At 44.7% G+C, this 141,251-nt stretch overlaps 6 protein-coding genes across 13 annotated transcripts; 2 read left to right on the forward strand and 4 right to left on the reverse strand.

Annotated features, from left to right (window-relative positions):
- The first annotated feature begins 28,054 nt into the window (after positions 1–28,054).
- Positions 28,055–30,448, forward strand: KLF2 (KLF transcription factor 2). The gene is made up of 3 exons (XM_086477519.1): positions 28,055–28,138; positions 28,328–29,219; positions 29,630–30,448. Exons 1-3 carry the CDS (start codon positions 28,064–28,066, stop codon positions 29,803–29,805), a joined length of 1,143 nt encoding a protein of 380 aa, XP_086333645.1. The 5' UTR covers positions 28,055–28,063; the 3' UTR covers positions 29,806–30,448.
- Positions 30,449–41,424: 10,976 nt separating this feature from the next.
- EPS15L1 (epidermal growth factor receptor pathway substrate 15 like 1) lies at positions 41,425–83,287 on the reverse strand. Of its 4 annotated transcripts, none has more exons than XM_086477716.1 (25): positions 83,258–83,287; positions 78,100–78,141; positions 77,788–77,877; positions 77,416–77,463; positions 76,626–76,721; positions 75,941–76,003; positions 74,898–75,023; positions 73,289–73,348; positions 72,715–72,951; positions 71,959–72,116; positions 71,261–71,417; positions 70,469–70,531; positions 68,796–68,881; positions 68,225–68,297; positions 67,549–67,710; positions 66,492–66,689; positions 66,057–66,221; positions 63,958–64,084; positions 63,785–63,835; positions 63,244–63,380; positions 62,110–62,170; positions 61,624–61,706; positions 60,054–60,186; positions 46,971–47,176; positions 41,425–42,331 (listed from the first exon to the last, which is right to left on the reverse strand). In XM_086477716.1, exons 1-25 carry the CDS (start codon positions 83,285–83,287, stop codon positions 42,185–42,187), a joined length of 2,799 nt encoding a protein of 932 aa, XP_086333842.1. In that variant the 3' UTR covers positions 41,425–42,184. The 4 variants fall into 4 exon arrangements, with proteins under 4 accessions (XP_086333842.1, XP_086333843.1, XP_086333846.1 ...); XM_086477717.1 differs by having other exon boundaries at positions 67,543–67,710; XM_086477720.1 differs by lacking the exon at positions 70,469–70,531 and having other exon boundaries at positions 63,961–64,084.
- A 3,830-nt stretch (positions 83,288–87,117) lies between these two features.
- C24H19orf44 (chromosome 24 C19orf44 homolog) lies at positions 87,118–92,055 on the forward strand. The gene is made up of 8 exons (XM_086477756.1): positions 87,118–87,184; positions 87,414–88,042; positions 88,303–88,660; positions 89,228–89,304; positions 89,681–90,152; positions 90,980–91,075; positions 91,191–91,357; positions 91,795–92,055. Exons 1-8 carry the CDS (start codon positions 87,118–87,120, stop codon positions 91,879–91,881), a joined length of 1,953 nt encoding a protein of 650 aa, XP_086333882.1. The 3' UTR covers positions 91,882–92,055.
- Positions 92,056–92,360: 305 nt separating this feature from the next.
- On the reverse strand, positions 92,361–105,266 carry CHERP (calcium homeostasis endoplasmic reticulum protein). Its single transcript, XM_086477387.1, has 18 exons — positions 105,231–105,266; positions 104,944–105,117; positions 104,189–104,370; positions 103,284–103,421; positions 102,904–103,055; positions 102,425–102,536; positions 101,992–102,081; positions 101,106–101,343; positions 100,589–100,767; positions 99,791–100,187; positions 97,610–97,848; positions 96,642–96,775; positions 96,262–96,348; positions 95,823–95,972; positions 95,583–95,699; positions 95,011–95,105; positions 94,282–94,467; positions 92,361–93,518 (listed from the first exon to the last, which is right to left on the reverse strand). The coding sequence occupies exons 1-18, from the start codon at positions 105,253–105,255 to the stop codon at positions 93,481–93,483; spliced, it is 2,733 nt and encodes a 910-aa protein (XP_086333513.1). The 5' UTR covers positions 105,256–105,266; the 3' UTR covers positions 92,361–93,480.
- A 5,093-nt stretch (positions 105,267–110,359) lies between these two features.
- SLC35E1 (solute carrier family 35 member E1) lies at positions 110,360–115,210 on the reverse strand. Its single transcript, XM_009952067.2, has 6 exons — positions 114,802–115,210; positions 113,954–114,024; positions 113,420–113,557; positions 112,601–112,726; positions 111,837–112,082; positions 110,360–111,390 (listed from the first exon to the last, which is right to left on the reverse strand). The coding sequence occupies exons 1-6, from the start codon at positions 115,208–115,210 to the stop codon at positions 111,157–111,159; spliced, it is 1,224 nt and encodes a 407-aa protein (XP_009950369.2). The 3' UTR covers positions 110,360–111,156.
- Positions 115,211–117,704: 2,494 nt separating this feature from the next.
- Positions 117,705–139,093, reverse strand: MED26 (mediator complex subunit 26). Of its 5 annotated transcripts, none has more exons than XM_086477365.1 (3): positions 139,005–139,093; positions 121,813–121,887; positions 117,705–120,462 (listed from the first exon to the last, which is right to left on the reverse strand). In XM_086477365.1, exons 1-3 carry the CDS (start codon positions 139,077–139,079, stop codon positions 118,768–118,770), a joined length of 1,845 nt encoding a protein of 614 aa, XP_086333491.1. In that variant the 5' UTR covers positions 139,080–139,093; the 3' UTR covers positions 117,705–118,767. The 5 variants fall into 5 exon arrangements, 4 of the variants coding, with proteins under 4 accessions (XP_086333491.1, XP_086333494.1, XP_086333493.1 ...); XM_086477368.1 differs by lacking the exon at positions 139,005–139,093 and adding an exon at positions 131,995–132,025; XM_086477367.1 differs by lacking the exon at positions 139,005–139,093 and adding an exon at positions 131,784–131,873.
- Positions 139,094–141,251: the final 2,158 nt, after the last annotated feature.

A 141,251-nucleotide genomic window follows, 5' to 3' on the forward strand; every position in this document is an offset into this window, starting at 1 on the left:
ACCATTATTGTAGCTTCCTGGCAGAATGGATAACAGTTTGGAATGTTATACTTAAAGGTATTATTTTTTTTACGTGCCGTTTCATTTTTTTTCTGATAAGCTAAGATTGGCATGGGTGTACATAGTTCTTTTGATTTGTCAGAAAAATGTTGACGGTTATCAGTATTTTCTTTAAACAATTTTTAGAAGATTTTGATTTGAATTTAGTACTCCTGACAGATGCTAAACTTAAACCATTAAGATCTAAATAGGTGTCTGCCAACGTGATGTAATACACTGTGCGCAAGGTTCTCGCACCGCTCCTGACAGTCCTTGACTCTCCCCTGAGACTGAGAAGACGTTTCAGTCGTTGTCCCCACTAAATCCTCGTAGACTGTATAGGGATATGTCTGTGTGTGCTGTTAGCAAAAACTCAGACTCCCCAGAGATGTGGCCGCTGTAACGTTACGCGAGGATCTGCCTCAGAAAGGACGGACACCTGAAGGTGTCCAGGCAAGAACCAGGCGGCTGGTGAGGCAACGATAGGTGTGGACATGTATGTTCTGGAGTAAGGTTACTGTACTTGTCACCCAACAAGCTCGCTGTTGAAACAAATTGCATCATCTTGTTCAAGATTTTGGTTCCACTACTCATTTTCATTTGAACAATTAAGCTTAGGATGGGACTAAACATTTTTATATTAAACCTGTAACTGGTTGACAAATCACTTTCTGACGACTCTGTTCTTAAAAGTGTTTGCTTTAATGATTTGCCTCTAAAATGTGACTCTTCATCCGCTTTCCTGTTGAAGGAGGTGTCTTATGGACCTGTATGGACCAGGACAGTGTTTTGTCATGTTTTGTTGCAATTTGAGTCTGTTTTGCTTGGGGCATCAGCTTGCCAGGGAGTAATAAAGGGCAAAAAGTCCTCTTTGAATCACTTACCCTTCACTTGCTCTTTTCTCAGTTTGGTCTGCAGCGAGTTGGACCCTCTGATTGTAGAGTACCCTCAGTTGGTCGGAGACCTGGATAAGTGGAACTTCATAAAAGCTGAAAGTGTTCATATTCCTGGTTTGTTTACCAAATGCTGACAAAATCTTTGCTTTTCTGTTGTTCTCTGAAAAATGCGCCATAAAGTCGGTGCTCCTGAGCACCCTCTATTTCAGATGGCAGAAGAAAGCACCCCACCTCTTCATTCCTTGCTGAAGTGTGGGGTCCTGGTGTGCTTACATGGGCGTAGAGGCAGAAACGGAGGTGATGTTATTCTAGCGGTTGTTCAAGGAGTCACTTCTGTAAGTTTTGTTTTTAGAGCAACTGCTTAAATCTTCCTTATCTTGGTAGCTTCTGTTCTCTGCCTAATGTGGATAAATGTGAATTTGATGGTCTGCCACTGTGTTACAGGTAAATACCTAGTACAAAATACTTTTAAAAGACCATTTGCATGGTTCAGATGGGCAGTAGAGTGCCTCATCTGTGATTTCTCAGCTGTTACCTGGAATTTGGAACATTAAAAGACAAAACTTAAGCGGCTCTGGAAACTCACCTCTCTTCCTGAGCCAGCAACGTTTAAATGTTCTCCGCAGCCCCGGCTTTGTAATAAGCTGGTTCTTTCTCCGCTGCTGAAGTGCATTTCCCCTGCTCTGTCCTTAACAGGGGCTGCTGGCTCAGAGTATTTCGGCAGCAGGAAGCATCCCCCCCTCTCCCTCCCCAGGCATGCAGAGCTGTAACCTCATCTACGCAATATTTAATTGCTGGCTGATTAGATAGCTGTTCCTCAAGGTGCGTCAGCGGCACTCCCCCGCTGCGGTAAGTCCTGTAGTGGTGTGTACGTGTATCTCCTATCTTGGCTTTCTTAGAAGGAAAGGTTGCAACAAACGACTAGGTTGGGGATTTTTTTTCCTCCCCCATGGCCAGTGCCGCCGGTAGATGGCATCCTGAGCACGCTGCACGCTTCCCCTGAAGTGTCAGGATGTTGCACGCTCGACCAGCGTGTACAAACGTGTCTTTTGATTCGGAAGGTATTACTTTTAGTTCCTCTGAGTTCATTAAAAAACCCTAAAAACTATTTTTTTTTGGCGGGGGGGGGGCTTATGCAGTATGATTTTTGTGGAATTTGGTAACTTCTCATTTGGCAGTTCCCAACCGTATTTCTGTTGCTGTCCCGTGGCTGATAATGGCAATGCTGCGACCCAGGGTAGGGGCATCAGGCAAAGGGAAGGGATGAGCTGCTCTGCGGTGCCACAGAAGCTGCTGCTTGGAGTTGTACGTTGGTGGTGTTGGGCGATGCTGGGTCACAAATTAAGACTCTGCTGGTGGTCTGGGAGCTCCTGTTTGATAGAACATGTGAGAGACAGTATCTTTCCCCACACTCATGCTTGATAACCCCTACAGCCAACTGGTTTTGTCTCGACAGAAGAAGCCAGAACCCACCTCCCAATCAAGTAAAGCAGGTGCCTTAGAAAAGCTTCATTCCACCTCCGTCTGGCAGCTGCACTGGGCCTTTCATTGGTTTTCTGTTACGTATTTCTGCTCTTCCTTCCTTATTGGCATCCTTTTATGCCTGTGTATTGTTTGGACGGCTTATATTTGCTTCTCGACTCTAATCTGAGCTGGTTCTGTCTATAAAGCGTTCTTACCCGGAGAGAGAGAGACAATAAGCCTTTACCGATAGTGGGTTTGTCTCCAGTTAAGAGATTGCACCTGTTTATTTCTGAATTTATATTCTGTGACAAGAAATGGGCTAAACCTTGGCGCCTCTATCTTTCCCCTGTGCCAAATGCAGTATGTTGCAATTTGTTCAGCACTTTTCCCCCCCCCCCCCCCCCCTCTGTGGTTGACACCCACTGCTGTTTGTAATTTCAGCAGCCCTGGCACTGCGAGGTTGATGGCCTTGCAGAAAATAGCGTGAGAGAGCAAAGTTAAGGGACAGCCTGAATAATCTTAATTGCTATGGTAATTAATTATACAACAGTATCATTTATGCTACAGGAGAAGTTGTACTGAAATCACGAACGATCGTAAACTTTTTTTCCTGCTGAATTTTGTGCAATCTGGAGTGTTCTACAAGTCATGGCCTCCCTACGCGCAGATAAAACTCGTTTCTCTTGTAGTCACGGCACGTCTTGACTCAGCGTTTACGGGAGCGCAGTTAGTCACGGCGCTCGCCGCGGTCAGAGGCAGGAGGTTCCCTTCTGTAGTTATTTCACTTTGTCATTAGCGCGTTAGTTAAAGACTTTGGGTCCTTCTGTATTTCCTCCCTTCCCGGGGCTGGTGAACTGGGCTGAAACTTTGATCTCGTTGGCTTTGGCAGCGCGGGGTCGGCGTGCGGATCGTGGCCAGCTCTGGGTGTGGGCCCTTCACGACGTGACCATCGCGCTGGGCAGCAGCGCCTCCGGCTCTGTTCCTTGCGCACAAGTTCCTAAACAGAAAAACGGAATGTTTTTAAGGATAGGAGTCGTAGCTAAAGCTGGTTCTGTGTTTGTTCTCCTGAAAATGAAGGATTCTTGTTTTATTAGGATGCGTTCTGGGCTAAGTTCCCGGGAACACGGGGCAAACAGGCATCTGAAATTGAGGTTGTCAGTAGCCCTGCAAAATCAGCGGCGTCGCAGGGGAAGATTAAAGCTGCTTTTCCCACTTCAGCTGTTCTGCCCCTCTGTGGTCGTTGGCAGACTGGTTGAACCAGAGGATTCGGATGGTTTTGGGTTCAATATTAGAAATTATGCCCAGCTTAACCTTATGGCCTTTCTCTCTTCTTCCTCTTCTCCTTCCCCCTCCCCACTGCCGCCATCTCGTTATGCTCATTCTGGTCTTGTTGACTTGCACTGATGCAGCTTTGTTGTGCTGTAGGTGGAATCACTCTGGGTTATTCTCAGAATTGAACCTGGAGCCCCCAAGTTAATTTGCACGCTGATGGTCAAACAAATAAGCAGAAATCAGGCCTGAATCAAATGATCAGCAACGTGAGGAACAAGACGCTCCCAAAGTCAGCGTGCTGGGCTACAGCCCGTTCTGGAGAGAGTTTTGTAGGCTTAGTTCAAATCTTGGCTGTGGATTTGTACCTTGGATCAAAGTTTTGTTGCAGGCCCTTCTCCAATATAAAGCAAAGAAACGTAAAACAACAAATAGCTAGTGAAATCCAAACACAATCTGCTCTATGTTATGCTACAAAAATGAATGAACTCTGCCTCCCACCCTCTCCCACTGTGACTTGCTGTGAATAAGCACTGCTCAAAGGAAACTATCGCAAGGAGTTCTGCCTTTTTTCCAGCAGGAATAACAATTGAGCAAGGGAAAACACTTGACTAGTTTTATCTCTGCTCTTCCAGTTGGGCAGGTATAGGTGAAGAGCAGATGGGGTGTTCTAAGCAACACTGAAAGGACTCGCCCTTAGCACAGAAGTAAAGCCCAATATTCAATTATAAGGCTTTAAAAACGTCCTTCATAAGGAGCATCCTGTATCTGATTAGAGCCTTTCTTAGACCCCCTCATGCAGCATGGTTGTTGCACCATGGATTTTGAAGGACAGAAGAACATCTGGTGAAATCGGGCAGACTGGGCTAAATCCGTAGATCTGTTATTTATGAATCTTCAAGCCACTGGGTTACGAGTCGTTGATGTACCTGTTGGATCGCAGGGAAGGCTCCGGATTGCACTGGTGGGAAACCAGGTGCCGAGCCTACAGTCCACATCGGAGAGCGGACAGATTTCATTCTGGGTTTTTCCACTTTAAGCCTTAATTAAAGAGCGTGTAGAAGCTGCTGGTTCCCACCTCTGTTCTGGTGAGTGCACGTGTGCTCCTCCACCAGCAGAGAATGAGGGGCTTGAGAATCCCCCAAAGTCCAGGAGCAAGCAGAGCTGCTGGGTTTCTTGGTGTATCAAGGTTTAGGAGGTTTTATGATAAGGGCTTTGGGAGGGGGCTGGCAAATACCTGTTGGGTGCCAGGTAGGAGTTCTCAGTTGTGTTTTAGAAATAGACAGTTAAGAGGTAATATAATACCCAAATCCAGCTGTGGTTTTATATTTTCAAGAAGTTCTTCCTTAAATCTTCTGGAGTGCTGCCTTCCAGGCTGCGTACCAGTGACTGCTGCGGTCTAGCCAAGGAGATGGGAGAAAGCTACAAAGACAGGAAGAGTTTGAAGAGACTTCAGTGTAAAAGTTGGAGAGAAGGCTTGGGAGATATAAATGAGGTCTGTTTAGAAATGCCAACCTTACAAACAAATGGAATCTGCTTTTTAGTGTTCAAAGATAAAACCCCCAGTCTATAAAGCTGAAAAGGAATATGTTTAAAATCGACAAACGAAAATACGACGGTGTAAAATTCCACCTTTTCGCTGGATTTGTTTGGAAAAGGACTTATCAGTGAAGCGCTGCCCGTGCCAGCGGTAGGAACCCTTTGCTAATGGAGCTGAGCTCTCATCTACGTTCCAGCCACCTCTAATTACTCCCTGACCAATAGCGAGCACATGGCTGCAGAACGAGTGTTTATTTTCTTTCTTGCTTATTTATTAAAACAAAAGCACAAGACAGAGCTCTTCTACGTGTTGTGAACTCTACAATTGTTAAAGTTTCCGAGAGGTCACAAGGGTCCCAGATAACATTAGCAGCTAAGTGCTATGTTGTCCTTTTGTGTTATCAACAGGAAACATCTTTACCAGCACAGGAACTACAGCTTTGTAATTGGCCTGGTGCAAGAACATGACAGTATTTTCTCATCCTATCAGGACTCGGATATTTTGGGAGCTGGTATATAAAGCTCGCAGCACACAGTGTCTTTTGGACATTAGGAACAGGTTCATGTCAGAAATCAGTGTGCTTTGCTATTTTAGTAGTTGCTATAGTTGCAGCATGAATGATTTTTCTTGCCCTGCACAGTTCGGGGTGGTATTTCATTACAGTTCACATGTATATTTTCATTATTTGAGTGCAGATGGACGTATTTAAAGTAATTAACATGGTGATACAAGTCTTGTAAAGAAGCCTTCAGCAAATAAACAACGAAGCCATAAATCATATCAATGCAGGCCTTGTTTAGCTTTCATTAAATACTCGCAGGCTTCTACGGTACAGGATTGAGCTCTATCCAAGCAAATTTCAGATTGACTAGATGATAAAATGTTATATTTGGGCTCTGAAATAAGAAGCGTTCCGTGCGCTGAGTGATCTATGTGTTGAGAGGAACAGCCCTTCTGCCTCATGCAGCTGAGGGCAGAGAAGTCCAGTAACGTCTATAACTAGTATTAGATCAGAGCAAATAGCATTTAAATGGAGCTGTAAAGAGCTGAGCTGGAAGGGGGCCAATATTGCAATTAATATTCTGTACAGAATTACACCACTCGCTGATTATAGCAAACCTCATTCGGACCATTTGATAAAGCTGCAGTGGTTTTTTCCATCGCTGCTGTCACTGTTTTGATCCAAAGTAACTGTAACCACTGCGAAGGGAAAACTACAACAACAAAACCCCAGCGTGATGATTGCCCAAAATTTGTCCTAAAAAGTGCATAATGGGAAATTCTAATAACTGACGGCTCATTTTAATCCTTCAGAATAAACAACGCTACACAACCTCCACTGCAGTAATCATGGCTGCTTTTACAGAGTTCCCGAAGTCAGGGTTTCTAACTTCCACTCTTCTTTCAATTTTTCTTAAACATCCCTCGACTTCAGAAGTCAGCGTTATTTCTATAGAGCAAATTCTTTGGTAGAGATGGGCGAGGGGGTCATTTCGCTATCAATACGACTTGACTTCTACCATGATGAAAGTCAGGATTTTGTTTTCTGTTTTGTTCTATAACACACACACACACACACACACACAAAACCCTCAGCAATTTGCAGGCTCGTTTCAGCACTTGGTTGGTCACTCACGCTCCGTTTGGCACAGAGCAGCACCCCTCACCGACACCGGCCCGCGCTGCGCCTGCCCAAACTGTCCCAAAACATCCTGACATCTCTGGGCAAAGCCAGAGCCGTGCTGCCAGAGCCCCAGTGGCTCTGGATCACTCGTGCAAAATTACGTCCCCAAACTGATCCGCGTGTGTTATGTCAAACACCAAAAATATCAGGGGCTGATGACAACAGGAGTTATTTCGGAGGGGCTGACACAGTGCATAGATGGGCCATTGTAAGAGCTTTTTTTCTCCCTCTTGCTCATTCTTGCAACATGCTGGTGGAGGTGGCGGGAAAGGAAGGAACATTTTTGTCTTCCTGACTTAGGCGTGTGAGTAACCGAGCTCTCCGAGGCAGCAGGGTTGAAGCAGCTTTGTTTTTTCCAAGCAGTATTTTGTGACAGTGCAGCCAGAGGGGTTTAGATTAATGAAGTGAAATTTTTTTGTAGCAAACACGAGGGTTTTTTTTTTTTTTTATTGGGGTAGGAACGTGAATTCAGCAGAGAAAAGAAACAGCAGCTGGAATGGCTGGAAGTTAAAGCTAAGCAAAGTCAAGTTAGAAAAGAAGTGTTTGCTTCCAGCAGAGCACGTGTGTGTGTGTGTGTGTGTGCATGTATTTGCTGCTGGAAGAATTGATGCAGGGGAGAGCTCAGAGGTCCTTGCGTGAAGACGGGCTGTCTCCTCCAAAAGCTGCCCCTTCTCCAAAAGCTGCAGTCCCAGAGCTCATGTCCACGGGCACAGAGCAGACTCTGCGCCGTGCGTCATGTTAAAGGTGATGCTATAAAGGACCATCGTGGTCCCTCACCTCCAAAACTTCAGAGTAAGCCTTCCTAGAGGGTTTTTCCCCCCTGCTGAGCTCATCAAAGCTCCTGCCCTCGCAACAAGCCACACACCTCCACGCTCAGTTTAAATTTCCTGCAGGTGCCATGGGACGTCCCCGGCTGAGAGCGGGGCACCACGCGCTGAGTCAACGTGCCGCGCCGAGGGAGGCTGGTGCCCGTGGGTAGCCCGCGGCAGGATTATGTCTGCTCTCGGGGAACTTCTCACCCACGTTTCCTGCACGAATCCCGGCTGAGAGTGGTGGTTGTGGGAGGGCACGGGGGAAGCCAGTGGCGTGGGAAGGCGTGACGGTGCGTGGTATGTCCCATCTTGCCTTGTTGGGCAGCTGGTACCGAAAATGTTCTGTTCCCTGCCCTCCCTCCACATACACAGCCCCTTGCTGGAAACGCTGCCTCTTTTTTTGGCCTGAGTACCAGGTATTTTCCCCTTTCCCCCCCTTCAGGACACTGGTTACCCTATCCTGTGCCATATGGGTTAGAAGCTGTTGGCTTTGTGCTTGCGTGGGGGATGCTGGCCGCCTATCTCCTGGCTTCTGACCATCTCTTCTCCCCATACCCGCAGAGAGAGAATATAAATGTTACAGCTGCTTTTCCCTGCGTCCACAGTGCATTTCTGAAGGGAGGCTCTCAGGGTGCTTTTTTTATGGTCCAGCATTTAATCGTGCCCCATGCTGGAGACCATCAGCCACAGAACTTCAGTTCAGAGCCATTAAAAAGCTCCATAAGCAGAGGAAAGGTTTCAAGACCATATCGTGGATACGGGGCCGTCTCACAGCACAGGAGGAATTAGCAGGTGTCGGCCACAACAAATTTCCTCCAAGATCTTATTCCTGGTGGTGCGAGCGCTGCTCGCCAGGGGTGCCCGGGTGCTGCAGAAGAGGTTATTTGCAGGCCAGGGCACTGCACAGAGCCCGTGTCCTATAAAGCAGAGCTTGAAGGACTTGGGATAAACCTGCTGGATCTTGGGGAACGGGGCACGACCGAGCTGTGCCAAGGGAAGGTTCATGTTTCGGTGGAGCCTGGCGAAAGCGGTTGCTGTTAGCTGGAGCTGCCAGCGCAGTGTCAGTGCTTTCTACGAAGGAAGCGCGGGTACAGCTGCACTTTGCTCGCATGAAGGGTGAGGCACCCTACGCAGGGTTAGCAAACCAAACCTTCTGCAGGGCTTTGAGAGGCTGCAAAGCACCAAGTTTGTAGCACCCTCAGGGTGAGGAGGTGCCTGGGGCTGAGCTTCTTCACCTTTTTTTTTTTTTTTTTTTCTTTTGGGGTGGCTCCGTCACTGTGTTTATCTTGGTCTACAACAGGGGAAGGACAGTTGTAGCTAATTCCCACGGGCCTGCAGAGCATCAATAAAAGAAACTGGAAAAGCTCCTTGGAGAAAGAGGCAGCGGATCATTGCTATCGGTGTGGCTGAAAGTGAAAAGGCTGAAGAAGCCTTTGGCCCACACGGGGAGGAGACCATCTTCTTGTTTTTCTGATACTCTTGAAAAGAAACAAACAGCTGCTTTTCATTTTCTGCACTAACCAGCACCGTGGCTTCAGCGGGGGTCAGCGATGGGGTTGCTGTCGCAGCCTCCCGTTGCTGCACGAGGCTGAGCTGAGCGTGTGTCTGGGGCTATTGGTGGCACCGCTCAGCAAGAGCAGCGAGCCGAAAGCACCCAGGAGCAGGGAGAGGGGCTGGGGCCTGGTGGTGGGAAAATATCCTGCGTGTTATTTTTTTATTTTAAAAAAACCAAGCAGCAAAACCCGCACAAATCAGCTTGTTTAAAAGCTGGATCGCCCTTTCAGCCATTGTTAGAACGAAAGCAATTGGATGCCTATTAATTTCCCCTTCCATACCGGGGTGTTGAACCTCTATCTGCACTAACAAAGAGCCAACACTGAGCACGGTGCAAAGGATAAACGAACCTTTTCTATTATTCTGTAGAAAAATACACTCTTAAGGCTTCTGTAAAAATACCTTTGGGCAAAACACATTATTTTTACTTTGGACAACATCATTCACGAAACACTACGCCACAAGTTTGGTCTGAAGGAAACCACACACGATTTGACTCTTTTTATCTCGTATCAGCGGCGGAGAGCTCAGTGCGGTTACAGTTCTCCTCATTTCTGAGAAGAGAGGATCATATTTAATCATTGTGTCAGTTGGCACAAACACCGTGTTTGTAGTGAAATGCTAAAAAACAGCACATTTATCTTTCCCTTGATCAAGATTCTTACGATAGAAGCTCTTAACGTTAAAACTCATCAGTAATGAAACATTTGAAGGGCTCAGCTACCCAGCTTGTTTACTGTAACTTATTTTAAAGAATGGTCTGACCTCTCCTGCCTAATATAACAAATACAATATCAGTAATCTCCACCCAAGGGCATTCGTTCCTTGGCAGACTTCGCTTTGGCTCTAAGATATTATTCCTGGACTTTTTTGGAGGGGGGGGGGGGGGGGGGGGGATTACAATGACTAACTTGCTTCACTGAGCAGCACATTTCAAAATCCAACGTGCCTATAGGGGTTGCCTCATAGCACGTCCTTACCAGCTGCACGAGCGGAGAAGCCAAGAGTAATTTGGAGGGAGAAAGAGGTTTTGAAGCCCAGGGAGCGCACTGTGATTCCCCATCTGACCCACACCAGAAGGGCCAGAGAATTTCACCCACTGCTTCCCCCGGTGAGCCCGTCACGTCTGCTCGGAGCCTGGCACAAGTCAGAGATATGCTATTGCGTACGGCAATATTACATCACCCGCTACTTAAACAACCCTAATATTGACCTGCCCTGATTCATACTAGTTTATTGGCACTGACTTGTGCGGGGGGTATCGAGAAGCCCCAAGCACAGCAAAGCCTCCCCTGCACCAAAGAGAAAAGTCGGTCCTTGCCCTGAAGAGCTCACTTGTCACTCACTCTAAAATCGAGCTGGGTTTTTATCTCTTTTGCAGGGCCAGCGTCTGTACAACGCCCGTCTTGCACAGAAGCGTCAGTGAGAGCAAAGGCCGAGAGCTCAGGGAGACAGGCAATGGTGAGATGCAGCGAGTTTTGTGCTCAGGCTGCAGTTTCAAAGGCAACAGTAAGTTTGAAGAATTGCTTTTCTGCAGAAAAGGCTATTTGACCTCTCAGAAAACCGACAGGAGGAGACAACGACGACAGGGTCTCACTGCCTGGCACCCAGGCACTGCGGGGACAGGGGCTCTCGTGTCCTTTTTCAGGAGCATCTCCCCCAGCCACAGCAGCACCTTCCAAATCAGCTCCAAAGGAAAAAAGGAGCGTTGCTAATAGTCACTCTGATTTGCGCTGTGTCAGCTCAGCCCCTGCCTCAGGTGCCGTACAGCAGCTCACGGTTCGTGGGACTATTGCTTTCGTAGAGGTTTGAGTTTCGGTGGTTTCTAACGACTTGTTCAGTTGATATGAAATCGTGGAGGAGTTGAAAACTCAGCTCCTGCGCTCTTGGCAAAACCCAAGCCAAACAGCCAAATGAAAAGCCAACACACAAGGCAGCGCTCAGCCCGCACCCTGTCCCTGAAACGGCGCGTTACGCTCCCCCCCAAAGCGGTTTTCCTCCTGCCACCGATATCCCGTTGCCACCCAGGCGCCAGAGACTCCTTGGAGGCGTCCGGCCATGTCCTGCAGGATCCTCCCCTTGCAGAAGCATCTGGGATGAAACGCCGGGCTGCTCCTCCGCTGCCGCATGGCCAAAGGCACAGGCAGCGGCAAGGTGGAAAAGGCCCAGCGTCGGCATCGCAGCTGCCCTCCCCGCGCCACAGCCGATCTAACAGCATCATAGGAGGGATGGGGCTGGTTTACAAGCAAAAAAAAACCCAGTCAGACAAGAACACCCAGGTGAACTCACGCTGGGTCAGCCTGTGAGATTGAGAGCGGTGGGGTAACCCTGCCAGCAGTCGCCTTGCACTTTGTTCTCTCACCTTTTTTAAGGCTGGAGCCTCGGACGGGCTTTCTTGGGACGTTTAATTGGGGCATGCTTGTTTTGCGCCACTTGTGCTGAGCTAGTGACGGGTTCTGTTGCCTTTACACATACATGTTGTATGTTTCTATATACAACAAGGGTCTCAGCAGGGACGAGGGGTCCTAAAAACATATAGTTAAACATTTAATTAAAAAAAAAACCCTGCGCTATGGCTGGAGAACTTCTTTTTGCACAGACATCTCTGTCTACAGAGTCAAGGGCCCTTCTCCTATTGTAGCCTTCCTCCAGTGCACCTCTCAGCTAAAATCCTTAGGTTTAGAGAGATATATGTGTGCGTGCGTGAGCATGCATGCATGTACATACAGGTTATATAGAGATGTTTTATATACGTTATATATATATATATATATAACCTAATCAGAACACAATGCCTTAACTATGCTTGCTCTAAAAAATGAAGTACCAATAAAAGATGAGTTATGATGTTATAAATCTCTATCAGTCAGGAAACTGGACCTTTGCTAATATTAACAATTGCAGCAGCTCATACTTACTGTCCATGACAGTATTTTACAGAAAAGCAGAAAGCACTGCGTGAAAAACCAAAATCCCAACCTGAGGCCAGCACAAGCAGCTTTTTCACTCGCCCCTCGCAAGGGGGGAAACAACTTTCATTTACTTGGCGGCTGCGAGGGAGCAGGTGTGCAGCGAGCGGCTGACCGAGCTGGAGCTGAGTTTCATGGCTTGGCTTTCAGGGAAATGGGACCAGAGATGTGCACGTATCTCAGTTTCACTGGCTGGTGGCATTTTGTTGTAACCTGGAAGCTTTTCTCTCTGGAGGCTTTCCCCTCTCCTGTCTCGGTGTGTCTCAGAAGGGAATTGAATGTCCCGTTAGAGTAAATGGAGAGTTAATGCTCATATGGTTGATTTAATACTTTGATACGATGTTGATTGAACCCAGATACAAATCCTAAAGACAAAGCCATACATCCTGAAGCATTAAAAATGCTTTATTTCATCTGTCATCCTGTATTGAAGTATTCTGAGCATCTCAGGAAGGCTTAAGCTTCTCTGGACATGGCCATTTGGGCTGGATTGCCAAAGGAGAGTTTACAAAGAGCCAGGATAAATCTACCTCACAAACAAATCACTGCTGTGCTATAGCACCCAGGCTGGGAACCCAGGAAAAGGGGCAGCTCGAGAAAATGTTGGTCAAAAGAAAAAAAGTAAAGAAAAACACAACCTGGGGGGAGGGAAGGGGTTGGCCAAACACATCTCTTGAAGTTTTTCTGCAGGTGGCTTCAGTTTCGGAGCCACTTGTGTCCTTTACTACAGAGTACAAGCTGTCCACAGCCCCTTGAGGTTTACTGAGCTACTGTTAAACTGCTGGAGCTAATAGCAGGGCTTTATATAGACGAGCCGGGGAGAGAACCGACAGTTCAGAGGCCTGCAGAACAGCCTGGGTGGATTCAATTACAGCTTCAAGATGAGCAAGTAAAGCAACAACAAAGGACAGTAGCTTCAGCCTTTGAAATGCCAGCTTACAGCACGAAGGCAGTGAAAAATAATACTTTGTTAACTTCTTGTTTAGGAAAAAAAAGCAGAACACTTCCTTTAATGACACATTAGCTGACAGTGGTGCTTTTATGACTCTCTCGTAGTCACCGATGAATCACTGGATGGAAGCGCAGGGACAGACTGTTCCTATCTAAAGGTTGCCGGCCCAGTGGCTCACCGTCACCCAAAACAAGGCGCTTCTCTTGCTGCTGCTCTCTCTCATGTCATCAACACTAGCAATTCAGCTGGTCCAAGCTCTTGCAGGGCTGATGAGCCCAAGATCACCTCTGATAACCCTGGAGGTTCGTGTGTCACCAGCAGAGCCATGGGTGAAGGCAGCTCCAGTCCCAGACTGGGCTCTGGGCTCTCGACACCCTCACCGCCAGCGTCACGGCCATGTCACCACCACCACAGCTTGTGCTTCCCGCCACCACAAGCCAAAGGTGTCTCTGGAGCTTATCAGGCTTTTCTTCCATTGTGTTCCCTCCTAATGAAGTTCATATGTTTAGACATTTCCCTTCGCAGGCATCCGTTCTTTCCAAATTCCTTACATTTTAGATTATATATCCTTGGGTTTGATCTTTTGCATTAAAAAAATGCTTTCATTTTAAGCTTAATAGTGAGGGCTCAGTGCATCTGCCAGAGTTCCTGGCACAGCTAGTCTCCTGCAGGAGCAATTACTTTCCAGTGAGTCTCTAAAATTGCTTATTTACTTTCACTTGTATGCCAAAAATACTCTAAAATCAGGACAGTTTTTTCCAGTTACACAATCACCAGAAATATCTTGAATCCATACACTTCCACTGTGGTTCAATAGTCAATCTGAAAATAGTCAAAACAGTTTATAAAGTATGTAAAAAGTGTTCTCTCCCAGAGTTAAGGCACCAGAAGCACAGCTCCACATGTCCAAGTCAACGAACACTACAAGCAAAATCAATTCCCCCTTTTTTATAACAACGCAGGGAAAAGACGGCAACCGTGAGGGCAGCCAGTCTCTGCTGCTCTTCAGCAGCTTCCTGAGTGGAATTATCGCAGCCAACCACTTCTAGAAAGTCCTTTCATGTCTGTTCCTGTAGGGTTTATTTACTGCTCTTGGCAAAAACAAAATGACAGTTGATTTCTGACAAGCCGTGAGATTTGGGATATTTTTCCATTAGAGCTTTTTAATTAATTATAGTGAATTTAGAACCTTAGTGTGGGACAGGAGCCGCTCCTACTCTTTTTGATTTATCAAAAGCGCTGATAAAACCTAGTTTTCAACAATCCTCACTGAAGTATCGGATCCTCTCCCCTCCCTGTCTTGAGGGCACAGGTAGCAAAATGTACAACCATCTCCTAAAGATCTCAAAGCGCTCGGCAAATTGAGGGCTCCATTTGTTTTCCTTACTCATGCATATTTTAAATTCCCTTTTAAGTTTCAACGGTTTGCAGGGGTGTAATTCAGAGCAGACTGGGGCCTTACATATTTTGCATACCAACGAGTTATGTGAGTCCAATTTCTGGGAAAAAAAAAAAAAAAAGAAAAAAAAGAAAAAAAAGAAAAAAAAGACTGTATGAGCATTATGATGCATTTGAGGAGTAACTGGCTGGAAAAAAAATTTACAACAAAACCAGAAGGATTTACTTTGTAATTTTAAGTGCGTGTTCAATGAAAGCAAGCATTGTGTCCACCAACAATGACCAGAGCGGAATCAGCCTTTCTCCAAACCTACTGAAGAGCCATGGTCTTAATTTGTAGGTTTAAATTACTGGCACTCTTTTTATATATATATATGTATAAGGCATCTAGATTTTAAATGATATTGCAAAAGTAGAAATAGCATGATAAACCTTCAAAGCTGAAATAAAAAAGAACCTGTGTTTTAACTTAGTGTTGAGTATTTATACAGCCGGCACCATTTAGTCCGGCATGTTTGAATGAGTGCAAGTCTGTGGTTGCAGTTGTGTATAAAAATATTGTAGCCTGCTCCTGCTTTAGGAACTAAACTTCAGTTCCCAATAGCTCCCTCTGTAATTCTCTTTCCAAATAAAAGGAAGAACTATTCCTGGCTCGTAACGGTGTATTTCTGTGGCTTCTTGAACTATAATGAAGGCAGTCTGGAATGTTAAAAATTACATACTCAGTGCCAGTGCTGAACCCACAGTAATTTAGGCTTTAAATGTTTTGAAGTTTACATTTTGAGTCTGTTATTGTACAACTTTTTAATTAAAATGTTGCTGTAGTCCAGATCACTAATGCTTCTTGCTCAAAGATCCATTAACATCTATCTTAAAACCACTACTTAGGGAGTTTGATAATTTTGGTATTGAGGGCTAAGGCCATCTGCTTGGAAAATTATTTGGTTTTTATTTGGCTCCTTCTAATTGTAGAAATTCAAAGACATCTTTGATATCCACTGGATTCCAACAACGGAAACATCAGTTCTCTTTCTGTAAATGCTTCAGTGCTTGTCTCTACTGTAGACTAAATCTTGAAGCAGTTCAAGAAATAAACTGCCAGGCTTGTCACTGATGAATCAGGTTTGGATTTTCCCTGTGCGCTGTAGAGACAATACGTGCCATTGATGCCCATTATCATCTCTATGTTTTCCCATCAAAATGCTACTAAATAAACTGGGAAAATATGACAAGCTCACTTGGGGCTTCTGGATGTCGTCATAACCCAATAATAGCTATTCTTAGGATTAATAGCACCGTGGACTCGTCTTGTTATGATCTGTAGCAGGGAGGCTGTAGACATTTATGCCCTGAAATACGCCTTCACATCTACATCCTATGTACAAAGAAGTGAGACTTGAACCTGACTTTTGCTCTCAGCTTAAGTTAAAAGTCCTCTAGTACCATGTGTAAACAGTGGGAATTTAGTTCAGTATCAGTGAGAGATACAAAACCTGAAAGTTAATGTCTCAAGGCTGGGGGTTTGGGGGGTTGGGTTTGGGATTTTTTTTGTGGAGGAGGGCGGAGGTTGGTCCCTCCTAAAGCCAATGTCCGAGCTGGCCCAGACTTTGAAGGAGAATCCCTCACAGATTTCTCAGCAAGGCCCCCGGAAACATAACTGACTATAGGAATAACTCAGCAGGACAGTAACGGCTTCATGGGGCTCTGAGCAACCTGATCCAGCTAAAGATGTTCGGGCTCACTGCAGGGGGATGGACAAGATGACCTTTAAAGGTCCCTTCCAATCCAAACTATTCTATGATTCTGTGATAATTCTGCATATGGAGGGGGAAGTCAGAGCTTTACAGCTGAAAATACCCGTGTGCCTCCCTGTGCCAAGTAACTCAGTGACCAAATTACATTTAGCCCAGGTTTAGATTCCTCTTTGGCTTGAGGCACCTGAATATGTATCACGTGCACGTGTGTGTGCACATAAACACACACCCCCCCCTCTCTGCAGGACACTACTTTAGTCCTGAGACTGTGGGCCAGCCCACAGCGACAGTCTCCACCTGAAGCAGGTCTGCTTTGTCTGACAACTCATTAAAACCTACAGGATCCCATAGCAGAAGGACCTCCAAATGTGAAGACAAGGCACAGACACTGCAGTCCAGGACAGCAGTTTTTGGACAGCAGGAAGCACCTTGCCCACCCTGAGTCTGTATAATGTACAACTATACAGCTATTATTCTATGTACATTCACTAATTATTATACAATAATAATTTCCAGCATAGCATCCATGGGATTTTTATGCAACTCCCTCCACGCACTGCAAATAGTCCTGAAGAGCTCAGAAAAAACCTCTGGGTGGCTCTGAGCAAGCAAGGAAACAAAGCCCTTTCCTATCTCAAACCCCGAGCCCACAGTCAGTCAGCCAAAAGGTACATTGAAAAATACAGCGGACCTCTTTAGCCTCTGACTGTGTTGCCTGTGAGAGGCTTCAGACCTTGACTTTTATCACCCTAAACCTCGATATTGTGTACCAAGAGAAGCAAACCCCTCTGACAGGTCAAGTCGAATGAGCTCTCCTTATACAAGCCGCGTGCTTTTACCCACAGTGCATCTCCTGATGTGCCGTGGTACTCTGCACCGTACCTTACTTTTAGCTATGAATTTTGATTTTCAGGTGTAAGTAAAACGAGGTGTTATTATTTCCACATAATCAGGGCAAAAACAGTTTCACTTTCTTTGAAGCTTTTTATCTCCCTACAACTGGATTTGAATCTCTGACTTCATCACCACAACCCCAGAGCCATAACCACAAGGCCACATGGTCCCAGAGCTGTTTTTGGAGGTGGTAGTGATGTGAGTTATTTTAGAAGCTGCTAGCTATAAATTTCAGTTATATTTGAAGGAGGGTGAGTTAGCTTTGAAAGTCCTTGGTGAGTCTGTCCTTCAGTGACTAGTGGGCAATTACTGAGGCCGCTGGCAAGAGCTCGAATGGAAGGCTGTCCTGCAGTTTCTACCATAAACCACCGAGTACAAACAAACAGCAATTGTGAACGACAGTTAAACTAATTGTCCTTGTTGGTATTACTATCCCAAGACGGGTTGTGACGCAGAAAGTCAATCTGCACAAAGTCAGTTTTTCATTACAGCGAGCTCCAAATAGCATCAAAACAAGACAATTTTAGACCGCTTGCCTGCGCATGATAAACGCAACCCAGCCACCTTGATGCTTTTTTAAAAAGGCTTCACCCTGACCCTTCAGTTCATGATGCATTTTTGCAGTCTTGGTTTCCTGCCTGAAAATAAACGTGAATCTGCTATTGCATACTGCTTGTTCCATAAACAACGCAGGCAAATGCTGAGAGTTGTGAGTGTAACTACAAAACTGACATTTGCAAGATAAGGATCACTTGCCAAAATAATACGCTGAATTTAACAGACTTGCTTGCCAAAATTCATTCAAAGGAGGGTGCTCCTGGCACCCCCGATTGATGGGTATGATATGAGATAAAAGCCCCAAACAAGAAACGAATGAACAGCAGAATGAGTTGCTAAAAGCTACAAAACGTGGGATTCAGCTCTGTCACATCTAGAAACTGTTTACATTTTTCTTTTCTCATAAGAGTGATTTTCAACTGCAAAGTTAACCACATCTGTGTGAAATGCAGATAACTTTGGGAGTAAAATGATTTCAATCAGAATAAGGGTCATCTGAGAGATGGTGGTAGTTACTCATTCAAGATCATACTTGATACCGCCAGCTCCCAGTTCACGATTGTCACTGGTGTGGCAAAGCGCAGCTGCCTGAGCAGCGTTACTGAGACCAGTAAAACAGACATCGATTTTACTCTCTTCCTCTTGATATAAATGACCTTTCCCATTGGAGATGCTCTCACACAAAAGCCAGACTCCAAGGGAAAGGCGGAGGGCAAAATGCTGCTGTCGCACAAACCCAACAGAGATAGTCAACCTTAAAACCAGAATAATTAATTTTTTCTTTCTATAAGGCATAACCTAGCGGTTCAGGACACGACTGAAGAGAATCCTTCAAGAAGGAAAAAAGAAAACAGGAGGGAATTCCGTGAATCTGTAGAGCTGGAATAGTATTAACTGCAATTGCCTTTAGCTAAGAACTGGCCGTATCATCCCAGGGTGGGATGAATTCTCCATCGCTCTCTCCTTTAAGTACAGACGGAGCCTTACAATTCCTTAGCCTATGTGCTCAGGCTGGGGATGATTAAAATTGTGGGGGGAGAATAAATAGACCTTACTGCCCAGCTAGCAAGAAGAAGGGCAGGGCAGGGAAATCTTCCTGCTCCAGTGAACCTGCTCCTGGCAATGACCGTGCTCATCCCTCCAGTGTCTGAGACAAACGCTGGGACTAAAGAGGGCAGGTGGATCTTACAGATGGCTCTTGTTCATGCCCAGGGCAGCAAATAACCCTTAAGGCAACACTGACCCAGACAAAGACGAGGCTACTGGAAATACTCCCAGAAAATCAGAAAATCACATCAGTCTGATATTGTGGAGTTTACATCTGTGATTCCAGGTCATTGTTACCGACAGACATGCAAAGCCGCTTCGTGGTAAGATTGCTTGGAATATTGTAAAATTTCAACTCGGGAGAAAATAGCATCCTCAGCATCGAAGGTCACATCTATTCTGATACCTGAAAGCATTTTTGGAAGCAGGAGTCCCTTTGGAATTGTAGTGAAAAGAGTGGAAGAAAAAAAAAAATACGAAGGGCTAACGTTACGTGTAAAACGCGTGGGTAAAGGCACCGATAAAGTGCAACCGACCTCTTCTGTTGTCTCTCAGGAAATCAGAAGTCAGTTGTGCCTGTTATAACTATTATTTAATAGTTGAGGAATGGCAGCGTTTAGAGACTTGTGCTCAGCGCTGGACACAGGCCTTTTGCTGAAGAACTCACAACAGCCATTTTGTCCTGGTTTCCAGGAAGGAAAGGTTGCTCCTGGAGCCTAAGAAAACTGTCACAAAAATCTCGAAGGAAGAAGAAAAAAAAACAAACAAACCAAACAAACAAGGAAAACATTTCACTAGAAGCCATCTTTGGAAAAATATAAAAATATTTTTCCATCCAGAGAAATAACTATAAATAATGTTTGAACTATTAAAAGGGTGAACACGCAGAAAAAGGCTATTTACATAGGAGCATTTTGTGCTGTTTCAGTCTAATTTGTCACCGATGTAGGAGCCTCATACGTTAGCTGGAGGAAATCCAGAGCTTTCAAAGGTTTTCTGTCAGGGCTTGAAAAGTTGCCAGTTTTTTTAATGGAGCCGAGCAGTCTCAGGCCTGTTGTTCTCAGAGATTTTGTGAGCCAGGGCCGCATGTTAGCAGGAAACAGAGCCAAGTGGGCTTCCTGAGCGTCTGAGAGAGGAAACACTGTAATAAGCATGGAGGCTGTGGTTAAAAATAACTCTGGTATATAAAGGCTGCAAAGGATCCCCTCTCGCTCATACACGCCGCTGCCTCTTGGCTGGCTGCTTCGCGCTGATTTCATGTGAATGAGACGCTCTGCCATCTCGTCGGAGCAGGTGGTTTTTTAAGCAGAAGAAGACAGAAAACAGTCCGCGAAGAAGTCGAGCACGAGAGAGCTCTTCTTCTGCGCGTTTTCAGCAAGGAGGATCCTAGGCTTTGCTTCAAGAGCATCGTCAGGCTGAGCGAGGCTGTAGCTATGGACAGAGCGTTTCGGTATCTAACTTTAGGCTGAAGTAAAAGTTATGTTGAAAATAACCCAGTTTTCTGTGATATGAAACTAAGAAAAAGGGAACAGGGTGAATCATGCAAGTTCTTAAGCAAGAGGCGAAAGGGCCCCCTAAATGGTTACCACTGGGCCTAATGTGGCTTGTACCACTTCTGCTACAGAAACTTTAATCCCACCCTGCGCCCCCCCCCCTCTCCCGGTGTTGGCCAACTGAAGGAGCTAAATGTGGCAACCACCAGCTGAAAGGATTGGCCGCCATCAATCAGTGTTTTGCAGTCGCCAGGCACTGGTTTCTCACCAAGCAGAAGCCTGCCTGCTCCTCCTCGCTGAATTCATTTTGCACAGAACGAGACCCATCTCTTTTCTTTCAAAGGCAGAGATTTTCCTTGCAAATGTGGGATAAAGCCTACCCTGGTTATTTGGCAGATTAAGGCACCCTTTTCCCTGCTGTAACCTGACACTAACATCCATACTGAACGCCATTCTGAACACTTCTTTGTAGCCCACATTATGCTGTAATTGGCAAAACACATTCTTCCCAGGCTTGTATTTTTATTGCAAACATTTATTTGGCACTTTATGTGGCGAATGAAAAGAAAATTTCACAACTCATTCTACAAAGTTGCATTGTATTAGGCTGTCCCTTGAAAAGCATTTTATTGCTCAAGAATAGCTGTAACCGTTCAAGGGATTTCAACAGCATTATTCTCTTAAACTGTAATTGCTGTATATACCATAGCACCAAATATTAATAATTTTGATCAGTATCAGCCCTGACGACTGGCTTTTAGTGCCATCCTAGAGCTTATCATCAGCAGTAGGTGTGACATTCCTTGAAGGCCTATCAGCTGAACAATTTGGAGTAAATTTTCAGGTGCACGAAAATATAGGCTGAAGTTTTGTTTCTGAATAGAAAGCATGTTCTACACGACACAAAGCACTGTTCCTAAGCTCAGATGTAGCCAGGAATTTAAATATATAAATATCCTCAACGGCAGGCATTAATAGCCCAAGAAAAAAATGGTCACAACAATGGACATAAAGCGTCTGGAAAAAAGTCAGTCCCAAAATATCCCACTGAAGTTTCAAAGCTTAATCATAATGATATAACTAACTGTGATCATGGAAAAAAATATATACCATTCTGAATACTTAAGTGATCTAAGTCTGAAAAGGACTTCACAGTCCAGGAAGACAAATGAGATCAGCTGCTCTATACATACAGCCTATCATGCAAGGATGCCTGTCTTCCTCTCACTGGCTAATTCACTAAGTTCTGATTCATACTTCCATGTATTCAAACAGGGAAAGTAATTCCAGGCAGCGAGCAATACCAATTAACAGTGTCACAGTTAATTAAATGCTTGCTCCAGTATTTCCCATTACTCAACTGCAGGACATATGACTAATAAATAATACAGGTGCAGTACAAAGAAGGTATTTTATAAATGAGAGCTAAACCCCACATGTTCATCACGTTAAACAAGGCTTTCCACCCTACACGCTCTATGAACTCCTACTTTGTGTACTTGGTGAATAAACCTCCACCGATCAGGTAAAACCATAACCTATAAAGATGTTCTGCATGTCAATGAGGGAAAAAATACCCAAAGCCTTTCTCACCTCTAAGTAATTCTCTTCTTGTGGCTGGTTTTAAGCTCAGTCCAGTCTTCTTTCCCCCTCCCCCAATTAAAACCTGTGAACTTCAAAGTGACAAAAAACTCTGCTGAGGCGGCCATCTGCATCTGCGTGCTGACTCAGACTGCAACAGATCTCACAAATTAAAAAGAGAGAAAAAGTGCATCTGATTAGTTCTTTGAAGTTCCCTCAAACAGAATTTTTTCCTGCATTAATTAAACCCCAAACACAGGTCTCACTTCTAAAACCAGTTAACTGAGCACGTCTTACAACATTGCTAATTGTCCTGAGTGGACATAAGAGGTAAGACGTCATTCTCCTGTCATCCCCAACCAATTATGGAAGTTCGCTCCTAAAACGCAGGGCAGGAAAGACATGGCTAGTACGAAATCTCACAGTGTAACAACAGCCACTGTATTCCAGAACTAAATGAGCTTCATCTTATTGGGCTTCCGGCTTCACGGAGGCTATTAAATGTTTGTTCATAATAACAGTAATTTTTCTGAATGAAACCACATAGGTACTTTCCGACCTCTGCCCCTATTGTTCCACACCCTCGTTGCCCATTTCTTCACTAGATACTTGGGTCTGTAATAAAAAGTATCTGGCAACAACTGAAATGTGCTAGTCATAATCAGTGACTGGTATTTTAAGCAGTTTCACTGATGCAATTAAACACGCTTGCAGGGATTTTGAAACTGTGGTATCATTTCACAGTTCTGTAAAAAAAAATTTTAAAATCTGTCAAATGTGTTTTTAATTGACAGCTGAAAGGGACATCTGCAATACAGCACATGTGCATTCAGCACACACACCACTAAAAGCTGGCAGAAACACAACGACATACCTAATCAAAGCCGATAATTAAACAATTGGCATAAATTGTTTAGGTTTGAAGAGTCCCCAAATAAAAAGTGACAAAAAATCGTCCACGGCTGAACGCTATCGTTCTTCACAGAGCAAATTCAAGCAACAATACACAATTACCTCGATAAAATGCATTAAACAGCTGATTTTTTGCATGATTTACTAAACCCTGAACGTACTTTAACGACAGGAACAGTATTTTCTCGCATATTTCTGAGAAAAGTTTTCTTTATAACATTTATTTATTGAAATGGAATTTAAGCTCATTCTTCCCTCGCATCGATGGAGGTCTGCCCAGCTAAAGCGCGCAGCGATTGCAAAAGTCAGCGCTTGACTTTTGCTAAGCTCTGTGAGCTGAGTTAATAAGGCTTTCACTAAAACGAATTAAGATTGCCATCACGATGAATGGCAATGATAGACCTGTCAATAATCGTGCTGAAAAAGCGGAACCACTAACAAATATTTCTGTTCTCTCTTTGGGAAAAAGCCAGATGCTGTATTGAGATCAGACAATAATGATGTTGAAATACTTTCCATTCCAGTAACTAAGGAGGATGTTAAAACAACTGCTGCTCATCTCAAACAACATTAAGTTGCCAGGTCTGGGTAACTTACAAGTGAGTGTTTCGAAAGAACCAACTAAGGCCATATCCAGACGGCTAATGTTTGTGAGCAATCGATTTCAGAACACGGGGGAAGCCCCAGGTGACTTGAGGAACGTTAATATTGTGTCAACATTTTAACAGGGTAAACAGAATGACCCAGACAGGCCTGTCAGCCTTGTATAAACCTGCGCGAAAGACTGGAAGGACTTGATGCATAAAAAAGAATTATAAATAAAGGTGGTTTAGTTAATGGCAGCGGTGTTTTAAACAAGGCAGCGGTGCTGATGTGACAAGCAAATCTCTGTGACGATTTTCACAGTAAGAAACAAGAACATGACAAATCAACATGGTGTGCACACGCGAATTGGTCCAAACGCAAGCTGGTACATCTTGAAATCTAATTTAAATTTCAATCAAGCAGGTTTATTAGTTCTTGATCTCTTTTTTATCATCACTTACCATTCAATGTTGTTAACAATGACCTGGAAGAAAACAGAAACTGTTCCCGATAAAGTCCTAGATGACAAAGATCAAGGAAGTGCAACATAATTCGAAGAACATGCCATTGTTAAAGAATTATTATAACTGCACCATCAAGGCAGAAACAAACACCACACCTGGCCATACAGACAAGCCCAAGGCCATCATTCTAGGAACACAAATATGCAAGCAGCTCTGCTTTTTGGCGCAGGCAAAAATCAGCTCCTACCTAGGCCAACTGGAAAAAAAACTGGGGCAGCGAAATTGCTCTGCTGGAGAAGGCAATTGTCAGATGCCTCTTTTCGTGCTACCTTTCCGCAGTCTCTACCTTCCATCTGTGCAGCCCAGAATAAGCTGGATTCCTCCCAGTTGTGGCAAACATCTCATGATGCTGCACCGTGGCCCACCAGCACTCCCCCGGCTCTGTTCCACCTTCCAGTCTCCCCGCCACACCCCACGTGTTCTGCTTTCACCGTTGCCAGAAATCAAAGCTAGTCGAAAAAGCCTCGAGCCAGCACTGAGTGCAGACCACACGTACATGGTGGTGGTGGTGCCCTTGACTGGGAAGCTGGGATGCGATGGAAGCGCTGGGGGAGAGGAGGCCTTTGCGACACGGTCAACTCGCGGGCGAGCTCCGGTGCAACACCACGGCTGAGAGTGCACAAGTGCGGCCCTTGGCTAGCAGGCTGACTCCTATTTGGCTGCTGCCCCACGTTTCCAGTGCTCAAACGTCACGAAAGATTTTGAAAATAAGCACGTAGTTCGGAGGAGAATCACAAAAAACATGAAAGGAAAATAGGTCATACTGAAAACTTAACGAGCCCCTTCAGCTTATCAAAGAGATGAAGGTTCACCTTTGTCTTTAAGTGCCTGAATGGGAACAAGCTCCAGTCATGGAAGGTGTGGTCAAAAAGGCTCCTTTATTGAGTTAATTCGTGATGTTACTTCAATCAAATAAAAGGCCGACAGGATTAAATCACTCTCCCCAAATTAAGAAATGCCTCTCAAAAAAAAAAAAAAAAAATCATTTTATGTGGTTGTTTACATCATTTTATCAACTTCCTGGAGAGCACGCTCTACAAAGTACTAACTCAGAATCGGCAGTTGTTTAAATTAGCAAATAAAAGTTGTATCGTCAACAGAACTACAACGATTTGAGATGCAGGCAGGGAAATCCTGTGATAAGGCTTGTCCCGTTTCAGCACGGAGTGGCTGGTCACAGTGCTGCAAGTCCTGGGATTTGGAACAGTGGTGCTCAGAGGTCTCATTCTCAGCTCATTTGTTTACCCTGCTGTTACTGCGTTTGCTCTAGGTGCAGTCAGGACGTTCTGAGAACAATCCCATGAGAAAGGAGCTTTTTGTTTGTTTGTTTGCGTTCTGGAATGACTCAGAGTGCTCCAGCAGCCAGGTGACACGGGCATTCTCAGCGACCCCGCCAGCTGCAGCCTCTCACCAGGGGTGCAGTTCATCCCACAGCCCCAGCTTTGGTTCTTCTATTAACATGTGGAATCTTGCTGGCAGTCCCTTAAAAAGTTTTTCTTGATGTAAAAGCCACAACAGAGATCAGCAGCAACACCTAGAAAAATCAACTTTGCCGCACAAAAATGGCTGAGCCTGTGTTTACTTTGGCTGCAGGACAAATCACACATCATTTAGCTCTCCTCTACCCACAGCAGATTAACAAATACTTTCTAATCTCACATTCTTCACATTTATACACCAGTGGCATCACTCCTGTTCAGTGCTGCCATAAATGAGATCAGTGCCAGGGTCTTGGGTTTAGATATTTAAAATAAGCGTTGCGTACAGCAAAAAGCCAGAAAATGTCAGCACAACGATCACGGACCAAGTGGAAGGTCACGGCAAAGTTGTACTCAATTTGTGCAGAACTAGTGACTCACAACATAAATAAATTCTCAAATTTGTCTCACCAGGTTTAGCATAGCTGTAGTTTTTTAGCTTCGCTGCTTTACTTGAAAACAAAAAGAAACTAAAGGCACTGAATTTATTATTTTGTGCACTTGGCTGTTGTTCTCATTACCCACTAAACGCTTCCTTTGTGCAAAGAAAAAACGCAGTTAGGTGACAGAGTCAGGGCAGCGCTACAAACAAACGTCCTTCCAGTGCCTACTGGAAGACAGCATCCGACTGGAGCTTCTCAGTGAAACGTACACTCACAGTTATATATCCTAGAAACAAAATATTTTGTTATAGCTGTTGCTGAAATCACAAGCACATGAACTGACACAGACATTCGGGGTGTGTTATCAAGGGAACATTCACATTCATTCTGAATTCATCAGAGTATATTTTCTTGGCTGACTCACAGCACCATATATACGTATTGTACACTTACTAACATTTTATTAGAGGAAAAGAGTTTACATTGAAAGATTACACAAGTGTGACATTACATAGCTATGAGTCATACATCTTTGTGTACTTTGTTACCATGCATTCAGTGTATTGATTCTGCTCCAGTCACAGAAGTTTGGCTGCTCCTCCTGGCCATCCTGCGAACTTTTAGAATGAAAAGTATAGAAGTTAAACAACAGATATTCCTTCTTTTAAAACATGTGTAGCTATTGAAAAGATCATTTACTCGCCCTAGCAACCGTGCTTTCCTGAGGTGGCTGTGTACAGCCACAAGCCTGGGATGGGCTCTGGCGAACATGCTCAAAATGCTTCTGAGACCCAGAGCCCACCGAGGGCCATCACTCTTCCCCCTCACGGGGCACACGGCGCATGAAAGTGAGAGTTGTTCCCCTGCACTCTTCTGATCTCCAGCTCACTTAGAAACCCTTTCAGAAGTGATGGCAAAGGAAATACGGAGGAGGTAAGGGGAAAGCATAGCTCTTTCTCTGAACAGGCTCTCAAAGAATCAGTCTCTCCTGTGATAGATCATCATTTTTCCTCCTTTAAGAATTGCCACTTTTGCTCTTTCGCTCTTGGATGGCTGCCAAGCAGCCGTGATCCTCAAAAACAGGAGTCTGGGGCACCTTATCAAAAATTACTGGAGAATAGCTCCTTCAGACGGGGCATCTGAGCTAGAGGCCAAGGTAAAGGAGGAGAACAGTCTTCCCTTCTGAAAAATCCAGCCCAGGACCATAAATTGGCTACGACCAGAGGAGATCGCAGAAGCGACTTGCATTATTTCTCTCCCAATGTCACAGGGAAACGTTGATTTTGGCAACCGTTGTGCAGCAAATGGAAACTTTGCTAGAGACCTGGACTTCCATTAAACACAAGTCTCCAGTGGAGACCGTACAACAGGGGCATTAAACACCTTTCTGTCAGTACCAAGACGGTCTGAGACCTTTAGGGTGACCAGAGCTGGCGGCCTCCATCACCAGTGCATTATACGCACGCGGAGCAGGGCATCTGCCTCCCTTGCTGTGCTCGTTACACCTCCCGCTCCCACCCTCGTTTTCTGGGTCCCGTCCCACCACTTGTCCCGGGGACGAGGCCAGGTCGTGGGGCAGCCGCTATGAGGGGTGGGGGCATCGTTCACGGTGTCTTCCTCAGCATCCCCAGGGCAGGGACCCCTCTGCATCCCCCACCCCACAGCAGCTCCCTCACGGTCTCTGCTGGAACTCAGACCCATCAGTGTCCCCTCACGGCACAGACTGGTCCCTCGGTGTTTCCAGGACCCCTCAGTCTCCTCCACTCCCCCACCAACGTCTCTCAGCACATGATCCCACCTCACGGAAGGTCCCTCAGTTCTCCCGGGGCTGGGACGACCCCCGCGGCCCCTCACCCCCCCGTGTCCCCTCAGCCCACGAGGGTCCCTTAGCGTCCCCTGAGCGGGGACCCTTCAGCTTCCCCTCAGAGGGGGCGGGGGGGGGGGGGGTCGCCGCTCCACGGCCGCCCCCCGGCCTAGCGGCGCGCCCCGCGCTGAGGGGAAGGTGGCGGGGGGGGGGGGGGGGGGCCGCCAAGCCGCGCCGGGCCCGGCCCCGCTCCGCTCCGCTCCGCCCCGCTCGGGCTGGGACCGCCGCCGCCGCGTCCTTTTATACCGGGGCTAAATTTAGGCTGCGCCCGAGCCGCTGCCTCCCGCCCGCCCCGTCCGGGACGCGTTTCCTCCGCTCCCTGCAATTGGCTTGAGGGCGCCCCGCGCCCGCGTTATAAGGTGGGGAGGGCGGCTCGCCGCGCCGCGCCGTCCGCCGTCCCGCCCGGACGCACCATGGCGCTGAGCGACACCATCCTGCCCTCCTTCGCCACCTTCGCCAGCCCCTGCCGCGAGAAAACCCTCCACGAAGTGAGTCTCGCCCCCCCCCCCCCCCCCGCCCGTGCCCCGCCGCCGCGCTGAGGCCGGCGCCGCTCATCGCACGGGTGGGGCGGCCGTGCCGCGGCCCCGCTGCTCCCTAAATCCAACACCCCCGCCCCCGCCGCCACCACCACCCCTCAAACGCCACCTCTAACCTTCTCCCTTTTCTCTCTCCCCCAGAGGTGGAAGTGCGACCAGGAGGCCAAGCCCCCCGCCGGCACCTGGGGCGGCCTCTCCCCGCGCAAAGAGGACGAAGATCTCAACAACGTGCTGGATTTTATCCTTTCCATGGGCAGCGATGGCTACGGCCAGGGCGCGGCCGGTGGGGACTATCCCCCTGCCCAAGGGGAGAGTGGTGGCTTTTACCAGACAAACCCGTCCCCGGGATGCTACAGTGCCCTGGAACAGGGCAGCCCCCCGCCTTACAACGCCGGCATCGTGCCGGAGATGCTCCGCTCCGAGATGGACTCCAACTACTGCCCTCCTGGCAACGTCCACGGGCGGTTCTTCGTGACGCCCAGCTTCGGGGGCCCGCAGTTCGTTGAGAACATTAAGCCCGAACCCGACATGGACAATTATGGACCGGTCCTGGGTCTGGTGCCCCAGGCTTGCCCAAAGATCAAGCAAGAGGGCAATGCAACCTGCATGATGGCTTACGAGCAGCCCCGGGTGGCCAGCTCCCCCCAAATCCCCGGGGCAGAGACGCCCCCGCTGAGCCCCGATGATCTCATGGTGAATGACTGCCACACGCAGATGATGTGCCCCTCGTCCGTGTCCTTCCAGCAAAGCTACCACCCAGCCTCCGGCTTCCACCACCCACAGACCCATCTCCAGTACCAGAACACCTCCCAGTTTGGCCTTTTCGAGGACAGCCTGCCCTTACAACCCTCTGCTCCCAGAGGCATGCTCACCCCTCCTTCCTCCCCTCTGGAGCTGCTGGACTCCAAACCAAAAAGAGGACGTCGGTCCTGGCCGCGGAAGAGGACGGCCACTCACACGTGCACCTACGCAGGTTGTGGGAAGACCTACACCAAGAGCTCGCACCTGAAGGCCCACCTCAGGACGCACACAGGTAAATACGGCTGGTTGCCTTCACCCAGAGAGACGCTGCGAGAGCTGAACAGCTGCAGCCTGAGCTTTAACCCTGTAGTCTCTTTAAACTCCGGGAGTATTTGTGGTTGAGCTGTGGCAGGTGGTGGGATGTGTAATGTCTTGAGTGTTTTCCTCTGCCCATGTAGGTCAAACCTTTTCTAAGGGCTTCTGGTGCCCTTTTGCAAAAGATTTTCACTGCAGGTAGAGGTTAGCGAAGGAATTGCTAAAGCGCTCTTGTTTGGCCTAAAAGCGTTTGGATCTCGTTGTAGAAGGGCTTGGTAGCAACTGAAAGGGTAGACCGAGATAAACGCGGAAGGTTGCCTGGCATGGGATGCTGCCCGTACGTGGGAGTGCCGCGCTGAGTCACGCTCTCTGTGATTTCTCCAACAGGTGAGAAGCCCTACCACTGCAACTGGGAAGGCTGCGGCTGGAAGTTCGCTCGCTCCGACGAACTCACCCGTCACTATCGCAAGCACACCGGCCACCGGCCCTTCCAGTGCCACCTCTGCGACAGGGCCTTCTCCAGGTCAGACCACCTGGCTTTGCACATGAAGCGGCACATGTAGCCCTGGAGACTCTGACCTGCCAACAGTGGACGTTGTGTAACTGCTCAGGTGCAGAAGCGTTAAAAACTAGTAGCTGGTACTACGTAGGGAGGCACCGACGCTCTAGCGGTGAAAGCTGAGGAGGATTCGACACAAGGAGACTTAGCCGGTCATCTCCTGCAGAGAATTTGACGTGACTGTGTCAGTGAACCTGCCCATCCGGGTCAGGAGAACAGGGGTTATTTATGCAGCTTCTGTGAAGGGTGAACTCCGTAAGACCCCGTACAGGTTGTATAGAAGAAGCTGTAAATATGTTTTTTCTTTCTGATTCTAACTGCCCGGTCCTAAGCTTTACCAGACAATGTTTGTATGGAAACTGCCTGAAGTTGACCCTAGAAGAGATTAAATGAATGTTACCGTAGCTAACGATGTTAGTTTAGATCTCAGTTGAAGGCATGGCTAAGAGAACACTCCTATTGTTAGACTGTTTGTTTCACAGGTGCAATAATATTCTTGTCTGCCATGATCTACACTAGAAGTACAGGGCTTGATGTCTTGTAAGAAAATAACCTATTTTACTGTAATTTTTTTATATATTGTAAATAATTTTATACAATGAGGAATATTGTATATGTAAATAGAAGACAAATGGGTATTTTGCCTATTTCTGTTTTTATAAAAACGTAATTTTTCAATGTTTGAAAACATTTCATCTTTTTAATAAAATAAGTTTTTAATTGCTGTGATTTTTATTCTCCTTTGAGATCTCCCTGTTACTTTTTCCCTGATGGCTGCACCAACAACCACCTGGTTATGTTTTAAATGATCAACGACTGTAAAAAGACGCTTAAAAAAAATCTGAGCTATGGGTTTTTCTAAAACAGGCTACAGAGTACGTGATTCATTCTCAGCAGTAAACAAGATACAATACGGTGTTTTATCAAAAAATCAAATAGGAAAGCAGACCACATTCAGAATATACTTCCTAAAAATGGTTAAATAAGCAACACTGTAATTTCAGTCTCATTTCTAGTTTATGCTAGACTATTTTAATAGCATCCTTAATGTTTTCCAGATGCAGTTATAGTTTTGCCAGCAGTGTGTGGGTTTTTACTATAAATTTAAACACTGCATTTTTGTAATTACGGAGGCTTATTTTAAGGCATTCTTGTACATAAATTCTCCTCGCTCTCTAGAGCTCAGTGCAGAATTCCACTAGAACAGTAGTGGAATTTAAACATAAATTCACAACACAGGTTAAAACACCTTCGTAACTCGTTCCGCAACACTTACATTCACTTAATAATTTGTAATCCCACCTCGATTTCAGGAGTTAAGAAAGATAGTAACCATTTTGGAAGAAAACAAGATCAAAACCCAGGTTTTGAAAACCGATTTCAAATAACCTGGATGCTGCCCTAGCTGCAGCAGTGAATGGCTGCAGTGAGTCAAATGGAGCCCCCCCCCCCCGCCCCGAGCTCTTCCCCAGCTGTAAATGAGATCACAAGCCCAAGCAGTGTGTCTGTGCAATTACGCTGAAACTCTGATGAGGATCCTCTGTTTTTACAGCTACGGTTTGGTGGTGAGCCTTGATACTTGTAGAACAAAATCACTGTTAATTAAGTATGCAGATTCAGCTTCATATTGAAGCATTTTCCCCTAACATCTGGATACTTGGCACTTGATTTTAATCAAGGTTGTGACATTTTTTCTGCCTTTACAAGTTAGAACACACAAGAATGGAATCAGGAGGAACACATTTAGAGTAACTACAAATATAGCTATTCTTCTGTGAAAGCAAAGTCTGCAGTTGGTCATGTGGAACAGATGTATTTTGGGCTTCTAATCATTGACATGGAAGAATGAGTTCCACATTTCACTTTTATAGCTCTTTCAAAGTGAAATATAAGGGAGATTTAACGTTTCTTCATTAGAAACAAAACTCATATATTTGCTAGAAAAAAAATTGCACAATCTAATTCCAGAAAGTGAGGATGACTTAAAGATGTTCTTAAATTAGCACATTCATTGTTGCAACAGTTCTAGGTATTTCCTTCTCTTTCCCCATAGCCGAAGATTTTCATATTTCAGCACGTCCTTTGGTGTTTATAACTTCAAGAACACAGTTTTTGAAGTGAAGTCTTACCCCTCACCTTTCCATAGTCACCTGGCTTTCCCTGGCTCTTTCTGACGAACTGACAGTGTTTTCAGGCATTCCCGGGTTTCCGTGACACAGTGCAATCTTAAACTATCCCCTTTTCTGTAACGTCATTAAAAGACGCAGAGGTTTGACACCTCGCTGCGGTGGGTTCGGCCACCCCTCAGTGCACAGCCCGGGGAGGTCCCCAGCCAGAGCTCTCCAGCAGCGGGGAGAGCCTGGAAGCACCACGACATGTTTCTCTGGCTCTGCTCGTCCCCAGCCACCTCTCCCGACCTCCGTTAGAGGCTGCACGCCGGCCCGGGTGGCCCTTTGGTCTGGCCACTTTTGCAGCCTCCCAAATTACACGGGTGGAAGGCAGCTGTAGCCAGAGCACTGGCACAGAGCACACGAACTCTGCACAGTGCCTGCAAGCAGAGAGTTTCTCTCTTAGTGCATTCACCAACCCTTAGAAAAACCCTTGTGTGGCTCCTCGGTAGCACCCACCGCAAGGGGTGCTCCCCTCCCTCCTCCGGTACCTCTGCATGGGAGCATCCAAGCTTCCCTTTGCTCCGGAGAATCGTCTAGCTGCGAGGGTCACAACCTCTGCCACTTCTGCTCCTGTTCGCTAGAAGGGCTTCAGATAAGACACTTGTTATCTGCACGATACCGTGTTACCAAACGACGCTCAGATCAGGCTGAACGGTGGAGCCATGCTCTGCTCTGTGGTGTTCACTGTGTAAAGACGAGCAGGTTGTGTCCTCTGAGCTTTTAGATTTGTTGCGTCTCAACTGAAAATAGGGCAAAGCCATCCTCCTATATAAATGTAAAACATCCATGTAAAAAATATAAATACAGGCCTCTGAAAGTGAGGAGGGATGGGGGGGGCAAAACCCGAATAAAAGCTCATGACCAACTTTATTTTAGTTGTTTAAGGGAAGGCATAGATGATAATTTCTGTGTGGTCTTTACAGGAAACTGCAGGTTCTTGAATCTTGAGATAATTTTGTAGCAGAAAGAAAGAGATGCTGATCTCATTCTTCTCACATTCTATTATGAGTAATTGTCAACTCTCTTTTTCCTTTTTTTTTTTTTAATTGCCTTAAATTAGTACATCCAAAGATGTGTCAATGTGATTCCACTAATCTACGTAGCCTCCCCTGGCCAGCAGGAAATCACTAATGCTCTGCAACATCTTCTAATAACAGACCATCAGTCCTCACCTTATAAGTAATTTTGTTCTAATTGACACAAAAGACCCAGAATCCCAGGTGCCTCCCGGGGAGCACAGAGCGAAGACCTGCCCTTCCCAGCTGCAGCTCTCCTGGATTTGCTTTTGGCACACTGGGGAAAGGAAAAAAAAAAAAAAAAAAAGTTGTAGTTAAACCTGTTGGGAGGAAATGTAGAGCCCGTTGTAAACAAGATTTTCACACATATTCTTATAAGGTACCACAGTTATGGGCTCACTCTACTTGCAAGATCGATTGCCAGATTAGATAGAGCACGTTAAGTACAGAAACTACCAAATCCTGCACAACATTCCTAGTGAAAGTTTTAGCAAATATTTCTGAACCCGAGTCACCATCCAGAGGAGTTACTGTTTAAAGTCAGTTAATTCCACTCGGGGTTTCAGAGCGTTGCGTTTCGCTGCGTTGAAAACGGTTTTTCTCTCACTCGCTGACTTCAGAGGAGTCGGTTAAATCTGTACTAGATGGGAACTCCTCTTCAGAGAACACCGTCACACAGAGTCTGTTGCTGCTGAAACAGCACCCAGAACAGAACCCCGTCCTGCGCCCCAAGGGGCTGTTGCAGTCGCTCGGCCCTGCAAAGCAGCCCAGCACCGCCCCAGCACCCTGCGAGCAAGCGGGCAGGGTGCTTTCAAATCCATTTTTTTCTACCCTAAAGTGGAAGGCTGGACTAGAAACCCTCCAGCTTTTCTGGAAGTCCATTTTAGATTTGCAGTTTTGCAGATGATGACGGCTGGGGGAGTTTAAGCTTTAATTTTGGCCATAGCCCTCCTCGTGCAGGGACGGGGGATTTCAGCCTCTGCGAGTCCTCGGTTACTCACAGCCATTTACAAACTGCCTGAAAACATTGACTCGTTCTAAACTTTGGTCCTGCATCCACAAGAAGTGCCAAAAAAAGTTTGTCCATTCTTCAAATTATAGGATTGTGTGGTTCTGTGGTTTTCTGTGGTAGAAGCTCTGTGGTTTCTAAAGCTATTTTGTGCACCTATAACACAGAGTAGCTGTTAGGTTTTTCTTAAATTGAATTTTCGAAGCCAGAATCCCAAGCTCTAGCAATTTCTTTCGCTATATTTAAATAAAACAACTACAACAAAGTCATGTAGCCATCGCTATGGTAACTAGCAGTGTTGGGGGGAAACATAAAGAGGAAAATCCAATCCAAACCCCATGTAATTTAATCGGGAGAAAGCCATCCCCGTTGCTAACCTCCGAAACGTACTTAGCGGCATCTACAAACCTTAAAATTCCTGCGTGTCCTTGAAGGAGCCGCTCTCAGCTGGGTCTGTAGCAGGTCCCACCTGCCAAGAGCGGTGGTTAGAGCCCCTGAAACTCGCTGGCACTACAGCAACCCCCCTGTGCCATCACTGTAGCCCTGGCTCAGGCACAGCTCCGCTCAGAAACGTGCTTCCCATAGATTTGGAGGAGAAGGAAAAGGTTTACAAGCGAAGCAGCAGTAGCCTAAAGCACGTAGCCATACACAATTCACAGTTCCTGGAGGGAACTTATTGATTCCCAGAGACTCCTTAAAGCTCCGAACTATTTGATCCCAAACAACCAATTCCCCATCACTTTGGCTGAGATTGGGAACAGCCTCTGACATGAAACAGCACTCTAAACTTGAAGCAGGCAGAGGAGGCAGGGGTTTATCCTAAACTTGTTAGGCAGAAAATATGTTTGATTTAATCTTTTGAGGTCTGACTTTTCAGCCACAATTATTTGATCTTACAATATTTTATGTAGACGCAAGAAATGAGTCACATGCACTGCTTCATATAATGAAGATGTACTGACTTTACCAAAACCACCTTTCCAAGCACAAGGAGAGCAGGAGCATCAAAGTTTTCATTTGCTCTGTAACCATAGTTAGCACTACTTACCTGCTTATTTACCTGCTTCAATTATAATTCCTTTCAGCAAATCAAAAGTATTCCGCTCTTTGTACTAAGCACAAATTCAGCAACACAGAAATTGCCAATGAACTTACCTATTACAGGTTTATAATTAGATACACTACCCCTTTAAACCACTTTTACTTTGGTTTCCTGCACTTCTAACAGCTCAGAGCATTCCTGGAGTTCTGACCTATCATTATGTCATCAGAAATATCTGGAATATCACGTTGGATATCCCCTGTGATATTTAATATATTAGGCGAGAAGCTGCTGAATCTGAGGCTTAAACACAAAACGAAACACACACCAAAAAAATCCTCAAATCCCAACAACCACTTTTTTTTTACAGCCCGTGCATGACGACAGCGTAAGTGGGTTTTGATATATTCATGATTTTGTATCACAAGCACTTGCACAACAGGAGATGTAGGATGCCTGGGCGCCCTTCCTGCGGATGCAAGGGATGGGCAGAGAGAGCAGAGAGCTTTGTTCTTCTGTGCAGTTTCCCCCTGAAAAGCTGTGATTGAGGACAACGTTTATGGGAAGTTCAACAGCAGAAACGTATTATGTTTGCAGCTGGCAAAGAGTGTTATGAGAATCCATCAATAGGGAAGGCCGTAGCATTTGGAAGAAACGCTGTATCAGCACCAATAAAAAGTTTTAATTGCAGTCATTATATTTAAAAAATGCTAACCAGACAGGAGGTAAAAGATAGTCAGAGTGACTAAATTGATAGTCATGTACAGCAGACAGGAGATTCAGCAATTTTCTCTGGGTAGCGCCTCCCTAAGAAAACTATGACTGCAATTTCAGTGGTAGGGATGGCAGCAAGGGCCCCGAGAGCTCAGGCTTTCGCAACACAAGCTGGGCTTGGGTCGCATTTAGGCACAGCCAACAAATGCTACATTTGCTTTTGAGGTTTAACAGCTGGGCTCGTAGCTTAAGAGTGCCTTTGTGTCCGAGTTTCCACTTGTAAATGCTTCTTCTCGAACAGGATGCCCTCGCTTTTCTTCCCTTCCCAGCAAAGAGCCTCGTGGCCCCTACACGATGCCTCGTACAGCGTGGATTAGGGATGAGAACGTTGTACGTGTCAGCCTCCAAAAACGCGAGTGGGAGCAAAACACGGAGCTGCGGCCCGTGTCTGTGTCAGCGACGAGGAGCATTACACGACGAGAGACGCTGGGTAGGAAGTTGTGCCCGTCTGTGACACGCTACAGCCAAATCCTGGCTTCAAAATGTCAACGTACTAAAAATATTGCTGGAAAGCAATTTCAGGAGAGACCTGCCTTGGCAATCTGCTGTTAACCATGCCAATGTGTGCAGAAGCAGAGTAAATAAAACAAACAGATGGGAGAATAATGAGTCAAAGTGAATAATGTTGAATAGCACGATAGTGAGGTGTGTTTTTCCAGCAAGCAGAAAGGGTTTGTCTCTGGTGATCTCTCTAACCCCTCCCAGTATAAATTGCCTGGATGTTTAGCATTGCGGCACACAAATTGTTTTGGAAAGGGTGCGGCGTTGGATTTTCTGACTGGTCTGTACAGAGCAAACGTGGCCGGGACAAGGAAGAAGGGGAAGGACAGAAGGGAAAACAGTGCGCAGAGGGCACCGGCTGAAAGAAAAAGGGTCTCAACGCAGAGAATCAAGCAGTTGTCCTAAGCAAGGTTCACAGATTTGACACAAAAGCTTGTGAAATCATGGACCAAAAAAAGTAAAGAAAGATTGCCAAAGTCTCAGAGCTCCAAAAAGTAACTTTTCATTTATTATATTAAACAATAACATTTCTCTTATTATATTAAACAATAAACACACGAGATGGGTTAAAATTAAAATACCTTTCAATTTGTTACGATATTTGAAAGATAAATATAACTACAATAATGTACATATTTGGAGATATTAGTCAAATTTAGGTCAACATTGCAGTTTCCACTTTGTGTTTCCACCTTTTTTAGGTCAGACTAGAGAACGTCATTTTCAAAGGGACACCAGAAGAGCACTCTATAATTGTACCAGCAGAAGGAACATAGTCACTAGGAGTTCTCCTTTTAAAGTTAAACTTAAAGGGGAAGGCAGAAGTTGGAAAAATGAAAATTCCATTTTATAACAAATTAGCCTTTATTTATAAAACTTTCAAGTAAAAAGAGCAGTATATCAACTGATAAAACAGGTGTGTCAATGAATAATAGTTAACATATTTATTCTAAAAATAAATCTTCTATGATTCCACCACACTCCAAGCAAAATTCCTTTCTACGCAAAGACGTTTGTTGTGAAGTCTACAGAGATGCAATGGGTGACACACCACAAAACCTTGGCTGTTCCACCGGTGGAGGAAGATACTCGAACTAGACCATTATTAGCACAGATCAATTCACTTTAACAGAGTTCCAACTCTAAATAAGGATTAAACAGAAATGAAATTCCTGAGAGGGAGGAAAAAACCGCAGAAGGAGGGAGAAATCAAACTCTTACACGAGGGAAAGCAACAATTCTACTTGGACCAAAATTCCTTGGGCCTCGGTTCTACAGAATAAATACTCTTCTCAATGGAGAAACACTAAAGAAGAAATAGTAACCCCAAAAGGATTATAAGAAGAATCCAAGAAAAGTGCATTATCTTTGAGCAAAAGATGACAAAAAAAATAATTTCTACAAATTTTCTGACAACAGATTCCACAGACAGGAATTAACAACAACAACAACAAAAAAGGTTACACAGTCAGACACAGCTTGGAATTCCCTACGCTGTGAAAGCACATTACATGAAACAAAATACAGTAAGGACTGATGATCCTCGTAGGGCAGAGATTTCATAAGGAAAAATGTGCCAATATAAAAATATTTCATACAGCACTGTTGTCGAAGTACTACTTTTATGAGCATCTGTTTTTATTGCAGAACGACTGGTATGTTTTACAACAAGACTATTCAAATGTAACTTAGGGAAACCACTCGAGGCAAATGTGAACATACTGGTCTATAAAGGACCACGTGGGTAATTCAATACCTGTGTCCTACATGCAAAGCTTGCATGCGTAGGTTCAACGTGAGTAATTGTCCGTCTTTCCTGTTTGAACTGTTGTGCCTCGGTGCTGTGTGCAATTCACGGTTTTCCATGAGTCATTCCAGCAGTGACGATACTCTGTATAAAACACACGTGTGCCACTATAAAAGCCTACTAAACTCTTGGTGATTGCTCAATGTACCACAGAGCCTAATAATTTATCCGGGTAGAAAGTAGAATCACCTCTATTCTTTCCTCAAAGCCAAGAATGCAGTGGATAGTCATTCCTCCTGAAGTAAAAGCTTAGGTGGAAATGGAGGAAAAACAGAGCTGAAATCCAGATGACAATTATGTGCAACCTATATAACTGGAACGAAGCAAGAAAAACGTGTTTTCCACCTTCGCGTGCGACTGTTTGGGGTGAAGTGTGTATGGGAACAGCTCCTTAAAAAGAATTTTTAAGAAAAGGAGGGGGAAAAAAAGAAGTGAAACTACAAGGAAATGTAGGAGAAAAATCATTGCCTCAGCCTAGGGAAAAAAGAAAAGATGACACCACATGACCATCACACGCAAGAAGATGAGAAATTGAGCCTGTATTTCAAAAAGACACTTTAAAAACTCAAAAGAATGGGAAATCACACCCAGTGCAGATGATACCTGCTTTCTGCCAGGTTTCTCTCTCGCACTTGGCACAGCTAGTGAACACAGTTTTTCATGCCAATGAAAGTAATCTTGAAAGAAATTTCTTAGAAGTTGTCATTTCTCCCTTTTTTTTTTTTCTTTCACCAGAACTTTGAAATTCTAAGAGCCATGATCTAATCTGCATTTCTGTAAAAATTCCATTGCCGTATCCATCTCTGTTTAGAGAACATACATACACACAAGCTTTAATATATAGAATATATGTGCATATTCTACATACTCATTGTATATACACATTTTATGTACAGCACAAGTAACTATATACTAGACATAGCATGTGGACATATATAGTATATACACACACTATTATTACATTATACAATACACTATATATATATATACACACAGACACAAATAATATGGGTTCAATGTACACTGTATATGCACTGTGTATACTCACATTTTCTATATCTTGCATTGTACATATTTTCTCTGCCCAAATAGCGACAGGCCTATTTGTGCTTTAAATTTCACTGTTCTGGAGGAAGAAGAAGATCAGTGGCTTGTGACAGAAGTTTTGTCTCAGAAGAACAAGTGCAGGTATTGTACAAAACGCTGAGTTACAGGTGTTAAGGGAAGAACGTGGGTAATCTTCCTTTTTTATATGGAAAACTGTATTAAATACCACGGGGAGAAATCCCAGCTAAGTCTTCTTCTACTGCAGTGTCTAACATTTTGACTCAAGAGTGTTTCAGTAAAGCTACGGTTACTAAATCTAACACACTGTGCATAGAGAACGTGTTCTGTCCTTGTTCATTTGCTTGATCTTCTGTTACTGCCCAAGCAAATATGAAGAATGAGTCAATAAGGAAATAGGAAAATGAGCAATTAGTTCTAACACTGTGCGGAATGCTGGATTAATTCACATCTCTGGCTTCCTGCTGAACATCTTGAAAACACCGACTCATTGCCTTAGAAGCATAATAAATTACAGTCTTTCCGAGCACTGACAAAGTAGCAGAAAGTCTTGTTATGGTACATAACTCAGAAAATTACTCAAGCTATTTAGCTCATCCACCCCGTCCCACTGGAGTGACATCATCTGAGCAGTAGTCCAAAAGTGGTTTTGCTTTCTGAAATGGCACTATGTATGAATGGGCTTTTATTGTCGCAGGAGAGACACCGCAAAGACTCAGGCCCAAATGAAAACGGAAAGGAGAATCTCACGGGTGGATACAGTTTGTTTGACTTCACTGACAATCCTGCAGCCACTTGATTCTGAAAACTGCTCTTTCACAGCAAAAGTTTTATCTCACGTTAGCTGTCGACAGACCCAAGTTTGCTCTCAGTCCTGCACGCCAACAGCAAAGAGAACCTGTTGACATTGTAGTAGGTTTGATCCTTTAACATATTTTAGAGAAAGACTACCACGATGGGAAGGGATTTCAAATCAGGTTCTGTAAAATCAGAAATATCTTCTACTGCATTCCAAAGGGTCGTCGAAAGACAGTACTAAAGATCATGACATGGCTGGTTTGGGTACTAGAATGCATCTTCTCCCCTTCGGAGGGGAATTAAAGATTCACATTATTGAGAGCACCGTCAGCACAGGCGCCACACAGCAAATGGGGACTGGGACTCCTCAAACGGCACTTTGAGAGACGGGGCTTCACTTTTGCCGTACGCACACGTGAACGGACGGGTGTGCGTGTGCATGCACAGACACACACTCGCCCGTTCACCTGCTCACAAAAGCCTGAGACAACAACTGCCACATCTTAGCAGCATTTCAGAGCTGGAAACTATTGAGAAGATTAAAATGACCCAATCTGATTCTTATCTCTGTGTAAGGAAAGCATCCAGAATAAGGCAATTGCAACAGAACGGGGGAAGATTGTTTTCTTTCAGTGAACAGGCACTATCGTTGTACTGTGAAAAATAAAAGTAAGGAAGCAAGGACGTAAGAACCAGAAATGCATTAAAGATGATGAAGGGATACCGCACTTTCAAAAAAAATAGAGAGAACGGTAGATAAGAGCTGCACCAGTAAAACCACAGAATGTTAAGCTTTGTATTCCTGCAGAACCAAGGACAGGAAAGCAGATGCAGGCTGAGGACGTTTGAAAAATTTTGTGCTAGATGCCTACTCTATTTAGACGTAAAAGTCCAAGGCAAAGACAACTGAAGGTTGAGAATTCCTGTAATCAGAAAAGGCATTTTTAGTGAGTAATTCACGAACTCCTCATAAGGACTTACTTTATGCATGACGTGTAAAACACATTCAGCATTATCCTTACCAGGTGGAAGCACCGAGTTCTACAGGTGTACGTAAAATCTGTTCCTACTTGGACTGCAAGCCGTACGGTAAAGCCGATCCAGTCTCCCAGTACTTCTGTAACTCACGCAGGAACGTGGATTTGGCAAAAAAAAAAAATCTGTTTCAACTTGGCCTTATTTCCACTCAATTATGTTTGATCTGTAACCCCGTAAGATAAGGTCGGTGGAATGAGAGAAACAGAGGTAGGGACTGTCTCACACAGCCAACTGGGTAACACAAACACTCCGGTCTACGCGCTGGCGGCTGGAGCAAAAGAGGGTCAAGTGAATTGCGAACACGGCTCAAGCTTCCTAAGTTTTCCATCGCTTGATTTTACAGGAAAGCAGCACCCAAACTCGTATCACAGTCCTGCAATTGTATTTGCTTATGAGATAAAGCAAGGTTTTTGCCTAATGATTTAATTGCCAAATTATTTGTCCAATTTATTACAACCGAATTAACTCCCTCTTTTACAACATCACATACAATTATCAAAACTCAATGCAAACAATTGTTTACATTAGAAGAGCTACTCATTCGTAGAGGCTTCAAATTCGTAGTATTTTATACAGTTCACGACGTTTGCATTCCTCATACATCAAGTGCCGGATTCTTTTCCAAAAGCCACGTCTCCTGGATAAAAGGGACCGTCTAATAATGAATTTATGCTGAGGACTTTGGACACAGATGACGCAGATGACATCCTGGTTAGCCTACCATGAATTATTAAATAAAAGTAACAAGTGAAAGCTAATTCTATAAATATTATCTTTTCGTGACTTTTTTTGGAAATTCATACTGCAGCTTCAAAAACCCAACGCAATTCAGGTAATAAAAAGCCAGATTCACAAGTTGCAGTTTACTGCGCAACGTTATCTTCCAGATGAAGAATCTTTGCTTTCAGTATCATAGGATCATACGTTAAATTTCTTACAAGCAGTAAATTTTATCTAGAACATATAATAGAGCTTATACAGTGTTTCCTGCATATTATGCACTTGAAAAGCCACAGAGCCCAGTTTGACGTAACCAGCCAGTCTTGTTTAGGGTTGAAGGTGACTAAAATTATTTTCACAACATAAACCAAGAATTTAGTATTTTTATAAAAGCCATGTTTGAAGGTTTCACTTGGACAGGGTGGAGCCAAAGAACCTCCACTTAAGAGCTCGGCATATCGGCCTTACTGAGTGCAATAGCCAACTCAAGGTCTTCTTGTTCTTGCCTCCGCAATCGAGCTAGCCTTTCTTGCTCTGCTTTCTCACTCTCGCGCTTTGCCCATGCCAGCTGCTGTTCTTCATTTCCAAACTAAAAAATGAAAATGGAAAATAAATTAATAAATTTACCAAAAAGCTAGAAGAAATTATGTGAAAAATACAGTGAAGCAGACTTATTAAACACATGAATCACGTATACCAGGCTGTCTTAGGGTAGCTCTTCTGGACTAAGACAAAAATTCCCTCACTGATTTCCTCACTGTATCCTTTAATTTCTTTCCTTAACTTCTTCTTCCTCCCACCAGGAAACTAACCCTTCTGGGCTGCACGTCCCTGCATCCAGCTCTCAGTTTTGTACGAAAACGGCCAGGGGCGCAGAGCCAAACAAAAACTCCACAAACACAAAAAAAGCAAGTTAGTGGTTTGGGAGCATAGCAACCTACATCCATTTTTAAGAATAGTAAATAGCTGGTAAAAAACAAGAGTTATTTACTCTTGTGCAACTCCATTGCAGAGAGTTTTATCGTAGGATTTCCTGCTAAGAGTGAGGGGGTTTAATAATGACTCTGGAGACTGCTGCTTTGTGGGAAGTTTCATCATCAAATCAAGTTACAAAAAGTGTTTCTGTTACTGTCCATAAAAATAGGTGCAGAGTTTTTCCAGTAAGAAATAATGTAATTTACTTCAGCAGAAAACACTAAGGAAATGTAACACATTATAACATTCAGCTTCTACGCCTGTTTGAGCTTCCCAAAACACATTCAAGTACACTGCAGCAGACCTATTCCAAAATTATAAACCAGTATTTACCATTGAAGTATGCAAAAGTTCACTTGTTTCAACTTTTTGCAAAATTATTCAAATATTTTATTGAAATAATAACCATTTAAAACTGAAATACAACCCGTTACTGTTTATTTAATTTTAGCTTTTGCTGAAAAGGATGATGTTAACAGCAGCGTCCGCACAGCTGCACGCAAATGTTTGCATTATATCCCACTTCTAAAGTTTGCTTTGTACTATCTTTTTTTTGAATGTTCAGGAAAACATATTATTTGGGTTTTTTTTGGAAGAGAAAACTACATGGAATTTATAGTTTCAATTTCAGCTGAATGTATACTGCAAAACTTGCCCTGTGGGCCACAACACAGTAACTCTGAACACAGCAGAAGATGCCGTTGCAGTAGCTGATATGGCAACTCCTTCCCAGCGAAGCCTGAAACATTGATCTGAACATTAAGCCCAACTTTCAAGCGCTAGACCTACACCTGGCTGCTACACACCGCGTGACAGCCCCCACCCCGCCTCTGCCACTCCGCCTCGTGTCTGTAATTCACAGCTTTAAATAAATGCGCCTATTTGAATTTCTCTCAACCCAGCTCCAATGCTCATTTACCCATAATTTAGTTAAATTATGCTTTATCTGTGTGCTTCTGGATGCTCTCAATTCCTCCTTTTATTTCTCTCAATATGATCTTGCAGATGATGTGATGAAAAAAAAAATAAAAGGAGTATTTTAAAGTTACTTTTCTTCAAACAACACCTCTGCTTTCATTGCTATCAAAATTTAGACGAGGACCTTTGCATTCAATGTTATTGAAATACAAGAAAAGTGCCACACATTTTATGATATTTTGCTTTTAAAATGAAGAAAACCTACTGTCATTACTCGTTTAAATAACGTCAGCTGACAGGTAAGATTTAAAAACTCACTAAGATTTTTAAATAGGTCATTTTTTTCCAAGATACAGTAAAGATGGACCGAATGGAAGTAGGACTTCTCCACTTATTCCAAGAATTCAGAAAGATCATATAGCTGGGATGCAGAATAACAGTTACTATTTTCAGAAGTACAATACACTTTGGTCAAACCCTCTGGGGTATCTTTTTTTTTTTTTTAAACATTGAGAAAACAGTTTTACTTATATAGCTCACATCTTGGGATAAGTCTTCCAAAGCTTATGAGAGTCCCAATTATGACTTGTTTATGGTACACAAGTTATATTTTCGTGGTTAAAAGTGCTGAGTTTAAAAAAAAAAAGGAAAAATAGGCAAGTGATTCACTGGAACCAAACGTGGATGTGCCTCATTACAAATGGTTAGCATATAAAGTACAATTTTCAGGAGCGTAACTCCGACCATCAGGCAGTGAAGTACACAACAGCTCATTAATGCCACTGACTCCTGCACCAAGTGCCTAGGAAAAGGTATCGTAACTGAATTACGAGTCATTTAATACAATACCAATTTGTTTGCATCTGTCCAGGTTTCAAGAAGTCTATAAATATGGATCACGTATCTGTCGTTTCATTAAAAACCTCTCTTTGCTTTGCTTTTCCAGAAGTACAGTTAGACCCAAGGCATAAATGAGGAAAAAAGCAGACTGCAGCAAAACTAATCAAAGACACAAAAAGCTACACTGACTTGTGTTTACTAAATTACCAGCTCATACTAAGAGAAAAATTTTAGTTTAGTTTTAAGGGCTCTGTTTCTTGGAAATTTAAATGCTTTCTGTTGGCAGAAAGATTGCTCGTCGTCTTGTTCTGTAAACTGAAGCTGGAACCTAGAAATACCTGAAATATGAGCTACCAAAAGACTTTGTTTTGTTCCAAAGAGTTGTAATTAATTCCAGCGGAGGAGTTAAGAATGCAATGAGAATACACTTAAACTCTGGGTGCATGAATTTGCCGGTATCTCAAAGAAAAGACAAATTTTCTAGAGTGCTACTAAAATCTAGTGAAGGTCCTCACGCTGTTCATTTAGTAAAGCATTCCAATTAAAAAATGGGGTTATTTTCAATTACTTGAACCTACATGATTCTATGATTCCCTTGGAACTGGAATTCCATGGACTCAAAAAACCTTCCGTAAGTAAAATTGCTTTTAATTTCCATTATGAACAAAGTTTCCCAAACATCAAGCAAAGAGAAGCACAGTATTCCTGCTGATGAGAAGGTAACTAGTATGCTCCAGACTTCATACAGAAGGATTAGGAACTATCAAGTGTAGCAACATAACTGTGTTATAGGCAAGCTGGAATAAAAACCCCAACAAACTGAAAAGGACAGGGATCAAGTCTCTTTTCAGTCAAATTCAGTTAAAGCTTCTTTTTTTTTTTTTTTTTTTTCCTTACAGCAGCAGAAAGCAATTCACAAAACCAATTAAAAAATTACTTTCATTTGATAAAGCGCCACTTAACCGTAAGTGGCTACTGCTCAAGGTCTCATTTTTCCTACTTTTTCCTTATCTTCTAAAGTGAATCTCATCTCTGAAAACCTGATGGCACAGCAAATTTAACTAGAGCACCCAGCGGGATGGCGATCGAGATTTTGGTTAATCGTTCGATACAATCACTCAGTGTGAGCCACGCTTTTAACTTAACAAACGCAGTCTGTAAAGGAAGATGACAATAGTTGGGTAACAGTCATTCCAGTCCATTGCCTTTCACTGAAGGAAGAAATTAGATGTTGTTCAAGAAATTTCAGATAAAGCAAGTTTTGCGTCTTATTTTTATTAAGAATGTCACCATTTTGTATACAATCACAGAATTGAACTGTGCAAATTCAACAGGCTCGTACTAACTGTGGTAAAGCATACATAGTAACTTGAACTTCAGTATCATCGATAAATTAAAGCACTGAGGCCAGCTAAAAGTATGCACAGACGACCTCAACTAACAATACCAAATAGGAAAGTGATACACATTTACTATTAACTAAGAACTGGGGGAAAAAAAAAGAACATTAAAAATAAGCAACCTGAAAGATTCAGCTTAAAGATCTCCAGTTGTTGAACACTGAACTGTGTCCATCAGAGTTAAGTAGCAGATTAAGTTGGCAATTTCACTGCATGGCAATGTGACAGAACAAAAACACATGAAAGGAGGAAGAAGCCTGAGGCTGTGGATGGAACAGATTTCTATCTACTCATGGAAGCAGCAAGAACCACACTACTACTACATTTACAATGATTTCCAATTCAGTAACACACCTGCCAGCACTAAAAACAAAGCCAGGCTTTTAGAAACCCTGATATTTTTTAATGAACGGGTACTTGGCTTTGCTTTCAAACCTTCTGATACTGTCTTTTGGAGGGCAGTACGGATGTTTCATACTGTTTCTAAAAAACAATTTTGTTTTCTTTGTCTTACAAGGGCTTTTCTACCGTATCAGTAATTGGAACAAAATTCAACAACTAAATTTTCAATCTCTGTCTCATATATGTATCTTTATGACCACATTCCATCATATACAGCAAACATTGTGACAGGATTGTCAGAACTTTTTTCACAAACAATTACAAATACTTTATGGAATCTTTCCCTTTAAGGATTTGTGTCTCAGGATATTGTGAAATTGCTATATAAATGTTTTCAACATTTGTTTTTGAATTTTTACATCATTGGCTTCCAAAAATCAGTTTACAAAATAGCCTCCATGCAACAAAAACAATACACAGATTCTGCTACAAAGAATTTGTGAGTAAAGGCACACTGTACTAAAATAATTTAAATGCAAGTAAACCCTTTAAAATTTAGTATGAAACTTCTGGTTTTATTGAAATAACGCCTTTTTATTACAGAAATATTAATACAAAAACAATGAGGACAGCATGAAGGTACTAAGAGACAGAAGCCAGTGAACAGTAGGTTTGCAGTTAAAACAAAACCCCAATAGATTGCTGCAAGCAGAGCAGAAAGTGGTTTGCTCAGAGACAATGAACTTAACTTACAGAGCTGAAGTCTGCAAACCCCAAGGAAGAGTCTTTAGAAGTTTTACTTGAAGAGGAGGGAGCAAATGGATCTTTTCCACTAAATGGGTCCCCAAACCCCTTTTTACTTTGAAACGGGTCACTGCTGTCAGCCCCAAATGGCTGGAATGGATCATGGGGCTTGGGAAAATCTGCAGACCCAAGGTGGCTTACAGGAGTACTTTTACCTGGAAAGTTTAGGAAAAAAAAAAAAAAAAACAAACAAAAACAAAAGGAGAAAAAGAGAAGTTACTTACCATGGACAATGCAAACCCCTTAAACAGGAAACTGTGCTGATACACCTTAGCATCATCCATTCCTCCCGGGGTGGTTTAAAACTTTAACCAATATAATGGTACTCATTTCTCAATGCAAATCATCTCAAACAGTTGTTTTACTTAAATGGATTTATTCTCTCTCTCACACACACTGCAGTATTAACACCATCACGATTTTAAATGATAAAACCCAATACAAAGACACTTGGTTGGAAGAATTTGACAAACATGACTTTGGTTCATTTTCCAGGATTAGAGACACTTCAAGATTAAGTTTGGGATTATATCAAAGACAAAAAACTTAGAATTATACGTCACAAGGTAAATAATTAATCATAGTTAATAGTTAAATAGACTTAAATAGCAACTTATCTGTGACTTCACAGAATGCATGCATTCTGTTTTTTTCCTGGAACTTTTATCCTTCTACCACCACACATACAAGGGAAAAGAGACGGATTAAGAAGTCACCCTGTTCTGGGGTGCTTGCCTGCAACCCACCTTTTGTAGGTGACTGCTTGTTCTTACATTCCACCCCAATAACAAATGAAATCACAGGAACTATCGTGTATGCTCATTAATAACGGCTGTATATTTTATTTGTTGCTGTTAGAACCTCAGTGGTTAATTTATAATTCCCCTTGCAAAAAGCACTATTTGTTAGGTCAAATAACTAAACACATAGATGTGATTTTTCTTTTTTCCTCTTAAAAAAAAAGAATAAAGATCGCTCCTGACAGGTACACAATCAAGCCTCCAGGGAAAATGCTCCTTGGATGAACAATCCCAATTATAATGCATACTCGACAAATAATAGTGGAAAAAAAAAAAACAACCAAAAAAACCCCAAGAAATATTTTTTAAAGAAACAAAGATTTACAACTGTCTGCATAATAACCTGAATTACATACACTATTTGCCTTAACGAAGCTACCTTTTTTGAAACATCTGATCCTTTGAGCTACAATTTAACAGGAATCTTATAATTTATTCACATCAGGATACTGATATAGCAAAGCACAGGGAAATGCAGCTGAACCCCTAAATTTCAGAGTATGTGCTTGGCACGTCTAAGACACAGCCTGATAGCTTTGAAGAAGGTACTTTGGTAGTTGCTCACGAACTTTATAATATTAGCTCAGATCTGTGGAAACCCTCATCTGTCAAAGAGAAATAAAGACCAGCACACTCGCGCTAAATAAATGACCTACGCAGCAGCCTGCCTTCACCTGCCGTTAAATCATGGCTCAGCCTCTCCCATCCCAGGGGCCAGCCAAAAGTCCCCCTTCCCTTGTGCCCGGCTTGCCAGACGTACAGCCCTCTGCCACCAGCAGGCTCCGCACCTCCTCAATGATCGCACTGACAGGGAGCTGCAGGGATCACGCAGACTCTCACCTCACTCCTGCACTGCTAATGTCAAACTCGGGCCTCAGATGCAATACAGTGACCACTTGCAGGCACTGCGCTTTCGGGAAAATGCGAAGCAAGAAAGTCCACAGCTGACCAAGCAGACAGAAGAGGTGTAGAAAACAAGACACATGCAGTAGGAGAAATAACTGGATTTGTTTAGTCTTAAAGAGTATTCAAAGGGAACTTCATCAAGAAAGAGGTGAATGGATTTAGACTTTTCCAAAAGAGATTTACATTAGGCAATCTGTAACACCTTTAAATCTTAAGAAGACTCAAGACTGCCTGTCTTGTGGGAACTTGTGGCATGCCATCATCATGTCCATGAGGTTTGAGAAATGGCTTCTCGAAATCACACTGGTTTAGCTGCCTTGAAGCTGGAGGATGAATGAGGTATCTTAAAGTTCACTCCAGTACTATTTTTCATGGTTCAGAACGTGCTCCATCCCGGCTAACAGCTGTGGCGAGGATATACGGACCCCCATATGAGCAACCAGATGTGGGACTTCTAAAGAGAGGCAGATCAGACCAGTGATTTGTCCTTCATGGAAGGAAGTGACAAAATATACAGGAAATACCAGCAGCAGTTGCTCTCCCCACAAGCATGGACGGACCCTCCTTCACCACAGTTTCAAACTGCCTCTCCTATCACCAGAGGCCACCTTTCGTTCTCTGAAATGGAGGGCTGCATTTACATCCCGCCCGTCACCATGGCCTTCAGGAGATCCCACCTTCAGTCACAGCTGCGCAGTGTGAGGGAACTAAGCAAACCTGGGCAGAGATGAGCAACTCAGCATTTTGTACGTAACTCTCCAGATAAAAGAGCAACTTATCTGAAATCACAAAGAGAATTACACCATCTCCATGTCTAATTTAAGGTCAAGGCAAAACAAGAGCCATCTCCATTTTGTTCTCCTTCCTCTACTGCCAGCTACTAGCAAGCTAGTTCCCCCTAGTATCCTCCACCCTATGTTGCTCCAAACCAATTTTGATTGATAGAGGTAAAAAATGACCCATTTTAAGCTGCCCTTTTTCTTAGGTTAAATTTGCTGCCACCGAAACCACTTTGTGGAATTGGTGACTGTTAATACAAACACAGGGTTTGCAACGTATTTGCTCAGCAAACCTGTTTTTTTCTAGGTGGCCTGTTTAACGTTTTTGCACGAAGTCCCTAGTGGTTTTGGAACATACACAACGAGCATCGGGGCTTCTCGTGCTTCGTCTTCACAACTGATCACAAAGAATAACTTTGCTGTAGAGGAAATGTCACCATGTATATACTACAGTTACTGCTAATAATATTGAAAACTTCCATTTCACATCCTGAGTGCCATTTTCTTCAGGTTTTTTATATGCTAAAGAAGAGGGCTATAATTTTGTTATTTTGAAGAAAAGGTGAAAGAGGGAAACCCTTATAAAAACAGGTTTGGTTTTTTTTGCAGAGCAATTTTAGGGCAGTGCCCATGCTGAATACACCAAGCCTGGCACTCAGGACAGAGTCCTCAACGAGCCCTCTTTCACTACACTTTGTACGTTGCTTATAGTTTGCTTTAACCTGCCACACTCAGCAAATATGGTTTTGAGGCCTGGCAGAAGTTTGTTTGGTTCAGTTAGATGTTCGAATTTACTCATTTATTAACCACAAATTAGTAATAATGACACCAGAATTATCTTTGACATCCTTGCTGGCTTACACAAAGTGCGAGGCTCCCAGTGCAGTAAATGTACACTCAAGTACACAAAGATTTTTGTACTCCCATGTTTAGCATGTCAAGAATGTGGGTACAGTATTTCTGTAACGTAAAGCAAAAATACCCAAACCACATTAAAAAGTCACCAACTGAACCGAAGGACATTGGTAAAATCATAATATTGCAAAATGTGCTCTCAGTAGTATCTGAGATTGCATTAATCTTACATTCGCTGAAAAACGTTACATTTTTCCACGATACTGCTCATCGTTTTTGAGGTATGGCAGTCTGAAAGTGCAGGCAAACAGTTGTAACCCTTACTTATTTGATTTTTCTGCTAATAGTTTCAGGGGAAAAAAGTTCAGAAAAAAGCAAAACAGGTCCTATTCTGAAACCACAGCAGTTTCAGCAGTTACCCAAGTGGTGCACCCAAACCACACTGAGGACTCACTTCAGCAAAAAGAGATGATGAACAAAATGGTTTACCACAGCAAATGCTGTTAACTTATAGTGAACTCCACCCATACGAAGGCTTTATCTAATTTCATACTCCGCAGCAAACTTTAAGGTTGAGATCTGTAGCTCAAGGCAAATATAATCTCGCTGGTAGGATGCAATTACAGAATTCATCTTGCTGAATTACAAGATACTGACAATGAAACAATGAAGTGAAACATTTACAGTTTTCTCTACATTCCACGTTTCAACAGTGGCCCTAACTTTCTGCTTGGAAGAGTATCTTACTGAATTATGAGAAGCAGCAGGTTTTCATGTGTTTGAAGCCTGGATTATGCATGCTCACAGGCAAACAGGGCAGAGCCGAGATGACACGACTTTAAACTTTCACTAAACAAGTACTCCTTTCCAGGAAACTTTCTAAAGTAAAAAAATATGCTGTAAAAAAGAAGTCAGTCGTGCTACATCAGATAAGTAGTGATAGTGTGAATTAGGTCCATACCTGCAATTATACTCAAACATACAACACCAGGGCTCCTACCTCTCACATCTTTTCTATGGCAGAGAAGCATTACTCTAGAAAACTTTGGAGACTGTGCAGTATGTAAGGTGCCTCCCAGCACATCCTTCTCTTGGCACTTTACCAAATGGATGTAATCATTCCTACCTTACTCACCGTGTTTTTTTCACCATCCTGTTAAATTATCCAGCTCTTCCACTGATGCAGAATAAAACTTTCATAAACTGTGAATTTTAGGAACTTGCAGAAAAATTATTACTGGTTTTCAAAATGTGCTTGAAGGTTGGTTACATTAAAACCAATTTTCTACAGAATACTCAGAGGTATTGGTCTTCAACCGGGGCTATTTCTGCACAGTATTTCACACACGACTGTTTGGTGATAATGTTCTTCGCATAAAATCACAATACATATTTTTAGCAACAGAAGGAAGAATTTTTCCCTATGCAAAAAACCCTCAAGACTGTTTTTGCTGCATATTTGCAAAATTTGCACCTTGAGCTAGCCCAAAACTCTGAAAATCTTAGCTTAAGAGAAATATTCTGAAAGCTACAATCTTCTTGAAAGGTGAGAAATCGTTACACATTCAGCCTAACAATCTGTTCTGAAACAGATTCTGAACAACCCCTTTCAACAATCGGTACTGAAATATCTTTGCTGTGAGAGATCAGCATAAACAACAGAATCAAAGCGTGAATGGAATTTTTAGTTTGTGGCTGGGCAGGTGCTCCACCCATGAGTCATTTATCCTACACAACAAGGGATGCCTGCGTTCTAATGCAACTGTCAGGTCTTCTAGAAGGCACGAAAATAAAAAAAAAAGCTTTCCTGTCAGTCACAAACTTTGAGGCTGAATTTTTCACTCTCGGCTGCAGATGAGGAAAAAAAATAAAGGTAAACAGGCACTTGTGAATAACCCTGGGTACTCAAGAAGCTCGAAGGAAACAGGTGTGTGGTACCACTCAAATAAACATAACGCTCCTGTACTCCTGTGAGCATGGCAAATAAAGAACAGAACTCTATACTCTCCCCTAGACAAATGATTGATGCTCACAACTTCAATATGCCCATGCAAACAAATGGAAGGGAGTTATTTTACTTTTTTTTCTGATTAATACAATTCTTTCTTTTGTTCATAACTCCTGATTATATCTATTATACCTAACATAGCTTCTTTCTTCTTAAAATTATCTCACTAAAGACCTAGAGCAACTTTCTATACAAATTTATCTCCTGGGGACATTGTACATGGTGCAGGTCAAAAAGAATGGCCACAAAAATGTGATGTGTTTAAACACTCAGTATTCATAAGACATTTTCTTTCAAGAAATGAAATCAGTAAATGCACACAACAAAGCATTCAGGCTCTGGTTTGTGTGGTTTTTTAAGCAAGATACTGAACAAACTGTGGAGCCTTAATTTTCACCTGAGACACTGAAGACACAGCATAGGCAAACAAACACTACTAAAAAGCAGCAGAGATCTACACTCTTTTTTCCTCACTGAACACTGTCAATGTGAGGTCAGTGTGAACTGACAGTGCTCTTGTACCGCTTTATAGATGAAAAATAAGGCCAAAATGGTAAATTACATTTAGAGAAGTGACACAGATGAAAAAGAACTGCATTTATCTTTGACATAAAGAAGGAGGAAGCATCAAATACAAAGGAAGACAGCAGCAGAACGGGGCTGTACAAACATCGCCTTTCTGTGAGCTGCTTGCACTGCCCTTCCGATTCGTGCAAGCAGAGTGGTGCCTGACAGCATTAAGCATCTGATCATGCACAGCAGTACTAAGAGGCAGCTAAATCGGTTCAAGGGATGCAAAAACATCCCAGAGAGGGAATCTAGCTCAAAAGCTTCTAGTCAGACAATCCAGGTCCAGGTAAGCCTGGAACACGTGTGCATACCCCTCCTGGGTATCCACTCACTAAAGCTCTGAAGTCAAATTGCCTTCAGGGTATTTTCTATCAGGAGGCATTCTTAGTCATGAGCACTTAAGTGGGCAAATCTAGCTCAAATTTGCCTTCCAAGATCTATGCACCCTACGAACAGAACAGAAACTGCTCTGTGAGTTGGCTGTTGATTTTTCTGGCACTTCTAGCTTCTTTGGGTCTGACAACAATCTTCTGCTGCAACCGCACTTGTCAAGAAAGGGCAAAGGATCCTCACACAAAAGTAGAGAATTATTTTTTCTGCAGATGATGGGTTACAACAGGCATCACAGCTAAAAGAGTTTTCAGATTAGGTCAATAAAATACTAAGATCCTGAAGATCTCAACAGATCTTTAGCAGAACTTAAAGCCTTGATGCCTTTTCATTTTTTTTTAAGCCATCAACAGGTTCAGGTATCGTTTCTCTTTATCTGCCAACTGACAAGATGAAAAAAATAGGGCTTGATCAGTCAGATTTTGCTTAAGTCAGCAGGGGCCTTTTCTGACTGCACCAGTGGGACAGCAGAACACATCTAGCAGTTTTGCAATTTGTGATTTCGTAAACATACTGAACCTTAACACCTTGGCTGGTTAAACTTATTACTAATTGACACCATTACTACCATTTTGTAATAATTTCTAGTCACTCATACTAAACACTGTGCAAACCACTTGCACAGAGGTCTTCTGGGGCTCCACACGAGCCAGGCATCTCTGAGGGACTAGAATCATACTTCCCAACTTAAGGCAGGCTGGTTAGTCCCCTACTCTTGACTTCTCAAGATTATTTCCAATATTCTGACATTTCAAAACCACTACCAGTCACAAAAACAATATGAGAACAGAATTGAAGTCCTTAACTCAAACACAGAGGTGTTAACCACTAACCTCTGAAATGCCAATTTATAAACTCAGTTGCCATCATAGACCAGAGCTACAAAGAACAAACAGATCAAAAAACAAAGCCAAAGTTCTTTGACAAACTCACTGCGTGCAGTCTGGAATAAGAATTTCCCAATATAATATATTTTAATACCTGTATTTCAAACAGCAGCTAAATAAATCCGCTAACTTCTTTCTTACATGGGATGAATTCAATATGTGGTCCTTTGAATTCCAAGCTACATGATATTTTTCTTCTATTTATGTATTGGCATCCCAAAGAAAAACCAAATTTTTAAAAGTACTTTAGCACTGAAGAAGTTCATTATTAGTACAATACCCACCACCTCTATTAGTCACTAATATGCAATATATTTAATATAAATTATAACATTTACAGAGGCTAAAAAAAGCTAGAGTGATAAAAAATAATTCGTTTTATTAAATAATCATTGCAAGAAGAAAGCACACTGAAATTGGAAAGATGTTTTCTTCCTGTGTTTTTTCGGACTTTTCTATTCTTTCAAGGTTAAAAAGGTCAAAACCACTATAAGCAAGCAATAAAAATTTAGAAGAGGTTGAAGGTTACACACTGGTTAGTGGTGAAGGTTCTTCCACTAATATCACTGGTTAACAGTACTGTTATAACCGCAATGTGGAATGCATGGTGCTGCATTTAAAGGAAGTGGTAAGGGTGGGGCAAAAGCAGTAGGTCCCACGATCAAAGCACTAGAGCATTGAATTTTACTTATAACCCAATCACTGACACCCACACAGCAACTTCCTGTACTTTAAAAAAAAAAAAAAAGTAAAGAAAAAAGAGGAAAAAAAAAAATCTGTTTCTCTCTTTTTGTAATCAACAACTTTTACCTAGAAACTAGTTAGCGGTGAGCTCTGACTGATTTCAATCTGCAGTTCACTGCAGAAAACATAATTGTTAATCTGTGAGAACCTATAAAACCCATTTTAACTGACAGGTTTCAGTGTATCAGCTCTTTCAGGCTTTTTTATTCTTAATTACACAAAAGTCCCACAAAACCCAAGAACTAGTTTAAGAAATATAAAGTGACCAGAAGCTCAGTAGTGCTAAGCACAACAGGTAATCCTCCATGACAGAAAATAAAATGTACTTCTAAATCTACAAAACTTAGCTATGTTTTAGGACAGCTTGAGAAAACAATTTGCACTGGAATTTGTCACAGGGCAGCTTTGCTGAAGTACGTCACTACTATTATTTTTGTTACTGTAAGTAATTAATACTGTCTTTTTTTTCCATTTATCATCGCCCATTTTGCAAAGCACAGTCCTATCCACACCTGGATAATTTTTGGTGCTTTTTGAGCATTATTCAAGATGAAGCATCAGTAAGTACAGAAAACCTTCCACTTCTCTCTGAAGAAACCTTCATGTTCTCCAGTACCACCTGGTGAACATCAAATTACTTCAGCCAAGTCCCAGCGGAGCTGTACGAAACCTAACATCAGTTGGGAACTTCATGGACTATGAACACATTCCTGAAGAGAAAGAACAGGCACATACTCCCTTAGGGATTTTCATTAGAACAGTCTAGTCATAAGAGCTAAAGAGCTTTTTCTTAGCTGATCTTCCTTGGCCTAAAAAGAGAATCTTAAAGGGTAAGGGACAGAGATACTGATTTTTCAAATCTTTGCACGTAACTGATATGCAGGAGCTCTGATGTACACGGGTGTCCAGGCTTGCTGCTTCCGAAACACCTTCTCCTTGTCATTCTCTGTTATTATTCACTGATTTATGAGCCTTCCTCCAATTCTCTTTAAAAATTTGGCACTTTACCTTTAAATAGTTATATTGAAAAAAAACCACAACAGAGCATTTAATCAGAAAAACAAAGATACGAAGTTTCTCTTGGACCAAGCACGGATCAGAGCCTAAGACTCTGTAACACCTAAAAGATCTTGAAAGACTTCCGTTCAAAAAGGAGTGAGAAAGGAAAATGATTTATGAAGAACAGAACAAGCGTTTAAGCCTGAGATTCTGCCTAAGATACAACTTTAAGGAAATAATCTCATGATTGTCATCTCCTCTCTTAACCTTAGTTTTTGAGAAGGGAAAGATATGGATCTCAAGGGTGTCTAATCCACGCCACACAGCAAGCGTTTGCCTATCCTGGCCAGATACGAACAACCACAGATAGCTGTGAACTGAGGTATCTAATACAGTCAGCAGATCATAGCTGCTTCTCAATGTCCAAGCTTTGAAAAAAATCAACCACCAACTACAAACAAACAAACAAACTGAAATGACCAACTAATCGTCACTTTACAAGCAGCCAGCAAACAGGTCAGGATTTACAAGGCCAGACAACGATTATCCAACTGCAACCCTGCTCCTGACAAACCTGGCAGAAGAGTTCCCTTAAGCATGGTATGAAGGCTGTCTCACAGCCTGGATATGAGAGCAGCTAATCTGAACCACATATTCCTTTTGCAGGTTTTTCCGAGTACATCTGAAGGCCTTTTGACCCGACCTTCACCAAGGGGTAAACAGAGGCTCTGTCTGAAGGGTTTCCCTGGACTCGTGTTCAGTGCCAAAGCTTTGCTCAGCCTTTGCCTTCTTGAAGAAACAAGACCTGACACCCAACTCCTCATTCATTCACCTGGACAAAACAGACACGCAGGCAAGACAGGAACTGTGTGGCACACTTGGGTCACACCCTGATCATCCAGGACACCCTGCAGTGCCTCAACGGATTGAGCAGACAATGCTTGCATGTCCTGTAACTCCTACAAAACTCTGCATCTAGAAAAGCACTGAATCGAGAACAATCCCTGGAGAATTTCGCTAGTTTCTCCTAACCACAACTACTTGGGAAATCAAACAGTTTTCAATGCTCTGCAAAAGTACTGATTAGTATTTTCTGCTTGACTGTATAGTGTTGAGGACGAGTAAAGCTTTATAAGAGATCTTCATTGCACCTGCCTAACAAAATGCAAGCAAACCATACAAGTGCTTTTCAATATTAAAAATCCCTCCAACAGAAAGAACAGTTTCACTAAAAAAGAGTACGAACTGGCAAACTACAAATTTGTCTGGTAATAACTAGCATTTATTCATCCTTCAGCAAGATCTTTATCATCTACTTGTTTTTTAATTAAACAGACCAATGAGAAAGGTAAGAAACAACGGAAGTTTCTTGTCTGTTTGTTTTCTGAGCAGCGTTCCCATTTCTAACAGACACTTGTATCTGTATCTCTTGCTAGAATCACAGTATATTACTATATAATTTCTCATGCTTTAAGTAACCACTGAAGATTGCCTTAGTTGTGGAAGGAAGGGAGGAGTATAACTGCATAAGCACGAGGCTCACTTGCTTTAAAAAAAAAACCTGCTTTGTTTCCTCCTTAGTCTATTTTATCATAACAACATTTGCTTTTGGCAGAACAGCGGAACCTTACAAATACTGTGTCTCCCAAGAAGAGGGGAAGGCACACACTGAAACAATTTTTTTTAAAGGCTGATTAAAGGCTGAGTGTACACGTTTAAATTCAAAACAAATTATTAAAGCTAAATGTTCTCCGAAATTCCTTAATATGTACAAAAGAGGGAATGAAGAGCCATAAATCCAAAAAAAACAAACCCCATGTAGATGAGTCAATCTTAGTGTAGGTATTTCTCATCTTTGCTGCTACCATTACACTGTATTTGCTAGGAATAATCATGTTTCGAACAAGAAATAGAAAGAAACCACATGAAAGAGCTAATACAGGTAAATTGAGTATTTGTTTGACTCATTCAACTTTATATAGGCCCTTTAAATACTAAATTATTTTATGTAGACATTTCTTAAAAAGAAAAGATGGCCACTTAAATACTTTCCTCGAAAACCAAAGGAAGAAAAATAACATCATTCACAATGGCAAGTAAGATGACCTTCAGCTTTTGTATTTCTGCTTTGATTCATTTGTGTCCTATTAGTTGCTATTTGTCAACATTAGGTATTATGGGGCTTTTTAATTACTAATGGCTCTCTAGTACCTCAATAGTAGAAAATATTTACACAAAGCAAGCATGGAACAGAATGCTTCAAGAACTTTTCCACAACCCTAGAGCATTTCCCAACATATTTTCATCAACAGTCACTACACAGAATCTCATCAATTGATTTCAGGGTTTTAGCATGCATCACCACATCTTAAGCAATAAAATCATGGAATAAGAACAAAATAATGCTGCTGCAGTGGCCTGCTTATAAGTCTATTGTATTAAATAATGTTTTCCAAACCTTGGCTCAATCTATGGGATAGTTAATGACATCTTCAGGACACCCTGCTAACAGAAAGCACTTTTCACGTTATCCAAGGAGCTACCTCTAGCATAACTGGTTTGCAAAACCAGCCAGATCAACAATACCCATTACAAACAGCACAGCTGCAGGGTGCATGCTTTGCTCCAAAATGCAACAGCAGAAAGGCAGCTAATCCACATACCTAGACAGGGAGACCTTACAGCAGTCTTCCAGTACCTAACGGGGGCCTACAGGAAAGCTGGAGAGGGACTTTTCTCAAGGGCATGTAGTGACAGGACAAGGGGTAACAGCTTTAAACAGAATGAGGGTGGATTTGGATTAGATGTAAGGAAGAAGTTCTTCACTGGGAGGGTGGTGAGGCACTGGAACAGGTTGCCCAGAGAAGCTGTGGATGCCTCATCCCTGGCTGTGTTCAAGGCCGGGATGGATGGGGCTTTGAGCAACCTGGTCTGGTGGGAGGTGTCCCTGCCCATGGCAGGAGGTTGGAACTGGATGATCTGTAAGGTCCCTTCCAGCCCAAACCACTCTGAGTCTATGATGTGTTTTCTTTGTATTAGGCTTCCTAACACTGTCAGTGGATATATGAGAATACTAGATATTGACCCACGTTTGGTGCAAAATTATGTGCCTATTCATAAGTAGAATCCAGCTTGATTTTTTTTTTTTGAGCCAACTAAATGTTCACTGCTAGTATTAACTGAACTACACCACTGCTGTTAAAAGGAGATTTGAAACTAACAGCTCTAAGTGGCTTCAGTTCTTAAAACAGTTTTACTGGTACCTGAATATTTTGAAAATCAACTCCAGGGAAGGCAAACAAGTTGAATCTCCATTAAGAGAGATCTTATTTTCAATTCAGAAGATTCCTACACCTCTAAGAATTTCCATACATAATGGACTTGAAGCAGAAACAAGCTATATATTCAGAAAGTGTTTTATATTTAAATTCACACAGCAATGTGTGAACGCAAGAATAATCATACCTGGACATATCAGGACAGGTCTGGCTAGCCCTGTACTCGTGTTCTTCTCAGTATCTAGTGGCAGATGCCTCAGGAAGAACATCAAAACAAGGTAAAGATACAGCCATACTTCAGACTACCTTGGAGACACTGAACAACACAGGAGCCAGAGAGAGTACTTTTGCTTTTGGTAGACCATTTTATCCCTGTGGGATTTTCTTCTAAGAATTACCTAGTTCTTTTTTAAGCCCGTTTAAACGTTTGTACATTCACCATATTCTCTGGCAAAAAAAAAAAAAATATCCTAAATCTAGAGTATAGTATAAAACCAAACCTCCTTGTTTATTTTGAAGGTGCCATTACTAATCTCGCTTGTTGCTGACTTGGAAAAGACAGAAATTTTTATCCCCGTTTTCCCTGCCATAAGTGACTTTACAGATCTGTCAAACCACTCCTAATTACCTGTTTTCCAGTCTGAAGAGTTCCAGTCTGGTTTACTGACAATTTCTGCCAATTTACTGATAATCTCATACCTTCCTCCACGGTTGAAATACAAGATAACAAGATAGAAAACTATCAATGCGTCATTAAGTCCAATAATATATAGAAAATGGGTGGAACTGGCTATTAAAAAAAGAAAACCTCCTTACCACTGGGTGGCTTGGGTCGTGGAGGGACATTTTTCTTCGGTGGTAAGGCTGGCGTGTCTGATTTGCTTTTGAAAGGGTCATCTGAGAATCCTACCCCTCCAAAAGAGGAGGCGAAGGGGTCTGAAGCTACTGACTATGTGAGGAAAAAAAAAAAGAAAAAGAAGATAAGCACATTGTAGAATATCTGTCGTCTCGTGAAAGCTACAAGTTAACTCAAGTAAAAGCATTAACTTCAAAAAATGAGGACAGATTTACAGAATTGTCAGTGGTGTAAGAGGCTAGGTGCTAGGATTCCATTAACATTCAAAAGTACTTCTGCTCTTATTCACTTCAGTGCTTCTTGAACTTTTAGTCCGAGCAAAAAGCTGATGAGAAAAATAAGAGGAAGTAAAACTCGACTTTTTACTATTTGGCAGTGAACAGCCATACTCCAGTCTGGACTTCACTCTGATAAACAGAACCGCGACAGAAACTGGAAAAACACGGTAGACTGCAGAACGGATAGCTTTTTCCCAAGCCTTTCTTTAGTTGCACACAGCTATTCATCTTTTTTGTAAAAGCTCAGGGAAAATTCCAAAACCATATGTTAAGCATTTTCTATATTCAGCTGGCTCTCGTGAAGGACTCTCCTATTGATTAAAAAATGCACAAAAACTTATGTCGTGCAGGGAAATTTATCACGCTGAAATGAAGAAAGAGGAATTTTGTGGGCAAAGCTAAAGCTCGCAGTCCGACCTTCACCAAAACTTCTAATTCAAGCCACACACATCAATATTTGTAAAGACTGTTGCCACCTAGCGGAGAACTAAAACCCCCACAAAAAATAGCAAGAAAAGTCAGGAAAAAACCACAAGTTTAATTAGTCAAAGTGATATGATAATCTCTTTTCTAGTTAGTTAACAATTACTCTACAATGGTCAAGCGTTATTGTGGAATTAAGTGCTGCAAAAATTTGGGCAACTGACGTCAACCGTGAATTCCAAACTTCACCTCAGAAAGCTAAGAGCAGACTGACTGATCCAGACCAGGAGGGAAGGACCTTGTTGTATTTGAAACAGCCTATATACTCAGTTTATACCAGGAAACCAAGGGAACAGCAATTCTGTTAAAAGCTATGAAATGTCAGTGCACCATGTTTTCCACCTTTCTCTGGCTCCCTGTACTCATGGAGAAGGTTAGGAACAAGCCAGGATACTACGAGAGATGAAGTATCCAAGAAGCAGACTTTGGGACTTAGGGGAAGGTCGGACACTGAAATATATTCGTATCTGGAATAACAACCTTTTCTTACAAGTAAATACTAAAAGTTATTGCTTTTGCTCCCCTGGCATTTGAAAACATTTGTGAAAAGCTGATTTATCCCTGCTGAATCTACCAGTCCTGGTAAGACTTTGCCATATCTGAGTCGGATAGAAAATGCTTTGCTAAGTAACTACTGAGGTTGATCAGAAAAAAAATTAACAAAAGTGGGTTGTCAGCTAAAGAGTTACAACCATAACACTCCCTTAAAAAAGAGAACTATCTGTACATACATTTTTAAAAGGACAGTTGCTTTCCTTGTAACCTTTACCTTTGACATCTGACTGAAGTCTGCAAATCCCTCACCACTACTGAAAGCACCACTTCCAAATGGATCCAGTGTTCCAAACGGATCTGAAAGATACACGAAGAAAAGAAAGTTATTTAAAAGTAATACTTAAGAATTATGAAGTATGTTTGGTGTCAATGAAGTACAAAACTAGGCAGGTGATCGAAAACCATCTTCATTTTGACCTGGCATGAGACATTAAAAAGGAACTCCCTAAAGCAATAGGTTTTCTACCAGTTGTTTGGAGGAAAAAAACCCACAAAAACCAAAAACAAAACAAAAGACAAGAAAAAGGTTAAGTATATAGCGTACGCGAAGACTTAATCTTGATAATCCATAACAGGACCACAATGATATTTGCCAACAGTTCACAAGATACTGCCTTTATTCTCAACTTTTACATTTGATTCTTGTTTCATAAAGAGGTGTCTCCTTATTCATCTTCATGAGGAAATTTTTTCTGCTTACCTGGACCTTTTGAAGAGATGCTGGAAGACGTAAAAGGATCACTGCTTTCAAAAGGGTCAGGCTAAATAAGAACAGATACACATAATTATTCTTCTGCTGTACTGTGCACTTGTCTTCTTACGCATACCAAAATCTCTTGCTTTAAGACAAATTATTTCCAATTTCAGACCACTCTGTTCACTGGACATATAGTAGGATAAAACTGACTGACTAGATGAAATCTGCATTATTTGGCTATCGATAGCCTTGAACAAAGCACCAAGTACCTACAAGTGAAACATGTTCAAGTGAGAAGTGTACCAGGTTGAAACACAAATATTAGTTACCTGAAAATATTAGTTACCAGGGCAAAGTAAGAAATTACAGCCAGAAGCGCTCAGTCTTTCAGCAGCAGAGGCTGAATATTCAGGTCAGGTCTTTACATTATTAATCCAGAGAGTCTGTATATCGCTTCATTTTAAATAGATGGTGTTTACAGTCGCTCTTCAGTTTGAGAAGTTTGCTTTTACCCAAGTACAAACCTATATTGCAAGACAAACTAACCTCCCACTGACGGATCCTGGAGTAGCATTGTAACACTTGGGTGGCAACAGTCAATGAACGCCAGAAGGGTGTGGGAAAGGATGAATTAAAAAAACAAACCAAAAAAATCCATATCTTCCCCCCAAAACAGCCACAGACACGTAAGGACAGCTTAAGAACCGTGGCGATACGTTTGACAAACGCGTTCTGTGCAGTCCTTCCGCTGTGCTGGCTCTGCTGCCTGCTGGCGGCTCAGCAATCCTTCAGCCAGATCAGCTCCTCAATCCCATTCACTACGTGACTGCACAAACACAAACGTCGATGGAATGGAGGTAATGGCATGAATGAGTGGTGCTGGTGGCTTGAAATTCCCAACAGAGGAAAAAAACCAGTCACCTAACTGCATCTTCATGGTGAATATACATCATTATCATGGAACTGGAAAGAACAAACTGCAAACTGCCTTAACAATCCATACTTGAATTTTAAGAATAAAATATTTTATCAGTTAGGAGAAAAGTACTTAGTGATATTTGGTTCCTTTTACCTTTCAGACAACAAACCTGTCAATAGTAAAGAAACCTATTGTGCGTACACTTAAAAATTACTGACCTTTGCGGGTAAAGCGGGTGGTTTTGTGAACGGATCTGAGGTAAATGGGTCACTCTTCACCTGTTTCTTGAAGAAATCCTCAGGGGCAGAACTACGAAATGGGTCACTTTCTTTAAATGGATCACCTCCAAATGGATCTAGAAGGAGAATTCAAAGGTAAATAAATAGAATGTAGCTCCTAGCGAGTCCATAACGAACTTTTTTTCTATATTTGACCTCATACCCGCTGATGTAATTTTTCTTATAAAAACACAGAATGATTTGGTAAATCTGATAAACTTCCAGATACCTTTCTAAGCAGGGTATTTACTAAGTTTGAACAAGTACATGTTTATATTGTTATGAACTTTAAGTGATTTGTTAAGTTTATTAATAGTTACATGCATGTTATTAACTTACTGATCCTGAATGCACACCCTATTGGTTTTCTATGTTCCCACATGCAAACAAAAAGTCTGAAGCCAGGGAAACCTTGGAAATCTCTATGTCTGGCTACAAATTGTTCATATCACATCTGTCCTGTCATCAAAAGGGCTATTACCTGCTGGAGCAGGTGGCTGCTCTGCAAAAGGATCATGCTGGAATGGGTCACCTATGCAGAATAGAAAAATCATTCGGTTTATCCGCTATTTAGCAAAATGATAAAAGTTTGTGAAAATACCATTTACTCAGCAATTGGTCTTCAAGGTCTCGGGTAAGCCATGGGTCACTTACTGCCTTTGAAAGGGTCTGCTCCCTTAAATGGATCAGATTTGAAAGGATCTTCTGACTGGAATGGGTCTGTATGCAATTCTTGTGTATTATTGGTAAACATCAAGGCTTTATTCTTAAATGGATCATCCTAAAAGTGAAGAGGAGAAACATTATAGCAGCTTACCACGATTAAAATGCTCAGTTACCCACTTTGCTGAAATTCCATGCTATCTTGGTTCCTGTTTAATAATCTTAAAAATTACTTCCTAAAGAACTTTCTAAGTGGCTTCTAAGCAGAAGTATTTACACAAGAGAAAGAAACATGTAGCCCGAGGCTACACAGAACATCAAAAGATAACAATACATATAAGACTAAAGGTTAAACTGTTTCTCATATTAATATATTCAATTCTCAAATAATTAAGTAACAAAACCAAACCAAACCCCCAACCATCACGCTACCAAAAAATTCTTTGCTCCCAGTTATTTTACAGCTCAGCTGCAGGTAAGACAGTTACTTAAAGGAAAGGACACACAACTCAATTGTGGACCACAAACACAAGAAATTACTACTGAGTAGTCATACTCAGCACTGCTGCTTGTTAACTCATTCTTGAGCTTAAAGCTCCAGGTACTGATTTCACATTGCAAACACTACAAGGCAGGGGAATCTTCACCCCAACAGCCGGACAACAGAGAGGTTTGTCAGCAGAGGCCAACCTATAGCTTTGACAAGTTACAAAAAAATCCTGCCCGAACAAGTAGCAAACTAAAGTTATGAAACCTCTTCATCGCATTTGACTGCATACGATGCCCCTGCCTTTTGTCTGGTTTGGGTCTCCCCCATCAAACCAGTCCTGGCCACAGCAGCCATACGTGCAGACAGCACCCGTACGACCCAGCTCCACGACAAAGCCATTCAACTCTAAGTAAGAAGTATCTACTAACAACTACCCACTTACACTGCCTCCAGCACTAGAAAGATACAGATTTCTTTGATCCCTTTACAAGATGCAGATGAAGAAGTCTTAATTAATATTTCTCAGAATAGCAGAGAGGGAGGTGGGGAGAGGAGGAAGAGGAAGGAAGAATTAAGAAACAGGAAAGGGGCACAATGGTTTAAAAAATTTACTATGAACATATACTGGAAGTGATTCTTAGGTTTTGCAAGTAAGAGAAACATCTGGAAGTTTCCACTGGAAATTAAACATAGTATTTATGCAAGCCATGCAAGCACAGAAGCTGAGCACTATGGAGTTTTAAGACCATGTATCTCAATGTATTATTTTTAATCTACACTTTTCTTGTTTTGAGCATTTTTACAGAGAACGTGTAAAGCAGGGCATAAAGGCAGCATGCCTGCTGAATATTTATTTTACACACTATACACGATATATATTCAACTTCGTACTAAACCCACAGTAAATACTGTGCTTACAAGGATTCTGGAAAATGTGTTTCCCCAATGAGGATGCACAAATTAGATGTGCAAGTAGAATCAAGCAAGTATGCAACTTCTATATTTAAAGTGAAGAAATAGGCTTAAAAATGAAAAATCTTGTGATTTAGAGTACTATTAAATATCCAAATCAACATTAGATACCCAAAAGAAATTGACTGGAAAACTCTTTAAGAGCCTGAAGGATTTTATGAATTGGGAAAAATACTGATTAAAAGAAAACATAATAGATAAATGATGCTGGAATTGTTTAAGCAGAAGAGAACTATCTATGTATTTTGGGAAGGGAACATGTTTTTTACCAAAATAAGTAATAAACAGCTCACTGCAAAGGAAAAATTCGTGTAGCTTCTTTTGGAAATAAGAAAGAAATACATGATTAAAGGCAAGTTTACAGCAAGAGAAGGTACCACCTTGGTAAACTGCGAGAGAAAAACCGAAATCCTCACACAAGATCTAACCCAAAGCCTAAAAATCAGGTTTTCCATCAGCATTAAAATCTTTGCCTGGCCTTGCACCGGAGAATGTTGCCTTGCAAGGATCACAATATTGGCTAAAATACTAAAAGCCAACTGAACAACCTTCTTCACTATTTCACATTAGGTGCAAGTCACAAACCTAGTTATTGTAAAATACACTGAGCAACAGTATTTTTTTTTACCATAGCTCCATAATTGCTTCTTTCTGTCTGCCCAAGGCCTTCACTTATGTCTGCTAAATTCGTCAGACTACCACCATGAATCCCATTGAGAGCTTCATTATATTCTTCTATGCTCTTATTGACTTCTTGATGACTCTCTTGAAGTTGGGAAAGTTTACTTCTCGCCTAAGGAGTGAAAAATGCCTTAGTATGTTACACGTTCAATAACACTGTTATTCTCGTTAAACACGGTTGTCAGACAGTTGCATTTCGCCCCCACCAGAGCTGAACTTCTCTGGACTCCAATTGGGAATTAACTTCCTAAGCACCAGTCAAAAAAGGCTGAGCTCATGAACCGGTATTTTTTTTGTCTCTTCTGAAAAATAATCTGATATGATTGTTCAACTCAGTCTTTCAAGAAGCAAAAAAAGAAGTTGTATAAATTACAGTGAATACCTGGTTTATTTCTTCTTGTGTTGATTTTAAAGATTTGATTATTGTTTCAAGCTGTACTTTTCCAGCCTGGATACTCTGCTCTAGCTGAGTCTCTTCTTGCTGGAGGCGATTCAGCTCTGCTTTTGCTCTATTAAGGTCATCTTCCTGTAATTTTAAATCTGATTCCTGAGATTGAATCTGCATTTTTAGTGATGAAATCTGAGACAAAACGTTACACAAATCAGAAAGAAATTTGTAATAAATGTAACTTAATAAGTTACAAATTCATAATAAATAATAGAGAGTTGTAAAGCAACTGTCAACTGCTAAGGAAGATAACAAGGACTTAATACAAAGAGCTGCATGCTTCTTACTATGTTACACAAAATCCTTGATAAAAGCACATAGGACGTTCAATAAAACCAAGAGACGATAATATTTTAAACAACAAAGATACCACACTAATTATAAAGGTAATTAAAAGGTGTTTCTTAGATGGGTACCTTGTAGTTTTCAGAACCTGGTTCCTTTTCCATTCAAACATTTATCAGGTATCATAAAGTTGATTTTTAACTCTGATAAGAGTTAAAATGACACAGTTGCATACAACTCCCCTTATACCCTTTCTTACATGACCTTATATGCCAAGTTTCTACGTTAAGACAACGTGCTAGCTACATCAGCAACCGTTTCCCCCAAAAACCCACTTTTAACTCAGAATACTGATGAGGTACACAGTGATCAATATATCCACCACTGCCTGTAGGCTGTCTCATGGGTCAGGAATAATGCTTCTCAACTGCCCTATTAGCTTGAATAAATGTTTCATATATCCACAGATCAATAACAGTTTATGTAGAAAGGGACCCCTGGAGATCACCTGGTTCAACCCCCCATTTATGACCATTATGAAAGGTACTTAGGTTGCAAAATCCTTTCTTGGACCCCTGTATTTGTGTGGAAGTTGCTACTTATGGTAAAAGTGAATAAAGAAAGCAAGCTTACTCATTACATAAATAGAATTTCCTTCAACAAAAGACAATACACTTGAGCATGTCCAGAATTAACGTACACTCACCACCTGTGTTTCTTCCTGGCATTTCTGCCTTACATCGTTCAGCATATCTTTCAGTTTGGCTTTCTGCTGGTCCATTTCATCCAGGCGGTCTTGGGCGTCTTGTTTCTGAGCCTCTAGCTCTTGCAAGTTACTTGTCTCCCTATCTAAATCATTCTGCAGTTCCTGAGGAAAATTCCACAGTTTGAGACTTACATTTAGCTGTTGTCTTTCAGGAACGATCAACCACAGACAAACAGGCTAGCAAAATCCAAAAGATTTTCTGTCCTATAGGCTATTCCCTGCATGCGTATGTTTTGTTCCTGCAAGAATTTGTACCAGACATCAGGAAACAAATGAGTGCCCACAAGATGGAAAGAGACTGACGCAGAGCACATGTAATTGAGCTACCCTAATTATCGAAACAAATACTCTTTGAACGATGATTCCCTAAATTACAGTGTTAGTCAAGCACTAACAAAAAAGATATTTCAAACTGTTCACATATCTTCTACTTATATTAACCATCATCAGAAGAAAACATTTCTGACGGAGAATAGGAAAATAAAGACATTTCTGTAAGTTAGAGGAAAATCCCATGACAGGAGGAAAGACTTGCCCACATAAGGAAGACAGAAGAAAGAATGCCCTGTGTATAATTTCAGATTAAAATGAAACCTAACTGATAAAGAGTTTTTACCTGAACTTCGTTGGTTTTCTGTCTGATTGATTCTTCCTTTTCCCTAATGTCCTGCTCTAGCGAGTACTTTTCTCTGTAAGACAAACAAGCACATTCATTCATGATTAGTTAAATAATACACCACACACACACGCAAAAAAAAAAAAAAAAAAAAAAAAAAAAAAAATCAATGAAATATTATTCTGCAAACACCACGCAGCCAAAAATGCCAGCCCATATTCTGATCTATTCTTTAAAGGAGTAAAGGTGTATATATATCTCTCAATTATTCTTTGAAAAATACTAGGAGTAAAGGGGTGTGTATATATCTATCTATCTATCTATCTATCTCAATTATTCTTTGAAAAATCCTATCTGTTCCACAATCAATCTTCTGAAGTCACTTGGTAGAATCCAGGCTGGCTTTATGTAACTGGCTAACTGTGGGGTGTCAGGGGGAGATTTGCCACCAACTTCAGCGTCAAGTAATGACAAACTGACTAAAAGAAAACAAAACTAAAGGACACATCAGTACTATACACTTAATCCGTTCTCCTACTGCAAGATTTTGGTAAGAGCCCACAACTATTACCTCTGCAGCTGTGCAATTTCTTGGCTAATATCATCCAGTTCCTTCACGCCTGTAAATTCTCCTGATCCAACGGAACTTGAACTATCCTGTTAAGAATGAAAGGGTCTATTAAAAAGCCAAGTCATAACACAAGATCTTCCTTCACAAAGGCTGAGGACAAAGGTGGGACACAATCCTCATCATAGGCATTTGCAAAATTCTGTGGGAGACATCAAGTTATGCAACAGCCACGGAGCGTGTCACACAATTCTACCTGCAAGACAGGAGAATTTTCCCTAAGCCCGTTTAACAGATGGGATGGCCGAAATACACAGCAGTTAAAGGACATGCACAATGTCAACAAATAAACTGCAGGCAATGGCAGAATTAAAATTCAAAACCGAAAACCCCAGCTCTGCTATAGTCAATACCAAAGCTTCCAGGGAACTTAATGAATCCAGATTGTAATGTCACTCTTCTTAAGCCCTGCCACAAATCAATGTCAATTTCTGCAATTATACCAATTTTCCTGTAGGTCATTTCTACAGCCATTCAGTTGTAGATCAGGGAAGGTGCAGCGAGTATCCCTTGCCTTTTACACAAGAAAATTGTCATTAGAAGTTATTAAGAAAAATCTCAGCATTTGGTATAAAATTTGTCAGTATTATTAAAAGGATTGCTAGTTCTTTGGAAAAAAAAAAATCACTGCAACTGAGCAAAAACTGCAACACTGAACTCACTGCTGGCATGACAAATCAGGAGAAATCAGGATTCCTACCACTTCTAAATAGCGTTTTAAAAAGAAGAAAGTACAGTTCGCTTGCTTTGCTCCTTTTGACATTGCTGAGGTAACCACAGAAAGTTTGCCTTTATTCGATTTAAAAAAAAAACCAACAAGAACCCAACCAACAAACCACCAACAGATAGCACAGTAAAATGTGACATTTTTTGTGGAAACAGTAGGTGAATATACAGTTTAAATAAGTTAAGTCCTCACTTTTGTGTGAGCATTTCTTTTGTTAATATGTCATTAAGCAATCATAAATAACAACAATCCTGCCTAATTCCTCAAGCTACCAAATCAAGAGCTTCTAATACCACTTTTATCTTTCCAGACCAGACACAGATTTGCTGAGGGACCCGTACTTTATGCTGTACAGGATCATAATAAGGTGTTACCCAATACGATTACGAAACGAGTTCAAATGAGCTGCTGCCTTGGTTAGAACACCACAGTTCATTGTTCCACAGAACAGAAAACTAACTGGCCATGTTCACAGTAGCATACCATTTATTTCATGTTATATTCACCTAAAACCACAGCAGATGAACAAAAAGATACAATGAACTGAAAATAATGGGAAGCTAAAAGCTCTCGCTCCAAAGTGTGTTTACTGCCCACAGCTTCAGAGAACTGGTACACGAGCAACTCTAACATGCCAACACTGAGCTGCCTGTCAAAGAACTTCCTGACAGACCAGTGCATCTCAAACTGTTCAGGGAAGCAGTATCACCAGGTCAACAGCCAATACTGGTGACTTCACGCTGCTGTGACATTATCATCATGCCAAGAGCCAGTGTCACAGAACACAAGAGCAAAGAGACAGGAGAGGGTGAAGAAATAAAAACTGTTTCAAAGTCACAAGCAGCGTACACAAACAAATCTGCATTCTTTGGACGTTACAATTACTCACACGACGCATTTCTGTTAGTGCTGAGATCTCAGTTCCTACAGGGGTCAAGTAACCTGACAGAGTCTACAGAAAAAGGATATAGGAAAAACCTTAAAAGGACCAGAGCAACAGCAACAATTAAAATAGGTTTAGAGACTCAAAAGCTTTCTGGTTAGGGAAAGCAAAAAAAGTAAAGGAAAACACTATATAATTTATAGAAAGGATGAATTTATTGACATGACAAAGTATTTATTCATTTAAGTTTCAGAAATACACTAACACATTATCAAGGAAGGGACAAAGCAGCGTTCAGTAAAAGCTTATGTGCTTCAGTAAAACAGTATTAACAGTGATGGATATAGGACTGTGGACCACCATGCTACATGGGATCAACCAACCACCAACTCCCAGAAATTAGAAAGTCATCGCTCTTCATTTAGCCATTTAAAAATTTTACATTTTATTGGAGGAATTTGGTACTGATGAGAGTCAGGGACAGGCTCCTAAACCAGCTTTTAATAGTTCCCTGAAGTAAAAAAACCCACTTCTCTATGACAAAGGAGTATTTTTCACGCTAGATTTTTCTCAGTGTTATTATTCCTTTCTTTATGGAATATTCTACTGCATTTTTCTTTTTTTTTTTTTACTTACTGTCTTGCGTTGTTAAGAATTTATGTCTATTTTCAAATGTTACAGAATTTTGTAAGAGGAGACAAGAAAAAAAAGGCATTTTTTTCCCCAAATAAACACTCAAAGCCTATTACTTTCAAAGCACAAAACCTCAGTATTATGTTCATATAATCAATGACTTACCTGTATGGGAGTGTTCCTCTCTGAGGGAGGGATCATATCTGGGGATAACACTTGTGGAGGATCAATCCCTTTACTGACCTTCTGCTGAATGAGATACATCGCTAGTGCAAACTGATCTTTGCTCAGCTTTCCCATCTGTCTTGTGTCTGCCAAAGCCCTGGTAAAAAATAGATCATACTTATAAACAAGAAAAGCTTATTTCTCCTCTACCAAGAAGCCTGAAATATACATAGACATGTAATCTTCTTTTGATTCCGCCTCATCAGAGCTTGTTTATTCTAGTGAAAGAGTTCCATAAACAGACCGGTATTTTATTAGACATACTGAACTGAATAGAACAGCGTTAGTCTGAGAAAATATTTAGAGCACTAGAACTTCAAAAACAAATCACAATTCACAGACTGACCTACACCCCCCTCCCAGAAAAGTGAAGCAAGTATTTATTTCTCCCATGTTTTTCCATATAGCCCTCACGTTGTAGTATGGCAACAGCACAAGGAAAAGAGGTTGGGGGTTTTGTTTGGGTGTGGGTTTGTGGTTTTTTGTTTGGTTGGTTTTTTTTGTTTGTTTTGGGGTTTATTTTTTTGTTTGTTTTTTTGGTTTGGTTTTTTTTTAGTGTTAGGATCACAATTCTGGCGGGATAATCTGACTTCCCAGATCAGCAAGTTACAAAAACACAGCTACTAGGGAATTCTTACCATATATGGGCTAGGAGATTCTGAGACAGACCTGAATGCATAAAAATGTCCTTTACTTCTTGGCCACTCACAAAACCATCCATGTCTGTGTCTGTTTTTAAGAAAATGTCATCGTATCGCACTTTTTCAGACACTGGTACTACCCAATTCACAGATGGCTGTAAAACAAAGTTTTATATTTCAAAAGAAGATAAACAGTCTTTATCAACACCATGAGTATTTACAACATTATTCAGAGTCGAATGTGCTGAACATCTTGCACAATCAAATCTGACTGGTAAATAGGTATCTTCCCTTTTCCCATGAGTGTTTTGGCTTAACACTGATAAACAGCTATTCGTCAGTCAAAAAGCATTTATTCTTTGGAAATACAGACCCAACTAGGCATACTAAGTCCTCATGCTAATAACACAGCAGCTTTATAAGGCAGATCAATGATTTCTTTGGTAGTGAAGCAGATACATGAATAAAACCTTTCTATGGTTTCATTTTCCACGAAAAGTGAAAATTCCCCCTAAGATTTGCTAGAACCTCATGGTCAATCTGACTAAAATTCACCTGCTCTTCTGCTGTTCTTGCAAGTCCTACCATTCTTGTTTCACTCCCTCCACCCAAATCACCCAACAAGGAACACAATTTCAGAAAAGTGCTCACATGAGGCAGAAAAAAAAAAAAAAAAGGCAGTTTTATTTTTTCCTGCAGTTTTCTGGTACAAAAAAAAAAAAAAGAAAAAAGGAAAGAAAAAAAGATTTGTACCTGTGCTTGTTTGATGCTGTGTTTAGGAGACAAACTCCCTGTGCTGTTCAGGCTGTTGACACTACCATGAGACGGGGTAGAACGGAGGCTATCTTTTGGTGGAGGACTTGCGGGTAGAACAGGAACTGCACCAGGAAAGACAGGCGTCTTCTTTCTTTTAGAAGGTGGTATGAGAGAAGGGGGTAATAGTGAAGGAACTGGCTCTTTCTCAAGAGCTCTATAAACCAAATGCATTGCCTGCAAAGGCAAAAAGGTCAGATAACATTAACAATTAGAAGAAAAAGCAACAAGATTCTCCAGTGTCAAGTCATTTATGCATTAGTAAAACAAAGACAGTAAGAATAGAGATGTAAACCAGAGCAGATAATTTTGAATGTAATTCCAAAAAGTTTAATCTCGATGACACAGGCAAGAGGCAGTAGATGGATCTGAGAAAGATCATTTAAGAGCTCCCTGAGAACAATTTATATTAGAACAGTCGACTGTCACAGAAAAAGCTACAAAGCTCTTGAGAAAAATAAGAGCGATTTGCTTTAGCAGACACACTGTGAATTGAGAATTTAAAGCAACCTACCACAGCAAACTCATCCTTGTCCAGGTGACCATCTTTATCAATATCACTGAGGTCCCAGACCTACAGCAATTACAATAAAAACAACGATTTAGAGAACAAGTTACATTTTCTGCTTTTGATGTTAATCATCATCACATTAAACACGCTCCCTAAAGACTCCCACTAGATTTTCGTGATGATCATATTAGTTATACTAGACCTGGCTAAACACTCTGATGAAACAGACTGGATTAGAGTTTTCTGGCAACGGAATCAACACTGGCTCTAACAACTTCTGGATGCAACACAGGCAGGTTTTTCATCTTTTATGTTGCAATTCAGAGTCATCAAGCTGACTAAAAACATCCAGAGGTGGCTTTCAGAATTGTCCAGAGGGTGTGGGCCAGCAGATTGTCCAAATTTGTCTTATAAGAAAGCTAAAATATTTTAGAAAAAAGTCCATACATTTCCAATTTGCATTCCATTCCTAAATTTCTAGTTCTCTTTTTTAGCAAAAAAAATACGTCCACCCCTCAGAATTTTCTATAGGAGAGAATTTAAGCATCTATCAACTTTAGTGCATCATTAGGTCAAGTACATCCAGCTCAACTTGCAGAAGATTTAGAAGGATACAAACCTGCGTACACTAACACTCAGCCATCAGCGAGCACTGTTTAATCATCCATATGACTTGGAGACAGCACAACAGAGGGGATGGAAAGCTAAGACTGAGGCTCAGTCATCTGAACTCTACTCCCAGCTTTATCACTGGAGCCCTGTCCAAATTTAAGCTAGTTGATTAGTTCTTTGCCCATTTCCTCAGTCCCCTATCTTATCTGCAAACCTTTCTGGAACAGGAAAAAGCTTTCTGAACGTCTATCGTGACAATAACAAGACAAAATACAAAGCCTTCGAAGACCGAGTACTTCACAATAGTCAGGTGCAGCATTAAAACAAGTCATACTTAGATTTTGTAAATAATACAGAGAAAGATGCAGTTCTTCCTAAAGAGATGAAACTATACAATGCAGACACAGCTCTCGCATAGAATGTACTCATTCTCAGTCATATCAATATGCAAAACATTAAAGAACACGCATTTTAAGTGGAAGCAAGAAAATACTTTAAGGTTGCTTCCCTTGCAAATATGCAATGGATGCACTAAACTCAGATCTCAGAACCATTTATAAATATACATGAAAAAAAAACAACTTGACAATTTGACAGCTACAATAAACTCGGATGTTTTAAAGCGTTCACTTGTACAAACAGTGGATAGATTTAATGGTATGTTTAACAACTGGTATTTGGAAAAACGACAAAACAGTGGAATATAAAAGCTATTATGGTTTAGGAGAGCTTTTTCTTGGTTTTAAACAACCAAAATCAAAACTTCCAGCTCTTAAAATGAATACAGAGATAATGAAGCCAATCTACTCCAGGGCCCAAATTACTATTATTATTCTTATTTCTAAGTGGAAGACTTCAGAGCCTACTTACTGTGGCTTTATAGCATGCACTCGATGTAAAATTTCAGCCTGATCTATGTTGATAAGTTACATTTAAATATTTAACATTGTAAGTACAAGAAGCTAAATAGAGAATCGCTAAATCTAAACAGCATACTTACCCTTCCTAGGATATCAAGAGGTAGCTTTGAATTCATCAGTACTGGTTTTACTTTGTCTCCTGAAAGTAAACCATTTACTGGCAAAAGGCTTTCAAAAATACCATCAAACTTTGCTTTTTCTTCCACCTAGTTGGTAAGAAATAGCCTGAATAAGTAAAAAAGTGTGCCTGTGTGAGTGTTGAAAATGAGATCTTGCAAGAAATTAAGACTGGTCAGTAACACATTCATTCTAAATTTCCAAGCTTCCTTGCAAGTGCCACTATACTGTATTTCAATGTAAACCCCACGGAACTAGATTTAGGAGCTTAATTTGAAAGCTAAGGTTAAGATAAGCTAATAGATTTTAACATGCAGCATACAAGCTGTGTTTCTATAGTGCTGTAAAAGAACAATGCCTTCCGATTAAAACCCTGCTGACCAGATTTCAAACAAACTTTGACAAACTCTGTAGAACTAAAAACTGTTCTTCCCAAATAATTTGCTTCCTACTTCAAAGTAAAACATGCAAGTATATAAAAAATCAGCATTAGAAGTTATTTTATTAAATTTCTACCTTTTGAAAAATGTTTGCATTTGAAAATTAACAAAATACAAATATCCCCACGTACGTATCAAAAGTCACTTTCTTCCAATGATATATATTGTATGTATCACAGAATACTAATTAGAACATGTGAACTCAAGCTTTAAATTAATACTTCTGGGTGGATTTGGTGAAATGCTTTGCTGTTCTCAGCGGGGTTCCTTTGTACAAACATGAAAAGTGCCTACTACTAGGATTCTGGAAGAAATCCAGGCAGAAGATTAAAATTCATTGTGCCTTAAAAACATCACACCAGGGGTTGTCAAAGGCTTGTTTAACACTTATTTCAAATATAAAACTGCAGCTCAATATTCTCTATTGTGCACAAGTCTGTCATCAGAAAGGGAGGACTCGAAATGGGAAATACATTTGATACAAAATTCTCTCACTGGGAAAATTACAGGCAAGGAAAATATTTACTTTTAAAGAATGGATGGAATGTGTTGCCTTTTACACTTACCCTAACAGCCCAGTGAGTCTCTGTTGAAGGTGGTGTCATCAGCAGAGGACTGCTAGTGTCATGCTAAAAATCAAAGAATTTTCTATTTATATCTATAGACACATACATATATATAAAAATTCACACACTTCTGTGTCTAATCCTTACTAATTGCTTTAAGAGATGGTTATAGACAGGAAGCTTAACTGCACTGAAAATAGGAAATAAGGCTGCATGTGTACCCATACCCCAGTCATCCTGATTTACACCATTACAACACTCCAGTAAGGACCTCAGGTGCATTAGGTCCCAACGCAGAACTGACACACTAGAGGAGGTTCCATAGCAGCTACTGCAGGCAAAGCTGCACTCGTGCCCTTCACTACACACTCCTGTAGACCTAGCCTCAAGAGATCTTTTATTTCTTTTCTTTTTTCATAAACTTAAGAGTTCAGCCACATCAGCTTCCTGAACAAGCTGACCGTAGTTAAACCTGCATCGGTTTTGCAGTCCAGGAAGCGGCTGATACGCGTTACCCTGAAGGCAGGACTACGGCAGCCATGGCTGCAGTTATCTTCAGGAACAGTTTGACAGCAGCCTGGAGTCTCAGGACCACGACATTTACAAAACAAGATTATTCTAGGGTTCCAACTGAAGCCTTAGTTCTCATGTGACACACACAGACATTTAGGAATATATTACTTACAAATTTAGGAGGTGGCACAGTCAAGTTCAGACTGCTCAAGTTAACATCATGGCCGTTCTGTGCACACGCTACGAGGCGCAACGCGACATAGAAACCCTACAAACAAGAGCGTTTTCTATCAAAAAAAAGCAACCAGTCTAAACCAGTTTCCAATAACCCATTTATGATTTTTACTAACACTAGACATGTGCAACTCTGCGAAGTGTGGAAACAACTATATATGTATAGCCCTGTTCAGTTAACTGCATAGTGACAACTACCCCACTGCTTTTAAAAATGACTCAGGAAAAACTTCACAATAACATGGAACAAAGAGCAGAAAACTTCAAATCTAGATTTAAGAAGGATTCTCCCATAATTAAGGAAATGTCAACAATTTTTCTTAAAATTTAATGTTTTAAACAAAATTCTCCATATCTACAGTAACTTGGCATTTGATATTCCAAGCTAGTTTTAGTAATTCTAGGCATACTTTTTCATGCAGGAAAGACTTCTAAAATAAATCTTAAAATCATAGTTTGTATTTGTGAAAGACTCCACGACTGTATATCTATATATCATGAACACTGATTATTTACAAAATAAGAGACAGAAAGTTAGCTCCAAACGCCTCTAGCAGCCTGAGTTAATATACTTGGATATCAGCAGTGCTAGGAAAAAACCCTCATGTTGTAAACAAAAACTTAAAAAAAAATAGCTAAGGATAACTACTATGGGTAGCAGGGTTTTCTTGGAACCAGGCTAATCCATTGAAGGTAACAAGAGAGGTCTACAGGCACATTTGATTTACCTGTTTATCCAAGTATCCTTTACCTTCCGGGTCAGCCAAGTCCCATATCTGTGGGGATACAAAGTAAAAGCCATTGTGATTTTAAAATAGAACTTAGCTCAACAGTTCATAGTGTATGCCTTCTTGAACTGCTTGGGGCAGCTTTCAAGTCATGACATACGATGTGATTTAATTCTCAAACGTATTACACGAAAGACAGTGAAACTCAGAACAATACTTTGGAGTTACGACCCGTCTGTGGTTAACCCGATGTTCAAAGGACCCGATTTGCATTCCACCAAATTCCTTTTTGCAAACCCCTTCTGCTGAATGCTAGCTGCACTTAAGCAAGTGTACAAATAATTACTGCATTAGAGAATTCCTTCAACTTACTTTTCCAAGGATAATATCAGAGAGACCAGATTTTTTAAGAAACAGCGCAGCTTCACTTGCCCCAACTCTCCCCGTATACGTTGGATCTACCTGAAAGATAAAAATCACGTTCAATTGCAGCACGTCTGTTGTGAAAGCAGAGATAAGAAATGAAACGTCTCTTGTCTCTAGGTCAAAAGGAGTCACACAGGCATGCATTACCACTCAGCAGAGAGAATTTACAGAAGTTTAGCACTGCAATGGGGAAGGAAAGACGGGAAATTCCGGGGAAGAGGAAATTGCACTTTATTTTTAATTTTTTAAAGAACCTACCTGTTTGTAGTAAGTTTCATATAACGGATTCCCAGTAGAAAACTGAAAAACAAGAGAGACATTAAGAAAACAAAGAATGAACCGCAATCACAGACAGCCCGCCTTTAGGGACTGACAGAAAAAAAGCCTATAGCACTTTGTGTATGACTTCTATCAAAGATATAAATCAGTATGTTAATCTGCTGTGTTCCAAACTGGATACTTGAAATTTTAAGTGTGCATAACAGAGATCCCCCAAAACCTGCAGACCAACAGACTACTGTCATCTCTTAAAACTTCTTATTCACCAGCATTCATACTTATACTCACACTTTCAATTAACAACACTATATGGTAATAAGGGTTTGTAGAACAGCTTTGAACTATTTGCCAAGGTATGTCAGATCACAGTTTGGGAACTACTGATATCAAAGGCAGAGTTTTCAGCACAACGCTGACGGGACTACCTCCTGCACTGCATATATACTTATGGAATATTTTCAGCAGACAATTATATACACACACAGACAGAGCCCTGGTATCGAAATACACCTGTGTATATCAGTTTTCAGCATTAGGATCTTAAACGGAAACAGAGTGAAAAAAATTAAATAGAATGAATGGTTAATTAACAGATGTCACAGTTCCCTGACAATGTTGTTTGAGGATTTCAGCTTGGTGTTATCGCTGCAGTACACAAAAGCAGACACACAAAGGTAGGCCCTGCCTTTTCGGAAAACAAGCAGATTCCTCTTCCCTCTTGCTGACGTTCCAAGCAAATGGGAACTGGCAGAAGCCCCAGCACCCATCTTCTCATCTGCCTCCTGCAATTGCCACACAAGTTCTAGCCACGTTATACCTCCACACCATTCTCCTGCCTCAACGCTAAGAGCAAAAACGTTACAATCAAGTCTCAAACAAATCACCCTTAGAGCAGTCAAGGGCCTTAAAAAACAAGCCACAAAGCAACCCAATAAACACAGTCTAATGACAGGAGATGTCAAAACATCCCAAAGCCTGGCTGGGACAACCGCTCTCCACCTACAGGACACAAGTCAGACATCTGATGAATGATTATTTTGCACCAACTCTGCTCACTGGTGTGTCACCTCCCAAACGCTACCTTCTTCCTTGTCACCCCCATGGATTCCCGGGTGTTCTGCCTACACTGAGGGGAAGTGAAACAGAAACATGACAAAAGGGAAGACCAACGAAGAGCATGAAATTTTATTTTACACAAAGAGAATCTTCCTCTAAGTTTACAATAAACTGGCAAAGCCTTAATTTAAGAAGCTATCCAAAATAACTAAACCCTGTTAATCAAAAGCAAGTGAACATCAAGCTCTTTCAAGATCCATTGTTCTACCTGGCTAGAAAGGGCATACATTTTCAGAAGAGCTTCCTGAATATCTCACATCTACTCCACTTGCATCCACCAACAAAATAAACCACTGCATTCTCCACCAGTACACTCCAGCAGCTCTTGCTCTTCCAGGAGCTGGACAGGAGTTCAGAAGAATGCTGCGACCATAACTCATAAATCTGACTCATCTTTTTGCTGGCTTGTAAAGGATCAGAATGGATAAGCACCGTGTTCCTGTCCAAAGTAGGAAACGCATCATTCAGAAAAAAGGTGGAACTAGCCTGCCCAACTCTGAATAAAATCTACTGTTTTAGCCATCTAACATCAAATGATGTACCTCTCGTTTATTAGAAAGCTCAGAGAAGCCAGTCAAAAACCAACTACAAGCTCCTTCAACCAATCTGATGAGTATCCTAGAGCACACAGAGACTGGATTCATACCAAGATATGGAGCAAACCGCTCCAGCAGCAGAATTAAATGATCTCACCCCATCACCAGACATTCTTGTCATCCTGATTTGATACTGTCAGCCGTGACATACAGCTGACTTACCTGACAGAGGTGGCAGGAATCCAGGGTAACGTGCCTAAATGCTGTGAAGTTTCTCCTGCAGCAATATATTCATCCAAGTGCTGCCGGAAAGCACCTCCTCACTCGATTCTCTACTTGCAGAATTTTACAAAGATTAAGCCTCTCTGACCGATTTACCTAAATGACTGCCTCTCTGTGATGAAACAGACCAGACAAAATGGGCTCAAGTGATAAAAATAGCCCCGCTGCCTATCTACCTATCTCCACATGTGACTACATCACTGTCATTCAAGAGGATTCTTTAATTCGATGGCATCTGCTGACGAAGAACCTACACAAGACAGTGTCAATGCTGCCAATCGGAGAAAAACATTTCAAAGAGCTGATGAGCGGTCAAAGGATATACCCTGTCATACTGCAGTTCAGTTTACCGACCCTCTGGTTTCTATGCCTACTCCATATTCCCCAAAATGCTGTCTATGACCAACACTTTACACCGTCTCCCAAACACACCCTTCTGAACCCTGGTGCCTTGTTGTTTGGCCTCTAAGTTGATTTCTTGTACAAATTTGAAGTTCAAGCCTTGAGCTTGCCCTCTCGCAGCAGGTCTGGTGCACCACGTTTGTGGCGCGCAGTACACGCACACGGCTACATCTCCATGTCCCTTAATGCAGGTCTGGGAAAAAGGCAGGCGTAAGCTGCTGCTACCGGAACAATTAATAAAGCCAGTTCCTTGCAGCTCTCTTTCCTGAGGTCATCTCAGGGCCACAAGAACTCCAAATCAGATGAACTATTTTCCTTGGTGTCCTCCTGTTTTACAGTTTTCTTTCAGACTCGTCCCATCATATGATGGATGAAAATAGGTACTATGAAAAGGGGAAAAAACCACGATGTCCCACAAAGATGAGAGTCAAAAGAAGGTTGCTGCTGCCCCAGAAAGATTACCTTTGCCCTCACTCTACTTGCTGGGGATCCTGAGTTGTCTCAGAAGACAGCTACAAAGTGATCTGTGCTGTCCCCGTATCTCTAACATAACTCTCCACAACCTCCAGAGACTGTAGGTTGAACATGCCTGGCCCAAGACCACTGATAAGGTGATCAGATATTCAAGAAAACAAAGTTATCAAAGGTAAACAACAAGTGAAACTGGACTTGATCTAACTGCAAGAACTGATTTTACATGCTTGCTCTTCAACTGTTTTTATGCATAGACAGTTGAAACACAGAGAGTTGAACTGTTAAATAGTTTGTATACTGTTAGACATCTAAATTCTCTTTTATAAAAACATCATAAAACATAACTTCATAGCAAAATGGAACCATAATAAAATTAATTTATGAGAACAAATACGATTAAACAAATACGAACAAAGAAAAACACTTTCATATGCTTGAATTACCCATATTGCTTATAGCTCCTAACATGTTGACATCAATATTCTTATTTTATATCTTTCTGAGTGAACATACTTCAACATTACAGCACGCATAAACTCTCCTATTCCTTTTATTATAACTAGCACGTATCTCTGTAGTAATCATGAAACTGAGGCTATTAAAAGAGGAAGTTTATTCATTTCCAGGGAAGTTCTGTTTACTGCCCTGATTACAGCAAGATTATTCTTGACAGTTGAATATAGAAAAAGAAGTTTTAAAACTAGACTGCTTCCATTGAATTAGTTGGAAAATGATATGGCAAAATAACTGACGGTATTCACAGAATGTGGCCCTGTTTCCCTCAACATAATATGTTATACAAAACAAAATACTGTTGATGCCAGTCTCTCAAATAGCAATTAGAATTTAAACAAAAACACAGAAGCAGGATTTCTAATAAAATAAATATTTGATACGTTTTTATCAATGTACTATAGAAGTTCCACAACAACAAACCCTTTCAAGTCCAGAGTTTATTTTACACATATATTTTGCACCACATTACTTCACTTGAAAACTTTTGGTAACAGTTTGTACGTGCATGGATGTTTTCGAACACGTTCATTTAATTAAACAGATGTTAATCGGGACTCCTACTGCTACTCAAAAGCTAATAAGCAGTGCGCTCTCTTAATAAGATGCACACCAAAGTACGCATTACCCAAGCATCACAGAACTCTGTTGAAAGATAAATTTTCAGAGTATCATGAGTAAAAGTCCATTACTAAAAGGAAATTGATATATAATGTGAGGCAACAGCAGTTTTTCTGAATTCCTGACCGGCCTAGCCACAGCAGAGAAAATAGTTTTAATTTTGAGGTGTTGGGGGGTGGTGGGCAAGTGTTGCTTTTCTTTTGTTTTAAAGGAAATAAGTAAACTGGCTATCTCCACAGCAGTATGGAAAAGAGTAAACAGTGATCACACTGTTCAGGTTGAAATTATTTGGGTGAGAAATGAATCAAAAAACTTGTAACAAAAATCTACACAAGGATCCCAAGCATTAAACCAGAGCTGGAAACAGCCTCTCCCAGAGACACGCCACCCTCCTTGCGTGAGACAAGCTCCAAGGTTCAGGGTCTTCCACTCCCCTGCAGAAGCCTCATTCTCCCGCTGATGGGGGAAAACCTCCCTTTCATTCCTACGTACCGAGCCCTCCGCTGGCGCACCGCGCCTATGGCTACGCTACTCGTGCACCTCCCAAATCTTAAGCACAGTCACGACACCCCAACAGCTGAAGGCGGCGTTAACCCCGCGTTACAAAGAGGGTAAAAAAAAGGGTGCCGCGGCCCAAAACAGAGTCCCGAGCAACGAGCGAGCCCCATCCCTCCGGCAGCCCAGCCCTGACGCCGGACCACCGGACCGCACTAATCCCCGCAGCTCACACCCAGAGCCGCAGCCCGGCGAGGGAAAGCGTTCAGCCGGCCTCGGTGCTGCCCTGCCCCTTCCCCAGGGGGGCAACTCCGGGGCCTCCATGAGGGGAGGGCGCCAGCGCCTTTTGTGCCCCCACAGAAGCAGCCGGTGCCCGCCCCGGCAGGCTCAGCCCCGGCCCGCCGACGGGGGACAACCGCGGGCTGCTCGCCCCCGCCCGGGGCCTGCTTCCCGCCGTGCACCGACCCTCTCCCCCCGCGGGCCGAGCCACCCCCCGGCCGCGGGGAGAGGCAGGGCCTATGCCCCAGCGCCGACCCGGCCTCGGATGCACCCGCCTGCGGGAAGGGGACCCGCACCGGGGAGGGCCCGTCCCCCCTTCCCCAATCGGCGCTCGGCCGCCGGGGCCAGCGGGCCGCGTCTCCGCTCAGCCGCCCCCGAGCTGCGCCGCCAGGCAGGGTCCGCGGGGCCGGGCCGGTTACCTGCTGGCTGAGGGGGATGAGCGCCGCCATCTTCCTCCCACTGATTCGGGCAGCGGCCGGGGCGGGGGGAAGGCGGGGCGAGCGGCGGCGGGAGGGCGCCCGGCCGCGCCTGGCACCGCTGGGCCTGGCCTCGGCGGGCGGGGGCCGGGGCCTGCTGGGCCGCCGCCGCCCGGGAGTTGGTCGGGCAGCTCAGGAGACGCGTTTGACCCGGGAACAAAGCGGCCGCGGCTTATCTGTCGCGGGCAGCCGGTCCCCGCCCCGAGGAGCTGGGGCCGCTCCCGCGGTCCCGTCCTGCCGCAGCTCAGCCCCTGCGTCCCGCAGTGTCCCTGCTCCCAGACGTGGCTCGCCTCCAGCGAGGCTAGCGGTGACCTATCTACGTTATGGACAAAGGAGGTCTAGGGAAGGCTGCAGCTGCCCTGTGGAACAGTCTTCCAGGGAACCCACTCAAGGCGCTGATGGACCTTTTTAGCTGGATGACCTGCACCCAGCTTTCTCCTGGACAAACCCAGTTATTTGACTTCATTACACTAAACCTTGCCAAAACAAGCTGCATCAAGTTAAGCTTCTTCAGGTCTACAGTCAAATATTCAGTATCAAATACAAAGTTAACGAATCCCTGACTGCAACATAGAAATACGGAACAGCAGCCTGCATGAGGCTGGGTCACTGCGGCCGTATAAAAGCTCCATCAACAGAAATTTATTTAGGAGAAAAGGTAAAGGGCGACTGTCATTGACAATGTGTTTCAATAGCTTTCAAAGTTCTTCACCCCACAGCATCATTGGAATTGTTTTACAGACCAGCAAAAGTGAAAGAATTTGACCTCAGTCACTTCGCACACTAGAAACTGGCCTGGGTGAAGTCGGGGCTTCCGCAGATCCTCCCACTCCCTGTCTCCTTACCACTCAAAACTCTGCTCAGCCAGTGCCGGGGTAGCCAGGAGGTAGATGTAAAAACCCCAGCTCTGGAAGTCTGGCTTCATTTTTTGCTGAATGTATAGCATTAGCTCTTGGGGGCAGGGGAAGGAAATACAGAAGAGCAGGAGGACCTCAGAAGGGATGAAGGAAGTGACTAAACAAGTTACAAGAGGTCAGACAAAAATAGGCCCATCCGTCACTGTTTGAAATTCCTCCCACCACCACCCTATCAGAAAAAGAAAAAAATACATTTTTAAGACAGCTTACAAGCTCTGTATCAATTTCAGATTTTTGAAGGGGAAAAAAAAAAAATCATACATTTAAACTTGTAAGGACAGGTTTGTGGCTGGACAGACTACTGTCACGCAGGTCCCACCAGCAGACAAGCAACGGCAGAACAGCCACGATGCGTTCGCGGCAGCCGCCCAGCTGCAGTAATCCGTGACACCCTGACAGGTGCACAATTACTACAGCAGCTTAGCAAAGCTTATCTCCTTAGTTTGGGGTATGTTGTGAAACATGCTTCACACATTTGGCATGTCCAACCCTTTAATGAAATATCATAAAAAGCTTATTATGTTATTTCCTCGACAAAAATGAGCATGAACTTTACATTTAATATTAAACCATGAAAGTGTAAAACAGTTCCAGAACCTAGTGCTTTGTTACAAGTGCTTTTAATACATTTTAGCAGTGTTAAGATACAGCTAATAAAAAAAAATTACACTTTGTCTATAGAGACTTTTAACTATGTTATGGTATTTTTATTAAAAATAACTGAAACTGGTCACAAAATTTAATGTTGAATTTAAAAAAAAAAATCATCCTGTTTTAATACCATTCCATTGGTGCAGAGTTCAACAAGCTGTTAAGAAAATATCAAAATCCTTAAGTGAAAAAAACGTGAACTTCTTTCAAACCACAATTAAAACTTCACAACAGCGCTCCTCACTGCTCTATCCTTTCCAGGTTCTTTTTTCCTCTCTGGCTTTTTCTTAAATTACTGCTCAAAGTATTTTTCGTCGGTAACCCTTTCTCTCCTGCTCTTCCTCAGTCTGCTTTATGTTCATTTCCCAGGACCCTAATATTAAGATTCCATTTTTATGCACCAAGAGGTTCTTGATCAGATTAGACAGGGGATTTTTAAGATGTCTTAATAAAGAGCCAAAACAGACACAAGAATTTGTCTGAATGGTTGCAAGAAAACAGAGTCTATATCCAATTGGCAAGAGGAAGCGTCACAAGATTGAAAATAACATCAGATAAAGTCATGATTTTAGTTAATATCAAATACAAGTAATTTATATCCCAAATAGCTACAGCAAAGGCACATACAAAGGCTTACTAGATAGGTTAAAAGCAAAAATATTGAATACAGAGTTGGGAACTTCTATTTCTATCACAAGAAAGCACTCTCTCTCCAGGAACTGTGGAATTAAAGTTACAATCAAGAAACACAAAGACATACATTTCTTAATAACATACAGCATACAGCACCCTTGCAACCTTGTTCCATCCTGTATCAGGCATTATAAAGGCAATCATTAAATTGTCACTGGAAACTACATACAAGGGCAGGTAATGGCCTACAGGATGTTGCTTCAGTTAAAGGTCTTAAAAAAAATAAATCCCACTGAACAACTACTTTTAGTCTAAGCTCGCTCTAATAATTTTCAGTTATGTTCTTCAAATCAGCTCAGAATGTTTGCATAAATATGTATTTTGTGAATACATATTTAGAGATCTCTCGAGCATGGAAGAGCTAACTCCTTACAGCCTTCCTTTAGGATTTTCCCACCATTTCCCCAACCATCTCTGAAGAACTGCACAACAGCAGTGACAGTATTTTAGTAATGAAGAAATAACTATAAACTCATCAAACACGATGTAATAACGTGAAGCTCCACTTAGGTGCTTCTGGTCCAAGTGTGAGGGAAAAAGTCCTAACACATCCCCCACCACAATCTATCTTCCGCTCATGTTTCACAGCACATTGAATGACCAGAGTCTTCCCTTTGATACTAAATGGTTTAAATCATGAGGACAGAGCATAAAATTTAGAGTTTTATAGACCTGTAAAGATACAACAGTCAAACCAATGTTTTCCTCCATTTGCAAAGAAAAAATACTTTTATTGCCACGCACGGCACATCTGTACAGGCAAACCCCCAACTCTCGAGACGGTTCCCACAGTGTATCTGAATGAAACCCACGTACCTTTAGCTCGCACTAGGTCTCCGTAAGTCCCCTGCCGCAAGTTTAAACTTCCTGAGGTCTGCCTTAAACTCAGAGTTCACCCACCTCTGCTGCCAGCTGGCTGTCCCGCAGGGCCAGCACCAGCACAGGAGCGGGTTGGTAAGCACAGCACAGCGCGGGGGGCTCCCTCCCTGCCAGCTCACAGGCCCACAGCCATTACCGGCAGCTCTCCCACCTCTACCCCCGTGCCCAACCCCTGCCCAGAACCGCTCCTGGAAACACACCATGGCCCGGGCAGGGCCCAGCGCAACCCACAGCAGTGGTGGGACCAGCCTCAGCACAACGACGGCCTGGGCTCTCACGCCCTCACGGCCCGGCCGCCGCCGCCGCCCTCACACCTCCGACCAACATCGGCCCGCGGCCTCGCACCTTCGGGGCCCCGCCCTGTCCTTGGCGGGCTCTGATTGGCTGCGCTTTCCTTATTTATTATGAAACGGAATCCGATTGGCTTAGCGCCCCCGAGGGAGGAGCGGGCTGCCACGTGCGCGCGCGGCGAGATGCATGCTGGGGCTTGTAGTCGGCGCTCCGGCGGGCCGGCGGCAGTATGCCTTCTTGGATTGGCTGGTGATGCCCAAGCATCGCCGGCGCGCGGGGGGAGGGCTCTGCGCGGAGCCAATGAGGGGGCGGGATGTTGGGGGGTCGCGGTCTCCGAGATACGGCCCGGCGCCAACCGCGCCGGGGGAGCCGATGCCGCCGCCGCCTCAGGACCGTCCGTCCCGGATGGCTGCGATCGCTGGGGCGCAGCGGGCGCCGGGCAGATGAGGCTCCAGCCCTCGTCCCGGCCGCCGCCCTCGGTCTGTGCCTGGGCCGGTGTTTCAGCCGCGCGTGGGGCGGGCCCTCAGCGGAGGGTGGGAGGAGGTGGCCCGGCAGGCTGGGACGAGGGCAGGGCCGTGGGGAGCGGGACCGTCTGCTCGGCCCGGGGAGCTGGGGGCTGAACCGGCTGCCTCCGCCCCGGAGGGCACTTGGCTTCCTCTTCTCGGCAGGGAAGCAGCGGTGCTCCCCGTGGGAGAGCCGTCCCGGCCGGGCGCCGCGTCCTACCCCGCGCCGTGGTGACCTCTCTGGGGCTGACACAGAGATGGAGAACGCTGGAGGGGCTGCGTTCGGCCGCAGCAGGTTCCTGAAGGTGCGCAACGAAAACGGTCATGGCAGGCAGCAGTGCCTGGCGGCGGGAAGCGCTGGGCAGGCAGCGGGCAGACACGTAGCAAAGAGCGGGACCGGTAGCGCTTCCCACGCACGGTCGAGCTCCGCGCTGAGGAAAGTGGCAGAACTGGAAAGCAAAATCATGAACCGAAAAAAGCAGATGGAATTGCAAAACACTGACTTGGGCTGGAAGCCTTTGGAAGAAGAGTCCTTCTCTGCTTCCAGTCGTGAACACAGTGCAAGGGGCAAGAAGTACCTGAAGAACCGGGCCTCCGCCAGCGGCAACGTGACCCTCGGTAACGCCTGTGCTAAGGAAGAGAGCATCCAGCGCCCTGAAAAGAATGTTGTGGTTAAACAGCGGCTTGGTTTGGATAGTGATGAAGAGGAAATGAGAAAATTGAAGGAGAGCTCTTTGGAGTTTCCCAGTGAGAATCAGAGGGTTGTTGTAAGTGATTCTAAATGGGGTGGAAAGGTAAGTACAGACTTTGCTGGTTATGCATTTTTATTTACACTTTTATAAAAGTGTTTTAATTGGTAGCTCACTTTTTAGTTAGATAACACCAGAAATTAAATTTTCATTTTGCATTTGTGGCTCGCTTATGATACGATTTAACTTCGATTCACATTTTAAAATTATTGGGGTTTACCCATTATAATTTGTTTTCCTTTTTAGTAATCTACACACAATAAATGAAGTAACACATAAATCTCTCTTTCATGTTCTTCAAAAAGAGTAAGACTCCAGGTTCATCAGGAATGCCTCCGCTGTCTCATGAGGAAATGTCACTGGCAGAGGTATCTAAAGCATCTTCTTTTCGTAGCAACGACTCGAAGGAAAATGTTTTTGGTAGAGTTAACTTCCCAACACCTCCACCAGCCAGCAGAAACCTGTCAGTACAATGTAATGTGAGATCTCAATCGCCGTCTTCTTCCGTGAAAGACAATACTGTAAAGATTACTCTGCCTCGAACAGGCAACACCAAGCAAAGGCAAACATCACTTGAGAGTGACGGCAGTGAAATAAAATCATTAGATGAATTGTTTTCAAAAGCAGCTGATGCAGAAGATTCAACGAACAGCAGCTCGAATGGTAAGTTCTAAAATATTGTCTCAGTAGACTTGGCATGAATTACACTAATAATCCCCTGATAAATTTGCTAATAAACATGGGCAAATACTCAGTTTGAAAGGATTCACTGGTGTAATTTTACATAAAGTAAGACTTCATCAAAGGAATTATGTTGGTCTGTTTGGTTCTTTTTTCCAGTGTAATATGGTTGTGTTTTTCTTGGCTTTTGATTTAACAGGTTCAGTTTAATGATGCTTCCCTGGGTGACAGTTATGAGGTTGAAACAGTTACAACATTTAGAATAGTTGTTGTATCTCACAGGGACAATGTACTAATGGGTCTGAGGGAGAGCGAGTGGAAATGAGGGGCAGCGACGATCTCTTGGGTTAGCAGATCCACCGACAGCGAAGGAGGGAATTCAGGAAGAGCTGCTGCTAAGTTAAAGGTTTAGAGTGATCGACTTCTTAGCGTTGCACGTTAACTGAGGAATGTAGTACTGGTTGATTTTTTTTCCACTTTTCTCGCTTAGGCGAAATTCTCCAGTAATTTTCATGTAAATTCTCATGATGATTTGTCTTTGGATTGCAGACTTCAAGCTGAATATCCTGAGCCTTGATGATTTGGCACCAATTATCATCAGTGGGGCAGCAGAATTAAAGCCGAAAGTAAGTAGAATTTCCCTCCTAGCACCTATTTCCATTCTGCCTTTGTTGGTGGAGGGTGGATATTCCAAGATAAATGCTTCTGTTCTACCCACAGGCTGTCTGAGGTGGGCCCGTCTCGCCAGCTGTAAGGGTTAGGTCAGGATTTTACAGTCTACCGACACCTGACCAAATTCTTTTTATTTTTAGTGTCTGCATTTCCTTACTAACAGTAACTGCACTGTGCAGTTTGCAAGGGGACACAAAAGAGCCACGTTCTTATTTCTTAATAAAGCAGGAGCTAACCCTGTGATAGGCAGCAGAACAGTGGAGAATAACGGTGGTATGTTGTAGGTTGTATTTTGTTGATTCTCCTAACATACAGCTTTTTGTTTTACAGGGGACAGACGTTCAAATTACTCAAGAAACAAACAGAAATCTAAAAAAAGATACATTCCTGGTGGAAAAAGATCAAACTTCTCTTAAAATGACAAGTGCAGTAACTGGTGTGAGTGATGCTTCTGAAGGGCATACTGAAAAAACTGTGTCTGAAACTGAAATCTCTGAGCATTTAAGTGGAGTTTCTGCAGATTTTCCTAGACACAAACAGGATTATCTTGACCATGATGAGAGAACTGTTAATTCAGAATATTCTGAAGACTTCGAAGAGTCTCTGTCTACAACAGACAAGGAGTCTGGATCAAAAACATCAGGGAAACATTCAGAGCGCTGCACGTATTCTGGAAATCACACATCTTCAGCCTCATCACCTTTATTTACCAGAGAGCGGTGTGACCGGGTACACAGAGTGACTGTCAAAGACACTGCGGCTCAGACAGTGGATCCTCCATTCACCTATTGCTGGCCAAAGAGTAAGTTCATGAGATATTGCCCTGTTCAGGGCATTTTTCCATTTTTATATCTTAGGTGCTAGCCTAGTCAGCCTTGAGAGAGTTCTTTGTTTCAGAGCTAGCTCCCCCCAGCTGATGTTAAATGAAAAACGCTCTAAAGCCCAACACTAGTCTGCTCTCTGTAGAAAAGATGGGGATTGGACAACAGAGCTTGGAACTGTTTTTTCCTCTATAAAAACCCAACAGGAACCCTGGATGGATGAGCTTGTGTTAGTGACAGAGCTTGCAACAGCCCGAATGATGCTCTCAAACGGAATTCAACATTTTATTGTGTCTTTCCTCCTGTAGACAGTACTGTTGTATCATTACTAGAGTGATCACCCGTCGTAGAGTTCTTTTGCATTGGGTTTGTTTCCTGGGGAAAGCACTAATGGCCCCATTTCCAAAAGACAGACGTGACCTTTAACTGCTTCTGGGCGAGGGGTAGCTCCTTTCCTCCCTCCCTTTACTTAAGAAGGGGTAAGAGCCACTTCTTGCCACACTCAAGGAGAAAATAGAAACCCAGGTGTGCTTGAAAAGAGTAGCTTCCTTCAAGTACAAAAGCCTTTATTTTTACTGTCTGGGGTTGGAAAAGATTACTTCCGCAAGGGCCCATCTTGTGAACCCAAGAGGAAGGACACTGGAGGTCACAGAACGAGGTTGGCCTTTTTTTTGGCTGACGGAATCCCCCGTTAGGCCCTACAGCGGTGCTACGGCAACTGATGTCCCAGAGGGGGCTGAAGGTGAAGCGAGTTCGAGCGCTAAACCTTCCCCCAGACCCAGTAACTTGCCTTTTCTCCCGCACACAGCGCACACCCTGGCGGTCCTTGACCCGCCCGCAGGGACCAGTCACATCGACCCAGTACCTGTCGCCCGTCACGTCATCAGCGCGGATGCTGTAGAAGGTACGGAGAAACGCGGCTCTCGCGGCTCTGTTTCACGCCTCTCCCCCTGCTCGGGCTGTTCAGCCCTGGCTGAGCCTCAGGCGTCACTACAGGATCTGGCCTCCGTTCCTTGCAGCCTTGACAGCGTACCGCCCCGCCGTGCTCGTTTTAAATGCCATGTTGAAGCAGCAGGTGATGTTGACTCAGCAGTTTGTAGAGAACATTCACCACCTTCACTTATCCCTTGTGGAGTCATTAGAGAACGAGAAGTTCCACTACCACACCCTGGAAGAGGCTAAAGAGGTATTTATGCTAGACTAGACAGCAGCCTAGAGAAGTGCATGTTCCTTTCCAAATGTTTCTGGTAGCTGCAGCAAACAGATTTTCTGTGCATATTATTCATTAATCAGATAAAGCTCAGATTCCTGTTGAATAAATTACTTCCTAGAAGAAGAATACTGTAATGCTTGTGCCCATAGCAATAGCAAGGCAGGCGTTTATCCAGTAAAGGAAGACTAAAGGCTTACTGGAGGTCAAAGTTTTGAGAGAATACGCTTTCTGCTGTAGCATCTAGCTCTCCTCCAACGAGCAAGGATCTCCCTAATGCTGCACCAGAAGGATCAGTTTCCGTTGCTAGTACAGAAACGCGCAGGTATCTTGACATGAATTTTCTTATTTATTAAATATGAGGTAGTATTTATCTACATAATAAATTTGTACATTTAACTTTTTTTTTTTAGTACATCAAGCATCACAAACCCCCACCTCTAACACTCGAGCAAGCACGTGAAGAAATCCGGAAAGCACAGGTGGAAAAACTGCTTTGACTCTTTTAGGATCTCAAGCTGGAACAAGAGCCCTTCCACATTGCACAGATAGTTATAAGCTACGTATTAGAAGGACTTGTACTAACCGCTATTTATCTTATTATACATAATTTATTTTCCTATATCTGAATTTTTTTACTAAATTCACGAGCAGGGAGGGGCAGGAACCTTCAGCCAGACTATGTCAGTGTTCAACAAAAAAGAACCCAAGAGAAAACTCCTAAAGGGCGTGTGGGAAGTGATCGCCCTGTGTGTGTTTGCGTGAGCTGTGATCACGGTGGACGTGGAAGCCCGTCCTAGAGCACCCCAGCAATCTGGTCACAGCAGAAAGAGGCCACAGCCCAACTGGAGCGCCATGTTGAACCAGTGCTTATGTGTCATTAGCCCTGTCAGGTAACTGCCTGCAGTTGGTGGTGCAGTAAAGATGAACTCAACACAAGGAAGGCTTGGAGCCAACGCACAGGAATCCCTTTACTCTGAAATAGGAGCCACCATTTTATTTTTATTAAAAAAAAGGTGTTTATTGGAAGGCAAAACAATAAAATTCACAAGTTGATAACATACAGGTGGTGTATGCTGATTCACAGACAGTTACAGTTCCACAACTACAGTAGATCTAGAACAAACTGATATTTCACCATATTAACTGAATGGTTTTAAGAGGGTTTCTGCTATACAAACAAGTGACTCTGGAAGAGGTTACCACCACGCAGACCTCTGGAGTGGAAGTGCAGTGCAAGGGCCTAACATCTTTAGCTGGTGGTCTCTGGAAACAGTTACAAAAGGTTGTATTTGTTTGTTTGTTTACTCATTTAGATTCAAGGAAGTTTCCAAGAACGTTTCATTGTTAGAAACCTGCAGAGCAGAGAAAACCGATTCTCTTCTATTGAACTAATTAGCTTTTATTAAAGGGTATATACAAAAATATAAAAAGCTTAAAGAATGTCTTCCATTACAAAGCATTGAACATCCCTTCGAGCGCGTGAAAAGCTAGCACAGTTAACCCTCGTGTGCTGACCAGAGTTGGGACTGCAGCAGCTGGTGTGTAGGGGCGTTAAGTTGTAGGGTAGGTTCTAACAAGCTTGCACAGTGCTCATAGGTCACCTGTACTGGAACTAGATGCTTCATTCCCCATTTAGACATTAGGATACACTGCTCAGCATCAGTCTGACTTGATCCCAAGGCAGCACCCCTCCACTTCAAATAGAATTAACCTTTTGAGAGAAATAAACATACATTATGGAACTAGAGTACATACAACCATATCAGATAACGTCTGTATTCCACAGGAATGAATGAATCACAATCCTGCACCAGGGACAGCTGGACGGGGGGGTTAATTCTAGTATAAAATGGGTAACTAATTAAAAAAATTTTGCAAAATAAATGGAAATTCTTAAGACTTGCTAGACATGTCATAGTAACGACTGGCCTTTTTTAAACACTAAACGACAAGTGTTGAAGAACATGTCATAGCTTTCCATTTTTCACCATAGTTTTAAAAGTTATTCACTTGTCACTTCCTCCAGACTTTAATCCGGATTTATACAAGTTTAGTGTTTTGTAGAAGATGCAAGACATCTTTCTTCAGAGAAAGTCTTATTCGGGTGGTGGAGGGTCTTGCGTTTCACGCTTCACTGAAACAATAGGGAAAAGAGTTCTTACACATTCTGCAGTTACCTAAGCTGTCTGAGATGTTTCATGGAATGAGGGCTCGATTAATAAGGAGTTTTTCCTTTGGGGCTTTATTCGAACCCACGTGACTACACGGATCTACTGCGGCCACAGGCAGAAGCGACCGCTCCTTTCGCATGCCCGTTTTTTCCTTTTAGTCCTTGGCAAGCGCAGTTGTTCCATGCGGCACAGACTCTGCAAAAATCCACCACGTGGGTAACTGCCTTCATTAGCACCTCCACTTCTCTGAACCCTTCCTGCGCTACGGCCAGCTCTGGCTTTGGCAGAACGTGCCGCTCATCGGAGGAAACTGGAGAGCTGGGCAGGGCCAAACACTACGCCTGGTCTCGCTCGTTCCAAGCACAAAGCCCTCCCTGCTCTGGCAGCCACCCCTCCTGCGGCGTGGGCTCCCTCCACTACCTTTGGGATCGCTCCTGTTTTTTGAAGGGGAACCCTCAAAGATGCGGCTTTGGGAAGGGGCTGACACAGGACAGGCTCGTTAATTAACGTTTCAGAAATCAGAATACAACACAACACCTAAAAAGGAAAAGCTGCTGCGTTAACCACAGTATGTGTCTACTTACCTCTTGGTTTGTTGTACCCGTCGCATTAGAAAGAAGGAAGAGTTACTAGCCTTTTGATTTGGGTTTACAGTCTACAGTAAACCGGACAAAATGGCTACTGGGTCTGCACAGCTTTTGAAATGGCTTAGAAACATCCACTTACATTCATCTCTGGCCTTCATGCGTGCGATAAACGAGTAACTTTTATTTCTTCGGTAGTTTTCGTAAGGGTCATCTAATGCAACTCCCACTCCTTTATATTGATCCCATTTGTCTCGGATATCGCCTCCTTTAATCGGATCCTGAATTCCTTGCTCCTTGGCTCCCAATCCACCAGATCCACTCCACCCTGCAGAAAGGGCCCAACATTGCAACCCTGTAACTGTTTTATTACCCCAAGTCTGCAGACAGACAAGCGTAGACATTTCAGAAACAACCAAAGGCGGCGTCAGTTTGACATGGCGGGATGGTAACAGACAGCCTGAAACACAGGAACCGTCCCACTCATTTCAAGAGCATTAATGTGGAGAGATTCTGGGAGCTGACAAACATCAGCACTACCCCTAAAAACTTTGAAGAGGGCAAGGGGAAAGACAGCACCGGCCCAATCCATCCAGCCGACCCTGCCGATCGACACTAGGGAGATGAAACACCCTGGGTAGGGGAGTTCTGTTTGGTGCCAAACTCACGTCCCTGCTTTCCACCCCCTCCCCAGAACGGCAGCGACCACCACTGCTCCGTGTGCTCTACGCTTCTGTCTCTGAATACCTTACGCTGACCTTGGAACACCGTGGGATAATGACTTATGAACGTGCATTAATTAATTGTATCCAAGAGTTTGGTGCCTGATTTTGTTTCCCAGCTTGTGTAAGACTCCAGAACAGCCTCTTACCCATTTTCACTAGCATTTGATGGCCTTTGTTTTCTTCTCCAAGTCTCGATTCTGGTATAGGAGGCCCAGAACTGGAGCCCAAACCAGCAGAAGAACTAAGGACATAAACAGCACAAAGGAAGAACGAGTGATCCTGTTCTGACACAAAGCAAGGTCACCCATATCCTGTTAAACATGAAACCCCCCTATACGGTCCCATCCACTCCTTTTATAAAGCTGTCGGATTATGGAGTCCCAAAGGTGCCAGAAACATCTCAGTGCAAGGGAAATCAAACACTACGATCTCCCTACCGGCACAGAGAGCGCTCGGAGGATTCCTCCTGCCTCCTCAGAAGGCACACACAAACACAAAGCCTTCATGGCTGCACGGGGTTTTGTTACCACACAAAGCCACCACAACAGTAATATTCTCTCTATAAGCACTTGCAGCACATAAGTGTTTCTAAATCTGCTTTCCGTCTTCTTTTCTACTATTTGCTGGAAGGCTGACGCCCAGCTAACGGGAAAGTGCCCTGGTTGGTACTTTTCCAAACAACGCAGGTAAAAAGCGAAGCAAACAAACAAAAGCTTACGGAGGAGTGGGGCTGCGAGACCGGGACCGGCGCCGCCTTCCTGGTGAGTACGACTTCGATCGTGACCGCGACCGTGACCGCGAGCGGCTATGAGAGGAGCGGGACCTGCTCCGGCTTCTGGCAAGGGAGAGCACACGAGACCAGACGCACCAGTTACCAGTGCAACAACCAGCGTTCCCCACTCAGCCCCGAGGGCTGGGGTTTCCCACCCCACCCAAGATTCAGCCCACGGCACTCTACCTGGACTGAGAGCGCGAATAGGATCGTGATCGAGAGCAAGAGCGAGATCGTGACCTCGAATAGGAGCCAGATGATTTTGAAGATCGCGAATTAGACCGGGAGGATGAGCGACCTCGGCTTTTAGACCGACTGCGAGACCGAGAAGGCCCACTGCACAGATAAAAGCAGAGAAACTCCAGTGAAACTCCTGGGAGAAGCCTAAGAAACACAAATATACTGCTGATCAAATTCCCATTACACGCAAGCACTCTACTTCTGCAGACAAGCCAGTGAAAACTGGAGTGGGGCAAACACTATTTTCTGCAGATTCGAGAAACTCCAGCGAGTTGAAGCTCAGGTGAATACTGAACAGACCTTCCCTCTGCCTTTAGCCCAAGGTATTCCGAGCACCTTCCAAATGAACATCATGCATCACAAGGCAGCAGACGGAATCTCTCACCTATTTCTCTTCTCCTGACCTTTCCTCCGCCTCGCTCTCATTTTAGCTCTGAAGAATTCGTACAGTCCATTCTGCTCCCAGCCTTCACTGCAATAAATCAACCACACATAGAACCGACATCTGTAAAATTCTACTTTGATCAAGCAGAGACATTCAGGATTTCCGCTGGGTTTTGTAGGGGACAAAGGGCCTGGGCAAAAAGGCCTCGCAAATCTCCGTGTAAGATCAAACAGCGTGTGCAGTTTAAAACACAACAAGAGCACTCATTTCAGCATCAGAAGAACCAAGACACAGGCGAAGGAAGAGAGAGGCACTTCGTGGTTTGAGACAGCTTCTCAGGGCATTTTCCTTACCATATTGTTAGCTATACCTACTCTTACCTGTTTCTAGGCCTGTCATGAGATGGTGGACTATAAAATGCCTCAACCGCAGCCAGTAGTCTCTCACTGGGGGGCATTGGGGGTGGAAGACGTATATCTTTAGGATCTAAAGGTTTATACTCATGATCTTCAAGCTGCCGGAAACAAAACAAATTACATTCGTGTCACGTGTCATGGGGTGGCTACCTGAAGAGATAAATACAGATTTAACTGTGTAGGGACCTCGCATTTCACTACTGGATAAAAAAACGCTCCAGAAATAAGGATTCTGCAGATGACCCACTGCTTTCTCCTGCTATCGCTACCATTTTGAGTTCTACAGGAAAAGCCAGCGCTGCGCAGGCTGCAGCAGGACCTGGACCGCCAGGCAGATAAAATGCAGCTCTCGCCCATCCACCCCAGCGGCGGGCTGGGAGCCTGGCAAGAGCTGGTGCACGCCGAGAGTAACACAAAGGTAGAGACGGAAGAGACCCGTTTGTTCACCTCCAACACAGAATGCATAAACGTACGTACACCCCGAAGACGCCGGTACAGACACATTTCCCGTTTCCTATCGTTCTTGGTATTATATAACATTAGCGTTGCAAAACATCTGTGTCAGAAAGAACTCTGAATACCAAAAACTAGCACACAGTGGCCACATCAGAACTGCAAGGTCCCTCTGCCCACCTGAAAAATCACTGGGGGTTTCTATTTTCTAAGAACAGGGGTAAGACTTTCAAGAGTAAATTAGTCTTTCACATACGTGAGCTCAAACAGCTTTCACCGGGACACACCACTTGAAATGTTACCATTTTCACTACTTTCTCCCCCTGCTCCTGCCCTTGTACACCCTAGAATGACTTTGGCTGATGGTTGCTGGATGGAAAGACTCAAAATTACAAAGGTCCATGTTCAACTGCCCCTATTACCGACCACGGGATTTTGTTCTTTCTGTTCCACTAGTCAGGGCCCGTCGCAGCACTTACTTTTACAAGTGGAGCCATCAGTCCAGCCGGAAGATCAAAGTAGGGAACATTTGGCACCAGGCTGGGGTCATCATGGTTCATGTGAGGAGGGCCTTGGCGCCGCATGTGAGGAGGCTGCCCGTTAAATCCATGCGGGGGAGGCCCGAAATCAGGGTGCTGTGGCCCTCCCCAGGGAGGATGCTCACTGATTCCAGGATGAGGCAATCTGTGACCAGGGTGATGATGAGGAGGTCCAATTTCTGCAGAGTGGGAGGGTGAAAAACATTTCATTTAGCTATCGAGAACGGAAGGCGATCAGAGATGTACTCCAATTAGAGCATTCACCCCAAAACCCAATCTCAGCACCCAGAGCCTTGCGGATCCAGAAAAGCAACGGAACTGAAGAACTAGAGGCTGGCGACAGGTCCGACATTCACGGGTATCTTGCAGCGGCACCTCCCTCCCTGGCCACAGCAGCCACTCTCAGGACAACAGGATACTTGAACCCTAAGCCACGGCTCGCTTTGGGAAGTGCTGCGGTCCAAAAGCACCACGAGAAAGATACGCGCAAGGACAAAAGGTTTCAGCTGCAGCCGGGCAGCTGGGGAGGAGACCTGTTTGTGAAGCCTAAACACACAGTTGTGGCTCAGCGCAGACCTCCCATTAGCTCTGTCTCTCTGCCAAACCATCTTATATAAAGAAATAAATATGGCAGGAATTAACTCACATGAGTAGGTGACAAGAAAATACTTTGTTTAACGAGCGTTTCAAGAAGAGGTAGAGAGAATATCCTGCTAAAATAGAGAAGGGAACGACATCCCCCAGTCACTGATGGACGAACCGTTTGCCACAAACGCCAGGACACCCTGCTGACCTCACTGCACTATTAAAGACTGAAAACCAACATCTGCAGCAGCAGCACCAGCAGTTTTTCCAGGAAAAGCCATTACAGCCACTGCCCAGTCTTCAGCCAGTACTATTTGACTCATCTTCATCAGGACTTGAGCACAGCCTGCCTTGTCATTGCTTCACTGCTTTCCTAATTGTAGCCATCTGTTTAGTAGATCCCCTCCTCCAACAGCTTTCCACGAAAGGACAGATGTTTTGGATCACTACTACAATCCAAAACAGAGCATCTTCTTCTGAGCTTAAACCTTAATTCCCCCAGGACAAGAAAAGCTGTTCTCCCTACTCACTGCCACAACTCCTGAATAAACAAAGAACAACAAACCCAAAGGGGGACAAAAAAAAAACAAAAAACCAAGAACAATCTCTACTGGAGAAGTTAATTGCAACCCTAAATATCTCAGCTCTAGTTTATCGATTTTCAATGTTTTTTGTACTTGAGGAATTGAGAATCTTTTAAGTCTCAAATAGCAACTCCTACATAGCAACAGAATCGCTCTTTTAAGTGGCTTGTCATACAGAACCACAGTGATCTTTACGCTTTACGTTGGTAAGGATCATTCCAGGATAACCACAACTTCTGCATGTGAAATAGAACCGACACCGGGGCAGAACTGCACCAGACTTCACGAGGGAGCCCACAGCCCATCTGAGCCACAAAGGCCAGGCAAGCAGCGCCCCGACTGCACTCGCAGACATCCCCACGTTCCAGCAAGAGAAAAACCAAACAAGGAGGGGAGAACTGGAGGTCAGGATCATTTCACCAGACCCTACCAAGCCACACAACATTAAGGCAGATAATTAGAGCGTTTCAGTAAAAATAAAGAGAAGAAAAGGGCACGGATGAGCGTGTGCACAAGAACAACTGCTTCCAGCCCGGCTTCCTCTGACTTCCTCCATCTGCAGAGGGCACAGCAGAAGAGCCCTCATCTACGGCCTGACGCGCAGGAGACTGAATTTACAAGCAAATGCTGCTTCTCACCTTTGAGCTCACTATTTTTAAAGTGAAATAGTCACAAAAGGGGCACCTGTAGAGATGCTGACGAGTTTGGGTTACCATTTCTGGCTATCTGCATCTGTTCGGGAAGGAAGACTCAAAAAGCACGGAAGCATCCAGCTCTGCCTCTATTTCCTACTGAGTCGTTAGCAGCAGCTTCCCAAACCCCCAAACTCCACATTCCTCAGGAAAACCACAACAGTCCACCAAGAATAAGCTGTCACCCCAAAGCACTGAATAATTTTGTAACGGCAATCAGCGTCGCAACGTAAGAAAACCTGGCCTGGTGCACACTTTACCTTGAGGAAAATCCCCCTGGGGGTAATCAAAACGATGAGGATAAGGAGGCCTTTCAAAGGGATGGCGAGGTGGAAAATCATCCTGCATGAAGCGAGGTGGAAAGCGGTTGAAATTATGCGGATGCGGGGGCTGGTTGAATTGGGGATGTTGCTGATGTGGAGGAAATGGGCCTCTGAAGTGAGGTGGCCGCTGCATTCGAAATGGAGGTTCCCTTTGACCCCCACCCCATGGAGGTTGTTCATGCTGGTTGTTCCATGGTGCTTCAAACTGGTTGTTCCAAGAAGGATCGGGCTGGTTGTTCCAAGGTGTTTCCCGCTGATTGTTCCAGCCTTGATCTCTCTGTTCGTTCCACATTCCTTCATGGTTGTTATTCCACGGAGGACAATGAGGTGGTCCCTAGGGGTGAAGAAAAGAAGCGTGGCCGTTAGGCTACAAAATAAAAGAATGCAATAAAAACAATCAACCCTTTAAAGTAAACCTCGTCAGCCACATGCACAAGTGAAAGAACTTTCTGCACACAAGGTCTGGACAACTGCAGCTTCAGAGAAAAGCCCAAACTGTCACTGAACCAAGCAGCTCTGTACTCCAGACAGTACTTCTTGCTCTGCTTGTCCACCGGGGAAGTGCGACGGTTGACAAACTGAAATACAACCTATACTTTGCCTTTAACTGGTCTCGGAATGAGAACACTCGGCATTTGAACCTGGGTTTAGCACTTTCACAGCTTTTCACCACCAAGATGGTCATTCTGAACCTCCACCTCCCGCTATACCTTGTGTCAGAACCCTGTTCTTTACCTGTTGTTGACCCCATGGTGCAACAGGGTGAGGCTGGTCAAACCAGGGTGGTTTATTTGGAGGAATCTGATCATGAGATCCAGGGCCACGTGGTCCACCAGAGGCAGGATCCTGCACTCCAGACCCTGTTGTGTCATACTCTGTAGAACCAGCTAGAGGCAGCTGAGATTTACCATCATCTGAAACAAATTGGAGACTGTTATAAGCATCCAGGTCACCTGCAGTTAACAAGACACCAGCACACCTACAACTGAATTGTGATGGATGTGCAAATGTTCTGCAGAAACCTATTACTGGGAGAGAGGATTTCTGATCCAGTTAACATTTGTCTCTTTGGTTCTTTTTATATTCAAGCATCAGACTGCACCAGCTACAAGCCTCCAAACAGTCTCAGGCTTTTGCCTGAACCAAACCAGCACAGCGCAGTCTCACTACTAAAAAAGGACCAAAAAAAAAAAAAATCTCACAATGTTGCCACCCACTGGTTTCTGCACAGGTCCCCAGCACAGGTTAGTACCTGCTTGTGTAACTGGAGCAGATGGTGGAGCCGAGGCTGGTGCTGCTGTGGGGGCTTGAGGTGGGGGCGTTGATTTCACCTCGTTCTCTAGTGGTGGGATCTGTATTTGCTGCTGCTGCTGCTGCTGTGTTAAGCTGTTTACAAACTCTTCATGTTGAGTTTTCAGGTTCTGTATCTGCTGCTGAAAGGCCACCTGTACAGGCTGTACCACCGTTGCATATTCAGTGATCAAATTTGCCTGATAAAAGGAGACAAATTAAGAAGAACAAGGTAAGGCTGTACCTAAACGAGGTATCCTACCTGCTCATTCACAATCCCCTACATGGCTCTCTGCCCCCTCCCAAGAAACGCAGGAGAACGCAGGACAACCTGCTGGCAGAACCGAGCCACACTATGAAGCTCTGTGAATATTTCCAAAATATTCTCTGCAGGCTGGAATCCACCCTTTACATTAATGCTCAGCTTTCAAATACAGCCAAAATCAACAGCATTCATTATTAATGCTAAAAATGAATAGTTCCTGCTGCCCCAACAATGCCTGTGCTTAGCGTATCCAATTTAAAGCTACGGTTTCTCCAGTTTCCTCTTTACCAAACATTCATTTCCATAAAAAGAGAACACAGTCAAATATGTTCACGACTGTAGCAGCGACAAATGCAAACAGACTTTCCAGGAGGATATCAGCAGTAGGTTACTGAATGAAATCACAAGGTTGTGTTTCGCATCGTTTTCATAATCCCTTGTAAACAACTTCAAGACGGGGAGGGGGGGTTGTGGAGAAATAATATTAACAATATTTACCTTCCAAAAAAGGAAAACATTTCCTAAATTTGTTTTCAAAATATTTTCATAAATAAGAAAGTGTTACTTTTCTTTTGTGGCTAACCTGGTACTGGCCAAGTCCAAGAGCCGGGCTCTGTAACTGCTGAATAATTGACTCATCAAAGTACCCATTTTTCTCCCATAGTTGAAGAAGCTGCACAAATTCAAGAGTGAAACGTTTTTAGAAACAATGAACAATAAAAGAAAAATTGAGACACAGCATTTGCACGTCTTTAGCTTTGTCAAAAGACTTAGAATTTCAGCACTTGTCTTTGAACCACCGAAGATTCAGATGCATTCATCACTACGGCAACTTCTGAATAAAGCCCGGGTATTTTTAAGTTCTAGTCACGAATTCAAGCACATCCAGTACAGTCTTTATGAAGGCAATCACCCTAGGGAAGTCTCAGGGGTCCTCCACCATCCTCACACTTGCGAATTTGCCCAGCACTAACGTCCCGACGCAAAGCATAGTCGAACCAAACCCAGACACTCACTCTGGCAATCTTCTGTTGCTTATCCTCCTCCACTGCCAGAAAACTGGTACAATAAATAGGCACAACCACCTTCTGTAAAGCAGCCAGAAGATCTCGCGCTTGCTTCCGCTGGCTTCAGAAAAGGAGCGGGAAGAGAAGAGTTACTGCCTGTCACCGCGACACCGAGAGCATCGTCATACGCGAGGCATCCCAAGCCCCGCTCTACTAAGAGCGGTGCTCTCACCAGCGTTCCCTCCTTTACATTTCTACTGTAAAGTCTGCCTGGAGGAAAGAAAACCCCACAAAGTAGGTAAAAGCTGAATTTGATTATTAAAGCACTTGATCTTTGTGCCAGCTATGGGCAGCTTAAAACAGCCGCTGAAAATAACGACCATATGAAAAGCAGAACGTGACCAGTCCAACTAACAACAGATCTAGCAGGGAGAGACTTCGCCAAATTAATCAACACACCAAACTGAAAATCATAATTTAGTTCTTACCAATGATGCAACACGTCATTGATTAAGTAGATGAGATGCAGCCGAAGCTCGAAGTGAGCTCCCTCCGCTGTTATGCGATTTCGCAGGTGCCCCGCCATCAGCTCGCAGTGTGCAGGAGATTTTGCATTACTAAACATCCAGTTCTTGCCAGCCTTAGAAAAGCAAATTTAAAATATTTTAAATTAATGTGTTCATATCACAAAGACTTCCTAGAACTCGGAAATAAACTGCAAGAAAGGAAGCTTTCGGGTAACAGCTATCATCTCACCACCACACAACAAAACAATAAAGCTGCTGTTTACTACACAGACAGTCTCAAAATTCAAATTATACTTAATCCACACCAACCCCAAGTAACTGTTCAGATTTGGATCACTTACTGAGATTGCATCTTTCGTACAAGTGTCAATTATGGGCTGCAACAAGTTGTCAAATTCGTTCATATCTAACTGGGTTTCCTCCAAAACCTTCTGCATTTGTTGCTCAATTGCAAGGGCTACTGCTGATGTGACTTGTTCCTAAGGAAAAAAAAAAAAAAAAAAAAGAGAAAAAAAGGGAAGAATTATATTCCATCCAACATTCTTTTGAAGAACTAAACTGCTGTGACCCTGTCCCCTTACCCATAAGCAGCTATTTTGAAGGCCAAGACCTTGCACAAGCAACGTGACCACATATAAACATTTCAGTTATTTGCTTTTGAGAAGACCCTTCCCATTCTTCAGGAAAAGTCCAGTTCATTTCCACCTCTAAAATCTCTCCACCATGAAAAAATTAACTGCAGGAAGCTCCTAAACGTACAGAACATAATCTAGGCACGGTGCCTTCCTCCAGGAACTCTTCAGTTTCATTCCCAGTAGCTTTAACAGCAAAACATCACCTGCAAAAGCAACTAGTTCAAAGCACACAGTTCCCTTCCAACCCTAATCAGAATCCACCTTAAATACTACAAGCTGGAAGGTCTTGCAGTGCCCAGCACCCTGCAGCACTAAACAAAGATTAAAGCAGTCAGTTTATTCCACTCTGCAAACCAACACGGTTTTTCATATCGTAAATAAACTGTTTTAGTCGAAGATCAATCTTCCTACCACAACAGGTCCATCTGTCCTAAGGCGATGGCAGCAGTTGCCACAGAACAAAAATCAGCAAAGTGACACTCCCTCTCCTCACCAACACGCCACGTGGCCACCGCTAGTCAGAAGGAAACCTTCCTCTCCCCGTTCACTCCTCATTTTTCCAGACACTGGCAGTCTAGGATGGACCAGGTGAGAGCTTCTCTTAAACCAACCTGTCTCATGGCGAGGAGATGCTGCTCCTGCTGCTGCAGGTTCCACTGACTCTGCTGGATCAGCTCCTCCACGGAAGGAGTGCCCTGAGGAGCTGGGATAGGTGCAGCCGGCGGGAGGGATGGCTGTGGCAGCGGCTGGATCTGCGCGGTAGCCTCGATATCTTGGCTCTGCTTGCACAACACTATCGGACAAAGTAAACTTTTGAAGTAAGCCTCCCGGAGCAATCTGGTACCAGCCCACACGTGAAAACTCCGCTGGTTCTAAACCAGACCCTCGCTCTTGCGTAACTGCTCAATGCAAACGAAAAACTGCGCAGCCAAGGGCGGGTGGTGCCCAAGAGCATCAGCAACTCCTTGAGCCCTTCGAGGGGAAAAGCCTCCAACATGAGACCAGCCCCCAGAGCTGCTCTGTTGGACCACCCTATTCTTGAGAGCCCTCCAGGCGTCGAGCCCTGTCGTGCCTGTCCCTGCGGTGCAGCCCAGCCTACCTCCAAACCCGCCAACGGGGGGGGGAAGGGGGGCGTGAAGAGCCCTGGGCAGGGCTCAGCCAACTACCTGGAGCTCAGAGGACAGGACGAGGCTGCAAACCAGTCCTGGCGGGTCAGAGCGAGGCCAGGAGGGAGAAAAGTGGCTCCGCCAGCCGGGGCCGAGCGGGGGCCGGGAACCAGCGGCCGCGGGGGAGGGGAGCAGAGCCCGCCGCGGCCCTGTGCCGGCCCCGCGCCGCCGGCCCCGCACAAGCCGCGGGCCCCACTCACGCTGCTGCTGCTCCAGGGCCAGCTTGTACTTGTAGTAGCCGTAGAAGTCGCCCCCGAAGAGGAAGGAGAATTTGGGGTTCTCCTTCTGCTTCTCCATCGTCATCTTCTCGAACTCGGGCCCGTTCCGCGCCACGAACTGCGCCAGCTTGTCGATGACATTCCTCAGCTCCTGGTCTGCGGGGAGGCAGCGCCGTCAGCCCCCGCCGGCCCCGCTCCCCCCCACCCCACCCCGTCCCGAGTCCTCCCCGCCCTCGCTCCCTTCCCGCCCCCGCCCGGGCCGCGCTCACCGTCGGGCGGCAGCGGCATCTCCATGGCTGCCGGACAACGGGCCGCCGCCGCCGCCGCCGCTGCTAGGCCGCACCGGCCGGAAGTGCCGCGAGACGCCAGGCGGCACAGCGCAGCCGCGCTTTACGGCCCCGTCGCTATGGAGACGGCGCGCGGCGCAGGGCACGTGGGGCCGTTCCTCTCCCCCCCCTCCCGCGCGCCCAGGGCGGGACGAGGCGCCATGAGGGGAGCCGCGGGGCGGCCGTGACGGCGGGCACCGGGACCGGGACCGGGGCAGGCCCAGGCCCGGCGAGGGCCTCAGGCCGCTCTGTCAGCGCTGCAGGAGCCCTCTCGTCCCGTCCTGGCCCCTTCCCCGGTGCTGGCCCGGCTCGGTGCCCGCACAGCGCCCCCGCCGGCCCCGCCCCGCTCCACCCCCCCGAGCACCTGCAGAGCTGCGGGCCACCCCGATTTGAGAAGAACGTGGCTCCTCGACTTTCAAAACACCGCCTCGAAAGCTGCAGTTCAGTTGCCAGAAACGTACAGAGAGTGTTCATAGAAAACACGTCCTTTAGCATCCGTTTGATCTTGGGGGACAACCCATCGCGGCGGCACTTTGAAACAAAGCACATCGGCCATGGGCATGGTGTGAAAAGGAACATGGAGACACGGAGGAAGCTCAGTAAAACGTAACTATGAAGGAAAGAAAGTGCAGATGCGATGCAGGGACATGACCTAAGCGGTGTTGCTGTCTCTGGCCTCATTTCTTTACGCTGTTAAAACGAAAATGTTCAAATCATTTGTGGTTCTTGACTTTCCTTTTGCACCTGATACCCCATTATTTTTCAAAGCGGGATTACAAATACACCACATTTACGCACCTGCTGGATTCAGGAAAACATTCCTTCAAAAGCGAGGTACCGATCTGATCGGCTTCATCTCCACGTCAAGAGGTACAAACACGGCAGAAACTGCTCCACACCCTCTACTTGCACGATTCAAAAAACCCCACCAGGCTTGAAGACCATTTATATGAGGACCAGACATCAAAACTCAAAGCAGGGCACAAATGATTTTGGTGTCCTTTAGTATTTTAGGAAAACTGAATCTACTAGTGGAAGCCATCAGCTGGGAATCGTATGAAGCCAAAAGCAAACCTGAGTATCCTCATGCTCACCTGCAGCTGTAATCGCTATCTTGCGCTTCAGGCATTAAATTACACTTTACAAGATTCCCAGTCACACAGATAACACTCACAGACATCCTCACAAAAAGGCAGAACTTTTTATTCTTAACAAGACATACCATGAAGATCCCACTGTATTAGCTACAGAATATAAAAACTCAGAAAGATGGATGTTTCCATGTATCCAAATAACAAAAAAAAAAAAACAAAAAATCAAATACAGACTCTGACCATGATTCTACATCACTCTGCAGTCCTGGAAATTAATACAGATCCCAGAAGACCAGATTAAGTTCAAATCTTAGCTTATACTTAAAAGGAAGAAACTTTTCAAAAATTCCTGTTGCCGCCTTCCATCCCAGCACGAACGTTACTGCTTTGCACGTTAGAGCCCACGCAGTCGCCATCCAGGCCGCCAGGTGCCTCAGCAGGCAGCAATGGTTTAGCCACAAAATGCCCCAAAAGCTACAGTTACCCGGCAGAGGCAGCTGCCAAAAACCATCTGCACATCCGATTTACTTTAGCCAGGAAGAGTCCCAGTACCTGGAAGTCACTGGTGTGGTTGGGGATGATCCCCCATCAGCCCGTAGGGGATCCCAGCTCCAGCAGCAGCATCGACAGGCTGGGGGGGCACGTGGCAGGCAACCGGCCGAGTGACACCCCGAAGCTCGCGGAAGGAGAGTTGAAATACAAACAGGAAAACACCACAAAAGTGTTCATTTCCTGAAGTGCCACATTTCATACAGGAAGGAGTGTGGGGGCTTTTTGGTTTATTTTTTGTCAACCCACCCATATTCACATCAATTTATAGAGTACCAACATCAAACATTTAAAAAAAAAGTTTTTAAAAACCCATAAAAAAAGATGGCTGCTGACTGCCATGTTGGCCTATCTACATCATGTGATTGTATCATACACCTGTCATCTCAGGATTAACTGATTTGCTTCACCACCCTGTACCATCACCACAAAGATATTTCAAAATTATTTTTAACAGCTTACAACATGGTTCAGAAGTAAAAGCCTCAGAAAAACAAAACTTTCCTGTTATTTATATTGCACCTTTTTTACAAAGAGCTACATGGCAGAAGTTTCTTCTGCTGCAAAATGCTACATCAGAAAAATGTGGGTTGGAACACACATGAGAAAGAAAAAGGTCTTGAGCTTCAGGTGCCGTCATGAGTTGACCCCAAATTGCCAACACTAATTTTACAAATCGCTGTAGACCTACAAAGCCCAAGCATCGCCTCCATTTTATTTAGCATTCAACTACTGAAAACCCACAAGCTCTTTACCAGATGATAAAGACGCTCTAGTCACTACTGAGTCCTAAAAATCAATCTGCAAGGGAAATAGCAGTGATCTTCAAAAAGCACCAAATAGTCTACGGAGCTGTCACCAGAAACCCCACGTGTAGCAGGGAGAGACTGGTGTCCGTCACCCTGGTCTCTCCAGAACTAGCCAGGACTGTTTTGGGAAGAATTTCCCAATTTTGTGATGTATTTACACGTATGTTAGAAATGCGCGATAGAAACCAAACCATTTCTAGACACCAGCAGTTAGTGTCCTACCACTAGGCACGGCATCCACACCACCCTGGGTTCAGGCTGCGTAAACATCCGGCAAGGTGTCACACCCCTACAGCGAAACATTAATCCGATTTCTCGCAAGAGGCCATTACCAATGTGTGGCACTCCCGAAGCTTCCTGCAAGGAAGAAAAAAATACCCAAACCAACCCCCTTCACTTTGATTTAATAACAGGGTCATTATACACGATTGTCTAGATATGCCCTTTTTATTCCAGTGTTTCCATACTTTCTACAGACCTATGTACACAGTTAAATACGTCATTAATTTACAAACCATCGTAAAACAAAGGTTTCACCTTGCCAAACAAAATCTTGCAGCGGTCCAAGATTAAAATATGTGTTACAACAGTATCAGAAACTTCCTTTACCTGAATGTGGGCAATATTGCTTAAGGACTCGGATTCAGGTACTCAGCAAAACCACCTCCCGTAACCAATTCCCTCACCCGTTGTAATTACTCGTTCTACCAGACGAAATGATCCCTTGCTGACCACAGACCTGAACTAGAAGAGCACGAAGACTGTCAGGCAGTCTCCAGGGAAGAGACTCGCTCTCTGGGCCCTACACGGATGATTGGTTTGGGTCAGTCCCTTTTCGCTCTGCAAGGACAGCAGTTTTGTTTCACAGACACAGCGACGCCACGAGCCCGGACCAGAATTTGGGACGAGGTCTTTTCAGCAGAAGGCCCTCACCTGCGGCCCCGCTCCTGACAGAAAAAGCTGAGCTAAAGACCTGCCGCCGTAAGCGCACGGAGCAAGCTTTCTCTGCAAACAGCTGCAAGAGAGATCTGGTTATGTACTTTAAAGGGAAACCATCTAAATATATTTAAGAAAGCCTCTGATCGGCGATTAAAGCACGTGGAGCTTCGCTCCAAGTAACAGGTCAAGCTGCACGCAGGTGGTACGGCAGCAGACATACCAGAAGACGTATGGAGGAACTCACCGCATGCCTGTACATCCCTGGGGCCCCCCGCTGCTACTGTTTTCTGGTATTTCACCCCGCTACGAAGCGGGGAGGAACCACCTGCATTTTCCAAATGGGAAACGGAGGCACCAGGAACACAATCAAGCATCTGCAGGAGTCGACTCCGTTTACAGCTGGCTCCCTTTGAAAGCGGCTGGAGAACTTCAGCCCCTCTTAAAAATCTCAGCCTAGATTATCTCACCCTCAAAGCAGGCTTTTGGAGAGCCAGAACCTAATCCAAATCCAGAGTCCGCACACTCCTTTTCACATGTCTGTAAAAGCACTTAAATATTGGGAAGTGAGCCTCAGAAGGACACATTTTGCACTTTCCCGTATTAAAAAGAAACAATTACACATCAACTAATACTGGAACAGGCAAAAGAAATTTCACCTGAAATGATGCTTTTCCTCATTCTCTTGTTCTTGTTAACCTGTTAGGGAATAATTTATTTAGATTTTCTAAGCTAAAAGCCCAAGCTCTAAGCTAGCACGAACAGACCCAACTCCAGTCGAGTCACGTTCTGCTCACAAGCATTAGCAGCGTGTTTAACCCAGCTCTGAGGTGCCAGAAGGACCGTTTCCTCTTTCGGACGGTATGGGGGAAGGCAGTCTACGGAACTGCCTCCCCCATCAGCCAAAAGAATAAGATCAGGTTGACTTGGAACTAAAAATAAATTCTTTACTATCCAGAAAGGAGCCAAATCATCATCTCATCGCGGAAACGGTCATTTTTAAAGCAATAAATAAGTGGAGGAAGTGTTCTGTACCAAACCCTGAATTTTCTCACTGGTGCCTAATACCTCTCTAGTAAGAACACCACACTCACGCTGTCAAAAGTCTCACTGTACAACAGCTTTCCTGTGAAGGAAGGGCGGCCCCTACAACCTTCTTTCCCTAAAGTAACAACAGTCACGGTCTGCTCAGCGAAACCCAAGCCCAGCGGGTTTCCTCCCTGTCCCGCACAAATGCAGTACCTGACGCACAACCACCAGCTTGGCTAGAATGAAGTATGTTCATTTAACTGCATCGCTGCTCCTTCACCAGAGATCAACTATTTACTGCGGATTCAAACGTTTTGGGGTTTTTTTAACAACGTACTGCTCGGGCTGGGGCAGCTGCAGGAACAGAGGAGACAACATTTAACTTCCTTCAGCGGAAAGTGGAAGTCAGGCTGCACACAGCACCTGCAACAGCAGTCATTAAGAAACCTAAAAAACGGATTAGGGACTAAAAAGATAGACTTAAGAAACAATTAAGAATGATGATGATCCAAATTAATGCATTCATAATATATGAATCATACAAGAGAGCATAATTTATGCATAAAACCAAGAAGAAAACACCTGAAACCTTTCAGTTTCTAAAGCAACAGAAGAGTTTTGTAACAACAGGCGTGAAGCGCGTAAAAAAAAACTGTATTATTCCAAACACTTTATTTGTGAAGGTGTTCTCCGTATCGCCAAGGAAGAGCGATGGCTGAGGTTACAGGACCACATTACTCAGAAAACAATTACCTCAAGCTCTGTTTGTCTGTTGTCTACAACAACAGTGATTTTAGAGAATTCTCTCTCATGCCTGAAGTACACTTCTGGCAGAGATCGATCTTTACCGTCTGCTCTTTCGGAAACTCTCCTGCTTTGTCAGCACAGACTGCAGGCGGAGGCACAAAGGAGGGAACGCCCACGTGAAGTTTCGTAGTTGCTCGAGATGGACCCAGGTTTACCTACACTGATACGCGTCAACCCTCCTCCGACAGACCACTCCTGACAACCTGAAGTACGCCCCAGTTTCACTTCTTTCTGGAAGTTTCATTAAAAGAAAGTATCATTAAAACATATTAGAGAACAAACTGAAGGTGACGTGACCAGCAGGGAAACAAAACACTGGCCAGAATTTAGCTGCCAAAAGAACAGTCAGTTGACAGACTCTGAAAAGAAGCCGTGACAGCAGATGTTGGACTCTGAGGTGTTGTACGTGCATTTCACCAGGATCTCTGGACAAGAGCTACACCGTGCAGGTACTTCCAGTGTCAGATCTCGCTGCTTCACGTGTCAGGGTCTGCTGAGCAGCAGCTGGAGGTCTGTACCGCTTCCACTACCCATGCATCCTCCCTTCGGTACGATAAAATGGCTTTACATTCACGGATGTACTAAACGTTTCTGATAATGTTGGGGACACCTTGATATCACAGTCTATACCTGTTTGCCAGGACTCTATATATCAAAACGATTTAAGTTGTAGGTAGTCGGATAGTTTTGCCGGTTATACTGGAAGTGGTCTGTTAAGATATTGGTTCGCCCGTACTGATAGTCTCCATGTTGTGCAAATGCCGTAAGTCCGTTCTGAGACTTTTCAGGAGTGTTTCGGTGCCGATCCAAATTCACAAGGTCTCCAGTGGTAATGGGAAGTAGCTGCTTCTTTGCTTCTTGGTTTGCATCGTATTTTGTCTAGGAAAGAAAGAAAGAATGTTTTTCTTGCATATCACCTAACATACATACCTAGAAAAGAGCACACCGTGTTATTACACTACTGTCCATGCCTGTTAGTCTTAAAATATTAGTGGCTTCTAATAAAAAACCTCATTCTTCTCACGTGCCAAATCAGCAAGCGGCTCTTTTGCTCGAGATTTGAGTGAGTTACCTCTCGCCCTTCATTTTCCACGAAAACACTAAGATCAAGATTGGATGTTTTAGAGGCTGGCCTGGCCCAAACACCCGAGTACTTCGCTCGGCTGATACACGTCCCTCCTCTGCAGTGAGGTGTTACGCCATGCGCCCTACCCGTTTGTTCTGCTGGCTGATAACTTGTTGTGCAAAAAATAATTCAAAGTTGGATACTTCAAACACGGGACCGCTTCGACCGAGTTTCCTGAACAAACCACCCACCCCCTTACCTTGTTGTACAAGAAGACCCCCAAGATAGCTGTCATCATCCCAAGGACATTGGTGCTCGTCACCGGGTTGCGAAGCATTATAAGGGACACGGTGATGACCATGATTCTTTTGGTGGCGTTTGCAACGGAGTAGCTCAGCGGGCTGATCAGGTTGAGAATACTGAAGGCAATGACATTCTGGGCAAAATTACAGAACCCGCTGATTATAAGCAGCATCAAGGTCCAGGACCAATGAGACATCGTGCTCTGTTATAAAGATGAATGTTACAAGGAAACAAAAATTATCTCAGGCTTCAGATAAGAGACAAAGAAACAGAAACACAACCTGAGTCACTTCTTACCTGCCGTTGACCGGCAGAACATCCACAACTTAACTCTAAGGAGGCACCCGAGCACGTGACGTTACGCAACTGCCAACTCCGAGAGAACATCTCTGCAGGCTCGTAACCCGCTCTCTGGGGGCGTCTGTCCTGTCGCCAGCTACTAATGCCCGAGCTTTACGCTGTCACATAAGCTGCCTCTCCTAACCCTGACGGGAATTCTTGCAATAAACACTTTTTTATCTTGTTTTGTGAAACAATCTGTGGGTATTTCACAACAGTTCCTTCCACGCCGATGAGGAACTACACTGAAACACTTAAATGCACTTTAGAGGTACAGCGGATGGTGTGTGTCTGTTACTGCATTTTTTTTCCTCTTTTCTTTTTTACCAACAAATTATTCTTACTAACAAACCGTATTTGTTTCCCTAACACAACACTTACCAAATCATTCTCTACTAAGAAGGAAGAAAGATCTACCAAAACCCACGTTGGGATCATGAAGAACACAGCATGGCACCCAAGTATGTTCAGCAAACGAAGATGATGTATTCGGGAATCTCTTAACACCTGACAAAAAACATCATTAAACAGCCTTTCTTCAGCTACTGCCCACCTTATCAGTAGAGATTCAGGAGCCATGTAACAGTAACAGCTTCAGATGAAATACAAATTATGAAAATAAGTAAATACTGTTAAAGTGTGAACTTCCTATAAGGATGACCAAAGAAAAACAGATGTCTATTCAAAAAACAACGGTTTCTTGAGTGGTGACTCATACTATTAACAAGATAATAATACATTTAAAATGCTCTGCAAACCAGAAACCCTTTTGCAACTAAACAGATTCAAGACCTACAGTTTCATTTTGTTTCTAAGATTTTCAGGAATGCCCAGTGTTGACACTGACTCATTCACTACGGAGAAAGGATTCGATACTGCAAGACACATTAAGAGCTTCCAAACGAAATGAACTGTTAAATTTACGCACTACTGAACTGTCAGCGGACAAAAAAAATCCAGGCGGAGGAGTAAAGAGAAGGCTCAGGATAAACTCTGAGTTCTGCCCAATTTTCAGTGCAACAGCTCCGACAGGTAGGCAGGGCTGGCGAGAACAGGCACACAACCAGCCAGCCATTACTTTGGGCTCCTCTGACTACAAAGGCAACTTAAAAAAAGATAAATATATATGTACTGGAAAATACATAACTGTTCTGCTAAAGGATGACGCTACTGACCAACGCCATGAACAGCAACACTTACTTTCTTGGAGAAGATGTTCTGAAGCGAAAAACACAGAGTAGCAGCAAGTGCACTGATGAGTCCCCACATGTCAAAGGAAAGTTCCGTGACCGTGGCCAACAGGACACCAGTTATTATGGGGATCAGAGACAAGTACACCTGAAAGAGGGACAGAGAGGAGTAGCTTACATCTTCTAAAAATTTTAATTTCAACAGAGTTTATACATATTGCTGATTTGGGGAGGAGGAGGGAAAGAAGAATAAAGCAACAGAACCAGGGATCAACTTCTATACTTTTGTAATTTGAGGAAATTCAGTGACTACAATACATCCTGTAACAACTCCGGTGTATCAGAGAGCATCACCTCGCTCAACGTTTAGATGTGTTTTCTTTACAGTCCCAATAAAAGGAAAAGGAACTTATCAAATCCCTGTAACCTAATTTCCATCACAAAATTCACCCAGCTAACCCCAGCCTGAGCTTGCCTGATCCCAGCCAGCAGAGCCCACCACAAACACCACCAAGAGAAGAGACCTCAGCAAACCTGTCCGCACCTTCGTCGTCTGCTTCTCCTTCATTATGATCCGCGAAAGAAGAACCACCCATATTGGCATCGTCGCTTTTACTGCAAACGGAAAGAAAATGTCGGTGGGGACACAAAGCTCGGGCCGACTCCGTTAACCGCTGCCAGCAGAGGGTGAGTGCTGGGGATGGAGGAGGGGCTCAGGTCTGGTCCCACCAAAGCCACAACCTCAGCGCTCACTGGGTCGTCCCTCCTTGGCACCGCGCCGGGCACTTGTACAAACAGGGGCCGGTTCTTGGTGCCCCTGGGCACCGCGCTGGGCACCTGTATGAGCACAGACTGGGGCACAGCACTGGGCACAGCACTGGGCACCCATGCGAGCACACCCTGGGCACCGCGCTGGGCACCTGTATGAGCACAGACTAGGGCACAGCACAGGGCACCCATGCGAGCACACCCTGGGCACAGCACATCGCACTGGGCACCTACGTGAGCACACCCTGGGCACAGCACTGGGCCCCCATGCGAGCACACCCTGGGCACAGCACACCGCACCCCTGTGAGCACACACTGCGCTTCAGGGTCACTGCACCAGGCGCTGGTACAAGCACGTACTGGGGACCACGCCGCCGCCCTGGGCACCCGTACGAGCACACGCTGGGCTTCAGGTCACCCCAGTGGGCACCAGTGCAAGCAACCGCAGGGGCCCGGGACATCCCACCGGGCAGCCGTAAGAGCACACACCGGGCTCCAGGGCACTGCACCGGGTCCCCTCTGCCTGGAGCTGGGACATCCCACCGGGCACCTCCACGGGCCCACACCGGGCACAAGGACCCCCCCCCACCGGGCAACCCCCCCCGCACACACACCGGGCCTCACCTGTGTGCGCGTAGGAGACCGGGACCCTCCAGAGCGAGACGTGCGCGGAGACGGAGGCGAAGTACTTGCCGAAGGCGAGCGGCAGGATGTAGCGGGGGTAGGCGCGGGGCGGCAGCTGGGCCGGGCCGGCGGGGGGCACCCGCCAGGCGCGCAGCAGCGGCGGCAGGAGCCCGCACAGCCCCAGGATGTGGAACAGCGAGACGGTGACGGGCCGCGGGAAGCCGCCGAGCAGCAGCTTGTTCACCACGTTCCCGCCGGCGCTCAGCCCGTACCAGGCCAGGCAGAGCGCCGACACCCGCGCCCCCTCCCGCAGCGCCGGCCCGCGCCCCGCCCGCCCCGTCGCTCCCGCCGCCCCTCCGCCGCCCACCCCCGAAGCCGCCGCCGCCGCCGCCGCCAGCGGGGCCGCCATGGCTTCCTGCGCCGCCCGGCCGCCGGGGAAACGTCACCGCCGCCAACGCGTCGCTTCCTGGGGCGGGGCCGGCGCGGGGTCCCGCCGCCGCCTCCTCCTCCTCCTCCTCCTCAGCGCCTACGGGTGCCGGCAGGAGCCGCCGGCCCGGGCCGGCGCGTCACTTCCGCCGCGGTCGTTCCCCTCCCTCCGCCGGCGGGAAGGCGCTGCCGCCCGGCACTCACCGTTCCTCCGGGCCCGCAGGGCTCCGCGCCCCCACGGGCACCCCCCCCCCCCCAGCCGAGCCCCGGCGGCTGCAGGAGCCGCTCGGCGGGACCGGAGCTCCCGGCTACGGGACACGTTAAGGCCCAGCGCCCGGGCCGGGCCGCCCGCAGCTCTGCCCCACACCGGGGCCGCCTTCGCCTGGGCCGGAGGGTTAAACCGAGCCGGGAGGAAACGCACAAACGCCCCGTTCGGGGCTGCTGGTAGAGCACGATCGTGCGCCCCAGGGGCTGGCGGGCCCGAGGCCGCCTCGGGAAAGCCCAAGGGCAAAGCCCAGGAGCAAAGGGCGCGCACGCAAAGGCGACGAGACGATTGTTCCTGACCTTTAAAACTTAACGTCAGGAACAGGGGCCGCGGGCTGGGCTAAAAGATGGGCGAGTACCTGTGGAGCAGGAGGGCTCTAGAGCCCCTTTCATCCGTGTGCTCTGTCAAAAGGCGTTTCTACATCATTAACGCACCTATAAAAACAGGCACTTTAGGCAATGGCGAGTCCCAAAAGATTTGCAGATGAGCCACTCCCTGTCATCCACCGACAAGAAGGAGAGGGCAGTACAGTCAGTCCAGATTTTAGGATTAGAAGAATAAATTTTTTTAAGGCCGGCAGGAGAAACCAGTAGCAGAGAAACTGAGTTCATGCAAAAATGAGAGTACACAGCAGATAACGCACACGGTAAACTTCATTTGAACTTGTTTACAAAATCGACAAAAAAAAAAATCACCTTGTAAACTTATTCACATTTGTTGGAGCTCACAGCACTGTTACACGAGCATGCCGAAATAGATTGTCAAGCCTCATCTCGCCCTGGACGACATCCAGGCCAGTCGACCCTTACAGCAGAAACAAACTGGGTGCGGAACAAGATTTAAAGCTCGCGTTGTGAGTGAACGTCTCTAGCGATTTCGTCCCGCTAGGGAGAGGGCTGGCTCTAGCACCCGGCGCTCCCCCAAGCACAGCCAGCAGCGGCACCGTCACTTTGCCACCGGGAGCTGGATGTAACGCGAAAGCAGTGCTGAACCCGGGGCATCACCTCACCGAGGGTGGTCCACAAGGGCCGTCGATTGCATCACAAATGTAAGCGGTGGAGAAAAGGATGGGGTTTATCACGTGTAACGTAACACTCTGTCATTTCCTGAATCTGCCCTATAGTCAAAGGCCTCGGAAGAGCACGGACCCCGTTCCTGAACAAGGCCACTCAGGGAAAGAGGGGGAAGGGGCAGGAGGAGAGAAGATGCACAGTATTTTTTACATAAACAAAACCCAAGCATTTTCCAAAATGACCAGTTTTTTAGCCCTCTACCATCAAATCCACCCTTCTGAACTGCGAAAGAGCAGCTTTCCCCAACGCTAAACCACCCTGCTTGACCTCCTCAGCTGCAGAAGGACAAAATGGAAGTAAACTGAAAATATACTTGGAAACATTTTTTGGTAACCGCTTTTTCTGGTTTCACTCTCAGATTTCAGACATGGAAGCAAACAGACATCAGTTTTCTGAGACACCCACACATTTCAATACCAGTCAGACCACAGAAGCAGTAGGTTTGAACAAGAACGACTTCGAAAGAACCCAAACCTTATCAGTTGTATTCCAGGGAATGAACCAACTTAATGCAGGCCTGGCAGGAGCACCCTTTTAAAACCACGGAAGAGCTTGACTCCGCTCTCCAGGGCAGGAGAGCTCTTGCCAAGGCTCTTCTCCGTAGAAGCGAGATCCAGCACAAATGGGTTAACAGAGTCAACATCACTAAACCTAGAAATATTTTTGGTATCGTGTCCCCTTCCTTTTTCCCCTGGACAGAAGCCCAGCACTGGGGACTGCAGAAAACAACTAGTCCCAAATGTTAAAGCAATTAAGAGTTAATCAAAATTCTTTGCTTTCTACACCGAACCAGGCTGCTTTAGAAAGCAGTTTAACAATTAGCAATAACATCTTACAAAGCTACTGAGAGAAAAGCTGAACTGTGATCTTTTTAGACTTTGAGGTACATTAAGAGCAATGGGGTTATCAGTCTGCAGACCCTGGATGCAACCAGAGTTAAAAAAAAAAATAATCCAACCTGTGCGACTGACCACCACCAACACGCTTGGAAGACATCTCGTACACCCCTAAGAGCGTCGGGTGGGATTCGGCTTCGCCGCACTGCTCCGACGGATTCTCAGGGTCGATGATCACCCAGCTGGTCTGAACTGAGCAAACTTGAAAATAAAGGAGTTAAGTAGAAAGAATTCACAAACTGGTTTGTGCAAATTTTTTTTATTTCCACATTTATATCACAATGTGTCCACTTAAAGGACCAAATAGCAAAGTTGCTCCCTTCTGCATCCCAAGAACACAGAAGTCTAGTTACTGTACATTCACTAAGGCTCTTTGTTTTTGCAAATTGCGTTTATGATGGATATCCATAAGGCAAACAATATCTAAAGGAATGGTAACAAGTATATTTCCAGCATACAAACAGGCTTCCTTTTTCCCTCTCACAGTACAGTTACAAACTTGTAGCACCCTCATGACATTTAGATTCTAGAAAAGGTGATTTTTCTTTTTTTTTTTTTCCTTTTTTCTTTTTTTTGTTCTTTTTTTTTTTTCCTAGAAGTTTGCAGGAAGGGAAAAAAGGAGGAAAAATATTTGGCTGGTGGTGGAGGGATCAAAAATATCGTCAAACATCTAGTTTTTGCAGCATTTCTCAGAGACTGGATTTAAACTGAAACCAGACTAAAATATGTGGATGCCTATGGAATGTTGAGCTGAAGCCGGTCTCCCAGCCTGCAGTGCAACACCTGCTGTTTAAAACCCAATCTCCGTACCCCATGACTTAAAGAAAACGCAATCATGTTCAGAGATGTGATGCAAATAAAACTACAGTTTTTGCACATTGTCTCTCGAATATCTCACTGCCAAATAAAAACCCAAATCAAGTCAAATAAATAGATGTATATTTTGTTAAGGTAACTTCCACAATTTTCTCTGTACCTGCCTGTAATAAGATTCCGGCATTCACAAAGTGCTGGAAATCATCTTCACTTCTTGGGGACTAACACTTTTTTTTATAGCTGGCTCGCTAGAGAGTTTTGAACTCAATTTCTCAACCTTCGTATGCCTTCCTTTGCAATTGTTAGTAAACTGGTAGCAGCATTTCACAAAAGGAAAATTTAAAGGAGAGAGCTGTGAAGCCCCAGCTCCCTCACACCCTCTGCTCGTTGGGCCTGTTTGTCCAGGACAGGAAGCTTTCTCCATCTGGAAGTGGCATAGCGTCTGCTGTCTGCTAACTGCAGATGTAAAAGCATTTTTAGAAAACTGTACTCAGTCTAGGCAGACGTAAGGCAGGATGTTCAATCTACCATCATCCCCGTGTGGATCTAAAGATATGCACTGTGTCCAATCATACCAGTTACCCTGTGTGTCATAACAACCGTTCACGCCTGGCCAGTGATGTTCACGTATTCTGTCGAGATCATCACTTGTGACCTCTCTTGTGACCCCAGGCAAGTCTGTAGGTTTGCTGTTAGGAGCTAGAACATGAGTCTTTCTAGCCTCTTTTCTAGTGCTTTCCTCCTGCTTTAAATACTCAGACATGAAGTAGTGAGCTCCTGGAGTCTGTACTCCTGATGACGACAGCAAGCTACTCTGTCTGTTTAAATACGACTGAATGATTTCGTTTCTGGATAATTCTTTCCAGTTCGTTTGTTCAAAAGGGCTTTGCAGGTTGGGTTTTTGCTCCTGCTTTTCCATTTCTGTCCTGTGCTGTTCCGTAAGTGCAGGGATTTCTACCTGCAAAGGATCTTTCTGTGTTAAAGGTTTTATCTGTCCTGTCATGTGATCAAAAGTGAGTTTTCTCTCTTTTAACCTCACAGGTTTCACACCTCCTTCCGTCACGTGCCCATCCAAGTTGACTGTATAGTCTCTGGATCGGTACCTTTTCTTCTTTTTACTATCAGAACCCGAAGCAGCATCGTCACTGTCCATTTTTGACGCGTCCTGCGAAAAGCCCATGTGTGGCGTCAGCGATTCCGCAGGGTAGGAGCTGCTTTTGCAGCTGGGAGACGTGTGCTGCTGAAGCGTCCCTGCTGTGTGCCTGTGCTCGCTTTCCGGAGGTACCTGCTGCTCCTGCCAGTGCTGAGGGACCTCAGTTACCGACGGCTGAGAGAACTCCAGTCTTTTCGCTGGCATTGGAGGTGTCGACGGTTGCATCAAGGATGGTGGCGGTGATGGCACCTGTGCAGTGTCTAAGAACTGAGACCTTTGAGATGGACTGGGCATCGAATCCTTTGGTGAGTACGTGGTATGCTGCCGAGCAAAAGCATCGTGCCTGACGCTTCTCGGGCTGAACGAGGAACAGCGAGGACTCTTCGGCTGGTGCGGCCCTGGGGTTTCTTCCGATTTATCATGCTGCTGAAGCACCGCAGTCTTTAATAACGAGGAAGTGCTTGAAGGTTTTACAAGTCCTGGAGAACTGGTGTGAGGTTTTACAGCATTTACTGGGATCTTGTTGTGTTTATCATTTTCACTGAGTTCTGTCCTGCTGCTTTCGGGCCCTGCATGTAGATTTACATCTACAGGACTGGGAAAATTTTCAGGACTCCCTCCAATGCCATTTGTTGGAGGGGGCGAAGAGTTTTGCAATACTTCATGACTAAGTTTGGGGATTTTGGGGGGAAGAGGGCCCTTATGCCCATCCCTGTGTTCACCTTTCTTTTTCCGATTTCCCAGTTTCTCTGGTTTTGGAGAATTTAGTTTCTGTATATCGTTCCTGCTTTTCAATTCGCTGATTGGCTTTGATCCAGCCACAGCAGGAAGTTGCGCTTCTGGTTTGCAGTTGTGAGCACCACCGTTGGCTGATCCGGGTGGATTCGGCAACCCTCTTGGCACTGGTTCATTCTGGGTCACAGGTTCTATCAACTTTTGCCAATTCCGCAACAATTTCTTGGCACGTTTGGCAAGTTCCTCATTGGATGTCTTCTTCCTCACTTCATTGATAAGTTTCCCAAGTCTCGTTTCCTACAAAGAAAGAAAAGCTCTTTTACAAACAGGTATCTTTCTAAACAACACTCTTCAGGTGCGTTTCTGCCTTGTAATACCTAGTTAAAAACCATGGAAGGTTTAAGTGTTGAATTAATCTTTTCTGGAAAGGATTAGTCCAGTTGGTCCAGTGCTCTGCCACGCAACACGAAACCTACTGTAGGTTTCAAGTCACCCTGTCTTTGTTCGCTGGCTAAAGCACCGGAGCCACTGGCTGTGAAAAGCATCGGGAAGGAATTCTTTAATCAGCAAGAACCTTGAGAATAAAGGTGCCAGTTCAGATTTGAGGGGAAACGCAGCACCCGAGGCAGAAGGTGCGTGTTTATCACAGCGAACGCGTTAAGATCTGCAGAAAGAGGCAAGCGAAAAAAATTCCAGACCCTTCGCCTGTCACAGCAACACGTTGACAATGAAATTCTCCGTTTCACAAACCTGACTAGCCAGGGTGCGACTTCCATCCTACCTTCTTCATCTCTCCTCTCCCTTCACTCCCCAGTATCTTGGAAGGGTATGAAAGACCGATTTAAACAAGCATTCCTAGGGTGTCCCAAAGTGGTTTCATAAGCGGAAGGAAGTGAAGGGTTTGATTGTTCCCAAAGCACGTTTGAAAACAAAGAATTGTTCCACAAGTCAGATTACTTAAGAAAGGCACTTCAAAGGAAAACATAGAGCAGATCGTGACAGAAATATGCAACATGTTGTGATACATACGTTGAAATACAGCCAGAGTTATAACGAAGCAAGAGTTGAAAGCAAGTAACACCAATCATTTCAACACAAAGGTTGAAAAAACCATTATAATTTAGCCATAAGCACTTCTTCGGGCTCTGTTTCTAAGAGTGGCCAGTGAGGCTGCTGCTACCCCACCTGATACTTCAGCTTTTAACACACCTCAGCTCACCAACGAGATCAGGCACTGACACCTGCTCAGCTGAATTTAAGATTAATTCTATAGACACAGAGGAACTATATCCCTATCTCGGATTCTTTGGTGCTTGGTCACCAGACATGTAAAAAAGGTGACCAGTACTTCAGCAAGCACAGCGACGTTGCTGAATGCAACAGAATTAATCAGTAGCAAGTAATGATTAATTTAGTGCCCTACACAACAGGAACTGTGCTGCACTGAATACTGATCTGAATCCAGAAAGAATCACTGTGTACGCGCTGAGATGTCAGAAGCAGCACGAGAGGGACAAAAGAATATCTTAATTGTGAATCCTTTGCAATCCATCTATTGTTTCAAGAAAAGCTCTTATGGAAATCAGATAGGCAGAGAAAGTCCTTTTATACACACAAAACCCAAGTAACGTTCAGAGGGTGACATACCTCAAGCGCCTCTTTGGTAATGGGGTATTTCTCCAGGCTGGAGATGACTTCCAGCACTGCCACCATGTTATGGATCTGCAACAAGGAAGACAAAGTTGTTTCATGCACAGGTCTGAGTTATCAAATGTAATTTAAGACCTTCCACTTTATAATTGCTGGAAGCATTAATCACAAAATTGCTATCACACTGTTTGGCTTCAGGGAGCTGATCGTTCAAAGAACAGGGACAAGGACACTTCGCTGACCTAGTTGGAAACTGCAGGAGCTCCAACACACACGCTTCTGTAAAACTAAAGGGAACACCAGCATTAACCCAGCGTGACTCACCAGCAACGCTCCGAGACCCCCAGCCAAGGTCCCACTAACCGTCCTGCAGCCCAACTGGAAACCTAAGTGCCGCGCGGACCAAGAGCAGCAACGAGTCCAATCGGTGCCCAGCGCTCATCCCTTCAGGCCCTGCTTTAGATCGACACAAGTCACCGTTCGACAATTTTGTTCAAAATACTGATGCTTCCCCGTAGCTGCACACCAGGGGTCTGAAAACGCCCAGGTACAAACTCCTCCGAGGCGAGGGGCCGAGCGGAGGCGAAGGCCGTGCCCAGTGCGTATCCTCAGCCCAGAGCCAGGCCTGGCCTCCGGCCACGGCTCCTCCAGGGCTGCCCCAGCAGCTCCGCAGCACGCTGGGATTGTATCTCCTGACAGGCAAGACAGTGAGGAGCAACGGCGGGAATTCACACTGCGTGAACAAAGCGTGTACCCGACCTTCTGGTGGGCTTCACTGCAGCCTCTCGGCACGCGCCAGCAAGCTCCCCACAACAGCACCCGTCGCGATCTGTAGACGTTAAGCACCAGCGTGATTTTAATAACTCCTGTGGGAAGGCCCAGACTGCACCAAGCGCTGTACTTCCATTACCTGATGTTAAGAGCACCAAAACCTGGAATTTCTAATTCACCTTGGCAGATAGATTCAAAAAATAAGCAAAGGAAAACTTGAATCACAGTCTCATTTATTGCTTAATTGCATCTGTGACTCAACTGGACATGAATTGCATCCGAGAAAAATCTTGCAGCAAGAACCTCTGCAGGGATCCCGCATTATCCTGAAGTCTCACCAGGAGCATAACCAGGCAAGCCCTGCCTTCCCAGCCACACCCCCACTGCAAGAGTCTTCATTTTAAAAAGGCTGCAAGCTTGTAAGAATTCGCTTTTCCAAGTCAATTCTACCCTTCTCTAAAGATACAACAGGAAAATCAGGAGCTGAAGTCTCTGCTTTCCAGAAAACCTCACGCACAGACCGTGTTTTTTCCATCGCAGCAGGATCGCTTCATGTTGGAGCACCTGGATAAAGCTGTCGGCCGTGACACACTCGGCCTGATTTTTAGATTTACTTTTAGCAGACTTACATTTAGAGTCTACACAGGCTTTGAACGATTCTAACTCTTACAGGTTGGAAAACCAACTTCAGACCAAAGATGAACTAATTTGTCATGGTCTCTTCTTCACTGAACTGCAACGCCTCTGCGGGTATTTAAGGCCCCACCATCCGGTCAGGTCTGGAAAAACGGCTCAAGCTTTCAAGCGGCACCAGCACGTATGCAGACATATTTTAGTTCTCCCTATTTCACTTTGTTGCACTGACTTTCTTCCATGTTCTGATCCCTGCATTGCCCTCAGTGCCTAGGAAGGATGATTTAGCACCACAGTTTAAGTAACACCCATCACCAGGGTTGGTTGGTTGGGGTTTTTTTCAGTTTCTAGAACCAGGGCACTTAGAACAGCTAATGCTGAATTCTGGGAGTTTCCAGACAAACAGTTTTAGACTTGCAAAACACGATACTCTCCTTCCTAACACATATTTTAGACTATTGAATTACCAAGGTGCAAAAAGGCTCTGTGTATTGCACACACCAGTAATTGGTACAATTATTTTCGCAGTTACTGGTAATCCCCAAATATTCATTATCTAAATGACAACCTGATGGCAAAAAAGGATCCTCAGTCTAGCAAAAGGTCAAGATGGGGAAAGCGATATGCTGATGTATGTACACGCCAACCCAAAGATGAAATGGGTCAGGGAATTTCCAGGAACAGCTTTGCCTTTGGTCAAATACCCCCGTACACACGTATGGATGCCCCCGAATGCTCAATCCCCTACCGGGGCCCAGGCCTGCACCAAGCCTGACGGGCTGTTACTGCATTCCCTCCGTTGAGGGACACATGGTGCCAATTAAGACAGCAAAAGCAGCCTTACACCGCCGAGGCTGTGCTGATCGCTCGGCTTCTGGTAAAACACAAAACACCCATTTCGGATTCTTCACACATTTGTAACCAATTGAAAACACGCTGCCGCGCCGAAGCGATCGCTGCGAGGAGCACGAAGGCTCACGCTCGAGATCAACTGCAAGAAGCTCCTCTCATTTTTTCCTTCTTTTTGACCTGCAGGGAAGCACGGTTCTTAAGAAAAAGAAAACGTTCAGGCAGGTTCAACAACTTCTCCACCCGTCTCTACCCCAGTAGTTTTGTGTCATTTTCTTGGAATGCTTCACCCAAACTGCCACAAAGAGAAGCTTACAATAAAAGTCATATTCACCTATTTAAAAATAACAGAGACTATGACATTTCTTGTGGTGCGGTTAAACACTACGCTGAAAACAAGAGGACCTCCCCAAAACACCTCAAGTGTCATCTCCTCAATGCAAAGACAGCTATTTTGGGAACAGCAGCCCACTGGTATTGCACACCCGTACCTCTACCTCAAACCATGTCACTGGCTTAATAAAATTAGCATATTGTCACATAACTGACATGAGACTGAAGTTACAAAGCCTACCAGGACACGATCCTACTTTGAGCAGAAGTGATAATTTATTAACCCAAGCAGCTATTAAAAACGCTCACTGGCTACAGAGCAGACAGGCAAAGGAACAGAAAGCCGAGTGGGACAGGGGAGCTCGGCTACTTTGCTCTCTTCAGACACTGGTTAAGAGCACGATTGCCTAAGTCGGCGTCTCAGGAACTTGCACATCCTTTTACTTTCTATTTGCCCTCGTCTACTGACACTGCAACCCGCTCCTACCACCCCAAAACAAGGACTTCCACAAAGCAGCGCCAGGACCTCGCATTTAGGAGCTTGCAGAAAACATCTAAGAATAATTTATACGGCAGTTCAAGTTATCCCATGCTGCTCCCCTGTCGTGGAGATTGACTGGCTCACAGACTAATTCACTCGAAAGTTTACTGGAGAACATCTGCTTTGAGGCATCGACGATAATCCTTTCCAGCCAACCCTAATGACAGTCACAGAAAACAAATCTTATTTATTCCATGCAAGTCTCTTTAAGTCCTTCAGCCATACTCTGGAGCTTACTACTGGTATCTGAGACCTTTTCCAAGTTAAGCACTAAATGTTTTTACTACAGCCTCAGACAAAAGCACGGGTTTCTGAACTCTCTGGAAAAGATCAAGCAGCTTAATTTCCTTTTTTTAACTGCCATCCTAATCCTATTTAGCTTTTATAAATCAAGAACAATTCAGTAACTAACTTCAGGGTAAGTGCTACACAGCAGTTTAAAAGGATAAAAAGTGGGATTGGGAAGTTTAACGTACGGCTGTCCCCCGCCACCTCGACTCCACTGCCTCCGTCCCCGGTCGATTTGAAAACAGCAGCGAACTCGGCATCCGCGCGTGAGCCGGTGTCACCGCTTCCAGGTGCTGGGGGTGCGGACGGGCTGGGACCGCCAACCTGCGGGGGACGCGCTTTACGTGGGACCAGCGCACCCCGATGTCGCGCCTTCGTTCTCTTCCTTCAGCCCCAGACCAGCCCAGACCCCACACAGCGTAGGCGCCAGTCTAACACCTTCCCTGCCTCCTCAGGACTGCCTCGACACACGGCACAACCCGCATCTCGCTCCACTGCTGCCCAAGAAACAAACGTTACAGAAACATTCAATTTCAGTCGTTTGAATAAAGCAATTTTGGGTTTTTTTTATGTTTCACAGGCACATTTCTGAAGCCACTTGCATGCATGACTAGGCCATGACAGATGACGGATCAGATCCAGGTTAGCAAGGATGATGTTGCGGAGACACTTGGTTACACAGGCCTGGAGTGGGAGAAGTTGTAGCTCTTTCCTTGTAACAGGAAAACCCGAGAGCTAGGTGCACAATTACTAAAAAAATTGCAGTGAAACTGCTAATACAGATGCCTGTCCTACTGGATTCTGGCTAGAAGGGCTCTCCTGAATCACTTGCACAAAGCTCACATTATCAGCACTAAAGGGCGCCTTTTGACACAGTATCATCATCCATGTGGGTCACATTAGTACCTTTAAAAGCTCCTGAAGGATATTTAAACTTGGCCTAGTACATCTGCAGTCCCTAACCACTGAAAGTTTTCTAAAAGCAAAGTGTAACATGATTACCCTCCCAAAAATCACAGGTTATAATAATCAATAACCTGCCTCCATCGTAGGCCTTCGGAAATTGAGACTACACAGATGTATCCAGAAGACACAGGCTTCGAGAGAAGGAATTTGTCATCATACTTCAACTCACTTCCTCAGAACATGTTACAAACACTCAGTATTTTGCTAGTTTCAAAGAAAGTACTTCTGTAACATCTCCCCGCCTGCAGTATCCAAGCAGTTTCACAAAAGCAAGCAGAGCCACGGGCCCACCGTGGAAAAATAAACAGTTCTTTCCTACAGATACAAATCCAGATCTCTACTGCCAAGCTGGTGCTGTCTGCTGGCAATTAATACAAGAACTGCAGTACGGCCTACACAGTTCACAAGAGCCTTGTACCATTTTTTTCTTGTCTGCCCCTCAGGACAGCAGCATTTTAGTGGGCAGTCACAAAACCCACCATCTATCTACGGGCCACGTACATCCTTAGGTAGCCCAGGGTAACGGCCAAGAAAATCCCGGGTTCCAGGTCACCGTTGCTGAAATCTCCAGGAAGGAAGAACCGATTCAAAAGCAGGTTCAGCAACAGCTCCACGAGCGACAGCATCCGCTCACGTTTGTTGTCTCCAGAACACTGTAGCCGTTACCTGCATCTAAGCACCTGCCCCGGCCCAGGGTCTCTGCTCAGCATCAGATCTTGCTCCCAGCACTGCATTTGTATAAAAGCTACAGCATCGCAAAATAATCTGAAACATGGAATAAGAAGTAAGAAAAGTTGCTATTCGTAGGCAGCTTTATTTGAGGGCAGCAATGGAAATACAGTGGAATAGTGTTTATTTAGGGCTTCGTACAGGACAAATTAGGTCCCAGACACCAGATACACATTGTGAGCAGTAAACGATAATGTCATTTGTTCAAAGATACAGACCAAACACCCCAAGTTAGAATTCAGGTTACAACCTGCTGGTATTTAGTTCAGTTCCCTTGCAACTGATCTATTAACGGTTTCCCCTACCCGCAATGTGACATGATGTTGTCTAAAGATAGGGTACACGAGATACTGTTCACAGAAGGGACATACCAAAACGATGACCATGCACTGCTTTGTTCATAATTACCGAAAACGTTTGAAAGGCAGGTTGCCAAGCGAAGTTCAAATATTCACAGTACACACAAGATATCCTTAAAGGTGGAGGCGAGTTTTCTAATCATATTTAGCACAGCAGATCTTCAAACATGAAGGAATCAACGATTCGGGTTGAAAGTCATCGGCTCAGGGTCTACGGCAGAGAAATTCATTTGGAGTCCACGCTTTGAAAACCTATCGGAAATTTGTGCTGCAAAACAACAGGCAGCAGAGCAGAGGGTGCTGTGGATCACAAAGGCGGGCAGTCACTGTCACAGCAGGGCAGGACAGGCTCAATGGTTATCTACCACGGCATACTGCAAGCAAAATAATTTGAGTCTTGGTTTTGAGTCTTGTTTTTCACTCAACACCAAACTGACAACGAATGGCAGAGGAATCAAATTCAACTTGAATTACACGTTCATCTCACACAGTTCAAGAAGAACCTATACAGAGAGGAGTTCAGAGGAGAGCAGCGATTAAGAGGTTTTGAAAAGACGGTTAATAAGAAACAGTCTAAGCATACTCAGTTCACACAGTATTGAAAAAATAGGGAGCAGACACACAAAGCTTCTAATGAGCCTCCCTATACGTTTTTAATCACAATAAAGAAAATGGTGATCAACTGTTTTCACGCTCACTTGCCTAATATTGCAACAAGACAAACACCGATTACATATTAAGAATAACCAGAGAGCGACCAACGCACTCAAATAAGCTCTCAAACAGTTTCCAGAGCCACTGCAGAGGTTTAAGACCAGATTAGTCAAGTCTGGAAGGAGTTGTTTCGTCTAAGTGATGCTACTTCAGTGAAGGTGATGGACCACGCTCCATGAAGTCCCTTCCAGCCACGCATCCCCGCAATTCACACCTGGGGAACAGACAGCAAGTAGCAGAAAGGCATTGGAACACCCATTCCTATCTAGTCCAGACTAGACGCAAAATAGTAATTCTAAACTCTGTCTTCTCAGAGCCACATGCAGGTAAGTACACGAAGCAGTTTGTATCGTAAAGGACTTACGAAACTCAAGACTTCAGAACTCGCAGCCCCTCCGGCCGTGCTGCCCCCCCCACCGCCCTACCCCAGCCAACGCTCAGCCAGAAGAAACGCCCGAGGCTGCCCCAGCCTTCCAGGCGGCTCATCCCCGCTCAGGCTCTGTAGCCGCTTCGCATCACCATTTCACCACCTCCTGCTTACCCCTCTGCATCCCAACACCTGAGCACGTTTCCAAACCAGCGTGGTCCTGCCAGAACAAAGCGTAATACAACAAGAATAACCACGGAAACTGTTAGGTCTGACCAGCCCTACACGTCTGTTGCCTCCTGGTACAAACACTACCCGTCACACAGCCAGCTACTCATGTGTTCAACGTTCAGCCGAACATCGTAGCATGTCTTACAGAACAAGACTTGTCAAGTGTTGAGCTGCACAACCAAAGAGGACAAAACAACGCAGCACGTCCCCCCCGGGTGCAGCAATCACTACAGATTATTTCAGCACAATAAACAACACCCATAGGACACATCACTGACACACAAGCCCTACAAACCCAATCACTGCACTGGTCCTAAGGACATCCAACCACGACACAGTCTTGTTGTACACATGATAACCATTGCTCCTCCTCTTCCACCTGTACAGAAACTTTAACCAGATGAATCTTGGTAGTTACTATTTATTATAAGCCATGAACTGAAGTCCAAAATTACTGCTTAAAAATTGAGAGCGCCACAAAATGAAGCTGCTGTGCAGTCAAAGTCACAGCAACAACTGCTCCTACTTCAGCGTGAGAGAAACACAGAGTTTGTTGATCATTCAGGCAGAATAATACAGCATATACAGAAAATTCAGCCTTCAAATGCTCCCCTTCTGATCTATCGTGATCTTGGTGCTTTCAATGGCACCGGGAGAGCCACTTATTCAGCCAGAAGTCTGTACTTTGACTGCAGTTCTTCGGGGAAGTGAAAAGCCAACGCTGAGAGCAAACGCACCACAGGCGGGTGCCGGGGGAGCGGGGCACTCCCAGCACGGCAGCTTCCACTTCACCGGGACTCGCTGTTATTATCTACCTGCGCTACGGCAAGAGCAAAGTCAGACACTGAACTAGATTATGAGACCGACCCTTAAAGGCATCGCCCGCACGGAATCGTTCCGCAATCACCTGCTCAATCTTCGTGCACTCCAGAGCAGCAGTGGAGACTCAAAATTACGCAACCCGCACTTAAGGACCTGACGAGAACGGCTTCAAAGGGTCAAGAGCTTTCTGAAGTTCTTAAATATGATGTTACCCATCACGTATCTACCCAGAGCTGTTAACGCAGAGCAGTTTGAATGTAATACAGAAAAGCCCTATCACTGTCACCACAATGTAAGTTTTCCGCTCTTTTCTTAAAAAAAAAAAAAAAATAAAAACACTTGTCACTGTATTTGTGTACTTTTAATGCAGCAGGCCAACTCCTTTCAAAATGCCGGGGAAGCTTCTCAGCTGATTCCTTAAACGATAAAGAGGGCGAAGGCCAGAGCCTGTTCAATACATTGCACTGTGGAGTTTATTAATTCATCGCAGTGAAGCGCCACACGCTTGCAACACCGCTCGTGAGAATTTAGGCATTTTGTTAAAACCTGAGAAAAACAGTCTTACTAATTGGGAAGGTTTTAAATATCAAGTTTGGAGAGAAGTCACTGTATCCTTTCAACAGCGGTTATACTAATACAGAATTTCCATCAGCACATCCCATAGGGAAGTTTTATGGATATGCAAAAATCCAAATCAATTTACTCATCTCCTAGAATTATGGCTCACCAAATTCTAGGCCAAACGCTGCTGCCAGTCACCCATTTCCAAATACCTCCGTTCTCTGAAGACTGCACAGGTCCTCAGGAGAATACAGGCTGTGGGGGAAAGTGGTAACTCCCCTCATAATCAGTCGGGAATGCTCGGCCATTGCATTCAGTGGCACAACCATTAGCAGCTATTTGGAAACAAAGTGAGTTTTCTGCCTTTGGCTGGGAAAACCCCAAGTCTTCCCCCAGCCGACCTAAGCGCGCCACCTTTCATCTCAGGGCGCACGAGCTGGGGGGTTACTTCAGACCAGCTCCCCTCCAGAGCCAATGCCCAGTGTGATCTCGAGAACCCAGCACCCCATCAGCATTTTATTTATACTGAAACACAGAACGCTCAGGAAGCTGCAACCTGGCGCTAGTTCTTTCTATTCTAGTAGCAAAACACTTCATGATTTCCCCTTAAGAAAGCCTCACCGACACTTAAGCCCCTTAGCAGCCTGTCTTAAAACGTCCAGTGAACAGAATACTACGGAGTCCAAACCCAACAGCTCATGTTCTGATAGACTGAAACTCTTACACAGACGACAACAGAGACCGAGTTTTCCCAACGCAGTCAGATTCTCAACTAGGGCGCCTCCCCCATAAGTGCCCAAGCTGCAGGCACCCCATCTTTGCAGGGACATTTGAAACATCACCTCTTGCATCTTCTTCTTTCCCATCTCACTATGCTCAACTCGATTCAAGAGCCAACTGTAGTTTCTCCAAGGATAAACTATAATATTGAGGTATACACTTTTCCGGAACTTTCAGGATGATAACTCATATACAGACATAAAAATCCCGTGCTCCTTCCCAGGCCATTCACTACACGGCACAAGGACCGTTACACACTGACCAGGTGACCCGGCTCCAAGAGCTCCTCTTGAGCGACAGCTCGAGTCACAGAAACTCAGCGCTGGAAGTTCGTTCACTGAAGACAAGTTATGAATGTGCATCAATACCCTGGGGAAAAAAAAAAAAGTGCTCCTCTACCTTCAGAAGTTCTACACTCCTTAAAAAAAAAAAAAAAAAATCCATTTAAACCTGCAGTATAATCATGATACTCTGGCAAGCTGATTCTGCACGAAAACACTATGTGAGAAAGCAGCTCCACAAAAGTGCTGGCTGTCACTCTGAGACAATGCTTCCACCTCTGCACAATCATCTTTACAGCACCAAGTTTCAAAATACACCCAGTTGAGTGTGTTGCTGAATACTACAGACAGACTTGGATGTAGGATTCCTCTCCTCCCCAACTGCTCTGTTAGAAAACCACTTTGTTCAGTAAAACAGAACTAATTACGTTTTACTTCCAGTGATTCCTCAATAGAAATTTCTACCACCAACTGTTTGGACACGCTGAAAATTGTATACTTTGATATTAACAATCACACTGAAGCACGCACCGCTGCCCCACGAAAGCCATGGCCCAGAAAACACTGACATGCTGTGAAGTTTTGCAGGTTGCACCTCAAATTAAAGCAATTTGCTAGCTCTTAAATATTGTTCCAAACACTGAAAGCATGAATTACCAGCAGAAAGAATAATTTAGCTGTTAGAATACTGAATAAATAAACCTACATTTCCACTAAACTGAATGGGACATACTTACCCTTACCTTAAATATTTCTTTAAAGACCAAGTGTAAGCGAGGCCACACCATACCACAGACCGAAGAAAGTTTATTTGAAGTTATCAGCAAGCCCAAAATGCGTGAGACAAGACAGCAGCAAAGTGTTATCAGCCAAAACAGACATCAGGGAGGTGGGGGGGAGTTATTTATAAAAACTATACTGAACTCCAAATCTAACGTATTGGAGTAACTATACCTTAAAAGAAGTGCTTCTTAATTAACATCGGATTTCAGCAGCAGGCAGAATCGATTCTTTCTTTCCCCATCCTGAAACTTTTGTGGTTCCCCAAAAAAAGAAAACTCTACTTGTCAACCACAGCAGCTCCTTGAAGAAACTGGGAAAGGATCTGCTCTCACAGGATACCGGGAGAAAAAGCTTCAGCTGCTCTGAAACTACTTTGATCAGGAGCCAAAAGTGCCAGAATGACAGTGCTGTTGTGTCATACGGCCATGCCAAAACCCTGAAGAGGCAGCAACCCGCACCTTACGCACTCCTAAACTGGGCTCACCCTCAACTTATTGTACAAAACCCTAACAAATGACAAATTGGAGTTTCTATCCTACATCCAGACTTCTGAAACACAGGCTAAGCTGAAGGTTTCCATATTTTCTAAGACACAGATTGAGCCTCTCCCCACTTGGGAGCTTTTGACAGCAAATACTTTCCCTCCCACCCATCCCAGTGTCAGGCTGCAGCGCCCTGACAGCAGGAGCTGATCCAGCTGCGCCCTGTGCCCACCCCATCCCAGCTCCAGCCCATCCAGGACCCTGTGCTCAGCCGCCTTAGCGGGTTAATTGTGTGCAAACGCGGACCGAAACGGCTTAAATCAGGGTCCCGGGTGCACCAGCGGCCGCAGGAACGCAGCTGCCCCAAGTCAGAGCAAGCTGGGAAGCTGCAGCCTCGGGTTCTTTGCTGTCTGGGAAGTTTTAGTGAATCTCTCCTGGAAGGACGTGCATCTTGCACATCAGCTGTCTTTCCCACGCTGTGGTTCGTGGTGACTGTCGGAGATTATTCCTGATGTTTGTTCTACCTACAAAAAGTTGGTTCTTCCATTCAGTAAACAGCTTCGTGGTTACACCAAGAGAACCGTGTTAGATCAGCTACTTCCCTCCCAGCGCTTCCCCCCCCTCCAGCCTCTGAGCAATCAAGTGTTCGTTTCTCGCCCAAGGTCCTTGCTACGGCGTGTGCAGGTGGGTACTGGCTGCAAAGTTTTGTCATTTGGATTTAGAAAGTCCGATGCCCTTTACTGAAACAACCTGACCAACCGAGGGGTGTCTGGCTGGAGGGTGCTGCTCTGCCAACAGCCTGAGCTTGTGCCGCTTGGGGCTGCCACTACGCCACCGTCACCTCTCCTCGGCACACGGACCCCCAGCTGCTCCTGTGTGCCAGAACTGCCACCCCCCTGTGCCCAGGAGGAGCCAGGGCAGGGAAGGAGGCTCAGGAGCAGCCCCCTTCCAGGCAGGGTTCAGCCAGGTGAGTTCCTCAGCTGACCCAGCACAAGGGAGGGAACGGGAATGTGCAGCTGGAGGTGGGAAGGGGACGGGGATCACAGCAGCTCTCCCGCCGGGTGCGGCTCCCTTGGCAGCTTCAGCTGGTGTAAGCACGCCAGTTTAAGCCAAGTCGATTCAATCCTTGAGTCTCTGGAGCACTGGCCACGCAGCCTTCGGTGCAGGGTTTGAGGTGCAAAGCTCACTCCTCCGGAGCATCCTCCTGGATACCCACGAAGAAGCGTCCCAGCAGCTATCCCAGGAACACACGCCGAGCCCTTGCGTTACCCCCTCGCAACAAGCTCGGGAACGATTCCAGACATCCTTGGACCACACACAAGTGACGGTGACAATAAAGTCTCTACAAACAAACCCTGGCTGTAAGGCACCCACTCTCATCTCAAACCCCAGACAGGTATGGTTAACTTTCACAGTAACACCTACCTCTTCCCTACGAGGTGCCGAGCCAGCCTGCTACGGCAGCAGGGAAGCAGAAGGAAGCAAAGGGCACTCCGCTTTTCAACTCCCACACTTATTTAAACACTTTAATACCCAATTCTGTGCCACACCTGTGCCAGTGCTGCTTGTGATGCATCAGAGGTGCTACCTCAAAAACTCCCTGGGGAAAAGATGACAAATATTGTCTTTTCTTTTTTAATCCCCGATCAATTCCCCAGTTCAGTTCACCTCACGATCCTCCAAACAGTTGCACAGGCAGACATAAAATGGGTGTGTGTGGCAAGAATAAGAAGTGGGTGTTAAATTGTCACTGCTGCTGAAACAAACACTCAAATTACAGCTTAAGAGCGAATGACTCCTGCCATCATCACTGCGACCCGGGGAGTTTCAAGGAATTAACACCAGAAAGGCAATCTGGCATTCCCCTTGCTTTGACCCCTCAACCCAAACTCCCAGCTACTTTTGTTTGCTCAGGTTTCGTCTTGGCAGCCTCAAACTTCATAATGGGCTCACTACCGCAAGGGGTACTGTGCAGGTGAAAAGTTTTTAACCTCTTCCCCCCAGAAAACCTCTCCACATTACCACCAAACCCGAACTGGCCAGGACTATCCAGGCAGCTAACCAGACAAGTGCTAACTTGGACTAGGTAAACTCTGTAGCTATGTACGCATCACGGGCACCGTTGGAATACACCTCCACCAAGCCAAAAAAAGCTATTTTGGAAAGAGGTGGCCAGGAAAGCTGCAAAGCAAGGCCGAGAGACTACCTATGCCACCACCCTCAATTCAAGCTTATCCAGCTGTCTACAACGCAGAGCATCAGCACGAGCAGTCACCCTCGTTTAAGGGTAATTAGAATTATGAAGAAACTCAATACAACAGGACTTACTGCAGCAGGCCCAGCTCTTTAGCTGGAACCCAGCACTGACACAGTAACAACACTGCAGACCCTACGCATTCGGAAACGTCCCAACCATCCGCCCGTCCCACCGCACACCTCCAACACAATCCGCTGCCTTGATGCACAAAATGCAACACTGCTGGAAACGAGATGAGCTACAATAAGGAAACAAAAATGGCGAGAGGTACAACAGGTTCCAGTCTTTGCACACTGCAGCTTCCTCAAAACTGATAAGCTTATTAAGGCCTCACAGAAAAGGATAAAGCTAAAGCAAAAGCCATTCCCAGTCTACTTTCGCCCACACGTAACCCTTCCTTGCCTCCAAAGGAATCACCAAGAGCCTCCTGAAGTCAGCCACCGTCCTCCTCCGCTCTCTACATTGATATTATCACAGCAGCATCTTGCACCTTCTCCCTCCCTCTTTAAACTCAATTCTTGAAAGTGTATTATCACCGATGATACAGGCTTTTGTTTCTAGGACTTTGGTAAAACCATCCACACAGAAAACAGCCATGGAAGCATCTTCGACTACGCAACTCGTGCGTTAACTCGAAGATCACCCAGGCCAACGCGCTCCTTAACAGATTACAACACACGGACCACTTTATTATCAATAATTCGGTTCAGGGACCTCTCCTGAAGGTCTGAGCAGCGAGGCCAACTGAGGTGCTGCATGAATAGCTGCTGATTTACATCAGCTCCAGCCCCACAGGGAGCGCGTAATGGGTTGTTACTCAAACCAAAGCCAGGTTTGCATCGCAGAGAGATATCACTAGCAAAGAATTAAATTATTGTTCAATATTCAGAATGAGGAAAAGATTGCCACATATTCAGGATGAGGAACCAGTTAATTGCAAGCACAATTCTAACAGCCAGCTGGAAGCGACAGGCTTTGCCACAGAGCAAAAACGAACAGATCTCATTATTCCTGACACCAGGTAATAAATTCCCTGAAGAGCACAGAGCACAATTTACCAAGGGAAAGGTGTTCTGCTCGGTGGAAGAGGTGGTTTCTCAGCACACCGGGCCTGAAGGGAAAAGCGTTGCTTCCACCAGAACCAAGGAGTATCTCCCCTATCAGACCTCACGCCTCCGCTACAATAAGGTTTCGGACGCACTTCTCCAGTTCCTGCTTCTACACCGTTCCTTCAGGAAAGGGATTTTCCTGCACGAAAGTCCTGTCGCCCGTCGTTGTGGGCGATACCACGGAACTCGCGCTTTCCTCCAACACGAGCCTTGGTACGTCCTCGCTAACGCACAAGCTTTGGAAGGAAACTGATGTTGATACTTGGTGTTTAAGTCATGTAGCAGAAGTAGTTTGCCCATATGTTTTTTTTCAAGGGGAAAAGGCTGAATTAATGAAGACATAATACCAGACATCCCGGGTGGCTTCCCAGATGATGTAATTTTTTAAAAATAGCTTATTTCTTATAGGTCTCCTTTGAAATAGAGGTTACCCGTGTAAATTCTGAACTAAGTGTGTGAAACCATGTTATAAATAAATCCTGCAGCAATTACTAGAGGACGACTCTGGTGCTAAACGCATGTGTACAATTAAAACATCGCTCCTGAGTCAGCACGGCTTTATGGAGCCGTTCAGAGACGAACAATCGGTGCAGAAGATGATTTCTTAAAGCCAGCAGGTTCTGAAAGATTGGGCAAAAGATTACTTTGACCAGTTCAACTCAACACATGTCAGGAAACTTTTTCTTCTTTTTTTTTTTTTTTTTTTCATTTAAGGCAGGACCTCAGAGCTAAGCAAGATCTGTATGTACCACAAAGACTTTCACAGCTACACTGGAACGAATATCCACAACTGAGAAACAGCTTGTATTAGAGAACGTATCGGTGAAGCTTAAATTCACAGCGCTATAAACAGCCATGTCCTCCTCCTCGGCCTCACAAAACTGGACTGGTTTCTGCACGCCTGACAACACCGGTGCAGTTTTCACCCTCTCTGCTCTCCAGAAACACGCACACACCCCCCCCAACAATTATATTGAAAAGCCTGAATGAAATCCAGGCCTCAAAGCTTGACTTTCTTGGTAAACAAGGAAGTCGATCACAATAATGAATACCGCAATCTCGAATACAACCAATTCTTTTAGGAGAAGAGTCAAAAAGCCAGAAGAAAGTGGCCAAAGTTTTCCATGAGTACCCACAAGTGCAGCAGCTCGTAGCTCCGCTGACTTCTTCCTACGGGAAGACATCAGAACAGTTTCTTATACTTTCATGCTGGTGCCCAAGTGCGATTAAATTCAGACTCTGCTTTTAAGCATGTTCCAATTTAAGTTTTTCTCCCCTTCGTGAAAGGGGCACAACAGGTAGATTTTTTGCTTGTTTACCACATATTTTATGTGCTTTGGAAAAAAAAGCCCCAGATCTATGCCTGCACAATGAATCTCAACTACACCACCTCTGCTCTCCTTCGAAGAAAAGGTTAAAATGGAAGAGAGCCCACTGCCTACAGGCTTTTCTAAACAATAGGCTGATTTTTCTGCCACCAATTATCGCCCTGGACAAGTATCAAGTATGTAGAATTATAATTTAACATACATTACTCCTAAGCTTCTGGGGCTACTGACCTGTTGGAAGCCCAGCAGAGCTATTGGCTGATGCTCTAACTTCCCCTTGCAGACAGCTGCCTGGTTATTTCTGGTCCCCCTCCTCACAAGCACGTTACGGTACGGAGAAAGGGAAAAGCGTCCGCCACAGAACCTACTTCCTGGCTGAATTCCGCACAGCTACAACGTTTTAGCAAGTAACACCAGAATTAGGGTAACCATCGTTGCTGACAGTTTTGAAGTTAAAAGAAACCCTAGATCTGTGAGAATTTTATTAAACTAGGTTGACACTCGGTCTAACGTAAAGTGAAAAATTTGCAGCCACAGAAGGAGAACTCCGAGCAAACAAAATTCATGAAGTGCACTAACTGACATTTCAGCCAGATCCACGTTAAAGTACTGCAAACTCAAACAACTTTGACATTTAAAAGCCCACAATTATCATTATAATTCATTACTGTTACTCGAACATGTAACATCGCAGCTCATGACAAATGCGCGTCACAGGGGATTACTAAAGAAGCTACAAGGTCAGGGTCATTTCTCTTCAGTTTTCTTGTCACATGCAGGCCACTCCAGAACATTTCCAAATGGCAATAGCTTCATTACCTACTTTAAGACTTCAACACAAGTCTATTACAACAAGCCCCACTTGTCCAGACAGAAGCAGGGACGAGTTTAATAGACCCAAAATACCCTTTCCCATACCCAGCCTGCTGAAATAACACACACACACGCATGGGTTCAGCCAGACGCAGCTGCAGCTGCCCCCACAAACTGCAGATGGTCAAGACAAACCCACCTTTGCCTCCTGCTGTGGTGACTGTTGATCCAAGAGTCAAAAATCTGACAGATTGCAGGCTCTGCAGTCCTCTCACAGTAATAAACACCTAAGCAGACACCTGCTTTAATGTGCCAAAAAAAAAACCCTTAAAGGGGGTAAGTGATACTTTGGATAACCGTTAAGGCCACTTACAGGTAAAATATACGCCGACCTCTGCGCTCATACTACATCCCAGAAGGAGCAGATAAGCTCATTAGCGCGCTGCAGGGGAGGATAACAGCAAAGACCGAGGCTGCTCGGTGCTGAAGGAGCTCCAGAGCCCCGAAGCCACCGCGGGGGCCCTCCCGGCGTCCCCGGAGCCCGGGGTACGCCACGGCCCCGGCTGGAAGCGTCCGCAGGGGCCGAGGAACAGGTGGGCGCCCCGGAAGGTCCCGGCGAGCCGCGACGGAGCCCGGCCCAGAGCCCCCTGCAGGCCGCGCCCGAGCCGCGGCCTGGCGTCGGGAGGCCGCCGGGCCGCACGCCGCATGGCCGGGCAGCGCCGGCCGGGCCCCGGGGGTGGCCGTGCGGCGGCGGGAGGCGGTGCGGCGGGGGGCGGAGGCGGCCCCCTGAGAGAACGGGAGAGGCCTCCGGTGCCACCGCCGGGGCGGCCCCGCGGTCGCGGCTCGGGGGAGCGGGCGGTGAGGCGCGGCGGGCAGCGGGACCCCGGGCGGGCAAGGCGCTGAGGAGCTCCCCGCTACCGCCCGCAGCGGAGGCTTCCGGTACCCGGGGAGGAGCCCGGCCGCAGCCGCGGTCCCGGCGGGAGGCGAGGCGGCGGCGGCGGCGGCCGCGCGACCCCAGCGTCCCCTCGGACAGCGGCAGGGGCCGGCGCGGCGGGAGCCCCGGGAGGGCGGCCATTGGAGGGGGCGGGGGAGGGGGGGGGAGGGGGGGGGGGGGCCGCGGCGGCAACGGCCCACGGCCGGCATCCCCGCGCTACCGGCGGAGGAGCCGCAGGGCCCGGCGGGCGGTACTCACGTTGCTCTGCGGGTCGATGGCCTCCAGCAGCCGGTCCCTGATCTGCTGCGGGGAGAGGGCCGGAGCCGCTGTCATTGCCTGGGCGAGGCGGGGCGACTGCGGCCGGGGCGGGCGGGCGGCGGGGCCAGGCCGGGCCGTGGCGGCGGCTCCTCACTCGCCGGCGGCGGCCTTCGCGGGGAGCCGGAGTCGCATGTTCGCTCCCCGCAAGGCGGGGGCAGCGGCGCTCGTAGCGGGGCGCGGAGGGGACCACGACGGAGCGACCGGGCCGGGCCCGACCGTTCCGCTCGGGGCCAAACTCAACTGTGGGCAGGAGCCAGCCCCGCGCAGGGCACCCTGGGACACGCCCGACACCGCACAATCGGCGCGTGTCTGACGTCACGCCGCACGCAACGGCGGGCACGGGGGGCGCGTGCGCAGTGGGCCGTTCGGGGAGCGCGCCTGCGCGGGGCGGTGGGAAGTGCGCGGCGGAGCATGGCGGCCGGCGGGCCCGGGGTGAGGGTGCGGGGGCGGCGGCGGGGGCTGAGGGGCCGCCCCGGGGCCCGAGCGGAGCGGAGGGAGCCCCGGCGCCAGCGCCAGCCCCCGAGCACTGCAGCCTCGGCGGGAGGCGGCCCCGGCGGGACGAAGCCTCGTGGGGAGAGGGGGGTTGAGGTGGGTAAATATCGGAAATAACCCATCGCTCCGGGATGCTCCAGCCCTGACGCGATGGTACGCGCCTTCCTGCAGGCTCGCAGGGAGGTGAGGCGGGGCTCGCCCTTGTGAGAGTCCAACGTGTTCTGGGAAAACATTTCTACAAGTTTTTGCCCCGTGGCAGAACTTTGTATTTTCGTTGTTTTCAGAATAAGGGGCGAGGCAACAACCACAGACTTCCAGCAATCACCTGGAAAGAGTTAGCCTGAGAGACTGAAGAAATGGTTCTTTATAATACAGACCTTCTCCCTTCTATATTCACCTTCTACCTTCTCTCATCTCCTCGATTCAGAAGAAAGCACAAACAAAATCAAGTCGGGTTTTCAGAAGCTTGTAAGACAAAACCAGGCTGGGTACAAAAGCAGCTGCAGAACAACCGTACAGCGAGGGCATCCTGCACCACACTGGGTAAGCGAGCAGCCCCGCAGTTAAACTTGCCCAAGCATTTAAAAGCAGTTCAAAACTAACTAGTAATTTTTAAAGCACCTGTCCAGGAGTTGAACGACAACTTTCGTTCTTCTGAACAATCGAAATCTTGAGGCGACAGCATGCTATTGAGCCACATCCAAGTAGATTACTGTTCAGAGCAATTAAGTTGTCCGTATTCCTTTACCAGTAGGAATAGGGACAAACCAGATCATCCTCCATTTCCTGCATTCACAGTGTTGCTCAGAAAGCCCCCTGTCAGTCCTGCACAGGATCAGCCCTTTTTCCAAGTCAGAATAAACCCCCAGGTCCAAAACCGAGCTCCTGCGGTCCAGGGGCCTCTAGCAGGTCACGCATGGCAACGGGCACTTCCACCCCTCCCCTTTACGCTGCTGGGGAAGGCTTAGGTTGATGAAGATGAGGGAGAAAATGTTTCCCAAGAGCTGCATAGAGCGCTGGGGTTTGTCTGGACGCCCTGACGAGGCAGCGCGCTGCTTGCTTGCTTTTTTTTTTTTTTTTTTTTTGCTCATTCAAAAGAATTAGGAAAAGGTTAAAATGTAAAATACAGAAGTTACAGACAAGGAGCACGTTCAACCCAGGACTGGAAGTATTCCTGAGCAGTTCAAACCACCCTTGAAGGATCCTTTCCTCCGTACGTTTCTCTGCTGGTTACGGCAGGGCACCTTCCGTCAAACCAAACCGGACAGAACGTCCCTTCCCTACCCCCTGGACACGAAAACTTCAGGTCCTGCAGAAAAGGGTGACCCGAGTCAATCGCCGCGAGTGCCCAACACTCGTGTCTGGCTGCCCGACTGCAGCTGGAGAGAGCTCAAAGCATTCACTAAAACCTGAGCCTCGGCAGCGTTTAAACGAGGCCTCTCTCTCCTCAACACTCAGACAGCTGAAGAGATGGAGGCCAAGGAAGTTCCACTAATAGTTCAGTTCGATTTGAAAGACACCCAGCACTGCGTTAAATCATCTCGGTGATGCTCGGGGGGAAAAGTTACTGGTCAAAGAGGCTGACGTAACGTAAAGAAAAATAACACACGAAGCCAGACACAAAAGTTTCCCAGAAAACACACCAATACTGCATTGATTTCTCTTGTAACAGAACCAACACGGCATCAAATGTAC

Source organism: Leptosomus discolor, chromosome 24 (assembly GCF_034619465.1).
Source record: "Leptosomus discolor isolate bLepDis1 chromosome 24, bLepDis1.hap2, whole genome shotgun sequence".
In the NCBI taxonomy this organism is placed as follows: Eukaryota; Metazoa; Chordata; class Aves; order Leptosomiformes; family Leptosomidae; genus Leptosomus; species Leptosomus discolor.

Excerpts from the sequence above, each read along its gene's own strand:
- KLF2 (XM_086477519.1), top strand. The coding sequence starts at position 28,064 with ATGGCGCTGAGCGACACCATCCTGCCCTCCTTCGCCACCTTCGCCAGC. Across the intron at positions 28,139-28,327 it reads GCGAGAAAACCCTCCACGAA|AGGTGGAAGTGCGACCAGGA; the intron begins GTGAGTCTCGCC and ends TCTCTCCCCCAG. Across the intron at positions 29,220-29,629 it reads CCACCTCAGGACGCACACAG|GTGAGAAGCCCTACCACTGC; the intron begins GTAAATACGGCT and ends TTTCTCCAACAG.
- EPS15L1 (XM_086477717.1), bottom strand. The coding sequence starts at position 83,287 with ATGGCGGCGCTCATCCCCCTCAGCCAGCAG. Across the intron at positions 63,381-63,784 it reads GCAGCCACCTGCTCCAGCAG|ATCCATTTGGAGGTGATCCA; the intron begins GTAATAGCCCTT and ends TTCTCCTTCTAG. Across the intron at positions 61,707-62,109 it reads CATCTCTTCAAAAGGTCCAG|ATCCGTTTGGAACACTGGAT; the intron begins GTAAGCAGAAAA and ends TGTATCTTTCAG.
- C24H19orf44 (XM_086477756.1), top strand. The coding sequence starts at position 87,118 with ATGCCGCCGCCGCCTCAGGACCGTCCGTCCCGGATGGCTGCGATCGCT. Across the intron at positions 90,153-90,979 it reads CACCTATTGCTGGCCAAAGA|CGCACACCCTGGCGGTCCTT; the intron begins GTAAGTTCATGA and ends TCCCGCACACAG. Across the intron at positions 91,076-91,190 it reads CAGCGCGGATGCTGTAGAAG|CCTTGACAGCGTACCGCCCC; the intron begins GTACGGAGAAAC and ends CGTTCCTTGCAG.
- CHERP (XM_086477387.1), bottom strand. The coding sequence starts at position 105,255 with ATGGAGATGCCGCTGCCGCCCGACG. Across the intron at positions 104,371-104,943 it reads GGCCCTGGAGCAGCAGCAGC|TGTTGTGCAAGCAGAGCCAA; the intron begins GTGAGTGGGGCC and ends TTTGTCCGATAG. Across the intron at positions 102,082-102,424 it reads AGCAACAGAAGATTGCCAGA|CTTCTTCAACTATGGGAGAA; the intron begins GTGAGTGTCTGG and ends GAATTTGTGCAG.
- SLC35E1 (XM_009952067.2), bottom strand. The coding sequence starts at position 115,210 with ATGGCGGCCCCGCTGGCGGCGGCGGCGGCGGCGGCTTCGGGGGTGGGC. Across the intron at positions 112,727-113,419 it reads AGAACATCTTCTCCAAGAAA|GTGTTAAGAGATTCCCGAAT; the intron begins GTAAGTGTTGCT and ends GTTTTTTGTCAG. Across the intron at positions 111,391-111,836 it reads GGGTCTTCTTGTACAACAAG|ACAAAATACGATGCAAACCA; the intron begins GTAAGGGGGTGG and ends TTTCTTTCCTAG.
- MED26 (XM_086477365.1), bottom strand. The coding sequence starts at position 139,079 with ATGACAGCGGCTCCGGCCCTCTCCCCGCAGCAGATCAGGGACCGGCTG. Across the intron at positions 121,888-139,004 it reads CCATCGACCCGCAGAGCAAC|ATCCATAACATGGTGGCAGT; the intron begins GTGAGTACCGCC and ends TCCTTGTTGCAG. Across the intron at positions 120,463-121,812 it reads TTACCAAAGAGGCGCTTGAG|GAAACGAGACTTGGGAAACT; the intron begins GTATGTCACCCT and ends CTTTCTTTGTAG.